The sequence below is a fragment of the Panicum virgatum genome, chromosome 3N, assembly GCF_016808335.1.
Source record: "Panicum virgatum strain AP13 chromosome 3N, P.virgatum_v5, whole genome shotgun sequence".
NCBI lineage: Eukaryota > Viridiplantae > Streptophyta > Magnoliopsida > Poales > Poaceae > Panicum > Panicum virgatum.
The window spans coordinates 64,463,528-64,602,494 of record NC_053147.1 but is presented as its reverse complement, the minus strand read 5'-3'; the positions used below and the strand labels follow the sequence as shown (position 1 = coordinate 64,602,494).

The 138,967-nt window shown below is 45.3% G+C and overlaps 13 protein-coding genes, 1 long non-coding RNA gene and 1 pseudogene across 27 annotated transcripts in view; 8 read left to right on the top strand and 7 right to left on the bottom strand.

Annotated features, from left to right (window-relative positions):
* The window catches only part of LOC120666735, a 9,598-nt gene extending 8,452 nt beyond the window's left edge, over positions 1-1,146 (top strand). Inside the window, exon 4 of the mRNA XM_039946657.1 lies at positions 1-1,146. This exon is cut by the window's left edge and continues 206 nt beyond it. Coding sequence (XP_039802591.1) covers positions 1-804 — 804 coding nt within the window. The 3' untranslated portion in view covers positions 805-1,146.
* A 609-nt stretch (positions 1,147-1,755) lies between these two features.
* LOC120668010 lies at positions 1,756-2,649 on the bottom strand (annotated as a pseudogene).
* A 2,970-nt stretch (positions 2,650-5,619) lies between these two features.
* On the top strand, positions 5,620-18,294 carry LOC120666731 (kinesin-like protein KIN-12F). Of its 6 annotated transcripts, none has more exons than XM_039946649.1 (34): positions 5,621-5,914; positions 6,029-6,665; positions 7,034-7,189; positions 7,269-7,352; positions 7,428-7,547; positions 7,752-7,865; positions 7,950-8,042; positions 8,138-8,298; positions 8,380-8,454; positions 8,558-8,645; positions 8,728-8,786; positions 8,880-8,943; positions 9,035-9,100; positions 9,180-9,341; positions 9,583-9,687; positions 9,776-10,011; positions 10,127-10,196; positions 10,276-10,341; positions 10,418-10,480; positions 10,597-10,676; positions 10,763-10,835; positions 10,964-12,547; positions 12,688-13,002; positions 13,889-16,246; positions 16,348-16,455; positions 16,562-16,734; positions 16,822-16,909; positions 17,023-17,097; positions 17,184-17,417; positions 17,498-17,596; positions 17,672-17,743; positions 17,814-17,875; positions 17,973-18,084; positions 18,183-18,294. In XM_039946649.1, the coding sequence occupies exons 2-33, from the start codon at positions 6,030-6,032 to the stop codon at positions 17,974-17,976; spliced, it is 7,743 nt and encodes a 2,580-aa protein (XP_039802583.1). In that variant the 5' UTR covers positions 5,621-5,914; position 6,029; the 3' UTR covers positions 17,977-18,084; positions 18,183-18,294. The 6 variants fall into 6 exon arrangements, with proteins under 6 accessions (XP_039802587.1, XP_039802586.1, XP_039802583.1 ...); XM_039946650.1 differs by having other exon boundaries at positions 17,669-17,743; positions 17,817-17,875; XM_039946648.1 differs by having other exon boundaries at positions 17,669-17,743.
* A 2,430-nt stretch (positions 18,295-20,724) lies between these two features.
* On the top strand, positions 20,725-23,253 carry LOC120666734 (adenine phosphoribosyltransferase 1). Its single transcript, XM_039946656.1, has 6 exons — positions 20,725-20,999; positions 21,635-21,745; positions 21,874-21,966; positions 22,077-22,226; positions 22,453-22,511; positions 22,929-23,253. Exons 1-6 carry the CDS (start codon positions 20,774-20,776, stop codon positions 22,986-22,988), a joined length of 699 nt encoding a protein of 232 aa, XP_039802590.1. The 5' UTR covers positions 20,725-20,773; the 3' UTR covers positions 22,989-23,253.
* Positions 23,254-23,357: 104 nt separating this feature from the next.
* Positions 23,358-28,275, top strand: LOC120666733 (transcription factor RSL3-like). Its single transcript, XM_039946655.1, has 5 exons — positions 23,358-25,327; positions 25,422-27,246; positions 27,341-27,568; positions 27,668-27,799; positions 27,890-28,275. Exons 2-5 carry the CDS (start codon positions 26,785-26,787, stop codon positions 27,974-27,976), a joined length of 909 nt encoding a protein of 302 aa, XP_039802589.1. The 5' UTR covers positions 23,358-25,327; positions 25,422-26,784; the 3' UTR covers positions 27,977-28,275.
* A 2,001-nt stretch (positions 28,276-30,276) lies between these two features.
* On the top strand, positions 30,277-33,255 carry LOC120666730 (cytoplasmic tRNA 2-thiolation protein 2-like). Of its 9 annotated transcripts, none has more exons than XR_005671846.1 (9): positions 30,277-30,629; positions 30,883-31,231; positions 31,317-31,403; positions 31,493-31,614; positions 31,688-31,766; positions 31,934-32,328; positions 32,555-32,627; positions 32,758-32,830; positions 32,927-33,255. XR_005671846.1 is itself a non-coding variant. In XM_039946645.1 (8 exons), the coding sequence occupies exons 1-7, from the start codon at positions 30,319-30,321 to the stop codon at positions 32,598-32,600; spliced, it is 1,389 nt and encodes a 462-aa protein (XP_039802579.1). In that variant the 5' UTR covers positions 30,277-30,318; the 3' UTR covers positions 32,601-32,627; positions 32,758-33,255. The 9 variants fall into 9 exon arrangements, 4 of the variants coding, with proteins under 4 accessions (XP_039802579.1, XP_039802580.1, XP_039802581.1 ...); XR_005671847.1 differs by having other exon boundaries at positions 32,754-32,830; XR_005671848.1 differs by having other exon boundaries at positions 32,562-32,627; positions 32,758-33,255.
* A 21,380-nt stretch (positions 33,256-54,635) lies between these two features.
* LOC120666728 (cyclin-D5-2-like) lies at positions 54,636-56,941 on the top strand. Its single transcript, XM_039946642.1, has 5 exons — positions 54,636-55,153; positions 55,240-55,326; positions 55,461-55,764; positions 55,862-55,998; positions 56,123-56,941. Exons 1-5 carry the CDS (start codon positions 54,827-54,829, stop codon positions 56,330-56,332), a joined length of 1,065 nt encoding a protein of 354 aa, XP_039802576.1. The 5' UTR covers positions 54,636-54,826; the 3' UTR covers positions 56,333-56,941.
* Positions 56,942-64,213: 7,272 nt separating this feature from the next.
* On the bottom strand, positions 64,214-88,916 carry LOC120668009 (mitogen-activated protein kinase kinase kinase 3-like). Its single transcript, XM_039947974.1, has 11 exons — positions 88,845-88,916; positions 88,524-88,650; positions 88,243-88,408; positions 87,090-87,171; positions 86,914-86,976; positions 86,160-86,317; positions 85,993-86,068; positions 84,477-84,536; positions 84,247-84,387; positions 83,789-84,163; positions 64,214-64,470 (listed from the first exon to the last, which is right to left on the bottom strand). The coding sequence occupies exons 1-10, from the start codon at positions 88,914-88,916 to the stop codon at positions 83,915-83,917; spliced, it is 1,194 nt and encodes a 397-aa protein (XP_039803908.1). The 3' UTR covers positions 64,214-64,470; positions 83,789-83,914.
* Positions 88,917-95,161: 6,245 nt separating this feature from the next.
* LOC120663794 lies at positions 95,162-96,634 on the bottom strand. Its single transcript, XR_005670624.1, has 3 exons — positions 96,531-96,634; positions 96,051-96,232; positions 95,162-95,440 (listed from the first exon to the last, which is right to left on the bottom strand). It is a non-coding gene; the product is annotated as an uncharacterized LOC120663794 (long non-coding RNA).
* Positions 96,635-100,123: 3,489 nt separating this feature from the next.
* LOC120666726 (calcium-transporting ATPase 10, plasma membrane-type-like) lies at positions 100,124-105,727 on the bottom strand. The gene is made up of 7 exons (XM_039946640.1): positions 105,231-105,727; positions 104,156-104,210; positions 102,088-104,039; positions 101,839-101,997; positions 101,461-101,632; positions 101,073-101,371; positions 100,124-100,699 (listed from the first exon to the last, which is right to left on the bottom strand). The coding sequence occupies exons 1-7, from the start codon at positions 105,405-105,407 to the stop codon at positions 100,451-100,453; spliced, it is 3,063 nt and encodes a 1,020-aa protein (XP_039802574.1). The 5' UTR covers positions 105,408-105,727; the 3' UTR covers positions 100,124-100,450.
* A 4,727-nt stretch (positions 105,728-110,454) lies between these two features.
* On the top strand, positions 110,455-111,321 carry LOC120666724. The gene has a single exon (XM_039946639.1). It carries the CDS (start codon positions 110,478-110,480, stop codon positions 111,309-111,311), a length of 834 nt encoding a protein of 277 aa, XP_039802573.1. The 5' UTR covers positions 110,455-110,477; the 3' UTR covers positions 111,312-111,321.
* Positions 111,322-119,556: 8,235 nt separating this feature from the next.
* On the bottom strand, positions 119,557-123,648 carry LOC120666723 (protein misato homolog 1-like). The gene is made up of 9 exons (XM_039946638.1): positions 123,375-123,648; positions 123,194-123,295; positions 123,059-123,104; positions 122,811-122,889; positions 121,778-122,129; positions 121,368-121,611; positions 120,776-121,018; positions 120,577-120,696; positions 119,557-120,434 (listed from the first exon to the last, which is right to left on the bottom strand). Exons 1-9 carry the CDS (start codon positions 123,444-123,446, stop codon positions 119,983-119,985), a joined length of 1,710 nt encoding a protein of 569 aa, XP_039802572.1. The 5' UTR covers positions 123,447-123,648; the 3' UTR covers positions 119,557-119,982.
* A 1,536-nt stretch (positions 123,649-125,184) lies between these two features.
* Positions 125,185-127,730, bottom strand: LOC120668008 (serine/arginine repetitive matrix protein 1-like). Its single transcript, XM_039947972.1, has 4 exons — positions 127,625-127,730; positions 126,894-127,525; positions 125,983-126,286; positions 125,185-125,901 (listed from the first exon to the last, which is right to left on the bottom strand). The coding sequence occupies exons 1-4, from the start codon at positions 127,728-127,730 to the stop codon at positions 125,567-125,569; spliced, it is 1,377 nt and encodes a 458-aa protein (XP_039803906.1). The 3' UTR covers positions 125,185-125,566.
* LOC120668007 (DIMBOA UDP-glucosyltransferase BX9-like) lies at positions 127,729-128,614 on the top strand. Its single transcript, XM_039947971.1, has 2 exons — positions 127,729-127,928; positions 128,047-128,614. The coding sequence occupies exons 1-2, from the start codon at positions 127,729-127,731 to the stop codon at positions 128,612-128,614; spliced, it is 768 nt and encodes a 255-aa protein (XP_039803905.1).
* A 5,824-nt stretch (positions 128,615-134,438) lies between these two features.
* Positions 134,439-136,963, bottom strand: LOC120666722 (transcription factor NIGTH1-like). The gene is made up of 4 exons (XM_039946637.1): positions 136,387-136,963; positions 136,042-136,304; positions 135,219-135,501; positions 134,439-135,122 (listed from the first exon to the last, which is right to left on the bottom strand). Exons 1-4 carry the CDS (start codon positions 136,586-136,588, stop codon positions 134,776-134,778), a joined length of 1,095 nt encoding a protein of 364 aa, XP_039802571.1. The 5' UTR covers positions 136,589-136,963; the 3' UTR covers positions 134,439-134,775.
* Between the last annotated feature and the right edge of the window lie 2,004 nt (positions 136,964-138,967).

The following is a 138,967-nucleotide window of genomic DNA, read 5'->3' as shown; positions in this document are numbered from 1 at the left end:
TTTTTACTTGATGATGATGACAAGAGGATCCTGTACACAGCTACAGAATGCACACTTGGCCAAATCAGTGGCCTCTCTCCTTTGGCTAGCATAGCCAATAAGATTATTAGAACGACCATCTATTCCAAGTCTGGAAATACACTTCACGCACATAATTGGAACGTCCTATATCACATTGTGGAGCAGCATCCATTTGACATAATTGCTTTGATCTTTGGTGAGATAGAATTGTTTATTTCGGATCGCAATCGCACTAAAGACCTGCTGTTGTATGCACCATACATCATGGGGATGATTATGAGCGCATTTGAATACGACGGACCTAGAGAATCCAAGCACAATTCCTACAAAAAACCCAGACCCAGGCATTCCTACAAGCTGAAACGGACAAAAAAAGTTAGTCGTCCACCAGCACATGCAGTATCTGCAACTTTTGAGCAACCTCCTTCAACATTTCAGTCAGAGGTTGAGGCAGCTGGACATCAGCCTCAGGGAGATGCAGTCCCGGGGCAAGCCGTGCTACCTCAGGCTATCACACGCAAAGATCTCCTTCAGGTTTTTGAGGACAGACTAAGGCCAATAAGAGACTCATTAGCCAGCATGGAGGGCAGGTTTGGCAGAGTTGAGGGTGGACCCACTCTCCCGATGCAGCATACCAATGACTCTTCATCTCAGATCCCAGCTCCACATTCCTCTCCGGCACCATCCCTTCAGGCTACTACTCCAACACTGCCTCTGGCTCCAGCAGTTTCTTCTGAGCAGGCCAGCAGGATGCGTGTTGCCAACTTCGGTGTCTCAGCTTAACCAGCTCTTGTGAATTCAACTCCTTTTAGTCAGCCAGTTCTTGTGAGGCGAGGTCCTTTTAGTCGCTTTCCTTGGTATCAAATGGAGAAGTGATAGGTATAGGTGTGACCGTCTTAGTAGGGCACGGTGGCTATCCTGCACTCAGTATCTCAGTTATTTTGTGTGCGTATATATATCTTGGATTTCCCTGTACATTTCTTGTATAAGGAAAGACCTTGAGAAGCTTATCCTATGTCATGCTGATTGAGACTTGAGAAATTAGCACTATGATGACAAGCACCCAGTGTTAATGATGTTTTAGTATTGACCCTTGAATCTTGCAAATACTACAGCTTTGATCTTCGTTCAGTTTGTTTAGAGTTTTTGTTAACTTGTTCAATGGTAAATAATGTCGTTCTGCAGTATTGTTCTTGCATTGGTTCAATCTGTCAGGTTTTCAGTTGTGCGGACATAAAGAATGTCCATGTACACTGTCTTGATGCTATCTGATCATTTCTCATGGAAATGTGACCCTCTGAAGTCTGACTCGTGGTTCTGAATACTCGATGTGATCCTAGAAGATCCTTAACAAAGGTAATTCAAGTGTGATCCTTCGAATTTTGATATTGCTTAGGCCCTTGTTCTGAACATTCGGAGCTTCAGTAATTTTCAAATCAAACTTATGATTGAATTGCATGGGGTTATGTTATACTTGTGATTTCGTGCTTGCAATATCAATGTAAATTCCTTTCCAATTTTACGAGTTTAATAATGCTGACTAGATAGAGCAACTATTTGCAAGTTATTATTTGCAAGGAGATCCTTCCTTCTTGGGTACCAAATTAAAATTACAACCCCATAACTGTTTATTTTGTAAGACAACATGTCCTCTCGGTTGTATAGGACATAAATTACATTGCCCCCGTTGCTAAAATTTCTCTTAAGTAGATACAAGCTAGTTTGAGGGTGCAACTAGATGTAATAGCGAACCGGTGATGTTGGTGACCCTCCTGTGATAGCATCGAGTAGTCTTGGCACCGGAGGCATGTCGAGCTCAGAAAGGCCCTCAAGAAACTTGACCACCTCAGGCATGGTCGGCCGATCGAACTCCCTATCTTGAATGCACCAGCACGCAACCTTGCAAACTCTCTCAACCTCCTCAAGATCCGCATCGCCGCGCAAATTCGCATCCACCAGGCTCCCAACCTCTCCACTCAGAAGCTCGCGGGCAGCTCGCAAAGGGAAAAAGCTCGAGTACTCATCACCATCCTTTGTGTATTCCTGACTCGAGTTCCTCCTCCCGGATATGATCTCAAACAGGACCATCCCTTAGCTGTAAACATCCACTTTAGGCGTGACCGCGGCTCCGCTAATCCACTCGGGTGCAAGGTATCCGATAGTTCCTTGCATCGTGGTGACCGCGTGGCTAAATTCTCTCCCCAAAACCTTTGTCATCCCGAAATCCGCAATCTTGGGTACGAAAGATGCGTCGAGAAGTATGTTCTCTGGCTTGATGTCGCAGTGTATAATGCAATCCCGGCAACCGGTGTGCAAGTAGGCTAGGCCTCTGGCAACTCCAGTGGCAATTTGGTACCTGAGGCTCCAATCCAAAGCCCTACCGTTAGCGCTGAACAAGTGCACGTCAAGGGAGTGGTTTGGCATGTACTCGTACACCAGTAGCCTCTTGTCGCCCTCGCAGCAGAACCCGATCAGCTTGACTAAGTTGATGTGCTGGATGATCCCAACCGAGCTCACCTCTGCTCTGAACTGCTTCTCTCCACGACGGGCGCCGTCGAGCCTCTTCACTGCCAAGGTTCGAGAAAACATGATGATAGCTAACTTGTTAGCTGAATAATCTAGCTTCATGGGCCAAGCAGGTAACTGGGGATGCCAGCTGTCCAAAGAAAGGTATGCAATTTTTGTTACAACATGCCGATTCAGCATGAGAGAGTATTTATATTATTAAGAGAACTTCTTTAAAACTTTGCAAATGATGGTGTGCTATCTTTATGTTACTATTACTAATTAGAGCCCCTCCACATTAATCCTCACCCGACACGCTAGAAAAATAGATAAATTCTAGAACAGGCTAGCATATATACTCTAATAATCATGGTTTTTGCATTGATTATATTTACTAAAAAATTACCTATATTTGGCATTTTTAAATGAGCTCTGAATCTATATTTAAATTACCCACCTCTGCTATTATAGAAAACAATTTAAAACACTGCCTCCAAATCTTCACCAAAGTTATGCATGCATGGTATTATAAAAAAATAAATCAAAAGCAACACCTGTCCTTTTTGCGAGGAAATAAGTAACACAAAATTTGCATCTAAATTACCATGTCTACCGTTATTGAAAAGAACCTGAAGTGAAAAAAAAACTATGAATGTCGATGAATAAGTTTATAGAGTAATTGCTCAGTAAAGACCTAAATTTATATATGTTTGTGAGGAAAGTAATACCTAAATTTATATATGTTTGCGAGGAAAGTAACATTTAAATTTGCTTCTAAACTTGATTTATATGATGTTTGTTGATCTCATGCTGCCGTTGCCTCTGCATTTATGCTGTTTCATCAGGAGTTTGAAAAGCTGGAGTACGTGGCGGGAGAGGAATGGAGGAACAGGAATGACGATGCAAAACTATATCTGGCCCAGTTGTTTGGGAGTCCCCTTGCGGCTCTCAGTCCACAGTTCTCAGGTCAGCGTGGTGCTCTGGTATGTGGATGCACATCTCAATCACAGCCTGTGCTATCAAACGAAATGATACACTATCTTCTTATCATATCATTGAGCAACCTAATCTCAGGAAATATAAACGCTAACTTGGCTGAATTTTCTTCATTACGGTCAAAACCTCAACGTTTGGGGATGCTGACTTACATTAAGAAAGGTTGTTTTTGTTTTGTAATATCTATTCTGATCCAAATCTACGTGCCAACAAAATGTGATGTCTTTATCCTTGAACAGACTAGCTTCATCGGTCAATCCTCAATGTTTGGTTTGGAGTTGAGTTAGTTGTCAATTGTGCAGTAAAAAAACATTTGTAATTAATTTTACATAATGGCGATTCCACCCGAGAACTCCTGTAAAACCTTTAATTGTAGACTAAAACACAATCTGGTATAGGGGCCACAGACTCATATATATGACTTAGGACACTGACACACGAGCATCAGCCACCAAAAGAACTTAGTCCATATTAGAGTCCTTTGGTACTACTAGCTCCTACGAGTCATGTGACGTGTCTATAATTTTTCCATTTTGTTGACCAAAACTACATGACGTCATCCTTTCTAAGGCGTTGGAAACCAAGATTTAAAGATCTACTCCTGTGAAGCTTTGGTTTATGAAAGGAGCCCCCCTTCTTGTCCTAGTGGTGCTATCCATTATAGAACTACTATTGTTGGTGTTTTGTAGTATTCGACTTTAACCAGGCTACATATCTCATTTCAATTAACTGGCTGTACGAATTTGTGATGCTCCAACTACTGTTAAAAGGATGATAAGGTACCTCAAGCTTACAATCGAGCTTGGACCTAAGATCAGTAGGGCTTCCTCATAAATTGTTTGTACCGTTTCAGATGCAGATTGGGCATGATGTATTACTATTACTAGTCTTATTACTACTACTAATTAATTAGATGTTTCTTTTGGAGCTTCCATGTAGGCGGCAGAATGAAAAAGATAAATTCTAGGAATTCTCACTAAGATAAAAAAACATGTGGCCAACAATTCAATACGCTCTGATTCATAGCTATTGGATCTATTATTTTTTTAAGAAATTACACACCTTTTGCGTGCCACACAGTAAAAATATATGGATCATGCGATCAGAATACCGACTATCGCGTTAAAAAAGCTCAAATTAAGGATTTAAACAAATACCAAAAGCATATGGATGTGGGGTGCAAAATAAAAAAAAAGACTATGAACATGGAAGGAAAAGTGTGCCGAATAGTTACTAACTAAATGCATCACAACATGATAAAAGGCAAGTGCACATCTATATAATTTTTATGAAATGAGGATAATTGACAAATAAGATAGAGAGGGAGAGGTAAACAATTTCTATTATTCGCTATGGGCCATAATTTTCTATTAAATTTTAATACTTACAGATTAACCTTTTACTGAGCAAGGTATGCATCGCTGCGATCAGGTGCAAGTGGGTCAAAATTGGATCAACCAATGTTTCACTGAGCAAGGCATGCATCGCTGGTGGAGTGGTGGCCAATACATGTACGTACGGTTGGATTCCGTCTCAGAGATGGGAAATGGTTATCCAGATTTAGTACAAAAACTTGACAAGAGGTTTCTTCAAAAGAAAAAGAAAAAATTGAGAAGAGGAGCAGTCCAGGCCCAAGGAAAAAACACATAAATATGCAAAAATAAAAATAGTGCCCAACATGGATCAAAAGCCCTAGTTTTGAATATCGATTAGACTGGCGCATAATAATTTAACAAACATGGTAAACGCTGTCAATTTTTTAGGTATGACGGGCCGGGCTTCTTGTGCTGTGACGAACCCTCCAAACTCGAACCCGCCTCGCGGGGCACCCTCGTGATCCCATCCCAGCCGTCCACCCGCTTCCCCTTCTGAGATCGCAGCCGTCCGTTTCGAATGCCTCCACCTCGATTCAAATCCCGCAGGACCGGCCCCACGCGGGGCCCACCTCTCTCCAACGGGCATCCCATCGCATAACATTTCGCCGCTCGACCCCCGGTTCATCTCCCTCCCAGTCACAATCTCTTCTTCTTCACACAGGCACAGGCGCACAGCGAGAGGGGGGAGGGAGGGAGGGGGCGAGGGTTCTAGAACCTTCTAGAAGGGGGTTCCACTACTAGCTAGGGGTAGCTCGCGGCGCGCTGCGTGTGGTTCCGACCTTCGTCCTGCGGCTCCACTCCACCAGGGGCGTCGCGCGCGGCGTGATCTGGAATTTCCACTCGCTCCGTCGGAATTTGAAATTCCGCCGCTCGTCTGACGCGGATCTCAACTCCCTGTTCCTCCTCCAGCTTCCGGGGGGCGCACGCGGCGGCGGCGGGGGCACCATTCGCCGCCTCGCCGTCCTCCTGCTCACCGCCGCCACCACCTCCGGGTCCACTAGCTCCGCCCCTCTCAGGTGTGCCATCCGCCGCCTCATCCTCCAGACTTTTTCTTCTTTTTTTTTTCGTTTCGGGAGGGGGATTGTTTCCTCTGGTGCCGAGCTTTGAAGCTTCCGTGCTGTGCCGCGCAGAATGGTGCGGGATCTCGCCGCGCCCCGCCGAACTCCGGCGAGGGCCGCTTCCGCCTCGGAGGCCGGGAACGACGAGAACGCGCCGGGCGACGCCTCGGATGTGGCGGCCGTCGCCGCGGACCCCGGCGCGGCCTCCCGGCCCCCGCTGCTCGCCATCCAGCCGCCCGCGTCCGGCCTGAAGCGGAAGCCCGAGTCGCCGGCGCCGACGCCCTCCAAGCTCCCGTTCCGGACCCCCGAGAAGGCCGCCGCGCGGAGCCGGTTCGGGTGGGTCCCGCCCCGCGGCGAGGAGCTGCCGCCGCGGGCGGGCGCGGGGGCGACCGCATTCAGCGGCAGCGCGATGACCACACCCCGCGCGCATCGCGGCAAGGCGCCAGTGCCGGCGGCCTCGGAGGGCGGGTCCACGCAGAGCACGCCGACCAAGAGCGTGACAAAGCCGGCGTACGGCATTGGGACAAGCGGCTCGAGGCCGCCCATGAGCGGCGGCGGGCCCAGGGTGGCAGGGTTGGGGACGGGTTTCTCGACGTCAGGGAGGGGGGCGCCGCTTTCACTTGGGCCAGCGACGGTGGTGAATTCCGCAGAGGTGCCTCATTTCGAGCTCCGGGAAGACCCCTCGTTCTGGATGGACAACAATGTGCAGGTGAACTATATCGTTTGCAAATCTTTTGCTGATATCTTGGGACATTCACGAATTATCATGAAATTCAATGGTTATGTATGGGTAGATGTTATGTACCTTGCTCCCAGATTACACAATTGATGGAAGATAGAGACTGAAATTTTTAGTATATTACTTAATGTACAAATAGGTGATGCATCCAATGGGCAAAAACTAGCACCTGTGCTGATCTAGTTATGATTGTGTAGAGTAGCATAAATAATGTTCCTCAGTTACTGATTGTGCGGTATCCAACACATAAATTGGTTGAGTTTTTCTTTTTCTTTTCCTTTTGCTTTCTCTGTGAGCTTTCAGTTTTAAACACTCTTCATTTGTGGTTCATTTTCCAGGTTGTTATCCGTGTGCGCCCTCTAAATAATAACGAGAAGAACTTGCATAGTTACATTCGATGCTTGAAACAAGAAAGTGCCCAGAGCATCACATGGATTGGGCATCCGGAAACTCGTTTTACTTTTGACCATGTTGCTTGTGAAACAGTGGACCAGGTTAGCTTGAAGCCAATTTGACTTGTGATTCAGATATGGTTGTTGGGCTTTGGTTGATTGCCAAGTTTTGCATTTGCAGGAAGTGCTCTTTCGAGTTGCTGGTTTACCAATGGTTGAGAACTGTATGGCTGGATACAACAGCTGTGTTTTTGCCTATGGGCAGGTCTTTATCAAATTCCTGATTTACTTGCTGCAAAAGGAATGTTTTCTAGCCTTTGAAATTTTCAATTGTTTGCAGACTGGAAGTGGAAAAACATATACAATGCTTGGTGAAATAAGTGATCTGGAAGTGAGGCCTAGTCCAGATCGAGGAATGACACCACACATTTTTGAGTTCTTGTTTGCTAGAATTAGAGCGGTAATGTTCCTCTCTTTTGCAATTCTGAATATAAATAATGCATTATTTATAACTGATTAGATGACCATGTATCTCATTGTTTTCAAGATATCATTGCTTTTGTAAATGGAAAAGTGCTTGGGAACTGCCCTGCAGTTTTTCACAAAAAGGAAAGTATGGCACGTACCATAATTCCCATGTTGTTGTGGAAATCCAACATTGCAGGAAGAAGAGAGCAGGAGGGACGAGAAGCTCAAGTACAGTTGCAAGTGTTCTTTCCTGGAGATATATAATGAGCAAATTACAGATCTTCTAGATCCTTCTTCCTCTAATCTCCAAGTAAGCTTTCATGCTGTGGCTTCAAGTTGATATGACCTTTCAATGTGACACCATTATATGTACTAAGAAAAAGATGATGTGCAGCTCCGAGAAGATATAAGGAAGGAAGTGTATGTTGAAAATTTGACTGAATTCGAAGTTGGCTGTGTCAGTGACATAATAAAACTGCTAATGCAGGTAAGTACATTTGTGTTATGATCTTCAGTCTTCTGAATATTCTCAGTTAGCTTATTGTATTTAAAATATCATGCTTGCCCCGAAATCTGCTTTAGGGTTCTGCAAATAGGAAAGTGGCTTCTACAAATATGAATCGTGAGAGTAGCCGCTCCCACAGTGTTTTCACTTGTATCATTGAGAGTAGGTGGGAGAAAGATTCAGCATCTAACTTACGGTTTGCAAGATTAAATCTTGTTGACCTTGCTGGATCTGAAAGGTAGGAAGACAATTGGGTCAGTTTTCTCACAGTATACTGTGCCCAGCTCAGTCCTAATTCTTGTGAATCCACTTGAATCAGGCAGAGGACATCTGGTGCAGAAGGTGAGCGGCTGAAGGAAGCTGCTAATATCAACAAATCGTTATCAACACTTGGGTTCGTGCTTATGACTAAAAACTTTCTGATGTATTTTCCATGAAAAGAAATTTCTCTGTTCTATTGCTCAACCATGAATATTGTTGCAAATTGTCTGTTGCAGTCTTGTGATAATGAATTTAGTTGATCTTGCGCATGGGAAACAAAGGCATGTTCCTTATAGGGACTCAAGATTGACATTTCTTCTCCAGGTAATAATATTGACACGTCATATTACTCTTCACTATATCTGAGTTCCCTTGATGCATGAATTATTTTGCTTTTGACATGTAGGATTCACTTGGAGGAAACTCAAAAACTATGATAATTGCAAATGTCAGCCCTTCAGTATGGTAATGAATTCCTTAACTATGTCCTGGCTAACTTGGCAAATGTATTTGAACTTGTTAAGTATTGTAATATCTCCTTTTTGGATGTTCATACAGTTCTGCTAACGAAACACTTAGTACCCTAAAGTTTGCTCAGCGTGCAAGGCTCATTCAGAACAATGTTAGTATATGCCTGTTCAGTCTGTTTATCTTCTTTCCAAAAAGTTTTAATTTACTAATAACTTTCAATTCTTTCTGATTCGAACTTTAAGGCGGTTGTGAATGAAGATGCTTCCGGAGATGTGCTAGCTTTGCAACATCAGATACGTCTCCTAAAGGTGATGCATGGAAAATTTCAGATCTACTTTTTGTTCCATATAACATTCATCCTAAACTAAATAAATGGCCATCTATCAGGAAGAGCTTGCTATCTTCAAGCGTCAACATGTCACCAGATCGTTATCATTCACTGCTGATATTTTTGGAGGTGATGTTAATGATGGTAGTGTGTATGACAAGAATGATAATGATGCCAATAACAGAAGCTCTTTGAAAGATTTACAAATTCCAAATAAGCAGGTAAGCTGTCATATTTTTTTCTGTTGTATCTCATGACTTCTAGTTTTACATGCCGTATGCCCCTCAGAGTTGTACATTTCTTTTGAGATTTTAATATTACTCAGCATGAACATGCAGACACATCCCTAGTTACATGGCTTTGTTCTGTGTTGTTTCTTTGTGTGTTGCAGTAAAGACTTTTTCCACATTTCAAGTCATCAATTAAACTAAATTTGTTTGCTGATACATAAATTTGTTGCAGTTGAAATCACTGGAAGGAGCATTAGCAGGAGCATTACGGAGAGAATCAGCTGCAGAAAACACTATAAGGGAACTTGAACTTGAAATTGAGCAGTTGAATGAATTGGTAAGTTTCTTGTGACAACAAAAACACTTCGCTAACAATCACCCATAAATTTTGCGAGTTGACATAATTTTTTTGGATTCATGCATAGGTTCGCCAGAGAGAGCATGATGCACGGTCTGCTAAGATGATGCTTAAGTTTCGAGATGAGAAGATTCATAGGATGGATGCTCTTGTGAACAAAAAATTGCCAGCAGAATCATATCTCCTGGAAGAAAACAAAACCTTGTCACAAGAAATTGACCTTCTCAAGGAAAGACAAGATAAAAATCCCGAAGTAACTCGCTTTGCGCTAGAAAATATTCGTCTCTCAAGCCAACTGAAGAGGTATGTCTTGTCTTGATCAGCATGCACATATGTTGGAATTTAAGCGGGTGATCCTACTGTTCACTCAAAGACGAAAATGTTGCACTGGAGTAAAATAACTTTGGTTTATTTATAGGTCCCAAGAGTTCTTCGATGAAGGGGAGAGGGAGCTCTTATTGAATGAAATTGCTGAACTTCGAAATCAGGCATATATTGAACTTTATTTTGTAATATAATTGGTACAGCCTACTGTTTCTTTTAAGTAACTGTTCCTTGCACTGACAGGTTTCACAGATACTTGAAGCAAGGATAAAAACTGAGCAACAAAATATCTTTCCTGCCAAATCCAAGGTTGAGTTCCTCTTTAAATTCTCTGTGCACACCTATTTCCCTATCAGTTTACTCCAAGTTTCTTTTCCAATTTCAGGACAGCCAGCAGCATTGCATTGGTCTTAAAAGTGATACTGAAATTGTAAATATGGATATGGAGGTATGTTTTTGGCCTCTAGATTTATCTGTTTCTTGTTAGTCATATTGACTAAAATAAACAGTTAACAATTCCATATGTACTAATATATTTTGTTCTATCCCTCTTTTCATGTCCAGTTAAAAAGGACCAGCCAAGAATTAGAAGCATGTAGAGGTGACCTGCAAGCTTGCTTAGAATCAAACAGAAAACTAACAAGGTAATTGCATATTTGCATAATAAGCATTACCATGAGTTCCTCTTGATTGAAATTTCTGTTATTTAAGCAAATAAACCACTTCACAGGGAAATGGCTGATCTTGAGAAAGAATTAAATTCTCTAAAAATCTTAAAGGAGGAACAGCCTAGGGTATTTGAGGTATGCACAATACTGCTTGAACTTATCTATATTCTTATCTTCTTCTAAGTCTGGACTTATCTATACTTCCTGTGGTGATGGTGACAAGAGAATAATCTAAACTTTGTGCCTTTTGATTTTGTGGACAGAATTCATCTCCGTGGCACCAATTTGATTCTGATACGTCTGCAAAGATGGAAGACTGTTTTGATGAGACTCTCAAAAGGATGGATGAGCAATTAAATCTGCAGCTGGAGTTGGATGTTATAAAAACAATTCTTGTAGAAGAGAGAACATCCCGTGCAGAAGTTGAGGAAAAAATAGCTTGTTTAGGTGATGAGCTGCAATCAGCAAATGTACATTTTCTCCAAGCATGTAAGCGGAATGAGGCCTTGGCAAGGGAACTGAATGGCTCAGGATTTGTTATTGAAGCTCTTGAATCACAGGAGATTATGTTGATAAATGAATTGGATGAGCTGAAGAATAATTATCAGCAAAGCATAGAGCTTTTGGAGAAGAGGGATATGGAGATCTCAAGGTTAAACAATGAGCTTGACATCCTCCGTAGACAGGAATACCTGACCAAAGAGGAACCCAAAACACAACTTCTGAAGTGTTATGATAATGAAGATTCACCTTTGCAGACAAAGCTGAAAAGAATGCAAGCTTCACTGGAGAAGGTACGAAACTTAAATACAATGTACCAAAGGGATCAGGCATCTCACTGTTCTGCTGAGCAAGAAATGGATGAAGTCCGCAGACAGGTGGAGGTTGAAACAGCTGCGGTGATTGTGCGCTTAGAGGAAGAGCTGAAATCAGTCCAACAGCAGCTAGATGCAAGCAACAAAAAAGATCTGTTAGCGAAACAAAGCATAGATGAACTTCAGCTAGAGATAATGCAGTTGAACGATAAGTTACTTGAGGTGTTGAAAAAGAATGAAAGCCTTTCTTCTGTGATTGAGCACAAAGAAAAGGAAATTGAACTGTTGACCGATGACTGGAACAGGTTAGCTGCTGACATTGAAATCAACCTTGCGGATGGAAATGCAGCTCTAAGCGAAGCTTCTGATCAGGTTGCCTCTATCTCCAAGTCTTTTTCTCAAAGAAAATGGGTGGAGGAACAAGTCCAGAAGATGTGTCGTGGTATATCTGAAAGAGATGAGCTACTTGAAGAGCTTCAGAACAGATTGAAAGAGGCAGATAATATAAAATGTGATTTAGACTTGAAGTTAATGTCCTTAAGAGGAGCAATGCAGGCTATAAATGAAGTACACCAGCAGGAAAAATGTGATCAAGAAAAAGAAATGTATATTTTAAGATCAAAAGTATCTGAACAAGGACATGTGAACAGTCAGCAACTAGAAAGAATTCACAGAATGGAGCTTTTATTGGATGAATCCATTGAAACATTTGTGCAGAAGATGGTTCTTGAACAAAACTATGTTTCTTTACATAGGGAGATGGAAGAAGAGATTCATCGGCTTGAGTCACAATTAGACCAGTCAAAGAGCTATTTAGCTCATTTGTCGAGTCAGAATCAGGTCAAGGACCAGGCTATTGAGAAGCTGAAAAATGAAGAGTTCACTATTTTGTTAAGACTGATGTCAGAAATTGTGAAGGCAAATGGTATTATACGTGAGCTTGGAGCCGGACTCAATACATTGCACTCAAACCTTTCTATCAGCCCAGAAGAGACCACTTGTCAAAATTCAGACATGAAATTGGAGGATTGGGTAAGCTAATGCTCTTGTTATTTGGTACAAGGTGAACCACACAATCCACTGTTATATGTCAGTAAGTTCAGTGCAGTGATCAATTTATGTCAATTAAGAGTGGCAGTCAGGATATGACCATATTTAACTTCATGGTGTAGGTTGACCTTAGGAAACCTGAAGCCTTCCAACCTGTGGAGCAGCAAAATATTGAGGTTCTTTGCCAACTCAGTAAGGAAATGGAGTTTACAGTTCTAGGAATGAAGATGATGCAGTCTCAAATGACTAAATATCTGCAAGAAAAAGAAAATTTGAAAGAGAGTCAAAAAACAATGAAAGACCTAAGGAGTGAGGTCTTTAAATTGAACGCAGAGATGATTGAAACAGAAAGATATTATGAAGCTAGACTGAAAGAGCTGGAGGTAAAGATACAAGGAAATGATGCATCACTTATTTCTTGGAATGAGGAAAAAGAGGTAACATTTGAAAGGCCATTATGCTCTCTTTTAAAGTTTTCCCCCTTTTTGAAAAGATTTTGTGCGTTGTTAGCAACATATTATCTTCCTTTTCAGTTAGATAGTATTTTAGCTTATTCACAGTATCCTTTCTTCTTTCTTGCAAAAAAGTTGACCTCCAGTAAAATAATTCTATTGTTCTGTATACTTATGTTAGACAGTTAAAAGTAGAATATATGTTCCCTGCACAAAGGAGAGCAATCGTTGATGCTTTGTGGTTTGTTGTAAAATAACTCCTTTGGGTCACCTGGTTTTGCCCGATTGGTTCCAAATGGTCACACACCCTTCATTAACAGAATTAGCAAAAGAATTCAAGGGTGTGTATGCCATAGTGTTTGATGCTCTTTGGTGATCTGAATTGCAAGCTTTCAGTTGTTATCAAATGTTGAATATGGGATACACGACATGACTATGTTTGGCTCTGAAAGACATGAATGATAAATAATATGTTAATTTGTTGTGGATAATAACTACAAGAGTCTATGATCGATAACTATGTTATCTTTTCTTTGTTTTTCTTGAACACACAGGAGAAGAGCGTGTCATGCATTATGAAGGATACATAGAGTTACAACAGTTTTTCTGAGTTACATTCACACTTTTTGAAAAGATGATCCTTGCATCTAGCTGCTGCTAAAACCGTTTTGTCCTTAGCTCCTGGGCCTCAGCAAGGCACCATGGATGCACTTCCTCCAGCAAGTCCTTATCTTTTCTTAAGTAGTTAAGTTATTAGTTGATCTGGATTCCTCACCGTGGTTGATCATGTCTAGTTATCTATGTATTCTTTATGCAAGAATGCAAGTCTAGATATTGAAAGCTTAACATCATAAACATGATATTCTTTCAGGCACTTGAGCATGAGGTTTCGGACGCAAAACTTCTTGTGGCCCAGAAATCTTTTGAGTCTGCTACACTTACTGCCAAGTTTGAAGAAGCGCAAGCAACTATAAGCGATGCAGATTCTACAGTGAAGGCGCTGGTTGAAGTGAATGAAAAGGCAAAACATCAAGCAGAAAGGTATCAGGAAAAGGAAGCTTTGTTTATTGCTGAAAAGGATGTCATGCTAAGTGAAATTAGTAGATTAAAGATGCTGTTTGATATGAAGGAACAAAGTTACAAGCTTATGGAAAGGAAATTCCAATCAGGCTTGCTTGAAGCAAATGAGGTAGCTCTTGAGCTGGAAGATAGCATTAGACTTTTACGGAATTTATTAATAGAGAAGCTTGAGTTTGTTTCTTCTGATGTTGAATGGATGAAGGAAAAGCTTCAGCAATTTGCAGAGTTGGCCAGAACATGGTTGGAGGAGAATTGGTTGGAGATAATTGGAAAAGATTGTGCTATTTCCGTGTTGCATCTCTGTCACATGGGGATTCTTTTGGAGAGAATCACTGAGCTGAATGCAGAAAATGGTTTCCTTCAACGTGGGCTCTGTGAATCTAATTCTTTGATATCTAAACTGCGGGAGCATAATGACAAAGCCAAGAATGAACTGGAAATGTGTAGTGTTCTCAAAGGAAAACTATTACTTGATATCAACAACAGTTTCAGTCGTATTGCAAAAAAGGAACAAGAAGCAACCAAATTGAACACAAGGTTAGATTCATTTGAGAAGAAGATTCTGCATTTGCAAGCACAAGAAGAAGCAATGGTGGCACGGTCAAATTCCATGTATAGTGAGCTCTCCATTTTGATTGAAGAGATTGATGCTACAAACAGGAGTGCCTTGGCAGCTGAATCCAAAGAAAAGGAAGAACTGCGCCACCAACTGGATGAAGCTTTGGTTCTCAATGGAATGTTGAAGAACAAAATGCTTATAGAATTGAATCTGATCCAAATGAATAGTTCCATACCTTTTGTTGACATTAAAGGTTGCAGTGAATTTGAGTTGTGCCATTGGCTTGCAGATTATCGAAGTGATTTGGTGATGACAAATATGATCGCAAAAGACATCGAGTCTACTGTTTTGGCTTCAGAACTGAAGCAACACAAACTACATCTGCAAGAACAAAGAGTTATATTTACAAACATCCTTGACGGACTGATGGAAGAATCAACTTTGTGGAAAGTGGACCAGGATTTGGAGAATGTTGCAATATGCATTTTACATGAGGGGAACAATTCCATTAGGGCTGATTTGGAGAACCTGAAGCAAATTAGTAAAGAAGCTATGGAAAATCTGCATGCCATGAATGAGGAAAGCATAAAACTTAATTTTTTAATTCCCTCCTTAGAATCTAGCATCATATCCTTTCAAACAAATTTAGATACAAAAAACAAAGCTTTGGAGGAGTTGGAACGCTCCCATGCAACCATATGTAGAGAGCTGGAACAGACAACCGAAGCCATTAATCTGAGCACTACAAGAGAAAATTATTTTAGCTCTGAGAATGAAATGTTGAAGCAGGAAATTTTGAATATTTTGTGCAAGGAACAGTGCATATCTAAATTGATGGCTAACATTGAGGTGGATAAGTCATTTCTCACCATTGAAAGCCGCTTGCAACTGATTACTGATCACATATACAATTACATTAATGAGCAAATAAACATGGTGAGCAAGTTATCCAATGAATTAGACATCATTCAGGTATCAGCTGAGGAGTTAAGTACCCAGAATTCTCTTCTCCAGTCTGAATTAGTAAGGAAAGATGAATTAACAAAGGGTTTATCATTTGATCTTAGCCTATTACAAGAGTCTTCATCTGTAGCAAAAGATCAAGCTGCTGAACTTATGGGGTTGAGAAAAGCAATAGAATCTTTACAGCAAGATCTTGCATCTAAATCGCTTGAACTTGATGATGTAATCTCTGATAGGGAACAATTAGAAGCTAGAATCTCGAAGAGTAATAACAAGGTTGCTGCCCTAGAGGAGGAACTGGTAAAAAAGCTTGATGAGCTAAACGTTGTTTCTATGGAGAATGCTGAACTGAAATCACAGCTCCAGCATATTGGAGAGATTAGTTATGCTATGGAGGAGTTAACTGATAAAAGAGAAACCAATGGAAGACTTGAAGAAGAGTTAGTTGAGTTGAGAGGGTTCATTGACGAGAGGAATATCTGTCTTCAGAGTTTGCAAAATGACTTCTCCAAACTCTCAGATGAAAAGCAATGCTGTGACACTCAGTTGCTTATCTTGAAAGAGAAGCTGGAGATGGCTCAGGCACTTGCTGAAGAAAGTGAAGCAATTGCTACAGAATCTCGGCAGGTGCTCATAACATATTTTATCATTAAAAATATTGTATCTTCCTTAAAACATATTGTATTCTTGTTTCGGTAAAATCATTTCGATTTCATTGAAAGTTGCAGATAGCAGAGGAACAGAAGGCATATGCTGAAGGGAAGGATGAAGAAGTCAAGCTATTGGAGAGGTCGATTGAAGAACTTGAGAATACTGTGTGTGCTTTGGAAAGCAAAGTAAGTTGTGCTAATTTTTATTTAAATATTTAGTAATTACTGTACTCTCATCATTTTTTTTGAAAGTGTGTTTTTCTCAACAATGGTTTTGCTTATTTCTCATAAGGTCGACATAGTAAAGGAAGAAGCAGAGAGGCAAAGAATGCAGCGAGAAGAACTAGAAGTGGAGCTGCAGAAAGTTAGGCAACAAATGCTTAATGTGCAGACACCCAACAAATGCTCTGGAAAATCTAAGAGCTCTATGGAAGATGGAATGGTCGATTTAGCCGACTTGTCCAGGTCTTTATACCTTGCAGTTCTGCTACATGCTACATATACTTACAGCTGTAACAGAAACTGTCACCACTAACCTTGATGCTCTTGCAGACACCCAACAGATATTCATAATGATCTCCTCTGTGCTCAGGAGAGTATTAGAATACTTGAGAAGGAGGTTTCTGAAAAGGAGTCAGAGGTAGGCTTGCTAATCGTTTATCAGCTCACTTGCACAGTTTAATTAGTCCTCTTAACTTTCAGTCATTCAGTCCCGGTTGTAGGTTTCATCAAGATTTTATTTTCTCTTTGTAGATTGCTCAGTGCAAAGCACATATCTCAGAGTTAAATATTCATGCTGAGGCAGCAGCACGAGAATACAAGCAGAAGGTAAGTGTTGTGTCTGTGTTTGTTTTGAACTAAACTTATTAACAACTCTGCCTCTAACGAAAGCTAATGAAATGTGATCTGGTTAGTTGATGGAGCTGGAGGCCATGGCACAACAGGTGAAGACCGACAATTCCTTGGCACATACCTGCTCCACAAGACAAGAAAAGATTAGCTCAAAACCTCGGGGTTCAGGTTCTCCATTTAAATGTATCGGCATTGGCTTTGTACAGCAAGTGAATTCTGAGAAAGATGAAGAGCTAAGTGCTGCAAAGAAACGTATTGTGGAACTTGAGGGTATAGCAGCTAGCCGACAAAGGGAGGTGAGTTTACTCTTTGCATTCCACTTTTTGTTTCTGTGTTCAATTATTTTACCAACTTATATGTGCTCCTTTGTTTGAAGATATTCATGCTGAACGCGAGATTAGCTACAACCGAGAGCATGACACACGATGTGATTCGTGACATGCTTGGGGTTAAAATGAACATGACAACTTTTGCGGTGAGAATACAATTTTTTTCTTTGTACATTTGTAAAAATATTTCCAGTTATGCATCTAAACGAACTATGTAGCAGGCTCTAGCTGACAACCAGAAAGAGATGGAGCCGACTGAGTCGGTCATTCCTCAAGCACAGGAAATTAAAGAGGTAAGTTCACCACAACAGTTTTTCTTCAACTTATCCTCCTCTTGTCATTTACTTGAACATAAATGTTCAGCAGTCCAATGAGCTGATGAAGTTGAAGAAGCAGCTTGATGAATTCATTGAAGAGAGACAGAGGTGGGGACTTCACCATCTGTGACCTATTACTCTATTAGAATCCCAATAATAGGTTACAGTGAGCTAGTGACTTACATGTCTTAATTTTGTGGTACAGTTGACTTGACGAAATAAATCAGAAACAATCAGATCTTGGAGCTGCCCGCATTAATATAGAGAAATTACGACAACGAGAACACTTTATGGTTGCAGAAAAAGAGTTGCTAAAGGTACAGAAAATTACCTTTCGATTGCAAAAGAAAGACCATGTTTATTTCCCCTTTCTTATGATATATTTAGCAATTATTGTTGGTTGATACATGTATAGGCTGAGAATACAAACTACAAAACCATTATTCTCAATCTTGAAGATGAAGTGAAGAAGCTTACCAGACAACAGAATCTTCAGCTTCAAATCAATCATCATGTCAAAACAAAGGTATTGGTTACTTTTGGTACTCGCCCTTTTGTGAATATTGGTGTTTCCCTCTTGATCATCCCTTTTGTGAACATTGATGTTTCCCTCTGTGATCATCTTATGCATTCTCCAACCACTCAACAGGAAGAGAATATCCTGCTGAAAAGGCAGAATGAAGAGCTAAGTGCAAAGCTGCAACAGCTAGGTTCCATCCTTACCCGTACAAAGGAAGAGCTTGCGCGCTACAGGGTTTCAAATGGGAAAGATCCGTATGAGCAGATCGAAGAGGAAGAGCTCTTGAGGAAGAAATTAGATGTGCGTCTACTTTCTACTACTTTGTCAAAGAGTTATGCCAGTTGTGACGACTGGCGACACTGATACTGTCTGATTGTGAACAGGAAAGCGAACAAGATAGAAGCAAACTGGCAGAAAATCTGTCAAGTTTATGCACAAGCATTATAAAGGTATGTATGATTATTCTTTTCTTGGAAGTAATATTATATTGTGCTTGATACAGGTTTGCCAAATTACATGACCAAACAATTCTACAGGTAGCTGGAGTTGCAAACCCTGAATCTGACGCAAGTCTTCTGAAAGCTCTGGAATGTTTAAACCAGCTCCAGTGCCGTATTCCATCTTTGGAAAGTGAAGTTGAGGACCTAAAGTTGAAGGTATGATGTCTGAATTTAGCTGACTTAACTTCCATTATGCTGGGAAAGATATTACTGTAAGTTTGGTACCCTAAAAGAAACAGAGCAAATGTTTGTCTTATTAGAATTGGCTGCTTTGTGTTATCACTTCGAAGCAGCCTCTGTGGTTAAGTTTTTTTTTCCCCGTGAAACAGTGAAGATAGAACAGCAAATATACTATGCCTGAAACTTGCAACTTGTGCAGTGCAAACTGTTGAGAGAAAAAGCCCGGCTATCTGAGCTCCAGAGCGACTCATCGTCTTTGAGATCTGGGGCAAAGGACGGATCAACATCACCGGGTTTCAGCAGATCTCCAAGCATTTCGTCCTTCCGGTGACACGGCAGGGCCGATGCGGGCAAAACCAAGTGTACATAACACATTCTCTGTAACTATAGCTAGTCGTCAGCTAACAGCAAACCTGCAGGTCTCACGCATCCCCTACCCCTAGTACAGTCGAATTGGTCGTAGCGAGGATTTGGGTCCATTTTGGTTCAACAAATCTCCTCTGCTGATGTTGTATCTGCTGACTTATCTGTTATGTTCGTATGTATTCAATGGAATTCTAATTGCAATCATATTTTTATTTGCCTTATCTGTCTTTTTATAATGGAAAGGAAATTATGGAATGCACTTTGTACACACACGTACACGGTGCCAGGTTTATGCATATTTGCAGCTGTCCAATCCAGACACAGATTCTTGATTTTGGCAGCTGCTGTCACAGATGCCGGCGGCTTGCCCGTACGGCTTTTGACTCAGCCTTGTTTAGTTGCAAAATTCAAATTTCAAAATTATTGTATCGAATGTTGTAGGCTTGCAGCATAATATATGGAATATTAAATTTAGATGAAATAAAAAACTAATTGTACAGTTTGCTTGTAAATTGCGAGATGAATTTAATAAACTTAATTAAATCGTAATTAGACACTAAATAGCTATGGTAAGACATGCTCTAATGAAAGATTAATTAGCTATTAGATTCATCTCCTAGTTTACAGACAGATTATGTAATTTATTTTGTAATTAATCAATGTTTAATAATTCAAATATGTCCCAGCATATACAATGTGACATTTACAGGTTCATTTTTTTTCATCTGAACAATACAAAATCCCATTTCATGCGCTTTCTCGCCTTTCGGAGATCGATTTTTGCTGCTGAATTTGAGCGAGGTTTTTCCTGCCAAAACCCCAAAAAAACAAGCGGGCAGCTGCTGGTTCCTTGCTCATGCAGCGTGCCGGCATGAGCCGCGTCACGAGCCCCACATGTCACCCGACCAATACCCCGTCCCGTGGGCCCGGCCCCGCGCACGCGCCTGGGCCGGCGTGTCGTCGGCCGCCGGCCGCCGGCTTGTGGTTGGTTGGTGGCGGCACGAACCACGCGCGCTCGACGGCGCGCCGGGGCCCACCAGGACATGGTGGTGGCGTCGCGTCGGCAAAGCGACTTGCTTCGCTTTACCCCACGTGTCAGTGTCACGGTCGGAGACGGCGCGGGGTACCTCCGTACCAAAATATAAAATATAAGTATTTGTTAATTTCTATTAATCATGTTTGATCATTCATTTTATTCAAAAAAATTAAAAATAATAAAAATAATTAAGATATATTTTAAACATATAAGATGATAAAATATGTCATAACAAAATAAATAATATTTTTATAAATTTTTTAGATAAAACGAATAATCAAATATATTATGATCAGTAGAAGTCAACAAATATTTATATTTATATTTTGGGATAGAGAGGTAGTATAACGGACCGGGGCCGACGGCGGCCCGATGCGAGGCGTGGCCCAGATAAAAAGGAGCACATGCCACTCCGGCTCCAGCCCCGCCTCCGCCTCCTCCCGCCGTCAGCCGCAGCAGCGTCGGCGCCGCCTTTTCCTCCGCGCGGGCCAGCCTCCGCCACCGGATCGAGCGCGCGCCTCACCGGCGGGCGTAGGCGGCGCGGGCCGGCGGTGGCCATGGCGTCCGGCGACGCGCGCGTGGCGGGGATCGCGTCCTCCATCCGCGTCATCCCCGACTTCCCCAAGCCAGGTGCCCCCCCCCCCCCCACCCCGCTTCTCCACCCCCTCTCGGCTCTCCCCACAAACAACCCCGCAGGATCGTCGCGTGGGTGGCTCGCGCTGCTCGATTCGGCCGATCGGCTTCGTGCCTGCGGCTGGCGGCGGCGGCAGCGTGGCCCGCCGTTGACTCGCGACTGTTCGTGGCATAGATTTGCTATCCAGTACTGGTACGGAGTAGCATCGTGGGGGCTGTGACGTGCGCGGGATTCCGGAGCTAGCGGTAACTGAAATGCGTAACCTGGCGTCACAGCATATTACTAAAGCGGTGAATAATATAAAAGGTACTAGAAACAGAGTAGATGTGATGGGTAAGCAAAAGGAAAAAAGTTGTTTTTTTCTTTAAATTTTGTTTACCTTCACATGCAAACTGCGTGCTGCGTAGCAGCCCGCGGGGATCGGCTAGCTGCTACTCACGTCTGCGTGACTGCGTTCTTCCTTCAATAGTGGGGGGGACTGAGGACCCCCGTGTATAACATGTCTCTGTGTAGTGTGATATTCTGTGCTGCTCGCGGTTTTCAAAAATAGTTTGTAGCTTTCTCTGTGTTGTGGGAAACGCAGCACTTGTTCTTTGTAATCACGCATCATTTTTCTTTTGTTTCTTTGTAGGGATCATGTTTCAGGACATCACGACGTTGCTCCTAGATCCGAAGGCGTTCCGCGACACGATCGACCTCTTTGTCGAGCGGTACAAGGACCAAGGGATCACGGTAGTTGCTGGTAATGTATACTTATGCAATACTTTTTTTTTTCATCAGATGACCTTACGATGAAAAAAAAAGGTCAGAATTGTAAGCAACGCGATCAACAACCCTACATTTCTCATATATTGTTGCCATGAAAAACAGGTGTTGAAGCTAGGGGTTTTATCTTTGGCCCTCCTATTGCTTTAGCCATAGGTGCAAAATTTGTACCTTTGAGAAAGCCAAAAAAGTTGCCAGGTCTGTATATCTACCGTTAACCTCTTAGCGTTGTTACTGTTGAACGACAATACTCAGAGCTCAAGATGAATGAAGTACTAGCTGACACTCTCCATCTATCTATTTACTAGGTGAGGTGATCTCCGAAGAATATTCTTTGGAATATGGCACTGACAAAATAGAAATGCATGTCGGAGCTGTGGAGGCTAATGATCGAGCACTTGTTGTTGATGATCTCATTGCCACCGGTGGAACACTGTGTGCAGCTGTCAAACTTCTTGGTGAGCTGCTGTCTTCAGTTTTACTTTGATTGTTATGTTGTGTACTGTACACAATGTTGTATAACCAATTAGCTAAATACTTTCCATCATGAAAAATCATCCTAAACGAGCAAAGTTGATTTATTGCTTCATGGTTACTATTCCGTTCTCACTTCGAATCACTTTTTCTATTCTTTATTCTATGCTGATGGTTTATTTACTTCAATTGTGTCCCTTTCCTTTTCAGAGCGTGTTGGAGCAAAGGTGGTTGAGTGTGCTTGTGTCATTGAATTGCCGGAATTGAAGGTATAATTTGCTTCTGATACACCAATGTCTCTGGTCAGATGCAGAAAAACATTATTTCTATTTGTATACCATAGTGGAGTTGCTGTCATGCTTTTACTAGGAGTTTCTATTTGCGTATACTATGTTCCTGGCAACTCCCATCATACAAAAGGGTAACATCAGATATTATGATTTGCACTAATGCATGGAAGGGAACAATTGAAGTCATGTCTGTAAGTTGATTATTCATAGGATTATCTAAGTTTTCAAGTATATATTGATGGCACTACCATCTCAGGTGTCAGAGTTCCACAGCTAAATAATTATAGTAGTCATCTAGGAGCAAAATGGAAACTAGTTAATGACGGAAAAATGTTTAGAGTGCCTGTTATGAGAAATTATCTTTGTTTACCATTCTAACTGTATGTTGTATTTTAGGGCCGGGACAAGCTAGGGGACAGGCCTGTTTTTGTCCTTGTGAAAGCGGACGGAGCATGATGAAACACAAGCACACAACTTAGGACATCTCAGAGTTGGCCCAGTTGATGTTCTCTCTCTAGAATCATTCTGGAAATGACACAGTATCCCATGCTACATTGGCTAGTTCCTAGCTGATGTTTAATAAAGTTTTATCTTTAAATTTGAGGCCATGAATTATTTGTCAATGTGGACGTGATTGCTGGTCCTTGTAAGGCTTATGTATGTGAAAACAGTGCCAGTTATTCACATCAATTGAGGATAATCCTTGTTGGAGTTTGTTGTCGTTGCTAGCAGCATTACTTTGTTTCTTGGTGCAATTATTCACATCACAATAGTTGTTTCTGAAGTGATTTGAGGAGATTATGCTACATGCAAGCTAAGGGGCCTGGTGGTCATGAGTTTATATTTCCCTGATGATCATGGATGCTATTTTCCCTGACCATTGATCATATTTGATTTAGATAGTTTCATGCGTGTCTACTTCGTATGCCTTTTGCCATCTCCTTTTATGCCAGGTGGCATTTGGTCTTGATTATTCCTGTTTGCAACTTGATTTTTTAATCCTTGGCCTTCAAAGGGTTGAACATGTGGAGACAATTTTGTTGCTCAGGTGATAAGGATTGTGAACATTTGACCAAGTATATTAATTTTGAACATGCATATTGCTTGGCAGTGAAACATTTAGGGGTGCATTGTGCAGTCCTTCCCGTGAGTCTTGCTATGATTAGACTGCTCTACCTATCTGTGAAAGGTGCTTTTGGAGGTGTCTGTTAATTGTATTGTAACATATCTTTGTCAGTTTGTATGTTTTATTAAAAGGAGAATTATTTCCTTAACTGAACCTTAAAGAATACTGCCATAACTGAATACTTAGAGTACAGTGCTATCTGCCTATCAACTTCTAGTTTCTAAATGAATTGAGCTTTCTGTTGAACATCCTGATTGATGATGTATAAGTCATATTTGACTTGAAGATTGTTATGTATTCAACAGTTGGTTTTCCAATCATCTGTTATTTTTATATTTGACAATGAACTTTTTGTATATGATCTCTGACTTGTAGTTTGTTATATTTTCTTTTGAAAGTCAATCTGTTTACTTTGACTTCTTTTGAAAGTCAATCGCACTTTTTACGGTAATTGTTTTTTGTTGTACTTGTGATAAGAGTGGGTGTGAATTGATAGTTTTATGAGATTGATCAATATTGATCTTTCTTTGTTTCATGGTTCTGGATACCAATGAATCCCTGTGAAATCTATCTCCATGGAAGTTCCCTTCACTTGAGTTTCTAACTTTCTATTGATTACAAAAATGGGTTAATTCAATAAAATCAAGCACAAGTTCTCATTATATCTTTCTGAGCATGATGACTTACCCATCAGTTAAAATGGAGGATCTTTTTGGAATATATTCTCTTATGTCATCTTAATGAGGAGATTAGTTGACTATATTTGGCTATGTTCCTTCTTATACACATGGTTTTTATGGACTACTGTGACTTTATTCTTTGTTCCTGCAATTTGCATCAAAGGTACATAGTTCTTGCCCCTGCAATTTGTATATGTGGTACATTGTCCTTGCCCAAGTTATCAGGGCAGAGGCTGCATAATTCGGTAATAGGAAAGTCTGCTTGACTAGTTTACTCTTTGGTTCAGCTTTTACTGATTACCTTCTCATGGTTTATTTCCAATGCGATTATTTTGTTTTCTGATCTGCAATCCTTAATGGAACTTGGCTTATGAGAATAATAGCATGTTAGCATTTGTGTAAGTCAATCAATACAATCAACTTTATAAACAATGGCACATACATGTTGTCAATGAAAGTGACAGAAATTTGTGTTGTGTAGTACTAATATATTAAGTTTATTAGACTCCGGTGGGTGGTGATCATTTAATATTGTTATGGTATACAACTGCCTTTGGCCTTTGTTAGAATTCACTCAGCGATGGAGACTAACTATTCACAAGTAATTTAAATATTCGATTTCATGCGTTTGTTTTTTCCAAATGTATTTGCTTCATTGTTTCTCAGAACTATTGGCCTGTCATATTTCATATTTTTGGGATAAGTAATGTTGAGATCATGATACTCCTATTTCTTTGAGAATAAAAAAAATGCATGAAAGATCTTAACTCAAGATATAGTTATTTTGTGCAAGCAAACATACTAATCTTAAGTTGTAGCTGTTCTTCAGGAAAACACAACAAGGCAACGCTATCAGCTGGCATAATTTATTGGTGCCATTTTCTGCACTTAGTTTACAAGCTAAAAAATAGAGAATATCTTTTTGGATCTCCAAAGAAGGTGATCCCTCAAGAAATTTGGCTTTCCCATGCTTTGAAGTTGAGTGTTGTGTAAGTCAGAAAATAAACATAGGTGTTTACTTGGCAATCATCATATATTATGTTCTTTGTTATGATGCTATTGATATATTGTTGGTTTGTTTAGGTATTCTATTCTATAATGTGTACTCGTGCAGTTTGGCCGCATAACATCAGAGGTACCATCGCTTCTTTCGTACAGCTAAAGGGTAAGAATCATGGACAATAAACAAATCTCATCTTGTTCCCTAAAATCATTTTCCTTGCCAGCATCTTAGCTGTTTCTGTTTGACAAGGAGAGGCAAGAAGTCCCTTTTGAGGACATGCCAGAAGTACAACTGATTTGTGCATTGTGGTGGATCTGAGTCATGTGCAGCTCTTAATTGCTAGATGGGTGCAGATCACTTCCTGCTGATTAGGATATCAGCAGCAGATCTCCAGCAGATTCAGATTTGTCGGGCATTTCGGAAACCTGACACCCTATGTGGAGACCTACATTGCTGCTTCCATTTTGGTGATGCACATGCTCATCGAATCGCAAAATGTGCTATAATCTGGATTTAAAATCCAACTGAGTTGCAGCTTGTGCCTTGGTTGACCTTCACAAAAGCGGCATTTTATACACCATCTGATGAACCTTTTGCACTTGTTCAGCCTTTTTCCTGTAAACTGCTGTTGTCTAAATTTCGTTTAGAACTGCATTGTATGAGGTTGTAGGAATGGACTAATTGCTATCTAAGTTCAGTTTCGAAAATTTCACTGGATTAACATAGTTCTTGTGTTTCAACTTTCAAATTTTGCCTTGGTTTGGAGTCTGTTTTTCTGCCTCTGGCAAGTACGGACAATCATTGAGGCTTTGGGAGTTCTGCAGGACACCAGTACATTCAACATTGAAGAATTGCATCAATCCTCGATATCAGCGGTGGCGTTGGCATATCTCCTTCAGTTTCTAAAGAATGTTCAGATTCCCTCCGCCATGTTCGTGCAGGCCTCTCTTCGCATCTCCAGTTTTCTTTATTCTATCTCTCTAACCAGCATTACACTCTTTTATTCTATTCTATTTTCTGAATCACTCCATGTCTCTGTTTAGAGATCATAGACTTCCTCTCCCTCCCCTTGATGAACCAAGTGTCCCCAATCATTGAACCTTCTTCTCAGACACTGTAATCTTGGATAAGCCTCTGTTTTGTCTACCAGCTAGCAGTTGAAGTTTTCTGATCTTGTAACCTTCACATCTCCATGATGTACCTTGGTTGATTTTAATTGTTAAGCCATAAACTTCACCCCAGCCGTGGACTGCCATTTCTTTAATCATAGTCACATTTTTTAAATTTGAAGATGACGCTCAGCAACCTTTCTGAATTCTGGTTCCTGAACAGTATAAAAACACCTCCACAGTTGTGCATTAGTCTTCATCCAGCAAACATCTGAGACACACAACACACACTAGACAATCAATCCTGACCTCTAGGTGCCCATTGTACATCACAATGGAGGCTGGAGGGTTGATCGCTGAGGTCGGTTGGACCGAGTTCGACTTTCTGTCGCATGGAGAGGAATCGGAGGTAATGGCGCAGCTGCTTGGTGCCTTCCCCTCCCATGGTGAGGAAGGCCACCATGAGCTGCCTTGGTCCGACCAAGCTTCCAATGCATACAGTGACAACATTGGAAGCAGCCTTGCTGTCCCACCTGCATATGAGGGCTACTGTTTCAGTGACTCAAATGAAGCTCTGAGGATCAGCTCCTGCATTGCACCTGATGACCTGAGCTCGGTCCAGGAGTATAGTGCAACCGAGTTTGTCAACATGTTCTCAAACCATTCCCCTAATTTTTATGGGAATGGTGATGGCAGCTGTGAGGATCTGGATGACCCAAGCATGATCATGCTCGACTCAGTAAGTGCTACCAACAAGAGAAAGCACTTGGCTGAAGAACTTGATGGCAAAACAAGAGTAAGTATTCATGATTATCCTTCTGACCATCAGTATTGCAGCTATAAAACCTCTCGTTACTAATGTAAATGCTTAATAAAATGAATGAATGCAGGGCCGGAAATGCGCAAGGAAAGGTGAAACAAAGCGAACGAAGAGGGCCAAACGGAGTGGAGATGAGGATGCGAGTATGGCCATCGCGAGTGGAAGCCCAACAAGTTGCTGCACCTCTGACAGTGACTCCAATGGCTCTCTGGAGTCTGCAGATGCTGATGCTCGTCCGAAAGGCAAGGCTCGGGCAGGCCGCGGCGCAACAACTGAACCCCAGAGCATCTATGCAAGGGTACTACTATATATGATCATCCTATTTTGTTTGTTCATGAAAGTAGCTCCTCTTTCTAACTGGATCTGACAATACTGTTGCTGTTCTTTGGTTATGCAGAAAAGGAGGGAAAGGATCAATGAGAGGCTGAAGATTCTGCAGAACCTGGTGCCCAACGGGACCAAAGTAGATATCAGCACCATGCTTGAGGAGGCAGTCCACTATGTGAAGTTCCTGCAGCTTCAGATCAGGGTGAGGATTTGCAGAGTCTGATTCAGTTGGCACCATCCATAGTGTTGCACAGCAACATTCCGCTGACATTTTCCTTTTCTGAATCTGCAGCTGCTGAGCTCGGATGACATGTGGATGTATGCACCAATCGCATACAACGGGATGAACATCGGGATCGATCTGAACATGGATAGATGATCAAAACGCGAACCGATGAAATGTGCTTGGAATAACAAGTCTGTAACCTTTTTTTTACAGTTCAAGGACCATAGGTGCGGAAGCAGCCTGCTAGGCGGAGGCTCTGAAACTTCTGAAGGCAAGGAGTTACAGTTGCCTACTTCACCAATCATCACTTACATGAAGAGACGATTTTACTCCCAAATTGCAGGGGACATTTTTTTTCTTCTTCTTTTGTCTTGAGAAGAGGGGTCTTTTAACAATGCCAGTAAACCGAGATCTTTTTTCCTTTATGTAAACTGTACAAGTTTTTGCCTATTAAGACCTTACCAGCAAATAACACAACCACACTTCGTTGACCTTTGACAGTTTGATCAAATCTCGCCTCTTGGGGCTTGCATTTTAAACGTTTCAAAATGTAGGCCCTGTTTGGATACTTGGTTAGAAGTTAGAGTTAGAGTTAGTTTCTAGCTCTAGACTAACTCTCAACTAATTCTAACCCAAGTGGTGTTTGGATGCAAGAATTAGAGTTAGATTAAAGACACTTTTCCAATCATTTGGCTGGATCTAGTGTGGCCAGCTCTTGTGTGTCCTCCTGCCACTCACAAGTGTCACAGAAGAACTCCCTTTGATACTCTGATTCAAACATCTTGGACATAGCAAACACAGACTCAGACACATGGCCGGAGCCGAATGCTTGCCCACGGCCAGCACTCCCCGGTGCAGGGGGACGCCGTCCACGCAGGCCGCTGCCGCTTGACCCTGACGCCGGTGCGCGGGTGCCTCGACGACGGCAGTTGGGTGCCGCGGTAGCCGAGTTCGCGCGCTGCCTCAGGCCACCACCGTTTCCTCCTCCGCGACCGGCTCCCGCCGAGGAGCTGCCGCCAAAGAGGTTCTGCCGTGCGGAGGGTGCCGTCGGAGTCGTCCATCCATCTCCCGCTCCGGCACGGGGTGCACGATAAGGAGGGAGTCCGGAGCTCCTGCCACGGCCAGGGGGGAGCTCGATGTCGTCGCCCTGGAGGAAGGCTCCGTACTGTCGAAGACTCGGGAACTCGTCCGCTGCGGTCGCTTGCGAGTTGAGGTCGAAGCCGCCGCGGGCAGGGGGACCGTGACCAGGGCCGCTCGCCGACGGCTGCTGGCTCCAGGCGTTGGCGCCGGCGAAGGAGTCCTGCGAGGCCCAGTCGTTGCCGTTGCCGTCGAAGCCATCCCCGTCCATTGTGGAGCTTGGAGAGCGGGGGGGGGGGGCGTTCCTGGACAGGCGTTGGCGCCAGTCGGGGGGCGCCTGGCCGAGGAAGACGCGCCGGGGAGCCGGTCGGAGAGGGGCCGCGCCGAGGAGCCGCTCGGAGGGAGGCCACGCCGGGGAGCAGCTTGGAGGGGGCCCGCCCTGGGGAGCAAGGAGCAGCTCGGAGGGGGGCAGCGCCGGGGAGGGCGAGCGGCGGCGCCGGATCCGCGCGCCAGGCGCCCTGGTCGCCAGGGGGGTCGGGAACGGAGGGGGTGCGCTGGGTCGGGAGGGGAAGGGGGTCGCCACAGCCAGATCCAGATTGGAAAAAAAACATGGGCCCCACCACTCTAACCCAAATAAGCACCCCTTAGGGGGGATAGTTTTTTGGGGTGGGTTAGATGCATCTAACCCACTCTAACCCACCCTGTTTTGCTACTTTTGGGTTAGATGGCTCCAATCTAACACAATCTAACTCTAACCCATAGATCCAAACAGTTCCGTAGTATGCTCTTGCACAAGAGCAATGCCCACAATAAACGCAAAAGACAGAGAAGACGAACTGCACAAATTATATTGCTACACGCTGATCCAAAATTCAGAATACATGTCATTCTAAAGTTACAATTCCTTCCGGTCAAATGTTTTTAGACTTTTGACTACCAATATGAAAAACTTCATAGGCCAAGATAATTCATCACAGAAAAAAAAATCGAGGAAATTGCCGGTCAAACGTGTCAATGAAAGGCAAGCAAAACGAATATGTTTTGATGCAATTTGAAATGGGAACTCCTAAAAAACTTCCACCTATTGCTGGCGTGGCATCTTATATGTTTGCATCTTCCACCCAAAAAAAATGTTTGCATCAAATCATCAATAATTCTTCAGTAGCGGGCTGGTGAAATGATGGACCATGGCCTGGCCCAAAGGAAACATGTACCCAATCATAACGTTATGTTGGGCTTAGTGATCTCTAATTTCGTTTCGTTTTTGGGCTCGCCAACTCCATATGGGCCGAAAACGAGGCCCAATAGACGCTTCGCACGCGCACGTCACGTGAGCGGGGAGGGCAAGAAGGGAATCCCAAACCCTTAGACCCACGCGCCGCCCCCCGTCCGAACCCTCCTTCTCCCTCGCGCCTGCCATGGCCGCCGCCTCCGCCTGCGGCGGCGCAGGCTGCGGGCCGCACTGCTCCTCCCCCTCCGCCGCAGGCGCCGAGGAGGGCGATCCGGTGGAGAGGATGGCCCGCCTTTCGGTCGCCGCCGGCGCCACCACCACGTGCGGCAAGTGCGACGGCGGCGGCCCCGCCGTCGCGGTGTCCGGGGGCGCTGGCATGTGTCGGGAATGCTTCCGGGCCTACCTGTTCGGGAAGTTCAAGCTCGCCGTCACCAGCAACGCCATGGTGCGCCCCACCGACGCCATCCTCCTCGCCTTCTCCGGCGGCCCCGCCTCCAGGTCCCCGATTCTCCTGAGTTTCCCCTTGTCATTACTGTATCTTCTCCCTACCGGGTAGTTTGGGAAAAAATTCTGCACTGAGGCGGAAATCAATATACACAAGGTTAATTAACCAGGCATTTGGTTTGAGCTGTGTTACAAACAATTGAGTGGTAGGATGAACAGTTATAGGCCTTTAGGTTCATATATTTTGCTTTGCTTGCATGGTTTTGTTATAAATCCCATTGAATTTAAGTGTTGCTGTGCAACCTAGGGTGGCTCTGCAATTCATACATGAGATGCAGTCCAAGGCGATCCAGAGCTGGGAGACGAGCAACTCGCAGGCCCTGCCGGCCTTCGGCGTTGGCGTTGCATTTGTTGACGAGAGTGCCGTTTCGGCGAGGCCGGAACACGAAACTGAGACGGCGACTGAAGATATCAAGTCGATCGTGTCGAGTTTGTCCCCAGGCAATAAGCAAGTGCATTTTGCCCCTCTTGAGGACGTGTTCTCATCCGGATCAGAGGACAAGGCAGCCAGGCTGAAGGAGGTGCTCGGCATGATCGATGATGAGACAGGGAGGGACGACTTTGTTTGGTGCTTGCGCATGCTTTCACTGCAGCAGGTGCTTCCCTTCAGTGCTTGCCCATCCATGCTTTCAAGTGCTTTTAGGTATGGAACTTACAATTTGTTGTTGATATTTTGCTCAGATTGCACTGGAAAATGGCTACACCAAGATCATGCTAGGGACATGCGCCTCTGGAATAGCATGTCATGTGCTATCTGCCACCGTGAAGGTATATTGCTAATTTGGTGATGCTTGATAGTTGTTGAAAAGATCATGAGAGAGTGTTGAGTGCATGACTGAATTACCAATTCTTCCCAGGGGCAAGGCTACTCTTTACCAGCTGATGTCCAATATGTCGATACACGGTGGGAAGTACCTGTGGTTCTTCCACTCCATGATTGCCTGGCCCAAGAGCTTAGCTTGCTCTGTGAACTTGATAGGTAAGATTGTCTGTTTCAACAAATTGGCTGTTGTCCTCAAAATGTCTTTTATTCTAATGGGTTCTATCCTCAGTTTAAAGACGCAGCAACTTCTTGATAGGCCTTGCAGTGGCATCAACAGCTTAGTTGCTTCCTTTGTTTCACGGCTAAGGGTAGGCCATCTTGTTCATTGCATGTCAGTTGCTTACCGACTTAAAATTTTTGCTATCTGAATTGAACTAAAGCTGAAGCTATAATCTTGTTTGGTGACTACTTTTATGAATGTCTTGTGGAGCACCACAAGCCATAATTTTTAACATTTTCTAATTTCTATTTACAGGAAGAGAATCCTTCTCGAGAGCATACCATTTTAAGAACTGCACAAAAGCTTAAGCCATTCTCTTTTAACAAGTTCTCAGCAAACGGCTATCATGATTTCCTGCCATCACGGCTTCGTCCCAAGTTTCAGAATGTTGATACCAACGACTCTACTTTCTCAGAGATTCTCTGCCTGATATGTGGAAGCCCGTTCAGTGAATCAGAACTCCAGAATTTGGAAAACACGAAGCACAAGGCCCAGAAGAAAATTGATGTTTATACTGCTCATTGTTGTCAAAGCTGCCATTTCCAGATTCTACCAGCTGCTACAGATACATATGAACATTTCTTTTCACTACTACCGAAGTTTTGGACTGAGAAAGTGGACGCTGCATCTGTCAGCAATAGCTCACTAAGGTGAGGCTGACGTTCTTTCTTTAGAGGCTGCCTCATGTCTGGGTCTTTACAGTGCAGGTTCCCACTGTTATACTAAAGGAAAACATGAAACCTTCTGTACATCTTCTTAGCATAATATTTAGTCTATGTCACCACTTGTCTCTGTATGTTCAGCACTCCATTCATTTGCTAATATTATATCTTTTTTGTTATTCAGTGCACTCATACTGTGAACTGTTTCTTTCAGAGATCAGATAAAGGACTACCTGCTGGAAGAAGATGATGTAAACTGAAACTATAACTTTGGTGAACCCAAACTTGTGAGAAATTTCGCTTGATTTCATGATTAAAGTTGACCCAGTCACGTTTTTTTCTTCATATGGTAACGTCAGAGTGCTGGCTTATACTGACACACATGTTTTACTTCCGTTGGTCTGTTGTGCAAGAAAGCCAGAAGAGATCTGGTTCTGATTATACCTCACACATCATGCATAATACCTATGGATAACAATGTTTCTCTCCAGTAAGGCACTGCTTTTATTCAGATTTGTGAAACATCCTTACATTAATTATACATTACTATTCTTGACTCGGTCCCTGGCATTCTGTAATTCTTCAGTCTTCAGACTTATCTGGAATGTATAGTGATCAGGCAAACCATCTCGTGCCAGCAAGTTTCCACTGATTTCAGAAGACAACACAGGTTGGATAGCTGAAGGTTTCCCACTTCCATGTGATTTCATATTGATTGGTCTGTACTGTGCCAACTATTCTGCAGCAAAGATTGTACCAAGATGAATTTTGGACCTTTTCATTTTCTGTATAAATCTTGTATTTACTTCCGTTGTAATCTTACTCCTTTGTATTGGATTCGAAGGATACTCTTTAGACAGACAGATATATGCTGCATCCTGGTCCTTGGTTGGGCTGAAGGGATGCACATCCTAATCCTATCCCAAATGCAATATATACACATCACACTTCCTTCAAAAAAAAAAAACTATACACATCGCACATCGCATACAGAATACAATACTAAGTTGCAGGAAACAAAAATGGTAATGACACTGCAGATAAGTGGTCCCTTGCGTTTTGCTTTGGACAACTATCTAATCAACTTGCTTTTCACTACATTATCATGTTACTCTAATATTTCATTCCTGTAATTGGCAGTAAGTCATTTTCTACTAAACCGCTGGCTGTCTTTTCCCCTGCAATTTAGTGCATTGTCTCTTCAACTGACCACCACGTTACAAGTGTATTGGAGACCTTTCTTGTGAAATGCATCGCATGCGTGCTTGCATCCATGTGCACTTCTCATTGTTGCTGAACCCACACACTGATCAAACATTGGGAACCTATATCATACAAGTAATTAGGTTAAAGCTTGTAAAGGTTAGACCTTTTGGTTAGCCACTTTAATCTGATTGGGTTGGCATAAAGCCTGGCCAGTAATCTTAGCCAACGTGCAAGGGCTTATCCAGCTTTTCATCATTGCATACAAAGTCCCGCAAGGGCCTACAGAGCCTTCATTTTAGATGGTTGGAGCAGGATTTATAAAACCGACTGCCTGCTGATAGATGATGTTGATGGATTCTGGCAGAGCTTGACAAAATATTTCGAACTTTCAAATGTTCTCCATTGCAAACTTCAAAGCATGAGAATAGAATAAGGCAAATGTTGGTCAATAGTCCACGAAAATGGTCCATAACTCTCTGCAGGTTGGGCAGACAGCCTTCAGGGTGTGGTGCCTGCTCTGGTCTGGTCTGGTCTGTACTTCTCATCATCATCAGCAGGAAGTGTTATATTTTGTTCTTGTTAGAAGGATTCATTAGTTGCTAATGGTTGCAATTGGCACCCAAAATTGCTTTTGAACTCGTGCTTTAAAATCTCTGTAGATCTATGCAGCATGGGTGGCAGGCACTCTGTCCTGAGCTATCCAATCAACCCATCCTTGTGGTATTGTTGTCCATGACGTTGCATGGCAGTGGTACTGCGTGTACTACCATCAACAGGAGAGGCGGTGCTTCATCATCAATTGTTTTCTCTTTGGGCAGCAAGACAGACCCCCAAATAGGCCTGGAAACAAAAGGTAACAAATAGGGCTACCAGATATTGCTCTTCTACTACCCAGCTTCATATCATAGTCTCAAGTTCATACTGTAGCATAATTGGTGTTTTGGTGACTCAAAAGGCTAACCTAGGCTAATGCTACAACTAGCATGTTCAAGTTTGGCACTTGTAGAGTTTAGCCACTGTGTGACTTTAAGTGTGTTTAGAGGACAAGACCTCCATCCACACAGTGCCCACCTTTGCTTACTTCATTCTAGCAAGCAAAGGCCCATTGTGTCTCCTAGTGATTGGCACAGCCTTCTGCTGTCATTGAAATATGGAGATGGGGGAGGAAGCTAAGGGGGCCCGGTGACATTGACATGACCAAACCTGGGTTTCATTTGTTTATTTTATTATCATGCTTTGATCCAAAAGCTAGAAGCATTGGTCAAAGAAAACATTGGGGCGTTCAGTTCCCAAAAATTTTCACCTTAAAATTTATGCCTTCTCCTTTGGACACATGCATGGAGCACTAAATGTAGTTAAACAATAAAACTAATTGCACAGTTTGGATGTACACGACGAAACGAATCTTTTAAGCATAATTAGTGCATGATTAGCTATAAGTGCTACAGTAACCCACATGTGCTAATGATGTGATCAAAGGCGTCAAAAGATTCGTCTCGCGGTTTTCAGGTGAGTTCTGAAATTAATTTTTTAATTAGTGTCCGAAAAGCCCTCCCGACATTTGATCAAACCGTTGATGTGACACCCAAAAAAATCTGCTCTCTGGTTCTAGTTTACTTGCTAGTTGATAGCAGCATCAGTGCAGTTTCTGAAACTTGCTTCAGCAAAGTGGGTGTGGGTGCACAACTGCACCCATGGAATAACACTCTGCTCTCTGGTTCTAGTTTACTTGCTAGTTGCTGCTGTTATCATCTCGTCTGCATTAGGTTTGCCTAATACTAGTAATAATTCGAAAGACTGATGAGGTTCTAGTCAACACTTGTGGCTTGATTCTTGAATTATTGAATACTAGGATGTACACATGGCGTCTCTCTCTCTCTACTGTGGGGGCTGGGGGAACCTGAATTCAGGGCTGGGCTATGCAGGGCCCTGTAGCAGAACTTTTTTTTAGCAGGCCCTGTAGCAGACTTGACAAGATGTGTCCTGGGTTGCTTGATTCGTGACACATACCTGCAGGCTTGCAACTCATAAGACATAACTGCATGTCCATGAGATCGAATTCAAATGTCTTGGCTGGTTTGTACCATTCATGTACAATTGTCCGCCGCAGACGACATTGCTGTGCAGCATGGCTTGTACAATCTTTGATGCAGCGTGCTGGTTCCACATGCAGGACCGTCGGTCACAGTGGATCAACACGGCAGCAGTAGTGAACTCTGGCATTTTGATTTCCTGGTGGTTTCTACAATTCTTCTAATGCATGCATGTTGAACGACAACAATACAATCTCATCATTCAGCTAAACTCGTTCATAATCTGAAGCTCTTGGGCCATCCAGCTTACTCAGCTGGATTTGAATGTTTCAGAGTTTCAGACAGTCCATCAAAAGAACCGCCAATACGATTCAGATCAGATCTCAACTTCCCAACACTGCAATTTGCGATTTGTTTTCTCCCCTCTTGATCTTAAAACTGTTGGAAAAATAGACAACTGTAAGTTTAAATTCCGAACTAGATTTATCATGACGAGAATTAAACCTAACATGCATGACTCTAACATACTAGACAGTATGTATATCATAAATATGATCTCAGAAAATATGATTATGAAACAGATCTGATCACAAAATACGTACTGTGCGGGAGCCGCCAGGAAGACGAAAGGCGCAGACGAGACGAAGACGGTCCTTCGAACGGAGCGCAGCAACCGACGTTGCAGACGACGGTACGCCGCAGCTCCTGACTTGGACGGAGGACGAGCCGTGGCGAAGAAGATGAGCAATCGCGCTTAGCGCTTCCCAAAAACCTTATTCGCCATCTCCCGGTGCAGGATCACAAGAGCGAGCGGTTCTGGAGACCTGCTCTCCCATTCGCTGGTGCACGCCGGCGCTCGGGATGGAGAAGACTACGGTTGGCGGCGCAGCAACGAGAGGAGGCAAAACCCTAACTCAGATTAGATCTTCTTATGAATTTCCAAATCTTGGGGACTCCACGTATAGCGATCTATGGTGCACTTTTTCCATGAGGGAGGTGGTCCGTATTTAAAGGGAGAAAAACCCCCTACACCCTCGTCCATTAGCAATACGAGACTAATAGATGGTGTACATCCTCTTAGCGCTAATGGGCCTTTGAGATTTATTAGGATTATTTATATGGGCCAAGCCCATAAATCTAACAATCCCCCACCAGATCTCAAATACCCATTTATAGATTTTGCCTGTTTCTCACTACTGTTTGATATACCAGTGTTTTAGTGAGGACTGTTAAGTTGAACTCTCACCTAGAGCTCCAAGCTACACTTATCCACAACTTGAACAATAGACTACGCCTTGAATTGCAAGTTTGGTGCGAACAAGTTTCACTCAAAGTCATAACCAGTACATGGCTGCCAGTAGCCTTCTCCGCGGGTGGAGCATATACGTCGGACTCCCTGGTCTCTTCATGAGTTTACTAGAGATCACCCAAATCTCACAGACTGCGACGTTACACAGTCAGACTCATATAGGTGTGTTCTTTCAAAAATGCTCTGTAGGACAGCACCTTTGCTCATTAGAGCCAACAGAAACACATTAAGGCAAATAGCCAACCTGCCTTACAGCAACTGAGAGTATTGCATCTTTTCTTAGAGAGGGTGTAAGCATCTAGGCCCTCAAGGTATGTTTCGGTGATTAATGACAACCACTATTGTGACTAATGAGTTTGTGTAGCTTAATAAATCATTATCGCTCATTTGGTCATATGTCAAAAGAGGCCCCTCAATTTCATTATTCAAAAAGTCGATCTCGTATTCAACTCAAGATTATAACAAGACTAAGGATCTTTCTAGTACTAAGTGTCACAAGGTTGAGAAGGACACTTAGATTAGTATAGGTTTTATAGTTTTGTAGAGGTCGCACTATTAAGAGGGGTTAAGGCCAAGTAACTTGAGCATGGACATGATCTTTCAAAAATGGATGCACACTATGGTCACTCAGGTTCTTAGAAGTTCAAATAAGTGGTTTTCAACTCATATCTCAAGAATATTTGGTTTTCATTCAAGACTCAAATCAGAAAAGGCAAAAACAGAAAAAGTTCAATACACCGGTTTAACCGACGCTGACCATTTTCTATACGTCGGTTAAACGCTGTGATCAGTGTCTGGACAGTATTAACACCGGATTAACCGACGATGTTCAAAATTAACGTCGGTGCAGTTATCCAGAGAGTTGATTTTTCCAGGGTATTTCAAGATTATACTGACCGGTTAAACCGACGATTTGGTTTGAGTTAACGTCGGTGCAGTTGTCCAGAGACTTGGTTTTTCAGTTGATCAGTGGACACCTACACTCACCGGTTAAACCGATGATACGTCGGTTAATCTGCCCAAGTTGTAACGGCTAGTTTTCAGAAGGGGCAGTTTACATTCATCGGTTAAACCGACGCTGGCCATTGGAGGATCGTCGGATTAACCGGCGCTACACAGTTTTCTGGCAGCTTTTCTCCAACGGCTCTATTCGTGTGAGCTGCCTATATATACCCCTCCAATGGGCCATTTTGCACACTCTTGACACCAGGCAACATCCATACACTCATAATATAGTCAAGAGCCACCTTGAGCTTCATCTTCAATTAAATTGATCATTCAATCATTCAAGAAGCAAGGCTAAGGACTTGAGTAGAGAGAAGCTTGTGTGCATCCGTTCTTGGTGATCGGTTCTTGCTCAAGTGAAGGCCCTAGCTTGTTACTCTTGGTGATTGGCATCACCTAGGCGATCTTGGTGATCAAGGTGTTTCTCGCGGAGCTTGCCAAGGATTGTGGAGCCCGGAGAAGAAGATTGTACGTGGCTTGATCTCCACCACGCCGGGATGGTGAACGGAGACTCTTAGTGAGCACCCACGTCTCGGTGACATGGGAGGTGACAAAACTCTTTGTGAGTGTCACAACGTGGATTAGGGGTGTGTGCCAACACATCGATACCACGGGAAAAAATCCGGTCGTCTCTTGTCCACTCTCTTTATTCAAGCATTTTCTTTCATGCAATTTATTCATGTGCTTGACTTAGAGATCATAACTTAGCTCTACCTTGCTAGGCTTTACTTCTCGTTATATCTCTCATAGCTTGTGTAGGTAGCTTAGTTATCCGGTTGGTGAATTGGTGCCTTACTAGCTTTGCATAGGTTAAGGTTGTTTTATTGTGTTTTAGAAATTGAAAAAGGCCCAATTCACCCCCCACTTGGTCCATCGATCCTTTCAGAGGGTTTAACCATTACTCTCCTCAGTTTACCATCAGCTTGTTCTCCCCAAGTTCTAATTCACGGGATCTCCGATCACATAGGTTGGGTTACCACTGTGGCAACTTATACGGGTCTCATACCCATCTCCCTTGATGTACTATCTATCACATTCCGTGATAATCCTTTTGTAAAGGGATCTGCCAGGTTTTTGTCTGTTTGAATATAAGTCACACTTACCACTCCGAAGTTTCTCAACTTCCTGACAGACTTCAATTGTCTTTTAACATGTCTTGATGACTTTGCATTATCCTTAGCACTGTTCACTTTGACTATCACCGTTTGATTGTCACAGTTCATAAGGATGGCCGGCACTGGTTTCTCAACCACAGGCAAGTCCATCAAGAGCTCATGCAGCCACTCTGCCTCAACAGTGGCTGTGTCCAAAGCAGTAAGTTCTGCTTCCATGGTTGACCGCGTCAAAATGGTCTGTTTGCAAGACCTCCATGATATCGCACCACCTCCAAGGGTAAATACATACCCACACGTGGCATATAGCTCATCAGTGTCAGATATCCACTTTGAATCACTATATCCCTCAAGCACAGCAGGGTACCCAGAATAGTGAATCCCATAACTCATAGTACCTGCTAGATAGCGCATAACCCTTTCAAGTGCATGCCAATGATCAGTACCCGGGTTTGACATGAACCTGCTCAATTTGCTCACAGCAAGAGATATGTCGGGTCTCGTTGTGCTAGCTAAGTACATGAGTGAACCAATAATCTGCGAATATCTCAGTTGATCTTTTGCAATTTTCCTGTTCTTTCTCAACATCACACTAGGGTCATAAGGTGTTGGAGAAGGCTTGCTGTCGATATAGTCAAAACGGCTCAAGACCTTTTCCACATAATGGGATTGTGAAAGAGTAATCCCATTCTCAACCTCAATAAGCTTGATGTTAAGGATAACATCAGCTTCTCCTAGATCCTTCATATCAAAGCTCTTTGAAAGAAAGGACTTGACCTCATTGATCACATCAATGTTTGTGCCAAAGATCAGTATGTCGTCCACATACAAGCATAATATCACTCCTCCACCCCCACCATAGCGATAGTACACACATCTATTAGCCTCATTAATGACAAAGCCCGCAGAAGTTAAAGTTCTGTCGAACTTCTCATGCCATTGCTTAGGTGCTTGTTTCAACCCATACACAGACTTCAAAAGCTGACACACCTTGTTTTCTTGACCTTTCATTACAAATCCATCAAGCTGATCCATGTAGATCTTCTCATCCAACTCTCCATTTAGGAAATCTGTCTTAACATCCATCTGATGAATGATAAGACCATATGAGGCAGCCAAGGAAATTAATGCTCGAATAGTGGTCAATCTAGCGACAGGTGAATAAGTATCAAAGAAGTCTTCGCCTTCCTTTTGTGTGTACTCTTTAGCAACAAGCCGAGCCTTGTACTTGTCAATAGTACCATCAGGCTTAAGCTTCTTCTTGAATATCCACTTACATCCTACTGGCTTGCAACCATAGGGTCGTTCAGTGAGCTCCCATGTCCCATTAGAAAGAATTGAGTCCGTCTCACTTTGGACTGCTTCTTTCCAATCATCTGCATCTGAAGATGCATATGCCTCTGCAATGGATGTGAGAGTATTGTCCACAAGGTACACAGTGAAATCGTCACCAATCCTTTGTGTCTTGCTCCTTCTAGGAGTTTCACTGTCATCCTTCTCTAGGACATGCTCATGTTCATCGGATTGTTCAGAAGACTCGATAGGTGCTACAAGTTGAGGAGTTATCTCTATCGAAAATCTAGAATTGCTATGCATATCTTCTCAAAAATGTTGCATCACGAGATTCTATAATAGTATCAACATGCACATCTAGTATCTCAGATTTAACCACTAAGAATCTATAAGCAATGCTCCTCTGAGCATATCCTAAAAAGACACAATCCACTGTCTTAGGTCCCAACTTACGCTTCTTTGGAATAGGCACATTAACTTTCGCTAAGCACCCCCACGTGCGCAGATAAGAAAGTGATGGTTTTCTCCCACTCCACATCTCATATGGAGTTTGATCTTGATTCTTGTTTGGAACTTTATTCAAGACATGACACAAAGTTAATATAGCCTCCCCCACCATGCCTTAGAAAGACCAGCTGTGTCTAACATGGAGTTAACCAAGTCAGTCACCGTGCGGTTTTTTCCTCTCGGCAATCTCGTTTGATTCGGGAGAATAGGGAGGCGTCCTCTCATGAATAATTCCATGCTCCTCACAGAATTCATCAAATATTTTGGGAAAATACTCGCCACCACGATCTGACCTTAGACGCTTGATCTTTCTCTCTAGTTGATTCTCAACTTCCGCTTTATAGATTTTAAAGTAGTCTAACGCTTCGTCCTTAGTTCGCAACAAATAAACATAGAAAAATCTAGTCGCATCGTCAATTAACGTAATGAAGTATCTTTTCCCACCTTTTGTCAACACACCATTCATCTCACATAGATCAGAATGTATGAGTTCTAGAGGTGCCAAGTGTCTCTTCTCAGCAGCCTTGTGAGGCTTCCGAGGTTGCTTTGATTGCACACAATTATGGCACTTAGAACCTTTGGCAATGGTGAATTTCGGAATTAAACACATGCTGGAAAGCCGAGACATCAAACCAAAATTAACATGACACAAACGTGAATGCCAAACACTCGCATCATCGCTAACGTTGCCACAAATATCGTTCACCAACTTATTACAAAATTTAGCAAGAGAAAAGCGGAACAAGCCTCCGCAATCATAGCCTTTACCAACGAATTGTCCATGTTTCGACACGACAAATTTATTGGACTCTAACACTACCTTAAACTCGTCCTTGCATAGGACTGACCCGCTGACCAGATTCTTGTTGATAGTGGGCACATGCTACACGTTCCTCAGCTGCACGATCTTCCCCGAAGTAAACTTCAGATCTATCGTGCCAACACCATGAATAGAAGCATGTGAGCCGTTCCCCATCAGCACAGAGAAGTCCCGGACGGTCTGGTAAGAAGAAAACATAGAGATGTCAGCACACACATGAACATTAGCACCCGTATCAAGCCACCAACTCGTGGATTGAAAAATTGAAAGAACTGTAGATAAATTACCGTACCCATCTCCAGTGTTGCTTATCGTCACCATGTTGACATCCTTGGACTCATTTGCTTTCTTGGCCCTGCGGTCTGCCCGATCTGGGCACTCCTTGAAGAAGTGTCCAAGCTTACCACATACATAGCACTTTTCCAAAACCTTGCTCTTCTTCTTCTTGAAGGTAGTGGTCTTGTTAGGCTTGTTGTTCCCTTTGTTCTTGCCATGTGGGAACTTTTGGACCAGGTTGGCGCTGGAATGGCCTTGATCTCCTTTCTTAGGCACGTCCTTCTTCCGAGCCTTCTCCTCAACATCAAGAGTCACTATCAAATTTTCAACTGATATCTCCTGTCTCTTGTGTTTCAGAGTTGTGGCGAAGTTCCTCCACTGGGAAAGCAACTTTGCAATAATGCATCCAGCCACAAACTTGTCGGGAATAGGACACTTAAGGAGATCAAGATCCTTGACAATGCACTGATGTAACATCCCAAAATCCATCGAAATAATTCACGCGATAAAATGGTTTAAAAAGTTTTTCGTCGTTGAGCTCAAACCTTTTTCCGCCCGATCTCCCGATCCTCGAAAGACCCAACCCCGACACCCGTATCCACCACCCTGTTCACCCTTGACCCGCGCACGCACCCGACCGCGCATGCGTGATCGGCGCCGCGCGTAGCCGACCGCGCGCCGCGATCCCGGCGCAAATCTCTCTCCCTCTCTCCTTCCCCTCCTTTTTCTTTTTCCTTTTTATTTTTCCCATTTTCTTTCTCCTCCCTTCCTCTCTCCTTCCCTCCTCCTCTGCCGCGCGGCCCGACCGCGCCACCCATCCCCGCTCCCGGCCCGCTCTGCTCCGCTTGGCCTGGCCCCCTCTCTCGCCTCCTGCCCGGCCCGCTCTAGCGCCGCCCCTCTCTCCCCCCCGCGCACGCTGCTGGGCAGCACGCCACCGCGCACGCCGGCCATGCCTCGGCCTACCCCTGCTCCGCACGCCCCTGGCCCACGCTCTCCGCCACGCCACTGCTCTGCTCGTGCACCGCCGCGCGAACGGCTGCGACGTCGCGCGCGCACGCACGCACACACGCTCGGGCTCGCCACGACACCGGCCCGTGCGCCACCACCGCCGCGCGCGCTCCCCGCTCCGCCCACGGGCCCACGCCGAGCCGGGACGCACGTGCCACGCCGCGGCACCAGCACGCTGCACGCCTCGCTGTGCCACACACACGCGTGCTCCACACGGCCAAGCCACCCGCCCACTGCCGCCGTTGACGCCGCACAGCGCCGCCTGACCGAGGCGTCGTGTCGCCAGCGCTCGCCCCGCCCACTGCCGCCGTTGACGCCGCACAGCGCCGCCTGCCTGAGGCGTCGCATCACCAGCGCTCGCCCCGCCCACTGCCGCCGTTGGTGCCACACAGTGCCCGTGCCGTCGCATCACCTGGGCGAGCCTCGCCGCCCCCACACCATTAACGCCGCCCCAGAGCTTGCCCCGCCGGCCACCGCCCCGCTCACATCTCCACCGCCTTGGCCGCCTATAAAAAGGGGCCGAAGGGCACCCCCCGAGCTCAACAACCACCACCACGAGCCACACCGCCCCTGTGCCCCTTCTCTCCGAGCTCCCAGCACCGCCACCACCACCATTGTCGTCGAGCTCCGCCCGCCGCCGTGGAGGGCCACTCACAAGCCGCCATCACCCAATGTGAGCGGGGGAATCAACTCCCCGAGGCTCCCTAGTGCTTTTCCCCCTAAACCCAGCCGACGCCAGGCTCTGCAGTGCCGCCATCGCACGCGCCAGCCGCCGCCCGCCACCATGGCCACACCTCCACAGGCCACCCCCGCTCGAATTGAGTGGGGGAATCGACCCACCGCGAATCCCCCTCCCTTTTCCCTCACCCCCGAGCCACTCCCGGGCCCAGACCGCGACCCAGGGCCGCCGCCGGCGACACGCCGCCCCCTCCCCTGTTCTGTGGTCGGGGGAAAGGAGAAGGGGGGGCACATTTGTTCAAAACCCCCTCCTATTTATTCAATTTAATTAAGAGTCCTCCCACCTCTCTAATCCATTTGCAAAAGGACACTTTCCTACTTTCCTATTCGCAAATAAACCCTACCACCATAAACTTAATTCCACAGATGCCCCTACATATTTCCAGTGAACCCCAGATATTTCTGGAAATTACAATCTAGTCCTTCCCTTTTCAAAACTAATTACAAATAGGTCCCTGACCCCTTATTTAATCCCTAAACCCTTAATTAACCTATTATTTCATGCATCAAACGAACTCTGATCGACCTAAAACTTTACCACGCCTCTCATAACATAGTTTTAGCCATGCCATTAGGAAACTGCCCAAAAATTTTTACCCCGAACTCCATATCTTAATTATTTCCGATACGAGCTCAACGATAAAAACTCTTATTCCTTTTTCTTGATTGTGTGTTTGTTTGTATGCGTTGTAGATCACAGTGTGAACGAAGGAGAGCCCGTTGACGAGCAGTACTGCGAGCCGGTGAACGAGGACCAGTTTCGCGACCCCGAGCCCGAAGGACAGGACCTCCCCGAAGGCTACGAAGACAGCAAGTTCAATCTCGCCCTTTGATGCATGTTTCAGTCCTAGTTTTATAAACATAACCTATTGGCCTGCTTTATAAAATTGCATATGTTTTGCCTGCATGAAAACACGGTTGGATAGCCACCCCTTGATTTGTTGTAACCATTCCTTGACCACCTAGATTAATGTCTGATTTTGCTTGGACGTTAATTGCTATTAGAACGCTTAGGACTCTACACATAATGCTATTTGTTTTATAAAATAAAATGCGTGAGTATGTGGGAAGGGATAAAAGTGGTGTTTTTGAAAAGTGAGTTTAGACAGGATGGATGGCATTTCTGCGGGATTTGCCATTTGGTGTGCTCGTGCCTGTGTGCCAGGGCAAGGAAGGGAGATATCCATCTTGTCACAACTAAGGACCGAGTTGGTGTGTCATCTCACCTAACTCCACTATCATGCAAAGCACTCGACCGTTGAATGGGCAACGGCTTAGCATAAACCCCACTAGTTGATGTGATAGCCATCAGGAGGGCTGAGAGCAACGGGTGACCAAGGAGAAGGGATAGGCTCAGTGTGACTTATACCCCGGTTATACCTCAGAGATAGGTCGATGACCCCTTGGTAAATCCCTTGATGGCGAATCAGGTCTAGCTAAGGTGGGTAATGGCTATGTTGGGATCTACACCGACACTACGGTGCTCGTGTTGTGGTACCCTGAAGCGTCCCCTCATAAGAGAAGACTTAAATGTGATACAAAGCACCAGTCCCAGGAGGCTGATGCCACATTTATTACATCAGATGGTTCAAAACCGTACAAACCTTGGAGGACACTCGATACAGATAATGATAATAATTAACCAAGCTACGACATAACACCAGACCGCAAACCACATGGGGTCTAGCACGGGCTCAGAGTACTGCGACAGCGGAGGCATCTCGACAGGGCCGGTTCCACAGTCAAGGTTGGGTGTAGAACGATAACCCTACTCGGCGTCGTCTGGTACGAAGTCTGGGTCTTCTTCTGTAAAAAGTAAGAGTGGGGTGAGTACAAACGTACTCAGCAAGTCCAACCACACCCACGGAGGGGGTTATAACAGAGTAATATGCATAGGTAAATCAAGGATAAGGTTACGGTTTAATTTGCAAAAAAAACGACATTTTATGCAGGGGTTTATTTTACGGAAAACCTTTTAGAAATCAGTTTTTGCAGTAACACAGAGTTCAGGTTTTAAAACTGCTACCGGACTCCCCGTCCGTCGTAGCACACGGCACAACTGCCGGAACCAATTCCAAAACAACTCACACCAGCCCATCCCAAAGAAACACTAGTTATGTGACCACACCGTAACTCGCCCAATACCGTGGTGTAGCGAAAATGGCCTCTCATGCCATATTTCAATATAATGTTTTGGCGATTGATGACACACACAACACTTGGACTAATGTGATTGTTAAGATGACTATTCTCAGGCTTTTAGGTTCAAGTGATGACAAAGAGAAGAGAAGAGAGACTGTGAAGAAATTCAATACACCGGTTGAACCGACGTTAAGGAAAAGACACACGTTGGTGTAATTGTCCAGAAGCTGGAAACTGAAGATACACTCACCGGATTAACCGACGTTGAAGAAAATGCATACGTCGGTGCATTGCCAAACGAAGACCGATGAAAATACATACACCGGTTGAACCGACGATGCATCGGTCAATTGCATCGGTTCAGTTGTCCAGAGAGGTGGTTTTTGGAGGAACGTGAAGAAGTTACAATCACCGGTTAAACCGACGCTAATTTTACATACACCGGTTGATTGCATCGGTTAAACCGGCGATACACCGGTTAATTGCTAACGGCTAATTTTTCACGTAGTAGTTTATATACACCGGTTAAACCGATGATGGCTTTTGGGGTACGTCGGATTAACCGGCGTTACGCAGTTTTCTGGCAGCTTTTCTCCAACGGCTATATTTGCTTGTGCTGCCTATATATACCCCCAAGGCCGGGTCTTTTGAGAGGGCTGGAGTTCAAGGAAGTATACAAGAGCTAAAGATCATCTCCAACCACCATAGAGCTTCATTGTACATCATATAGGCTTAAGCACACTTGTGAGAGTGCTTAGTGCTTGTTTAGGCTTAGTTCTTGAGAGAACTAGCTTGAGAGAAAGTCTTGCTGCGGCAAGCAACTTGTGTACTCGTCGTGTGACCCTCCGACTTGGTGTGGAGTGGCAACGACACTTTGTGCGGGGAAGGAGGCCCCTACTTGGTGTTAAAGCTCCAAGATAGTGAAGACGGTGCCGTGGTGACGCTTCGAGATAGACGGTGGCGGTGACCTCGTCTTTGTGACTTGGCGTCACTTAGCCTTTGCTAGTCGGGAGCCTTGGAGGCGTGGCAAGACGGTGATCAAGCGAAGAGACTCGGCATCCCACTTGTTCTTTGTGAGCAAGTGGCCGTGGATGTAGGGAGGGACTTTGGTGTCCTAACCGAACCACGTTAAATCGTGTGTCTTGGTGCGTTCACGGGAGTTTGCATATCCTCTCCCTTACCGCTTTACTTACCGCATTACGTTTCCGCATTTACTCTTTCTTGCTTACCTTTACTTTCCTAGTTAGTTTGATTAGGATTGGCTATAGGTTGCAAGTCTTTTGGGGTAAGTAGAGGGTAGCATAGATAAACCTTAGTCATAACTAGCATGTGTAGGACGTGTTAGGTTTATCTTATGCAATTAGATTGAGCCCTAGAATAGAAAAGCGATTAGCGACCCTATTCACCCCCTCCCCCTCTAGGGTCGGACACCCCGGTGATCCTTACACGTGGGCACGGACTATTCGAATAGATTCTTAACTCTGCAGAGGTGTGCAACTTTACCCACAAGTAGGATACCACAACTCGAACACCGTCGTGTCGGTGTAGATCCCAACATAGCCATTACCCACCATAGCTAAGCCTGACTAGCCATCACGGGATGCACCAAGGGGTCATTGACCATTCACTTAGGTATAACCGGGCATAAGCCACTCGGGGCTTATCCCTTTTCCTTAGTTACCCGTTGCTCTCAGCTCTCCTGATGGCTACCACACCAACTAGTGGGATTTATGCTACGCCGTTGCCCATTCAACGGTCGAGTGGTTTGCACGATAAAGGAGTTAGGTGAGATGACACACCAACTCGGTCCTTAGACACGACAAGATGGATAACTCCCTTCTTTGCCCTGCCACACAGGCATAAGCACACCAATCGGCAATTCACACAGAAATGCCATCCATCCCGTCCATACTCATCTTTCGAAAATCCACGTTTTATCCCTTCCCACACGCACACATTTTCTTTATCAAATAAATTATGTTATGAGTAAAGTCCTAAGCGTTCTAATATCGATTAACGTCCAAGCAAAATCAGACATTAATCTAGGTGGTCAAGGAATGGTCATCACAAATCAAGGGGTGGCTATCCAACCGTGTTTTCATGCAAGTAAAACATATGCAACTTTTTAAAACAGGCCATTGGGTTGCGTTTATAGAAAACTAGGACAGAAACATGCATCAAAGGATGGGATTGAACTTGCCGTCTTCGTAGCCTTCGGGGAGGTCCTTTCCTTCGGGCTCGGGGTCGCGGAACGGGTCCTCGTTCACCTGCTCACAGTACTGCTCGTTGACGGGCTCTCTTTCGTTCACTCCGTGGTCTACAGCGCACACAAACCATCACACAATCAAAACACAGAAAAATAAAGATCTATCGTTGAGCTCGAATCGGAGACACATAAAATATGGAGCACAGAGTAATATTTTCGAGTGGTTTCTGAATGGCATGGCCGGAACCAAGTTAAGAGAGGCGTGGTAAAGTTTTAGGTTGATCCGAGGTCGTTTGGCGCATGAAATGATAGGTTAAAGAGGCGGTTAGGGGCTAAACCGGGATTCAGGGATGTGTTTGTAATTATTTGTGGGAGGGAAAGGACTTGATTATGATTTATGGAAATATCTGAACTGTATATAAAAAAAATAGGTACAATGGTTAGTATATGATTTTATAGGAATATAGGAAAAAGAATCAATGGAATTGGAGTTTGGATGGTGGAAATACTGTGCTTGCATTGTTGGCTGTGAAATAATTCCGAAAAAAAATAATATAAAATAGGAGAGGTGGTTCAAATGCTGCGTGACTTGGTGCTTTTAGTAGCTTTGGGCCAGCAACCTTGCGTGTGGGCCATGGGCTACCTCAGCTTAGGAGAGGGAGGCAGGAATAAAGCAGCAAGGCACCACGACAACAGGTCGTGTTTCCTCTGCTCCGCCATGGGAGGCGGCCGAAGCTCACTGGAGCTTCGTCGAGGGTGATTCCGGCCACCATTTTCAAAACTGAGGGCATGGCTAGAGAGAGGATGGAGAGGGGGTTCGATCTTGGGGCTTCCGAACGGGGGTTGCTGCTGAACAAGGTGGGTGCCACGGGCGGCCATGGATGGCGGCCTGCGAGCTCGTGGGGAGCTCTGCTCCGGCAGGGAGGGGGCAGGCCGTGGGCTGGGGCTGGTAGAGGAGGGTCATGAGGTGCTCACCGCAGGAGGAATTGAACCGAGATGGCCCGGGCGAGGAGATCGACGGGGAGGTCTGTTCTTGGGGAAAAAAACAGAGGAGCGGTGAATTGGAGCGAGGAGGAAGACGGGCGGCGGCTGCGCAGCTTGTGAGCTCGGTGGCGGCGTGGAGCTGCACGAGGGCCTATTTATAGGCGTGGAATGGCGGTGGCGAGGGGAGGGCGCCGGTGGCCGGGCTTGGCGGCCAATAATGGCGCTCCAGCGTCGTGACGCGCGGGCGGTGGCGCTGAAAAGACGGCGGAGTTGACGACGCGCTCTGCGGCAGCTGGGCTGGCGTGCTTGGGTGAGCAGGGGTGGGCACGGCGTCGTACTGGGGCGGCTGCGTGTGGCGGACGGCGGCGGTGTGCCAAGGTCGCCGTGCACAGGGCGGGAGGCGACTGCGGCGCACGTCGTCAACGGCGGCAGTGGGCGAGCGAGGCAGGGCGGCGTGGCTTTGCGTGAGCGTGTGCGCCGAGGCGGGCCTCGGTGGTGCAGGGCGGGTGGGTCCGGCGGCGCACAGCTCGGTTGCTGCGGCGTGGCGTGCGTGGTCGCGTGGGCGGTACGAGGAGCGCGCGCGGCGGGGTGGCGCACAGGCCGGTGGCGAGTCCGCGCGCGTGTGCGTGTGCGCGCACGTGACGTCGCGGCGGCGCTGGAGCGGCTCGGGCGCGGCGGTGTGTACGTGCACGGGGCAGGCGCGTGGGGCGGCGAGCAGGGTGCCGGGCCGAGCGGCGCGCGAGCAGGCCGAGCGGGGCGCGGCGCGCGTTGCTAGGCGAGCAAGCGGAGCAGAGCGGCTGGAAGCAGGGAGAGGTGGCGCGAGCGGCTTGCACGGGAGAGGGGGGCAGGCGCGGCGGCGAGCTGGGGCAAGCCGGGCCGAGCGGCGCGCGGGAGGAGAGAGGGGTCGGCCCTGGGTGCGCGCGGCAGGGGAGGGAGAAAGAGGGAAGGAAAAAGGAAGAAAAAAAAAGAAAATAGAAAAAGAGAAAGAGAGAGAAAAGAGAGAGGGAGAGAGCGGATTCGCGCCGTGATCGCGGCGCCCGGTCGGCCACGCGTGGCGCCCGGGCGCGCGTGAGCGCGACGCGCGGGTCGAGGGGAAAACAGGGTGCGGGATACGGGTGTCGGCTCCTTGGGGAATCGGAAGATCTGGCGGAACAGGGAAGTTCTCGAAAAGCTGGGGTTAGGGTTTTAAGGAGGGATCGAGCTCAACGACGAGAAATAAATTTAGCGCACGATTTAATTTGGTGAGTTTTCGGGACGTTACATACCCGCTTGTGGGTAAAGTTGCACACCTCTGCAGAGTCAAAAGCTATTCGAATAGCCGTGCCCACGGTATTGGGCGAGTTACGGTGTGGTCACATAACTAGTGTTTCTTCGGGTTTGGCTAGCGTGAGTTGTTTTGGATTTGTGTCAGGCAGTTGTGCCGTGTGCTACGACGGACGGGGAGTCCGGTAGCAGTTTAAAACCTAAACTCTGTGATTTTCAATACAAAACTGGTTTGAGAAATGTTTTCTGCTAAATGAACCACTGCATAAAATTGAGCTTTCTGCAAATTAAACCGTAACCTTATCCTTGTTTTACCCGTGCATGTTATTCTAATATAACCCCCTCCGTGGGTGTGGTTGGACTTGCTGAGTACGTTTGTACTCACCACATTCTTACTTTTTACAGAAGAAGACCCAGACTTCGTACCAGACGACGCCGAGTAGGGTTATCGTCCTGCACCCAACCTTGCCTGTGGAACCGGCCCTGCTCGAGATGATTTCGCTGATGCAGTACTCTGAGCCCGAGCTAGATCCCATGTGGGTCGCGCTCTGGTGTTATGTCGTAGCTTGGTTACTTATTATTATTATCTGTATCGAGTGTCCTCCTCGGAGGTTTGTACGGTAATGAATCATCTGATGTAATAAATGTGGCATCAGCCTCCTGGGACTGATGTTTGTATCACATTTAAGTTCTCTATTATGAGGGGACGCTTCAACTGCACCTCATGCGACTGTTCCACCATAGAACGGTTATTCACCATCCTATAGTTATGGAAACTCTCCATGAGGTACAGTTCATTACCCGCATCTGTTGCATCATACTTTCTAACCAGAGCATCCCACAGCGTCTTCGCCTCTATCTCATCAATGTACACACGGACTAATCCGTCTGACAGATTGCTAATGATACATCCGACAAAGAGATTATTGGCCTCATCGTACTTCTTCTGCTCTTCAGCAGTAAGTACGCCCTCAGGCTTGCCAAGTCTCATGTCCCAGATGTGCATAGCAGTAAACCAGAGACGAACCTTGGACTTCCAGATCTTAAAGTTCACGCCAGTAAACTTTTCTGGCCTCAGTGACTCAGCGAAACCAGCCATTGTTAAATCAACAGATTGCCTATTATAAGGTTTTTGGATTGTTGGAAAAATACACAACTGTAAGTTTAAATTCCGAACTAGATTTATCATGACGAGAATTAAACCTAGCATGCATGACTCTAACATATTAGACATTACGTATATCATAAACATGATCTCAGAAAATATGATTATGAAACAGATCTTATCACAAAATACGTACTGTGCGGGAGCCGCCGGGAAGACGAAAGGCGCAGACGAGACGAAGACGGTCCTTCGAACGGAGCGCAGCAACCGGCGTTGTAGACGACGGTACGCCGCAGCTCCTGACTTGGATGGAGGACGAGCTGTGGTGAAGAAGATGAGCAGTCACGCTTAGCGCTTCCCAAAAACCTTATTCGCCCTCTCCCGGTGCAGGATCACAAGAGCGAGCGGTTCCAGAGATCTGCTCTCCCGTTCGCCGGTGCACGCCGGCGCTCGGGATGGAGAAGACTACGGTGGCGGCGCAGCAACGAGAGGAGGCAAAACCCTAACTCAGATTAGATATTCTTATGAATTCCCAAACCTTGGGGACTCCACGTATAGCGATCTATGATGCACTTTTTCCATGAGGGAGGTGGTCCGTATTTAAAGGGAGAAAAACTCTTACACCCTCGTCCATTAGCAATACGGGACTAATAGATGGTGTATCTCTTCTTAGCGCTAATGGGCCTTTGAGATTTATTAGAATTATTTATATGGGCCAAGCCCATAAATCTAACAAAAACCCTGACACTTGTGATGATCCAATCCTGCTACGCCTCACCCTTCGTTTTCAGGCGCGGATTCCCGCTCGTCCTGTTGCCCGAGCCTCGTCGATGCATCACCAGACGCACACGCCGGTGGTCCATCCGCCATGGCTGCTGGCTGCCCTTGACCTCAGTGAGCTCTGCCCAAATCTTGGCACCTTCCTTCTCCTTAAAATTTTTGTATTCCAACGGCAGCCATTGGGGTGGTACTGAATCCGCATCTTGGACGATGCGTGTGGAACGGGGGTAGTCCGAGACACTGGCCCTGGATTCAAGCGTTTTGCTCCCTGCCCGCCATTTTTGCTCCCCTGTCATGTGACCTCATATTTGTATATATGTATCTATCATTCTATCTATATATGATTATATCCCATGCCCCCACTATTCATGGGCTTCAGGATGTAGCATGACTGTGAGTCTGTGACCTTGAAGAGTTGAAGACAGCTTGCCCTAGTTCACGAGCATGAAAAGTACAGACGTGCACGTGCATGATGCATATATGGACATTGGAGACGACACCGCAAGGTTTGAATTTCCATGGAGTTTCACTGTTTTTTGGCTAAAGTGAAAATCAGAGATTTTGACAAGGTTTGAGCTCTTTTTTTTTTACTGTGATGAAGTGTTGAGATAAGCTTCTGTGTGATTGTGATGAGGCTTGTGTGGTGTTTGCAAGATGCTATAGATTAGCCGCGTGAGTCCTGAGCAGATGCCACGCTGTGTCCGTATTATGTCGCTACTCGCTTTCAAAAATGCTCTCCTCCTTTTCTGAGTGGATTTGTGTCCCCGGGCCCACAAACCGGGTGATTTTGTCCTGCAGCTTGTACATTTCTTCAGGAGGAGCGTTGCGGTTTGATTTGTTTGTTTTTGGATGCACTAACGCTTTGTTCGTTTGGCTGTGGCTGGTGGCTGGTGCTGATTTGTTATGAGAGAACAATACTGCTGACTGGTTGGTAGCTAGTGGCTGGTTGGCTGACAAGCCAAACGAACATAGCGTAAGGATTTTTGGGTGAGATGATGCTGGGAGGTGGTTGAGATTGGGCTCTCAATCAAATCCCCCTTTTTATATTTATATTATGTAATAGAGAGAGAGAGCCTGCAGCCTGCCTTTTCCACACCACTACTAGATTAGATTCTAGGGTTTCCTTGGGACCAAAAATTTCTATCTGAAAAAGAAACATTAGGAGTAAGCATGCCTAGAGTCGGTTGGAGCTTGTGGATATTATTTTTGCTTTTTTTTTTGAGATGTGCGTATGGAAAGTTGGATGCACACTATTGCATACTAACCGTATACTGATCTTGTATGCACGATCCTTCTTAATGGAAAGCTTAAGCCCGTGCTGTTGCAGCCTACTATGTTACCAATTTCTTAATGATTTTCCTCACCGCAGCTAGTGTTCATAGACCATGTACAATACGAGATCGTTAATAAAGTTGCTTGCAAGAATTGAAAGTCATGCCATGTATGCCATGTGCTTCCTCTAGGCCTAGCTTCATCCATCCCAAAATAAATCAATGGCTAGATAAAGTGTTTATCCCCAAATAAATCAATTTGTAAGTTTGTCTATCACTACCCCTTAACCACCACTCAGGAGCGGATCGCCCCCCCCCCCCACACACACACGCACGCACAAATTTTCAACCATAAATGAAGAAGAAAAGGAGTAAGAAGAAGAAAAAGAGAGGAGGGAGGAAGAAAGAAGAGGAAAATGAGTTCCCCCTAGATTCAAATCCTAGATCCGCCACTGCCACCACTCCATCGGTTTTATGCACCGCTAATCGATGCATCCAATCCTGTGATTATATATCCTTGAATGATATGCATTGATCTATGTTAAACCGGTTCTAGCCACGCATGATTAACTAATGCAATGCCATCTAAATCCTCCTACAAATTGATTTATTTTTTTTGTGAAATATAGTATTAACGCAAACAATGACATAGACATACGCACACTCTATAGACGTATGTATGCACATCCTACTCCCTTGAGCATCTAAAAAAAACCTAGAGTCTGGAAGCGAGGGAAGGAGTATTATTCGTTTTAGAAGTGCATTCGTGGCAAAAATCAAATACCTCAAGCATCAATACCATTTAAGCACTTACAGATGGTTACAAATCTTTTAAGAAAAAATAGCGAGCATGGAAAATATGATTGTAAATACTTTTTAAAACAAAGATTGTACATATTCTTGTATTTTGTAGAGTAGCTAATAGATGAAGAATTGTAGAGCGCTGAAAGCACAATAGTAAAGTATGATTAGGCTCACTCTTTAGAGTAAATGACCATTAAGGTAAGGTGACACATGTACGAATACATGAATGCACTTCACATACGCCAGGCCGTACTGTATAGTACTCTTAGCACCAGATGAAAATCTTTACCAAAACTTTCAAATTTTACCCTCACAACAAAAAATTTACCAAAACTGTCAATATCCAAAATGCAGAGGGCAACATTTGAACACGAAAAAAAAGAGCGGTTAATAAAATTAGTGAATCGAGAGCCAGTTAAGTTAAATAGGGGGGAGGAGGCTTCGGTTGCCATCTCACTCTATCCTCTTCCACTCCGGCCTCTTCCACGCCGCCTCCGCCGCCGCCACCTCGCCGGCGACCACCGTAGCATCAGAGATTCCAGAGCTCGCGCCTCTCGCGCATGGTTCTTGGCTTCTCGCTTGCTCGACCAGCACTGTAACTGACTGAATAAGCGTGGTGACGAGATGATGCCGGTGGAGGCGGCGGCGGCGGCGGAGGACTGGTCGGCGTGCGCGTTCTCGCTCACCTGCGAGGAAGACGGCGCCGACCTCGGCGACGGCTCCGTCGACGACGGCGAGCTCTTCTCGCCCTACAATGCCCGCGACGAGGAGGAAGAGTACTTGGAGCAGCTGGTGTTCAAGGAGGCTAGCTTCTGCTGCTCCTCCGACTCCGCCGCCGACTGCGACGGCGACGGCGACGGCGATGTGGACGGGGACGGGGACCACCAGCTCGTCTTCTCCGAGGAGTGGTTCCGGCAAGCTCGCCTCGCCGCCGTCAAGTGGATTCTTGAAGTGAGCATCCGCCTCTCTTCCGATTAGCTTTGCTCTAGCTCCTTGGCGCCATTAGATTGGCTCATTGGCATGGCATCTGATTGCAGACGCGCGGGTACTTCGGGTTCGGCCACCGGACGGCGTACCTCGCCATCGCCTACTTCGATAGCTTCCTCCTCCGGCGATGCGTCGATGTAATCTAACCGCGCCGCCGCCGCCAAAAAAAAATGTTCTTTTTTTTTCCAAAAAAAGAAGAAAGGCCTCTGCTTTGGGGGACGCGCGAATGGATGCCTGACGCCGGGCATTGCCCTTGCATTGGTGGCTGCAGAGGGAGGCCATGCCGTGGGCGGCGCGGCTGCTGTCCGTGGCGTGCGTGTCCGTGGCCGCCAAAATGGAGGAGTGCCAGGTGCCGGCGCTGTCGGAGTTCGACGCCGGCGACTACGACTTCTGCTCGGCGTCCATCCGCCGGATGGAGCTGCTCGTGCTGTCCACGCTCGGGTGGCGCATGGGCGCCGTCACGCCCTTCGACTTCCTCCCCTGCTTCTCCTCGCGGCTCCACCCGCACGGCGGCGCCGGCGCCGGCGGCCGCGTCGCCCTCAAGGCCATCGGCTTCATCTTTGCCACGGCCGAAGGTTCGCACACATCAAAATCGAATCTTTTTTTTCCTCGCTTTTCTGACATCCAGTGATCTGTCTTGAGCTGCTCTGACCGACTGGTTTGTTTGTGCAGCTGGTAGCGTGCTTGATCACAGGCCGTCCACTGTGGCTGCAGCTGCAATCTTGGCAGCAACCCATGGACCTCTACTGACCAAAGAGGCACTGGATTCCAAGATGAGCTATCTTCCTCCATCTTGTCTTATTGAGAAGGTTGGTCACTAGCTTGCATCTTTTAACAGTCATGTAGCATTTTGACCATATAAATGTTCTCTTTGGATGAACTTCACTTCACCATCTTTTGTTTTGAAAAAAATGTGTTTGTTTCTATGATCAGGAGCATGTACATGCTTGCTACAGTACGATGGTTGGAGACATGAACAGGAGGGGTAACAAGAGATCATTGCCATGTTCAGGCTCCAACGAGGTTGCCACTAGTACATATGATTCTGTTCTTCTTGATGATGTTACCGACAACGCCGCCTTTGCGACGGGCGTGGCGGCGAGGAATAAGCGGATCGGGCTGGAGCTGCCGGGCATCCGTTGAGAAGCTAGCACCACCGGGGACACAATTTTTAGCCAGATGTCTAGGGGGGCTTGGTTTGATCTTCCCTTTTTTTCATTCTTTTAACTTATATGTTTGCAAAAAAAAAGAAGTTTTTTAGGTTCTTTGAGCCATTGCCATGGGTTGGCATTGGCTGCTGTCAGATTGGATTGGTTTGGTTTGTGTGAGAGGTGGAAGAGATGAACAAAGCATAGGGCTGAGCTTTCCTATGGAGAGGAGAGCTTAGGTTAATAAGCCCAATGCCAGTGCCCAAATGGGGCACATTCCATTCAACTTTACTTCAAAGTTGCACTGTTTGATAAGTCATTGTGGAATGTGGATGCCATGTTGCAATGCAATTTGCATTGCATATGGTGAGATGCTGCTGCTGCTGTTGCAGAGAAGTTGCAAAACAAGTGGTAATAACACTGAGGTTGAGGGTTTTACCATTGTTTATAGGAGAGAGCTGTTTCCTTTTTTCACTTGCGCAAGTGGATGTGTGAGTGTTTCACTCTGCACTTGCTTGGGTTACATCGGTTTGTAACAACCCTGTGTACTTGTGTAACCCCTCTTGTTCCTGTGGAATGGAATCGGATTGCATCATGTTGTGCATGCCTCTGCGGCTCTGCCAGCCTGAGTGTGTGACCTCCCTGTAGGTTTCTTGATCAGTTCTGCCGACTGCTGCAATTTTCAGTGCCACTCATTCAGTTCTGGCTGGGCCATGCCGGTGCTTCTTCTTGCTCTGCCTTTTCTTCAGGAGGATCCAATGCAACCTTTTCCTTGTTACATTGCAACCAGCTTAGCACATGCTTGATGAATCTTGGCCAAACCCCACTGTTGCATAGCGCTTGCACAATCCACAGTAATATAAAGGAAGCGATGGCCGGTGCGTAAAGAAAAGCCATTTTCAACCAATGATTAGTAGCAAGTACATTGTGGCCTTTTGGGCATTATTGTGCATGCTGAGCAAAGCATGCACAACACACTACAATGTGATGTGTTGGAAGGAAGAGAAGTGCTGCATACGAATGGGAGTATTAATGTACGAGACAGATACAGGAGATTAGAACTTTATGCCAATAATTGCCCAAAGATTAGCAATGGTGATGTGACCTCTAACTTATTATTTGGTTGGTGTGGAGCTACACAAGCTTGATATTTGTGACACCTAGAGGATGTGGAGAACACTGATGTAACTTGTAATTTGTTAGCAAGTAAATTTACCCAAAAAAAAGTTGTGAAATGTGACATTTTTCAGCAAATGGCATAGTTGATCTTTCATGTATGATACCAATTCATGGCAAATGCATAAACTCGACCATGAGGTGTATGTGAATATCATAGGTCACCAAGTTGGTGCAAAATATAATTGATGAATAACCATGGGTTTCTTGTAAAGAAACTGGTTCAAACACAAATTCCCATACGTTAGTCAATGTAAGAATTAGGTCACACCAATGTGCCACCATGAACGTGCAAGCAAGATGAACATACACATGCCCAAAATATTACTACTTTCATGGATACAATAATGATGATATCTTTACATCCACAACCTTTTTTTTTTTGGCCCCTCGCTCCACCATGATAAACCCTAAACCCTAAAGTTGGTCTTCTGGCCTCATCCACTATCTAATGCAGGTCTTACATTGCACCCTGCCTTACAGCTGGTAAAAAGAGCTTTTGCACCTGCACACTGGCAATGAAAATGCCTGGCCTGCCCCCATGGGCAATGGAGTGGCTTTCTGAGCTGAGAGCCAGCCACCAGTCCACCACCACCACCTCCTCTGCAGCCTGCAGGCCTGCTGGCTGCTGCAGCCATGGCCTTGCCAACCCTCTCTCTTTCTCTCTCATTCATGTGCCTTCAAGGCTTTGTTTTGTTTCTCCAATGTTGCTATATAAAGAAAAGTGGTTCCTTGCATTGAAACATGGGTCAGTTGGTCACAAATACTTCTGTGCTGTTCTCTAACAGTGCTTCTATGAAGGTAGGCCAGCTGGCACTTGGAACATGGAGCTCATTTTGAAAAAGTTCATTTGGTATGTTTGTTTAGCTCCTATAGATAAACGAATACATGTGTTTTATTAGAATATAATTCAGTGGATCAAATGTGTTTGAAGAGAAAATCCAGCTCTTTTATAAGGGGAAAATCATGTTTGATCATCTAGTACGTGTGCATGTCGTAGGTCTGCTCAAATGTAAGCTGTGGCATCTAAGGAAAAATGGTGAAGAAAATATAAACAAGAATTTATCATTTCCCAAGTTTGAACATCTTTTCTTCCCAAAAGGGAGAAAAACGAGAATATCGAAATAAACTAGGTGTTTTTGTATTAAGAACAAATGGGACACCCAAATTTGGGCAAACACTTCCCTTACCATACTTCTATTTTAATTCAAACCGATATATTTATCACCTATGATACCTCGGGGGTCGTGCTGGTCAAGAAGAATGGACCACTATAAATTACAAGTCCGTGAAAGCAGATCAAATCAAACATGTTTAGCGTATTTTCTTGAACTAATCAACTGTACAATGTTAATATGGGCATTGAGAAACTAAAGATAATATACAACAATGCATGTGTCAACCAATAGCAGCAAACCTGATAGCTTGTAAGTAAAGTGTACAGAGGATATACTATTGCCGCCTGCATTCTGAATCTGGGTTGTCCAAACCTAGAGGTGCATATGCATATGGTTGTTGGGTGAATAAGCATGAGGATCCAGAAAGGGTTCACAAGCCTGCACAGCTTCTCAGTCACCAATGCAGTCAAAAACAGGCTTGGAGACAAAGCTTGGTTAAATTTTGTTGGTTCAAAGGAGTGCAAATAGCTGCCACCTAGAAGTGAGGGGCCACCTCACTGGATGGCCAGCTTCCCCTGGTCCTAGCAAACCACAATCTTTTTTGGCGATATTCAGATCATACAATTTTTTTTTGCGAGGAGATATTCAGATCATACAAGATTTTGTATGGTCAAAAATCGATCTAATTACTTGTGTTAAATTTTTGGCGATATAGATGCCTAGATCTTGTTGGAAGTTAGGAATTTGTGACCGGACAGGCTCCTGTGTTTTTTTTTTGGGTGGAGAAATGGCTCCTGTGAAGTTCCCACGCTAAAAAAAGAATCTTAGTGTGTTCTGAAGCATTTGTAGCTTCCAATTAACTTGCAGTGTGTGCCTCTCTGTGTGTGTGTGTGTGTGAGTGTGATGTATGTATTAAATGCACTACATGAAGATGAAATTGGAGGGTAAAAAACTATAACAAAGGAATAGGATGAGGTATGGCAGTTGAAGTTTGTACAGCTGTGAGTCTCATCTCTCAACTGAAAGCCTGGGGCAAAGATGGCCTGCTTGCATCATTGGCAGGGTGTGGCCCTGGCTGTTCACTGTGCTGCAGGGGCAGGGCGAGCACTTGGGGTGTGGTCTAAAGACTAGAAACAAGCCTTGCACAAAGACAAAGAGGCCAGCACAAAGACATCTTCCCATGCACCGCACAACAGAGAGCATGTAGCACAGTGACACACACAAATCCTGATCTGGTCAAGGAAACATGGGGTTTGTTTTTTATTGCTTGTTTTGGTTTTCGCGTGATGGCACTGCTTGTGAGTGTGATGAACTGTCTCCTTGGGGTGGTGTGGCGGGCGGTCCCGATTCTTACCCTGTCGTACTCTAACAATCTATTCGAGTTTTCTTATACTTTTTTTCTTTTTATATTCACCGTGTTCGGCTGGTGGGTAGGGCTCCAGCCCTACAGTAATTCCCTCTCACACCACTCCAGCTCCAGCATCCAGCCACCAGCCAGGTAACAGTGTTTTTCTCTCACACCACTCTAGCTCCAGCCTCCAGCTCCAGCCTGCCGAACGCGGTGAATATTTAACAAAACTGACCGCAAATTCTCCAACCACAAGTCCTGATCTGTTCGAAGCACAAGAACCTTCTCGATTCAGGTTTTCCTTTCGAGAAAAAAAATTGCATTTGAACCAACCATAGATGATCATGCTGATGAGTGTTATTGAATCAGTCGAAATCGCCAGTTTTTTACTAATCAAACAGAGAGAAATTAGCATGAAAAATGGTGAATTACATGAAGCCAGCAAGACGAGATCATGGAACAGCACATGTAGGGAGTTGGACTTTTTTTTTTTGATGCCGTAGGGAGTTGGACTTGTTCACCTCTGGTTGCTGGCTGTGTTCTGGGATAGAGGAGGAGAGGGCGGGCATTATGAGGAGGCCGTGCAGCTGCCGGCCGGCTACAGGGCTGGTCTGGTCAACCTCGAGATCGGGGACAGGCTGCCCAGCAGGCCTACTTGATCAGAGCGAGCCATGCCTTGCCATCCCCATGGCTGCCACCGCCTTCGGCCTCGGTTCCTGAGCTAGCCGGATGACCTGACCGGCCGGCCGGTGTTCCAACCACCAAAACTCCTGCTCGAAAATCAAATCCAACTCAAAGACAATCGTGTTGGGGCCGAAGGGATAAGGTCGTGCTACAGTACAAAGGCGTCTCCTTCCAGGCGACTTCGAGGCGACTCAGTCGCCGGCGTCGATCTCGCTGGCTAGCCTCTCCTCTGCTTGCCTTTTAGGCACAGGAGGAGTTGGAGAGACAGTAGATCGACGCCTAGCGGTTGTAGTTCAGTAGGTTTGAGGTAGGTATGTAGAATAGTTTAGTTGTCTAGAGATTAAATAATCTGTGTTCTCCGGGTGATGCTGTCCATGGCGGCTTCTCGCCGGATTTGGAGCTTGCTGAGGGTGCAGTCAGCGACGACGCCGTGGGATGTTGCTGCAGCATCTGTTGTTGGCGACTCCACCCTCTCTAGCTGGGACTTGGATAGGGTTCGTCGGGAGGGGCTTCCTCTGTGGCTTGTTTTCCTGGGTGGCGTCGACGAGGCGAAGGCGGCGGCGTCGCTGGGGAATGTTGTCGCCAGGCTTCTTCCTCGCTCCGGTGGCGCTTCTCTCTGGCGTCGGCGGTGGAGTCATGGAGTTTTGAGCTGGAGGTCGGGACTGGAGCTTCTTCGCCTTGGTCAGATGATGTTGCTGCTGGTCTCCTACTTCTTCAAGGGTACGGAGCATGCTTTAGGGTTGGTGGGCGGTGGCCGGCTGGATCTGAGCCAACCTTTCCTCGGCGGTGACGGTGGTCGTCACTAGCGAGCTCAGATCCAGGAGCTGGAGGAGGCGGGGCGCGGCCCCGGTCGATGGGCGACCGCCGACGGCTTCTTCAACTTCGATTCCTCTCAAAGCCAGTGTGCGATGAGTCTTCTTCAGCTCAAGGGGGTGCTCGTCTTCCTCTCCGGTGGTGGTGGCCGGCGGCGAGGAGGGCGGCCAGAGGAGGTTTGCGGAAGATCCAGGAGCATATCTGTAATTTTTGTTTTGGTTGGGTCTCTCGCGAAGTTTGGTTGTTGTAGCTGTTCTTGTATCCTGTCCGTGCGTGTCTGTATCCGTATTTCCAACTGTATGTTTTCCTAAACTAGAAATACTGATGCGTATTATAAAAAAAACTCATGCTCGATCTCGATCGTATTCATTTCTTTCTTCTGTTCTGTGAAAACTAGAGAATTGTTACTTGGTTGGTACATACCAGGTACATGTACTCTACTGTATGTCTACGATACAGGCGCGACATCTATACAGACCCGCTCATCAAGTTTTGATGCCTGATTTAGAGCATCTTTAAAAGACTAGTCAAATCCCACTCTCCATATTGTCCCTGTTCTGCTCCAGCAGTCTCCAGCCAGCCAGCAGTGTTTTCCTCTCACACCACTCCAGCAGTAGTCTCCAGCCACCAGCCAGCTAACAGTGTTTTTCTCTCACACCACTCCAGCAGCAGCCTCCAGCACCAGCACAGCGAACAGGGCCATTGCTATTTATCTATTCTTTTAGTCAGCCTTCACTCTCCATATGTCTATACTATCCAACAGACTAGCCATTTGAGTTTGAGAGTCAAAGTTATTGTTTACAACAACGCCCCTGAGTTCTTTCACTAATAACTCTAGAAAGAATTGGGGACTCGCAATTGGGTCCTTGGCCGGAGTTGCTGTAGTTGGGGGCAATCCGACAAGGGGGCTCACCAGCGGTGGGGGAGAAGAGGGGGAGGAGCACCAAGGAGATGAGGGCAACTTGTTGGCGTGCTCGGTTGGGGTGGAGTGTAGCCGAAGGGTGGTCGCCGACAGTGATAGGGGCGGGCGGCGGTGGCGCTCATCAAGCTTCGGTGGTTCTGGACAAGTAGGGCCAGGCTGGGGAGGTTTAGAGGAAGGTGGGCGAATGGTTTTTGGGTCAGCTAAGGCGGATGGAGGCCGGGGTGGTGGCTCAGCGTGGAGCTCTTGGTGGCGGCGGCCATGACCGGCGAGGTCGTGCGTGAGCTGGACGGGCCGTGTGCCTTTTATAGGCGAGCGAGGGGAGGGGAGGGGAGGGGAGGGGAGGAGGTGCTGGGGTGGTCAGGCAAGCTCAACGCCGCTGTGCTTGTGCTCCCGCTCGCCGCGCTCCGCTCCTCTGGCTACACGCTCGCCAACGCACATGCCGCTCCGTCGGTCCTGCTCCGGTCTTGGCGAGGTGCAGCTCCGTCGGCCGCTGGCACCGCCCGCGCGCGAGCCCCCATCCCGGTGGCGGGTATGAGGGTGGGATTGTCAAGTTGGCGAGCGGCGGCGGCGGCTCGGCAAATATGCCGAGGGAGGGGGGCAGTATGGTGGCGAGAGGGACGGCAAGAGCGAATGGATGAAGAGTCCGTTGGATTGTTGATTTTGCTCTCTTTCTAGAATTTGACCTATTCAAATTGTTTTAGAGAGTCTTTTAGAGATGCCCTTGTAGGATCTTGAAGTATGTGAATAGAAAATTGTAGAAATTGCATTTAGAATAAAGAATCAGATGAAAACATTGGAAATAGCCATTTAGAAGATGAACATAAAAAAACAAGGATTGAGTGAGAGAGTGACACAAAGAAAACTGCCCATAAGGTCTAACCTTTTGGTGTAATTTCTCTAAAATCCCTATAGAACAAGCCATTTCATATGAATTTCATCGAATTGCTGGGAATTCAATCCTTGGTTCCAAAAGACTTCATAGAAGATATCCCTATAGGATGGATCCTCTAAAATTTCGCCACCTTTACTTTGTTCTTTTTATGTAGGAGGTAGGGTAGAAGGGTAAATGGCAATTCTCTGTTAACGAAACTTTTTCCTTCACTAATAAATAAGTGAAATCTGAAGTAACGGCGTCGACTTCAAAACACTACTTTGATCACTAAGTTTTGTTATTACAATATATATGTAACGCATAGCTAAAATATAGATTATGAAACTGATTTTCAGTATAAATCTACCCACTCATTCTCAATTATTTAAAGCTCAACTCATGGAAAAAAAGGTAATTTGCAATCAGAATCTGATTCAAATTGTTGACTTTAGAGTTTAGACGGCATTTAGGGTGTCACTTATTTATGGAGGATAGAACATATCCATCCCATAATACAGTGAAGATGAGCCGTTGCAGGTCAAGTCACAGGCGTGCTACCTGTAGTTTGGAGATTCACAGCAGCTCTTCTCATCCATGTTGTGTGTTTGTTTAGGAACTGGAAAAATCTTAAAAATTTTTACAACTCTAAAAAAAATCCCGCATTTTTTTCAGTCCCAAAAAGATATGGTCTGAGTGTATTTCCTACCAATGGCCCATGGGCTCCAGGCCGTCGGTGTCTTCCAAGGGTTGTTACCATTCTCGGCCCAGGAATGTATTGGAGCGGACGTCATGATATTTTTTTTTCTTCCATCTCCACGTGTATGGTTGTACCACCAGCGAGCGCTAGCAGCAACTCTGCTCTATATCAAGCAGGGTTCTGACGGAGTTCGAAATGAGGGTTTTGGCATAATCCTCAGGACAAATTCGTTCCAAATTTATAGAGATGCGTCGACACTACTCATTCATACTCAGCTGCGCAGATACAGGCATGTGTTTATGTCCAAATGCCGCATTTGCACCTCCCGACTGAAATGTTCAGGTAACAAAGGCTAGTAGTGGTAACATACCGTTTTGTTTTGGCCATGTCATGCCCAAATGCATTCCACTTGCTGCTCACAAGAGGTCTTTTACGGTACACGATACCACCACTTAGAGATATATAGTACAGTTCATCGACTGACTTGACTTTATGAGTACACTATGAGGAATGTTGAGTACTCTATCCTGCTTGTGATGAGTGAATTGTCAACCGTGCGGTGTGATCGTGCGCTTGGTCTTTGGATTGCAGGTACACGGGCGTCGAGTGTCGACGGGGAGCTGCCGTGGAGGTGCTGTGGCCGATGGACCGTGCGGTGGACGGCAGTGAAGGGCAGCCGGGACCGGAGCTCGGACCGGGTGGCAACTGTGGCGTCCACTCCTGGATCGAGGGCGCAAGCGGCGACGGAAGGCGGGTTTCTTGGTTTGCGCCACAAAACCAAAGAGGCGGACGGCGGTTGAAGATGCCAAGTCGTGGAGGTGACGGGCGTCGGTCTCGGGACTGACGGAGGCGACGGGCGTCGACGGCGTCTAGGGCCTCGCTGCGGGCGAGGAGATGACGGGCGTCGGGCGGCGTCTAGGGCCGTCAGAAGGCCGAGGCGGGAACGGCGTCTAGGGCCACGGCATGGAGGCGGGAATCTTCCCGCGCGTGAGGTTTTGGCAGTTTTCTCAAAACCGGCCACCTACCCGGGTTTCGCGGACCCTCCAAAACCGCGGACCAGATCTTCGTCGACGTGGCGGCATTGCAGCAAATACTTCGAGACGAAGAAAGAAGCTCCGCCGTCGATCGAGGCTGTACAGCAGGGTGCTGCTGACCCGACCGGTCAGACCGGTCCCCTGGACCGGTCTGACCGGTCTGGCCATGGCAGCCAGGTATAAATACCCCCCACCAGCCCGTGGCTGGTTGAGTCTCTTGAGCCTTTTGTTTTCTCTTCGTTTTTCCTTCTCCCTGCCCCTGCTCTAGGTTAGGGCCAAGGTCTCCAACGCAAAGGGAGGTTAGATTATAGCGAATCTCTTCGATTTAGAGGGTGGATGATGGTGTGGTCGGCTCTAGGCTTTGTATAGGTGAATTCCTCCGTGAATTATGAATGAAATTGTGTTGAGATTTACCCGTGTGTGCTGAGCTTTTCGTCCTCCCCTTCCCTTTGTGTTTTTGGACTTGATTTTTCCTCCTTTGAGGTGTTTTGTGTTTGGAGGAGTCAAGTTCTTCGATTCGTGGTTTGACGGACTCGTTGTGATGATTCTAATCTATCTAGCCTAGTGCCAAACCTGCAGGAATCGCGAGTTCTCACGGATTGAGATTTTTGGGTTCTTGAGAAAACCCCAATTCTCTTTGATCTTCCCTTAATTTCTCACGATCTGTTAATCTTTTGGAAATATGTTCATGTGGTAGATGCGAAGCTTTCCTCCAAGTTTTGTTGGATTTGGACTTCGTTTGCTCAAGATTTGACATTTGGAGCTTTGTTGGCGGGCTGTCTGGGAGCGACCGGTCTGCAGTTTGAATTCCCAGCCCGACCGGTCTGACCGGTCTGTGCAACCGGTCTGACCGGTCTCTGCAGTCCAGTTTTGCGTTTCGACTTGCTTTGCTTCCGCGCTGGGACTTGGGTTTGCTGCTTCGAGATAGCTTGTCCATAGCTATTCTCGTTGACCTAGGTTCGAGGGCTTGCGGTGATTTTGGGACATAGGCCGACGTTTCAAATTTCGAAGAAATTTTGTTCGGCTCCCATTCACCCCCCTCTGGTCGCCAGTTTTGGTCCCTCAATTGGTATCAGAGCTCGGTTGAGGTTTTCAATACTTTAACCGGTTCGAAAACCACTTGGCGACCATGGCGAGTCTTGGTAAGATCCCGGTGTTTTCCGGCGAGGACTATGCCTACTGGAAGGTTCGCATGAGAGCCTTCTTACAGAGCATGGGAGCAGAGGTCTGGGAAATTACCACGAACCAGGTTTATGAGGTGCTGGCTGTTCGGACCACGCCTCTTCAGGTGACCCAGCACGAGGCTAACGCCAAGGCCGTCAATGCCTTGTTCACTGGCGTTTCTCGTGCGGAGTTCTCACGCGTCCAGGGTTTTCAGGAAGCCCACAAAATTTGGACGTGTCTTGAGAACTACCACGAGGGTACACCTCAGGTGAAGGCCAGACTGTTCGAGACTCACCGGTGTGAGTACGAGAACTTCACACAGGAGCCGGGTGAGAGCATTGACCTGATGTTCAGTCATTTTCAGTCGATTGTGAACAAGGTCAATGCGAATAGATCTGCTGGTGCCCTTGAGTACACAGAGCATGAGAAGGCTCTCAAGTTGCTCTACGCACTTGACCGCTCTATGTGGGATCTCAAGGTGAACACGATCATTGAGTCTGCAGGCTATGAGACTCTGACCGTGAACGAGCTTTTCAGCAAGCTCAAGGCCACGGAGGTGGATAACCAGACACGAGCCAAGCTCAATGGTGCCCCTCCTTCCAAGAGCGTCGCTCTTGTGACTGACCCAGGTGGATCGAGCTCTAATGCTAACTCTGCTCTTGGCTTTTCTCTTGCCTCTTTGCCTTCTGTTTCAGATGAGCAGCTGGAGACGCTGGCGACGACGACATGTGCCTCCTCATCAGCAAGTTCCAGTGCGTCTACCACAACAGGCAGAGGAAGAAGAATCCCGGGTGCTACAACTGCGGCGATCTGAACCACTTCATCGCCGATTGCCCCAAGAAGTCCGGCGGTGGCCAGAACAACTCCTTCGACTACTACCGCCACCGCGACCGCGACGAGGGAGGCTCCAACAAGGAGCGTCGGCGCCACAAGCACCGCAGTCGTGACCAGGGAGGACGCTTCGACAAGGAGTCGCTCAAGAAGCGCTTCTAGTACAAGGCCAAGAAGCGGGAGAAGGCCTTCCTGGCGCAGCTCAGCGACCTCGACAAGAGCTCCGACACTGACCGCTCTTCTTCACCGACCTCCGACGACGACGACAAGAAGAAGAAGAAGCGGGACAAGGAAGCCACCGGCTTCATCGGCCTTTTCTTGGCGGCCGGTCGGCACAAGAGCTTCTACACCATGGCGGGCGAAGCCGATGGTGCTCGTGCGTCTTCAGGTGGACATGCTACACCGACGCACTTCAGCTCTTCTCCTGGATCCGAGAGCGATTCAGAGGTAAAGTCCACGATCGACCTGCTTGATACAGAGGTTAGGGAGTTGTACGCCGCTCTCGACAACTAGAAGAGGCTGCTTAAGGAAGCAGCTAGAGGGCGTAGAAAGCTTAGGGCTGAGCTGACTTGTGCTAGGGAGAAATCTTGTGAGGATGAGTGCGCTGGCTGCATATCTCACATGAATGATCTTGTTGCTCTCCGTGCCAAGCATGATGAGAACATTGCGAACTTAGATGTTGCTAAGACTTCGCTTTCTGACATGTCTCACAAGCTAGCCATGGCCAAGCATAAGCTTGAACTTGTCAAGGACGCTCCCATTGTTAGTGATGTGCTTGAATGCGATGAGTTTCCTATCTTCAAGTCTGATCTAGCTTCTTTGCAGTCCGAGTTTGCTACTGTTGTTTGTGAACTAGAGGAGCTTAGATCTAGGCCTGCTTTGCTTGGCGCTTGTAAGCTTTGTCCCACGCTTAGGTCGGAGCTAGAGGAGAAGAACACTTTGATCAAGTCTTTTGGAAAGACTAAGGTCGTAGAGTCTAGCCCACCTATTGACTGCTCTGTTTGCCCTGGTTTGATTGCTGATTTAGATAGTCTTGCGGTAGAGAAAGCCAACTTAGAGAATGAGAATACCTATCTTAGGGCGATTCTGAGTTGGGTTTCTAGCAGTGAGCCGCAGTTGGGCATGATGATTAAGCAGTTGAAGCGTGGTGATGGGTTTGGGGTCAGTTACACATACACGAAGTCAGACTTTGACAGGTTGTATGGTAAGATTGGCAAGGCTGCTGGAAACACTGCTAGCACAAGTACGCATCCTTCGCGTGTTGACCCCGCGGATGGTGTGCTTAAAGAACCACCGAAAGTACCTCCGCAGAAGCAGGTTTGGGTTCCAAAGCCCAATGCACTGAGGAACCCCCTCGACACGCTCCCTGCTGCCACAGCCCAGGTTGCCCAGAAGAAGAGGGCTGCTCCTCCCCGTCCGTAGGCTAGGCCTCCACCTCCCAAGTGTGAGGTGAGGTACCACTGCGAGTTCTGTGACAGGGAAGGTCACCTAGAGGAGTTTTGCTTCAGGAGGAAGTGGGCTATGCGGAGAGAGCAGGAGAGACGTGACGCGGACATGTACTCTGCTCAGGTGCATGGTCCTTCTCGGCGTGGTGATAGGCGAGATGCTAGGGCGCGCCGTGTAGGAGGAGGTCAGGGAGACGGTGGTGGTTACCGTGCTCCAGCGGGTGGTCGCTTTGCCGGTCGTGCTCCTAGTCGTTTTCAGTACGGCTATGGACCACGGGACCGAGGCTTTGGAGGAGGTTTTGAGGCTCCACGCTTTCCTCGCGGTGGTGTTCGTCAGTCATGTGGTAGACGGGATGGGGGATTCGCTTTGTCTGGTTTTGCTAACCCTTCTGTAGAGCAAATGGCTCGACACTGGTTTGCTTCTCACTTTGCTAACCCCAGTGTTGAGACATTTGCTCACCCTTTGTCTCACTACTGATGTGCAGGTCGGAGGCTTGGAGAACAGGTGGATCATGGACTCTGGTTGTTTGCACCACATGACCGGAAATGACAAATGGTTCTCCAGCCTCACCCCAATGTGCTCAAAGGAGTACATTGTGTTCGGGGATAATGGAAGAGGAAAGGTACGTGGACTTGGCGCTGTTCGAGTTTCTGATCGCTTTACCCTGAGAGAAGTTGCTCTGGTTTCGAATCTTGGCTTTAATTTGCTCTCTGTTTCGCAACTTCTTGATGAGGGATTTGAGGTTCGCTTCAAGGAGGGTTGCTCGCGTGTTTTGGATTCCAGGGGAGATTTGGTTTGCCGGATTACACCTCACGATCGGGTTTTCTTGGTTGACTTCTCTAGAACTCCTTTCAGCCCTTCTCATTGCTTGATGGCTGGTCCTTCTTCTGATTTGTGGAAGTGGCATAGGAGACTTGGACATTTGAGCTTTGACTTGTTGTCGAGACTGAGCTCACTTGGCCTAATCCGAGGATTGCCCAAATTGAAGTTTGAAAAGGACCTTGTTTGCCATCCGTGTCGCCACGGGAAGATGATTGCCACTTCACATCCACCTGTTAATCAGGTGATGACCTCTCACCCTGGAGAGTTGCTACACATGGACACTGTCGGTCCTTCTCGGGTGATGTCTGTTGGTGGGAAGTGGTACGTTCTTGTGATTGTGGACGACTTTTCTCGCTATTCTTAGGTCTTTTTCATGAGAACCAAGGATGAGGCTTTCGAGTTTGTTCGAGACTTGATCTTGAGGTTGAAAAACGAGTTACCCCAGGCCATGAGAGCGATCCGAAGTGACAATGGCACAGAATTCAAAAACGCTCGTTTTGACGCCTTTTGTAGTGATCAAGGGCTCGAACACCAATATTCTTCTCCCTACACTCCACAGCAGAATGGAGTTGTAGAGCGGAAGAATCGGACGCTGGTTGAGATGGCGAGGACGATGCTCGATGAGCATAGGACTCCTCGCAAATACTGGGCTGAGGCGATTAACACCGCTTGTTACGTGTCCAACCGTATTTTCTTGCGTGCTTTCATGCACAGGACTTCTTATGAGTTGCGGTTTGGACGCCAGCCCCGTGTTGACCATCTCAGAGTTTTCGGTTGCCGGTGCTTTGTGCTGAAAGATGGAAATCTTGATAAGTTTGAGTCTCTCTCGTCTGACGGTATTTTTCTCGGTTATGCTTCTCACTCTAGAGCATACCGTGTGCTGATTATTGATACTAACATCGTCAGAGAGACTTGTGAAGTCACTTTCGACGAGACTGCACCGTGCAATTCTTCTGTCTTTGAAGTTGCAGGAGATAATGAGATCGGCACCTCCATCTTTGAAGATGAGGAGGAAGAAGCTGCAGATGGCGACGCTGAGGCTACCACGCGTGCTGTGGACCCAGCTATCTCTGCCACGAGCTCGGACGATGACGATGGCCCCGACCCGACTACGTCTACTTCCCGGGGGCTGTTCGAGGAGGTGACTCAGGCTTCACCAGCTGCACCTGAGGAGGCACCAGCTTTGGTTGAGGTGGGGGCGACTTCGACACGGGAAGCACCGCGACACATTCAGCGCCGCCATCCACCTCAACAGATGCTAGGTGATCTCAATGAGCGAGTCACCAGGTCCAAGGTAACAAGTATCGCTGGCTTTGCTCATTCAGCGTTTGTTGCCTCTTTTGAGCCCAAAGATATTGGACACGCTCTTTCTGATTCTAATTGGGTCAATGCCATGCATGAGAAACTTGAAAATTTTGAAAGAAACCAAGTTTGGGTCTTAGTCGAGCCTCCACCTGCTTGTAATCCCATCAGAATGAAGTGGGTTTTCAAAAACAAGCAGGGTGAGGATGGTTTGGTTGTTCGAAACAAGGCTCATCTTGTTGCCCAGGGGTTTTGCCAAAAAGAGGGTATTGATTTTGAGGAAACTTTTGCCCCTGTTGCTCGTTTGGAAGCTATTCGAATCTTTCTTGCATTTGCTGCTTCCAAGGGTTTTAAGGTTTTCCATATGGATGTGAAATCTGCCTTCTTGAATGGTTTTATCGAAGAAGAGGTTTATGTGAAGCAACCCCCTGGTTTCGAAAATCTCAAGTTTCCAAACCGTGTTTATAAACTTCAGAAAGCTCTTTACGGTTTGAAACAGGCACCTAGAGCTTGGTATGATAGATTGAAAACCTTTTTGCTGCCTCAGGGCTTTAAAATGGGATGTGTTGATAAAACTTTGTTCCTCATGCGGTCTGGCAATGACTTTCTTTTAGTTCAGATATACGTGGATGATATTATCTTTGGTGGCTCTTCTCACGCTCTTGTCTCCAAGTTTTCTGAGCAGATGTCCAGGGAGTTCGAGATGAGCATGATGGGTGAGTTGCAGTTCTTCCTCGGGCTGCAGATCAAGCAAACTCCCCAGGGCACTTTTGTCCATCAAGCCAAGTACACTAGAGACTTGCTGCGTAAGTTCGACATGAGTGACTTGTCTCCTCAGCTGACTCCGATCAGCACATCTACGGCACTTGATGAGGACTTGGACGGCGAGGCGGTGGATCAGAAGGAGTACAGGAGCATGATCGGCTCTCTCCTGTACCTGACAGCGGCGCAACCGGACATCCAGTTCGGCGTCGGCCTTTGTGCGCGGTACCAGGCTTCTCCGCGCACCTCCCACAGGCAGGTGGTGAAACACATCTTCAGATATCTGAAATTCACCCCTGAATTTGATCTTTGGTATTATGCGGATTCTTCTCTGGTTTTGGTGGGCTTTTCTGATGCCGATTTCGGTGGGTGTCGGTTGGATCGCAAGTCGACATCCGACACTTGTCAATTTCTCGGTACATCTTTGGTGTCTTGGTCCTCTCGCAAGCAGGCTAGCGTAGCGCTTTCTTCCACAGAAGCTGAGTATGTTGCCGCTGCTAGCTGCTGCTCCCAGATACTTTGGATGAAACAAACCTTGCAGGATTATGGCTTGAGTTTCGGTAGGGTTCCCATCTTTGTAGACAACATGTCAGCCATTAGCATTGCAAAGAACCCTGTCCTACACTCCAGAACCAAGCACATAGACATCCGATTCCATTTCCTGCGAGACAACCATGAGAGAGGACACATAGATGTTGACGCTCCTTAGAGCCCTCAATTACGCACCGCAAGCGCACGGATCGTGTGTAGCTTTTTCTTTAGAGTATTCCATCCAAGGTTTATCAATCCACGGATCGGCAATGAACGACCTAGGGTTTTCCATCTAATCTAATGGATCTATCCAAACATGAAGCATGAATTGCATATAAAGAGTAAACCTATATAAGATGTGAGTGATGTGTATAGGTTGATCTCATCCATGAACAAAGACACAACCAGAGCATAACCAAAGGGGTGACTAAGCCTATTATCTTCTAGTTGCAACTCCGGCCAAAGCGATAACCTAATCTAACTCGTACCATGATAAAGAGTTATCCTACTCAACATTACACGTTCATCCGGCCTTTTCCCTCCCGCATGCTGTCACCACACGAGGATAATACGACTGGCTTCTCATGCACCACAATGATGAATCCGCAAGACAAAGACTAATCACCACGATTAGATCTATTCCTACTAAGAACATATGCTAGCTATCATATGAACGAGAAAGCATGCATCAAAGTGGATCAGAGTAGAGTCAAGATTAGATTAACATCACCATTCAATGTACATATGCCTTGATGGCATGGCTCCGGAACTCCGCCTTGGCACAACCACGCAGGGAGGCCATGGCGGCTAGGGGCGGCCTAAGCCATCTCCTAGGCAACGTCGAGGACTTGCGGCGGCCGTCGTCTCCCTCCGGTCTTTGCCCTAGGTTTTCGTCGAGTTCTGGGTGGATGGATGCCTCGAGTTGAATAAGGTGGGAGCTATTTATAAGCCGAGTAAGCCACCGGTCGAAGGGGAGGCCGAACCGACCTAAAAAAGGTCTGGGCCGGCCGGCCCCATGGGCCTAGGCCGGCCGGCCTACCCCTTTTCGGGCTCGCCTCGGTCTCATCTTTGGCGTGTAGACTCCTTGCATCTTCTAGAGTTTCTGTCCTTCACGATTGCACCCCTTTGGACGTTGTTATCTTGGAGATATCTTCGAGGAAAGGATAGGATAGGGAATCCTTCCTTAAATCTTCATTTGCTTTGCTTAATCCCGAAGTATCTTGATCTCATCTTCATGGGCTCGGTCCTTTGGGCTCTCTTGGAGGATGGATGTGCGTGAATGGGCTTAGAATCAACATGGGCTTTGGTCCTCCCTTTGGGCTTTGGCCTTCGTCTTTCTCCGTGTTAGCGCTCGATCACGGGCCTCGTCATTTCATGCTCCAAAATAGGCAAAAAACCTGCAAAAATGAAGTTCCTCCAAAATATATGTGCAAGTGTGAAAATGACCAATAATTAGGCCGGGGTTAGGACGGTTAGTGATTTTGATATTAAATTCATGCCATTATCAAGGATAAACAAGGGATAAAAGGGGTACTTAAGGAGCGCCAACATTCCCCCCATGCTTAAACCTTGCTCGTCCTCGAGTAAGTCCAGGAGCTTTGCTTATAAAGAAATCAGCGTTGCCTCTCAATGTCCTCTCTACACTTAGTCATACATAACAAGACATATTGTTCTCTCAAGTATTTAGCATTTAAGTTCATGTTGTGACCGGCTACTTTTTTATTATGGAAGATAGACTAGCAATTAAAGAACAAGCCACAATAATAAATAAATGCAATGCTCTCAAACTTAAGCGAACTTCAAACCTTTACCTTGTTTCATCATGAAGAGTTTTCAAAAGAATGCATATCAAACATAAGTGAGGTTCTCTTGCAAAAATTCATGGAAATACTCATCTCATCAAGTCGCTCAAGCCTACATTAGATTGTTTTCAACATATTCTACTCATATATAAAAGCGGAAGGCTTATGTGGAGCTTGGTAGGTAAAAACAATCCTAGAAAAACATTATATTTGAAATATTATTAAACTAAGAGAGAGATCTAATGGAATTACTGAGACTAGTCAAAAAGGCCATTGGAAAATAATGTTGGAGAGGTGGAAAGATGAAACACACACATTTAGATAGGTGGACATGTGCAAGTGGCAAATGGATGATCCCGAGACACAAATGAAGTTCTCGTTATCGGATTGCACATGGTTGGAAGATTTGAGTATGAAATAGTTCTTCAAAGTAACTTGGAAAATTAATGAAGCCAAAAAGAGCTAAGGAGCATTTTATTCTTCTCTTTTTTTTTCTTTCATTTTTCTTTTCTTTTCTCCTCTTTTTTTATTTTTCTATTTCTTTCTTTTTTTTCTTTCTTTTTGCTCCTTAGAACTTTTGATAATATAGAATACTTACCCAGCCATCCCCCCATGCTTGAACGAATGCTCGTCCTCGAGTATGAATAGTGGGAGAACCAACTAGTTAGGGTAAGTATCTCAAATTCACCTTCTTCTTCGTAGAACCACTTGAATCTCGGGGAGCCTTGTCTCCCAAAACTTTTCTTTATATGATGCCCTTGATTCTTTTGATTCCGTCGAAATGATAATCTGTACTCAAATTAGGTTGTGGTCAAGGAGGTAATCATAAAAACATATTTTTGGTTTAGGGTGGATATCCAGCGAGGTTTGTAAGATTCCCGAAGTAGAAACTCACAATGCATGGATAAATAGGGTAGCAAAAAGGAGGTTACACAAAAAAACGGAATGACCAGCTTCTTAGTCTCGTACCAAAGAAATCAATCTTAATCTAACTCATCAAAATATAAGTTTGCAATCTAAAAGTTTCATCATGAAAGAATATGTTTCTATAGGCTTTGGTAGGTAGAACTTTGCAAGAGATTCACAATGTAGATAGCATAGGAATTAAATTTTCAAATTAAACAACACAAAGTGTAAGGTCATCGGTAGACTTAAATCAAAGAGCAACATAGAATATGTGGGTTTAGAATTTAGTCATTTAACCTCCACAAATAAAAGAGCCGGTATTTAATCATTTAATTCCATTTAATTGAGAGCAAATGGTCAAGTCATATACAACATAGCGTAGGTAAAACAAAGCAGCAACTTTCATCATTTTTCCATAAGCATAAGGCATTGCCAAAATGTATCAATGTGGTGAGCACAAAGTGATGGTGATCCTACACTTATTGAAAATAAAAACAAAACTAGGTTGTCCTCCTAGAAGCCATGCGATAGGTTGAGAGATATATACAAAGGTTGCATCTATGGTTGAAGCCATATATGTACAAGCATTTAGAAAAAGAGAGAGTTGAGGAAGAATTACCGTCCTTCTCGATGCTCGTAATGAAGTGTAGCGCGGCCTCCCCCATACTTAAGCATTGTGCTAAGCATGGAAAAAGAATCATGAGCATCTTGTGGCAACCGTGATTATCTTACTGCATGAGATCTTTCTTCCTTGTCCATGAAATCCTCCCCCATGCTTAGCATAATGCTAGGCGTAGAAGGAGAAGGTGGACCATCTTGCAATTCTTGAAGTCCTTCCCTCATGTGTATGAATATCATCTTTAATGTGTCTTCACCTTTGTTGCCTCAATTTCCTTCAACTTCTTCTTGTACTAAGTCATGGTCCCAATCTTTGCTTCTCATCGTCGTCGCCTCCTTCAATTCCTCATTGTCCCATTGCTGCCTCATCTTCACGAATTTTTCTTTCAATTTCCAGAACAGAACCTGTACTAAAATATTGCTCCATTGCGAAGTGTACGAATTTTCCTTTCCAACGAGTCCTTATTCGCCCAAAATTGATTCCGAACAAGAGAGTTATGTCCATTTTATCCCAGCGCTGCAATCTGCCCTGACGAATTTTAGAACGCGCAACGTTCAATTTTCTTGTCATATCTCCTTGTACGGGTCTTCAAATTCATTGATCTTGGATGTGTTGGAACGGGAATTTGATGGAGCTTCTGAATATCAACTTTTTGCTTCTTGTACAGCTCTGAACATGTTCTCAAATTGATGAAAACAGCTGCTTGCTTTAGAACTTTGGATATGTTGACGAATTTGATTTTTTTTCTTTGATCACGAATTCATGGGAACGTTTTGTCATGACTGCAAAACAATTCAAGTGCACAATCTACCCCCAAGGTGACGGTCGGGAGTAGAGAAAATTGCCAACAAACCTACCATTCCTAAAATCTCAAATTGTGGCATAGCTAGCTTAGCGAAACTAGTGAGTGTACGTGTGTGCTAGTGTAAATGCAAATGAGAGGAAGGTATATAAACAAAGACAATGTTTACACTAGTTCTAAACACCATGTTTATAACTAGGTTGCCGAACTTCTCCATAGCCAAAAAGAATTATTTAACCAAGGTCAAAACACCATGTCTATCCCAAGATCAATAGGCCTTCATAGCACAAGAAAAAAATAAAGTGCATTGCAAAGCTTATAAACCAACCAAATGCAACATGAGAACAAAATGGATTGTTATCTTGGTCAAAAGAGCTTAAAGATGGAAGTCCGCAAACAAGTTTAAACACCACATTTACACAAGATTGCAAAAGGTAAATGCTGTCATGACAAGCATTACATGGATAGGAAAGCATACATCAATAAGATTGAGACCAAGCTAGCAAAATGAGGGCATGAACAATGGAATGGATGCAAAGTGCAAATGCAAAGTTAGCAAAAACAAGTGTTAGCACGGTTGAAAGGACCTTTCGATGATGTTCCGCAACTAGTTTATTCAAAAACAATTGCTAAGAGTGACAAAAAGCCTTCGCGACACTTTATAAGAAGTGAGGCTTTTGTCAATGAAAAGGTTATTTATCGAGAAAGGATCATGCAACCGAGTTAACAAGGTTTTAGAAGTAGGTTTATGGGTTTCCTATATTTTTGGCTTAAAACAAAAATTTGAAGAGAGAGTATTGGGTATAGAAATTCTATCTAAGGTGGTTTCAAAAAAAACTAGAGAGAAACAAAAGTTAGATTTTTTTTGAATGAAAAACATACCCTATGGTTTTGGGATTGCTCTATGAGTGGTTTTCCTAAGGGTTTTAGGATCTCAAAAGCGACATGTAATGCAACATGTAATGCAATGCAAGGGTGAGACGAACAACATGGTATGCAATGCAACACGGGGTGGATGAACAAAATGATATGACATGATGAGGTGGTCTAAAACAAAAAAAAAGTTAGCCTATGTTAACTAGCCACAAGTTTAGAATCAAAGGGTAGTGCAATGCTTCATAAATCTCTCTAAAAAGACACAAAGAAAAAGACTCAAAACACTAATAGGCACACAAAAAAGGTCTACAAGTTTCCCAAGATCAAATAACAAAGTGCTCCCTCAATAACATTTAGAATGAACAACATGGTATTGTGGTTTTTGTTAGAGCAATGGTACAATGTTATTTGATGTTCCAGTAAAAAAAAGCAATGTAGACGGTCATATTTAAAATAAAATACCGGGTTGCCTCCCGCAAAGCGCTTCATTTAAAGTCATAAAGATCGACTTTCTCACATACCTTTTCATTGTTGTGAAGCCATGGTTTTTCATGCAAGAATCCGAAGTAGCCATGCAGCTTGATGTCGCCCTTGAAATCCATCGTGGTTGCTTGCAACATCTTTTGTTTGTCGAAGGTCGACCGCTTGTGTCTTTATTCACCAATGTTCTTGGGGCTCTTTCTCTGCTATAAGCCTCTGAATTCGATCATGCATGCTCAATGTATGCATCGCCCAAGCTCCTCCTTCTTGTTGTTGTCATCGTTATTTCCAATATCTTGTTCTCATCGCGTTGCTCCTGCCTCTTCTTTGTGGACTCTCTCCTGTGTACTCAACAGAACATATACCCAAATATAGATCTATTGAAAAATTTATGAAATTACCTTTCCAACGAGTGGTCATTCATCTTAAACCGAGTTCAGACGTGGGAGTTATGCCCGTTTCATTTTGGCGCTGCGTGCTGTCCAGAAAATTTCAGAGTGCACGACCTTTGATGTTTCAGCCATAATCGCTTGTTGGAATCTCCGATTGACTTGATTCTTGATTCATTGGAACCGGAAATTCGTGGAGCTTTTGAATATCCAAAAATATGCTGCTAGTTTCCTCTGAGGTGGAGCTGAATGTTGATGAGAACAGTACCTTCTCGCGAATTGATCCGAAGATGTCGATGATCATGATCTTGTGGTCTTTAGAGCGCCTTGTTGTGCGTCCCTAGGCTCCAAGGTCATCACCATTGATTTACCAGCACATAGCATGGATTCAATGATGTGTCTTCTCCATGATTCTTGCTTTACCCAAGGTATCGGGATTAGTGGAGGCTCCCGTGCTTTGTGTTGATGATCTGAGCGGTTTTCTTCCTTGATAGCATCACTCGACTAGAAGTTTATCGAGCATCCCACTAGAGAAGATAGGTGGTGTCATGATTCTTCTAATCTTGTTGCCTCCAGCTTTGGTCAACATCAAATCATCATCTTTTGTGCACTCGGCCTTACAATCATCCTTTGACATCGTCATCACTTTCTCCTTTGTTTGCTGCTGCACCTTTCTTCATTGAATTGCTCCTTCGTCCAGTGCAGAACATGTACCAAACTCCAAGCTCATTGTGAGGTGTATCAAATCATGTTTCCAACAAGTGGTCATTTACCCAAATTGGACCTCGGATGAAAAAGTTATGCTTGTTTTACTCCGGCGCTACGCTTCGTCCCGAGAGATTTCAGAACGCGCAGCGTTGAAAGATCTTTCCATAACTCTTCACACCGATCTCCAAAATTAACAATTTTTTATGCGTTGGAAAGAAGACTTGACGGAGCTTCATAATAATCTATTATTTCCTCATGGCACATATCTGATCTTGGACGAAAAACTCATCACAACAGCGACAATTCATAGATGATGATGATCCAATCGCACGATTTTCTTTTCGGACATGCTTCATACCTATTGCTTGAGCAAACAAATCTTCCCAAAAACATTAGTCTTTAAAACTAATTGACACGGTGGCGTACCTTGTTTATCAATTTTTTTTCTTGGGAGTGGGGACTCGATAGCGGATGCTAGGCCACTAACAAAAATTAGCACCTACCACTAAAGAGCGAAACTTGATGTTATTCACATCTTGTCGAAGTGGATCTAGGGTTTTCGATGTTGATGTCGAGAACTCCTCGATCATCTTGTCGTCGATTGTCGAAGTTTGTTGGAGCGGGTTGTGGACTTCTCGAAGCCCAAGTTTGGTGTCTAGCTTTTTCCACCTGCTTTCAAGGACACAAACAAGAAAACAAGGGTATATGCAATAATAAAAATTTAGGGTTAGCCCAAAAAATTAGATTGATCGCCCTAGGGTTCGAGTTGCCGATCCCCGGCAATGGCGCCAGAAAAGCTTATTGATGCTCCTTAGAGCCCTCAATTACGTACCGCAAGCGCACGGATCGTGTGTAGCTTTTCCCTTAGAGTATTCCATCCAAGGTTTATCAATCCACGGATCGACAATGAATGACCTAGGGTTTTCCATCTAATCTAACGGATCTATCCTAACATGAAGCATGAATTGCATATAAAGAGTAAACCTATATAAGATGTGAGTGATGTGTATAGGTTGATCTCATCCATGAACAAAGACACAACCAGAGCATAACCAAAGGGGTGACTAAGCCTATTATCTTCTAGTTGCAACTCCGGCCAAAGCGATAACCTAATCTAACTCGTACCATGATAAAGAGTCATCCTACTCAACATTACACGTTCATCCGGCCTTTTCCCTCCCGCATGTTGTCACCACATGAGGATAATACGACCGGCTTCTCATGCACCACAATGATGAATCCACAAGACAAAGACTAATCACCACGATTAGATCTATTCCTACTAAGAACATATGCTAGCTATCATATGAACGAGAAAGCATGCATCAAAGTGGATCAGAGTAGAGTCAAGATTAGATTAACATCACCATTCAATGTACATATGCCTTGATGGCATGGCTCCGGAACTCCGCCTTGGCACAACCACGCAGGGAGGCCATGGCGGCTAGGGGCGGCCTAAGCCATCTCCTAGGCAACGTCGAGGACTTGCGGCGGCCGTCGTCTCCCTCCGGTCTTTGCCCTAGGTTTTCGTCGAGTTCTGGGTGGATGGATGCCTCGAGTTGAATAAGGTGGGAGCTATTTATAAGCCGAGGAAGCCACCGGTCGAAGGGGAGGCCGAACCGACCTAAAAAAGGTCTGGGCCGGCCGGCCCCATGGGCCTAGGCCGGCCGGCCTACCCCTTTTCGGGCTCGCCTCGGTCTCATCTTTGGCGTGTAGACTCCTCGCGTCTTCTAGAGTTTCTGTCCTTCACGATTGCACCCCTTTGGACGTTGTTATCTTAGAGATATCTTCGAGGAAAGGATAGAATAGGGAATCCTTCCTTAAATCTTCATTTGCTTTGCTTAATCCTGAAGTATCTTGATCTCATCTTCGTGGGCTCGGTCCTTTGGGCTCTCTTGGAGGATGGATGTGCGTGAATGGGCTTAGAATCAACATGGGCTTTGGTCCTCCCTTTGGGCTTTGGCCTTCGTCTTTCTCCGTGTTAGCGCTCGATCACGGGCCTCGTCATTTCATGCTCCAAAATAGGCCAAAAACCTGCAAAAACGAAGTTCCTCCAAAATATATGTGCAAGTGTGAAAATGACCAATAATTAGGCCGGGGTTAGGACGGTTAGTGATTTTGATATTAAATTCATGCCATTATCAAGGATAAACAAGGGATAAAAGGGGTACTTAAGGAGCGCCAACAATAGACCTGATCCATGTCCCTTCAGAGAGGCAAACCGCAGATATCCTCACCAAACCGCTAGAGCAGGACACCTTTGCTCGCTTGTGAGGGGAGCTTGGGGTTTGTTACCCCTTTTGATCGCTGTCTTTGGTTTTGGTTAGCTTGGTAGGTCTTTGTTTTGCTTCTCTTGGTTTTCTAGGTTTGGTAGTTGCATTGTGCATATATATTGTACATGTTTGCATTTTGCATTGTCTCACTTGCACTAGCATTCTTGTATACATTGCTATGATCTTCTAGTGCCTGCTAGTGTGAGTTGATAAATTTGATCATGTATAGCTTGCTCCACTGTGTATATGACATTATCTGAGTTAAGCTATTTTGATTTGAAAATCTGAAAACATGATCACCCTGTTTTGGCTACTAGCATGTTAGGGCGTGTTGATGTGCTTTGCTATCTTATTCATGCTAGTGTAGCCTTTCGTTCAGCAATTCATATTTGAAATGATCTAAATCTGATAAAATTGCTTGAACTGTTCTGGAAATGGATTGAAAATACCCAGGTGGGATTGCTTGTCGCACTGATCGAGCTTTTGGGACGGCTCACTTTGCACTTGTGAGAACTCGGGCAAGGCTGTGCATGACTGAAACGAGTGCCTTAAGCTTCTGATTGTCTTTGGCATAGGCTTGGCCTCGTTGCTAAGTAAAGCATGACAAGCTTTCAACCCCTAGCATTAAGAATTGCTTGCTATAAATTTGATTGAAAAATGAATGTTGGCAACTTATTTTGGCTGGTTTGGCTCACCTGTATGAGTTTGAGTAGCACTGCTTTCCATTCCCTACTTGTTAGTGCTAGATCATGGGTGATGCTTTTACTTCTCCTAAACTGAACTTGCCTAGCTCTAGATTGATTTGATATACCCTGTTGAGCTAGATGCAGGTCGTGTTTATGGATGCACACGTGCTTGTGACTAGATGTTGCTCATATCATTGTATCCCTGAATGCTTTCACTTACACCTCCTGCATTGCATTCATTGCATAGCATCTATTCAGGGGGAGTCTCAGCTTCAGGGGGAGCTTTATGTCTTTTTAGCCTTGATGTGTGCATGTGTCAACAAGGGGGAGAATCTTGGGAGAAGTGATCGAACAAGGGGGAGACATGTTTCATTTTTGAAAAACTTGTTGTGCACAGGGCTTTGAGAGTGCATCATTTTGGGAGAGTTGCACTTGTGAGAGGGAAAAACTTTGCTTGGGGAGTTTCTGCTTTAGTCTTGGCACTTGGTTTCTTCGTTTTCCCTCTGCTTCTGGCATGACTGCGTCGAGCGTTACCTCTGTCTTTGAGGAGTCATGTTTTGGCTTTTGATCGATTGCGTCGAGCCGTTGCCCTTGTCTTAGGGGATCGATCTCTGCTTGAGTAAGTGACTGTTTCTGCTTTTCTGAGCTTTGTGTCACTTGCTTGAGTTCTTCACTTTCTGCTTCTTTTTATCACTTCTCTGCTTTCAGGTGGTGTGTTGACAATGCACTCATCAAGGGGGAGATTGAGGAATGTTGAGTACTCTATCCTGCTTGTGATGAGTGAATTGTCAACTGTGCGGTGTGATCGTGCGCTTGCTCTTTGGATTGCAGGTACACGGGCGTCGAGTGTCGACGGGGAGCTGCCGTGGAGGTGCTGTGGCCGATGGACCGTGCGGTGGACGGCGGTGAAGGGCAGCCGGGACCGGAGCTCGGACCGGGCGGCAGCTGTGGCGTCCACTCCTGGATCGAGGGCGCAAGCGGCGACGAAAGGCGGGTTTCTTGGTTTGCGCCACAAAACCAAAGAGGCGGACGGCGGTTGAAGACGCCAAGTCGTGGAGGTGACGGGTGTCGGTCTCGGGACTGACGGAGGCGACGAGCGTCGACGGCGTCTAGGGCCTCGCTGCGGGCGAGGAGGTGATGGGCGTCGGGCGGCATCTAGGGCCGTCAGAAGGCCGAGGCGGGAACGGCATCTAGGGCCACGGCGTGGAGGCGGGAATCTTCCCGCGCATGAGGTTTTGACGGTTTTCTCAAAACCGGCCACCTACCCAGATTTTGCGGACCCTCCAAAACCGCGGACCGGATCTTCGTCGACGTGGCGGAATCGCAGCAAAGACTTCGAGTCGAAGAAAGAAGCTCCGCCGTCGATCGAGGCTGTACAGCAGGGTGCTGCTGACCCGACCGGTCTAATCGGTCCCCTGGACCGGTCTGACCGGTCTGGCCGCAGCAGCCGGGTATAAATACCCCCCACCAGCCCGTGGCTGGTTGAGTCTCTTGAGCCTTTTGTTTTCTCTTCGTTTTTCCTTCTCCCTGCCCCTGCTCTAGGTTAGGGCCAAGGTCTCCAACGCAAAGGGAGGTTAGATTATAGCTAATCTCTTCGATTTATAGGGTGGATGATGATGTGGTCGGCTCTAGCCTTTGTATAGGTGAATTCCTCCGTGAATTATGAATGAAATTGTGTTGAGATTCACCCGTGTGTGCTGAGCTTTTCGTCCTCCCCTTCCCTTTGTGTTTTTGGACTTGATTTTTCCTCCTTTGAGGTGTTTTGTGTTTGGAGGAGTCAAGTTCTTCGATTCGTGGTTTGATGGACTCGTTGTGACGATTCTAATCTATCTAGCCTAGTGCCAAACCTGCAGGAATCGCGAGTTCTCACGGATTGAGATTTTTGGGTTCTTGAGAAAACCCCAATTCTCTTTGATCTTCCCTTAATTTCTCACGATCTGTTAATTTTTTGTGAAAGATCTTTTGGGAATATGTTCATGTGGTAGATGCGAAGTTTTCCTCCAAGTTTCGTTGGATTTGGACTTTGTTTGCTCGAGATTTGACATTTGGAGCTTTGTTGGCGGGCTGTCTGGGAGCGACCGGTCTGACCGGTCTGTGCAACCAGTCTGACCGGTCTGCTATTTGAATTCCCAGCCCGACCGGTCTGACCGGTCTGTGCAACCGGTCTGACCGGTCTCTGCAGTCCAGTTATGCGTTTCGACTCGCTTTGCTTCCGCGCTGCGACCTGGGTTTTCTGCTTCGAGATAGCTTGTCCATAGTTATTCTCGCTGACCTAGGTTCGAGGGCTTGCGGTGATTTTGGGACATAGGCCGACGTTTAAAATTTCGGAGAAATTTTGTTCGGCTCCCATTCACCCCCCTCTGGTCGCAAGTTTCGGTCCCTCACACTAAGTAATAACCTTGTCTTCCAATGCGCTAGATTTCGGATGCTCACACAGAAGCATAGGCGAAGCTGCATGTACTCATCGAGGTCGTCAGAGCCCGATGAAATCTGCAAATTCCTGTGTATAACATCGTTATATACGTATTTGACCCCGTCGTCGTCTCAGTGGAGCCGACCTCGGTGGCGAGCTTGGCTGGCTTCGCCCCTGCACAGAAGCAAAATAATCCCGCACAAAAGCGTGATCCATCAACTGAGCTGCAGTGGGGCGAGACTCTGGGTCACGTCGCAAGCACTTCCTCAAGAAATCTTTCCCTTCCTCCGAAAGACTCTCAGGGATTTCAGGTGTATCATCTGAGGTTGCAGCCCTAAACATTCCTGCAAACTGAAAGACAGGGTTGTAGAAGATCGACTCAGCATCATCGATTACGGTTATCTTTTAAATACGCCTGCTAAGTGAAAGCATACCGGATGATGACATGGTTCCCCGGGTCTACAATGTTCATGCCAAGGATGTTCTCCCGTTGCCATTTCAATAACAGTACATCCCAAGCTCCAAATGTCAGCCAATAGATTGTAACCGCTTCCACTGGATTTACTCGTTATAACCTGCCCGATGATGAGAGAATTTTATTCAGGAACATCTGGTAGGTTATGACAAATAAGGGAATGAAGTTTAGAGTTGCTAAACAGCTCACTTCAGGAGCCATCCAGAATGGAGTCCCTTTATCAGAGTGTATTGCAGCCTCATACGATATCTGCTTCAACATAAGTAACGAAATGTAGGTGTTTGAAGAAGAAATCAAAACATTCCAATAAATGAAGAAATCAAAACAAGAACCATTGTCTGCGACTGTGCATGTCCTTTTTGATGGTGACCACCAAAAGAACCGCAAATTTTTTATGAGTATATGTTCCTCAATGTTTCTGTTTTTAAGCTAGATCCTTCATCTGGGCATGCACAACAAAGCGCATGCAGCGGATGAGTAGGTGAAACGACAGGGAAAAGTCCATTTTTCAACCTTGAACTATCACGATCGTCCGATTTCGGTCCTTGAACTATGAAACCAGACATCCTACACCTTCAGCTGCCGAAACCGTTCAAAAAACAACCATGGACTCAACCTATGACGGTTTTGCTACAATATAATTTCTAAATTTCTAGGATTTTACACCTCTCTCAATTAAATAATGGAGAAAGTATAGTTTATATTATCTAAAAATCATGATTTTTGCTGTGAGGTACCAAAAGAGATAAGGAATCTATTTTGGCTAGATGTGCAACATTATATGTAAAGGAATTTGAATTATAAAATATGAAAAATTGGTAGAATTCAAAATTCCTTGAATTTTGAGGTTAGTTAAACCTTTGCTAAAAATGCATTAAAAATAAGATAATTCAAACTTTTTTATTTATTTTATAAAGAATTTTTTATTGACCCAAATTCTATAGAAAATTATCAAATTAGAATTTTAAATAATCAAATTTAATTCAAATTTGAGCATTGTGAAGGAATTCAAATAATTTCTACAAAAATTGGACCAATAAAAAATATATTATTAAACTAAATAAAAAAGTATGAATTATCATGTTTTTAATGCATTTTTAGCAAAGGTTTAAATGGCCTAAAAATTCAAGGAATTTTGAATTCTACCAATTTTTAAAATTTTATAATTCAAATTCCTTTATGTCTAAAGTATCACATCTAGCTGAAATCGATTCTTTCTCTCTTGTGCTACCTCCCAGAAAAATATCACGATTTTTAGACAATATTAACTATGATTGAGAGAGGTATAAAATCCTAGAAATTCGGAAATTATATTGTAGCAAAATGGCCTTAGGTTGAGTCGAGGGTTGTTTTTCGAACGGTTTCGGCATTTGAATGTGTAGGATGTCCGGTTTCGTAGTTCAAGGACCAAAATCAGATGATCGTGATAATTCAGGATTGAAAAATGGACTTTCCCACAATTTTATGGAAAAACGCTGCAGTCCTGTCCTCCTGTGTTAAGTCTTCCATAAAAGAAAACTACAATGATCCTGCACAACCGAGTCATAGTAACTTCAGCTGCATTATGTAGTACTCTTTTCCGAAGGAACAAAGCACTACTCATTGTAATCTCTTCAAGGATTCGCCGGCTAAATTGCATATATTAGGATAATGGAATGCTACAAACCAGAAGGAGAGAAAGCGATGGAAAGGAAAAACTGCATACATGCTTGGCCAAGCCAAAGTCAGCAAGTTTGACTTCATCATTAGGGCCCACAAGTATGTTTCCACCTTTTATATCTCTGCCAAGAAAAGTACTAGTATGAAGTGATTGTTGCATTTTGTACTGAATATGGAATAAGCAAAACAGTTTTAGGCAATGCATATTACTACCTGTGGGCAATTTTCCTCTCATGCAAGTAGGCAAGGCCAGAGAGAATCTGTGCAGTGCAATGGCGAATCCTATCTTCGTTAAAAGGTCCATCTTTAAGTAACCTATGGATTGAACCCTCAGACATATATTCCATATAAATTGAAAGAATGCCACCAATCTGTACAGAAACATGCACAATTAAAAAGCCTAAGCAGGTCAACAAATGTGTAATGTAACTCCAAAACAATTGATAATTGAACAGTAAACTAAAATCAGCAAACTAACTCTTCATGAAGGATAATGCAGAATAAGCACAAACAAAATGCGTGTCAAGAACAACAGAATTTTTTTAATCAAACATTGAGGCACCACTTACCCTCTTTGTTACATGCATGCCCTCTGGACTTCAGTTGTAAGTATAATGAATTATACTGTACTAACAAAAGATGTTGCACTATCACAATATTCTACTTATATCTGTAACTCCCTAGTGGAAATAATATCATTTCTAAATGCTAAATACCCTCCAAATTGTTGAATCAAGTCCACACAATGTGCAGTTACGCGCTTTGGAGGGCAAGATTTTGCCACTATATATTTTTTATGGATTAACAATGTGCCCAACACATAAATTGCCTTAACAGATCACAAAATGGATCCTATTAAACTGTATACATTGAACAAATTTCATGACAGGGTAGGGAAGAACAGGTACGGAACTGCATGGCTGCATGGAGACAAGTGCAATGCATTTGCTTATGAAATTGAACTGACCAGATTACTTCCATAGTATTGGACAATATTTGGGTGTGAGAATTGACAAAGAAAATTTATTTCCTGTCAATTCAAAAAAATAAATTATGTTGATCAGTCCATGAAACAAGAGATACAAATAATGTGATATTCATTAAACACTGGCTACTAAGCCAACTAAAATGGACAACAAGTACCGAAGATAATTTCTTGATCTGTTCCTTTGAGTCTGGATCAGGTATTTGTATCTCCTTAATCGCACAAAAGAGCCCACATAGCCTGCATTGTTGAACTGAAAAAGTTATGTTGTTTCTAAACTTGCTTCAAAAGTTAGGTAATACATACTAACAATAGGTGTTCAGTGGACATTCCTTTAACCATGAGGACTTTTTACATGAAGAAAAGCAGCAAGACAATGATACACATGTAGGCATTACAAAGAAAGAAAAGATTAACACTCAGTATGCACAAAGCAAAACTGAATGGCAACACAAGACTAACAGCCCTGATAGTGAAATTTGGCTGCAATGTCAACACAAGAAAGCCAAGGAGCTCATGGCACAGTGGCAAACAGTGGCGGAGCTGGCAAAAAAATTTAGCTGGGGCAGTCACCGGCAAGGATGGCATGGCCTCGCGGGATTGAGCCGAGCGAGCGAGTCAGCGAGGCAGGCAGGGGCCAAAGGCAGTCGGCAAGAGGCTACTGGGGCAAAATTAATGGGCCTCTACACTTAACCACTAGCGTCCGGCCCAAAACAGCTCTTTTTCCTCCTTTCTTCCTCCTCCGGCCACCAGACACCTAGAATGCCACCGCCGCCTGCTCGCCTTCGGTCGCCTGAAAACTCCATAGGGGTGGGATTTTACGCTGGCAGTAGCTGGGGTAGCTGCCCCACCCTATTGTATGAGGGGCTCCGCCTCTGGTGGCAAAGGCCACTGACTGGGAGGTTCCCACCCAGGATTCAAACCTGGATGTGGCACCTTAAACTTCAGGGGTCTTCCTTGGAGTATCTCTTTCAAAAAAAATATCAACACAAGAAACAGTCCGAAATTTGGCAGCACTTCCCACTACTCATTCATCATGAATAGAGAGGCTCTCGAAGACACTCTAGAAACAGGCCGATGTACATCCACAAATAGGCGAAGAATATAAAGAACTAAAGCTTCTCAAAAGTCAAAAGCACCCATAAGATTAAGAATTACATGCATACTTAAACTGAAGCCCATGCAGAAATATGAATATTGGTGTATATATCAGCTGGTGTATAAGCTTCGAATGTGGCTCTAATACATCAATTTCCACACAATGGCACTATTTTTCTTTATGCTCGAAAAGCAGAAGGGATCATGCTGTACCTGTTAGAAGCAAGATAAACCTGTCCAAATGCACCCCTCCCTATACATGCCCCTTTTTTCCACTGTGACCAATGAACGACAGATGGCTCCGCAGACAGCGCAGTCACATAACAGTATGAGGACCAAAGGGACGTGATCAGGATCACGATCGGATATAATATAGCGCCTGAAGACATGTGTATTTCAGCAGCATGATTAATTAGATGCTTGCAACATCCCAACGATACTGCGAGTTCTGAGAGCATGGATTAAGTATTAGACTGTTAGTAGTACATAATTACCAGCTCCTTGGAGACGATCAAGATGAAGTGTGAAATAGTGAATGCTCGCGACGGAAAGGCCCAAGACAAGAATGGAGATGATGTGTGTGGCACGGACACCCCCTGGACGCTTGCTATGCTTCCGAAGCTGATAACCAGCAACAGAAAAATAAGCACAAAACAGAAGAATTAGTGCAGGGCTAGGATCAATATAACAAAGATTCACGAGACGACTAGACTAGCGCTAAAGCGACCACTACGCGAGTTGGATCCGGCGCGCAAGCTTACCCCACTACTGCCAGAATGATAGGAGGAAGAAGGAAGAAGGTGGAGCTGACCCACCTGGGAGAGCATGAAGGCCGACACGGCCACAAGCCCCGCCACAAGCCCCGCCACCGGCACCGCCGCTTCCATCCCCGAGGATCAACTTATCCCCTTTCTTCTTCTTGCTCCCTCTGTCCTCGCTTCACTGCTTCAAGACCTCGTCGCTCCCTCCATTCTTTTAAAGAAAGCATGGCGACAGCAACTTTGACACGGTCCTCAATCGTGATTTTTTACATTTTCACCATCTCTATATACCATTCTTCAACCAAAATAGAGCCACTAACGTGGCCATGTCGCGGCTAATTCTCGGCTGTGGGATCGGTGGGATGGACGGTCCAGATTGTGCTTTTTCAGTCACTTTGCAAAAAAAACCCTTAAACTTAAGACAAATCAACATGCGGTCTGGTCTCATCTCTCATGAAATTTTGCGAAAAAAGCCTCAACTTTTTCTCTAAACTAGTGGGGATTGCCATGTGTTTAAAGAAAAATTATTGAAAAATAATTTAATTACATCAAGACTACTCAAATTTTAATTTATTTATTAATATATTATAATAATCTAGTCTAATCTTATACAATCTAATCAAGCGACTCGCACGAAGCAATAAAATCTAATTGAAGGACTTGCCCAAAGCTGCATAATCCGGTATTTCGGGTAGCCTCGAGTTGCTTATCATATACTCATACACGTACTTCACTACAGACTTGTGTCCTTTGGAATTCAAATGTAGCTCTTGAGCTCGAGTGGCAACTGCAAATTACAGATTCCCTACGTATACCAATTCTAACCTCTGCAATAAAAAAACTATAAAAACATTGGAGTAGTAGATATACTATATATATACTTTATAAATGAACATCAATACTAATACTAATACTAATACTAAAATAATTAATGACACCACTAAAATCACCTTTTAGTGCTGATGATGCCCACGGGTCTCCTACAACATTGCGAGGTGTGGTCAGATGCTGCATCCTATATGCGTAATGCATATGAGTTAAAAAATAAAATATTACACATACATGTATTATATATTATATAAGAAGACAGAAATAAAGGATTAATATATACTTACGCATATCCTAATCAACAAGAAATTTGGCGGCCACGATAATATGGCTGTAGACATTTGCTTTGACGAATAGCCTACGGATCTTGTCGTCGTAGTGTGATACAAAATGAATAAAAGCTAGGGCACTACGTAGTGTGATAATTCACATAGCATCAGACAACCTTCCTCAGCATATCATTACGGAGAGACCAACGATAGCCGCCGGCGTTTAATTTGGAACTTCCACGATACCGAACTTTTGCATTCGGTAGGCTGGCGGCGATTGTAACAAAGCAAGACCTACGTAGCAAACAAACAATGCAACGACTGACATTTCATGTATATACTAATAAGGAAGTGGCGTGCCGACCGTCCGGCGCCTCACGAAACCGATGTGCCAAACAAAAAGTGCAACGACTGAAATTTCATGCATGTATATACGAAGGAGATGGCGTGCCAACAGTCCGCACTACCAGAAACGGCCGGAATGCACACGGGGAATAGAGACCATGTTTGCCATGCGTCATGGTTAACACACGGCAAACTCCTATGTTTGCCGTGCGCCTAACGTCTGGCACACGGTGATCCAAGCACGCTTAAGTTTGCCGTGCATTTCAAATAGCACATGGTAAATCAAAATTTATGCTCTTTGACGTGTGCCTACGTTTTGGCACAGGGCAAACTGTTTCAAAAAAAATGATTCAGCACTACTAACTTTTTCTGCTATCCACATACTATACGTGGTTTTATATTTTAAATTTTGACATTTTTCTCGATCTTTCTGATATATTTAATTATTTTATTTTAGTAAACAGAATTCTTGCGGATAAATCAAATTTGAGCTGCAAGTATTTTGAATAATTGAATTTTTTTTGGATTAGGAAAGAGTTCCGGCCTTGATCATTCGCTCACAAGCGAACAACTACAGCCAAAAGAGTTACAAGAATTCTTAGACTCTAGACCTCAAATGAGGGATTTCACAAATACAAAAATAGAAAACAATAAAATAAAGAAAGAAATCTAGAAGACTAAGCTTCAATCTTCTTCTTCGTTTTCGCTTCAATCTTGCAATATTTTCACGCGGTATCAATCCATCACATCACTTGCCTGCTTAGAAGCTTGATGTCCGGATTATCCGTTGCTTGCCCTTTTCAATCCATATACTTTGCACATGAGTGCCGAAACATTCCGCTTGAGCCAAAAGTTGAATAATTGAATATAATGAGCCGAAAGTATCAATCCATCACATCACTTTTGAATAATTGAATATAATGAGTCGAAAGTTGATATTTACGTATTGAGTCCAATGTGAGGCTGTATCCCTGAAATGGAAGGAAATTTCAAACATCTTGCTCACGAACATTGACCATGAACGTCTGCCCGGATCATTTTAAAATTCTGTAAAAAGAAAAGGGTTGGGAGGAAGGGGTTTGGACATACGACCGAGCTAAAAAAACAAACTTCAGAATGTATGTTTGGTACCATTATTCCCTGCATAATTTGCCGGCGTATGGGATATTCTGTGGCTGGTGTGTCCACGGGAAGTTCCCTTATCCAGTATCCAAGGCAGCTCTGATGTTCATTTTGTTACGGAAGGGTGGCAAGTATTATTCATTCGACAAACATCGACAATTCCTCCCTCTTGACCATTCATTCAGAAGAGATAAGAAGAACTTTACGAAAGGGGTTGAAGTTAGAGACCCTCCACCGCAGATGATGACAGGTGCCGAGGTTCGTTCTCAGTTAGGTGGTCTCGTGATCAATGCAGAAGGTGGTGGTTTTATCAGATATGATGAGCTACATGCATGGGCGCGGAAGTCGGGATTGTGGAGTTCTCCTATATGGATGACCTTCTTCTTCCACATTACATTGATATGATGCACTCCGAAAAGAATATCGCCGAGGCACTATTCGGAACAATCATAGACATTTCAGATAAGACAAAGGACAATGTTAAGGTAAGAGTGGATCAAGCAACATTATGCGATAGACCAAAGATAGATATGAGGCCTCCAGGAGCAGGCAAGTCATGGAGAAAGCCTAGAGCCGATTTTGTTCTGACAAGGCCTCAGAGGAGGGAACTACTAGAATGGTTCAAAACCTTAATGTTCCCTGATGAATATGCAGTGAATCTGAGGAAGGGAGTGAACTTGTCTACTATGCGAATCAACGGGCTCAAGAGTCATCACTACCACATATGGATCGAACGGCTTCTTTCGGTGATGGTTCGAGGGTACCTCCCTAATCAAGTCTGGCAAGTACTGGCAGAGTTGAGCTTTTTCTTCTGCCAGCTTTGTGCGCTAAGGAGTTATCTCTGACCGTGATTGAAGAAATCGAAAGGATGTCTCCTGTGTTGCTCCGTAAGTTGGAGAAGATCTTTCCACCCAGCTTCTTCAATCCGATGCAGCACATGATTCTGCACCTCCCGTACGAGGCACGAATGGGGGCCGTGCAGGGTCGTTGATGCTATTCAATTGAGAGATATCAAAAAGTTCTTTGAACTAAATGTAAAAATAAATGCAAAATTGAAGTTTTCATTGCAGAGGCATACATTCTTGAGGAGGTTCAAACTTCACATTAAAATACTATGCTGACAACCTTCCTAGCGTGCATAACACACCCCCTCGTTACAATGCTGTGGAAGATGACTCGAACCTGAGCCTTTTTCGAGGGCAACTCGGAAGTGCAAGTGTTGCGACCATCAAGACCTTGAATCTTCAAGAGTGGCGCACTATCATGCTATATGTGTTGACCAACCTTTCTGAAGTTCAATCGTACATGCAGTAAGTTCTCAGCATTCATTTAGTTCTTGGGTACTCCCTTTTCTGCATCCAACCCTATCGTTCCTCTTTCGTACATGGAGTTTCATATGCAATCCTGGCGTCTATCAAGGGCACCTACAAAAGTTGCTCAACATAGAATTTGACAATGAATCCAAAAAATACAAATTTATTATATAGAAATTTAAAATTCAAAATGCTTTCGCAATTCATTTTCACAAACGCTTACATGCAACCTGTTGTACCTACAATTTGAACACCACTTAAAATCAAAAAATAATCAACATAAAGTTGCCTAGAATTTCAAAATCTACAACTTTACTATATAGCAAGCTTTTGTAAATTCAAATCATTTTCATAATTCGTTTGACATAACATCTTATTTTGATAAAATATAATATCGTACCACCGTTCTTCTATGGCTTCTCATACTACCTTCACAATAACACATCATATTCTAATATAACCACTACTTACTTAAAATATAACACGTCGATTAATTGCAACATAATTTCGTAGATACATTAAGTTTCAGACTAATTATGCTCTGACCGCCCTAATAAATTATTTTACCTTTCTTTCACTATAATAAATACATCAACAAGTGTCATAGATCCATTTCGATATCCAAAATAATATACTACTTAAACAATAGCGCCACAATAATAGAATATTCAAAATATATACCATCACACCCATGTAAAAATAACGAAGCGGCGGGTTTATCTTAACTATGTTGCTAAATTACTACATGCATCAACTAAAGTTTGCATCAGCTAGCGGGGTACGGGCCTCACACGGCAAAGCTGTAGGCCTTTCTAGTTATTATGAATAGCGCTCATCAGATTGTCATTGACACCTACAACTTTACCAAATGACCAGCTGAGAGAAGTTAAGTTCCATTTTTACCATATTTGACGATGTGGCAAGCCATGGCAGCATGACACGCTAGAATTATTTTTTTATTTTTTAACTTATTTTTTAATTTTATTTTAAATAACCCACGGAACAAATATTTATAGATCTAACCCTTTTGATCGCGCCGAGCAACGTGGCGTGACAAAAATACTCTATCGCGCCACATGCATTGGCGTGACAAGGTGTTCCACATTGGTACACTTTGGAGCGCTCGGAAAGGATCTACCACGGTATAGTCTACGTGCCAAACTTATCACACCACTCCCACCGGCATGAAAATACAATCTTGTCACACCTCCCCTGTCGGTGTGACAAGTTCTGATCTTTGAAAATCATAATTTTTTCATACGAACTCGGATGGAGATAATTTTTATATGAAAATTATAGCTCTCAATGAGATCTACAACTTTGTAGTTTTGAGTGTTTTCATTTGAAGTGATTAAGATGCTTAAATAATTGATTTAAGCTATTGATAGCATATTAAACACTTGTACCTCTATCGCATCATCATCAACTTGACATGTTTATCATGGTTCTACAAATTAAATTTTACATAATATTTCATATATGAAATATAAATAATAATAATTTGATAAGAAGTACAATGAGACATCAAACTATATCACTGTTGAGTATGCAATATAATGTAACACCCTAGATATTAATTATAGTTATAACCTAGATTAAAGTAACTTTTTGAAAAAATTAATATTTTAAAATATGATAACAGTTTGAAAATATACAAATGTGTAGGTTTTATACTACTACTTCAGTAGTTTAGACTAAAGTTATGCCCGTGTGTTGCTACGGGTTGAAAAATTTTGAAGCATCAACTTCACATTACAGTCAAAGAAAGCTTAAAGAATACCTATCCAAACAAAGAATATGCATGCAAATCATAAATTCCATGATTATATGGGCAAGAAGCATATGCATATTCAGTATTATTTACTCCAGACAATGCTAAATCTTGAGTTGTTGCTAAAGGGTGACAACCACCAACCATAATACTTTTGCGAGATAATATGAGATACTATAATTTTTTGATATCCTAGGTAAAATAGTTTGAAAAAATATTTCCAAGAATTTTACATCAATAGTATATCACGAAATGCAAGTCAAGAACAACAGAATTTTTTAATCAAACATAGAGGCACCACTTACCCCCTTTGTACATGCATGCCCTCTGGACTTCAATTGTAAGTATAATGAATTATACTGTACTACCAAAAGATGTTGCACTATCACAATATTCTACTTATATCTGTAACTCCCAAGTGGAAATAATATCAGTTCTAAATGCTAGTACCCTCCAAATCGTTGAATCAAAGTCCCCACAATGTGCAGTTACGTGGATGGCACATGGCAGGATTTTGCCGCTCCACATTTTTATAATACCAGCTATATATTTTTTATGGATTTATAGTTAACTGTTAACAATGTGCCCAACACGTAAATGGCCACTTACCAGATCACAAAATGGATCCTATTAAACAGTATACATTAAACAAATTGCATGACAGGGGAAAAAAACAGGTACGGGAACTGCATGGGTGCACAGAGACAAGTGCAATGCGTTTGCTTATGAAATTGAACTTACCAGATTACTTCCATAGTATTGCACAATGTTTGGGTGTGAGAGTTGACTAAGAAAATCTATTTCCAGTCAATACAAAAAAAATAAATCATGTTGATCAGTCCATCAAACAAGAGATACAAATACTGTGATGTATTCATTAAATGCCGGCTACTAAGGCAACTAAAATGGATAACAAGTACCCAATATAATTTCTTGATCTGTTCCTTTGAGTCTGGTTCAGGTATTTGTATTTCCTTAATCGCACAGAAGAGCCCACATAGCCTGCATTGTTGAACTAAAAAAGTTATGCATGTCTCTAAACTTCCTTCCAAAGACAGGTAACACATACCAACAATATGGTAACTTGAAGGATGATTAATCGAACGGGTGTTCAGTGGACATTACTTTAACCATGAGGACTTTTTAGATGAAGAAAAGCAGCAAGACAATGATACACATGTAGCCAACAGAGAAAGAAACGATTAACTCAGTATGCACAAAGCAAAACTGAATGTCAACACAAGACTAACAGTCCTGACAGTGAAATTTGGCTGCAATGTCAACACAAGAAACAGTTCTGACAGTGAAATTTGGCTGTACTTTCCACTACTCATTCATCTGAATAGAGAGGCTCTCGAAGACACTCTAGAAACAGGCCGATGTACATCCACAAATAGGTGAAGAATATAAAGAACTAAAGCTTCTCAAAAGCCAAAAGCACCCATAAGCTTAAGAATTACATGCATACTTAAACAAGTCCATGCAGAAATATGAATATTGATGTATATATCAGCTGGTGTATAAGCTTGGAATGTGACTCTATTACATCAATTTTCACACAGTGGCACTATTTTTTCTTCATGGTCAAAAAACAGAAGGTATCATGCTGTACCTGTTAGAAGCGAGGAAAACCTGTGCAAATGCACCCCCTCCCTATCCATTTTTCTTTTTTCCACTGTGACCAATGAACGAAAGATGGATGCGCATACAGCGCAGTCATATAAGACTGTGCGGCCAAAAGGGACACGATCGTGATCAGGATCAGGATATCAGGTAGAAACATCGATATAGCACCTGAAGACATGTATTTCAGCAGCATGATTAGAAGCTTGTAGGGGTGCAAATGGGTCTCTTAGATGCACCTCCAACCCTTCTTAGTTCAAATATTTGTACTACTTCTCCAAAATGGAATCCTAATTTGTAGTAGTACAACTATTTGAACTAAACAGTGTTGGAGGTGCAGGTAATGGTCACTCATTTGCACCCTAGATGCTTGCAACATCCCGACGATACTGCGAATTCTGAGAGCATGGCATACTCGGGAAATCATGACACAAGATGATTAAGTATTAGACCGTTAGTACATAATTACCAGCTCCTTGGAGACGATCAAGATGAGGTGTGAAATGGTGAAGGCTCATGATGGAAAGGGACACGAGAAGAATGGAGATGGTGAGTGCAGCACTGTCACAGCCCAGAAGAAAAAAAAGGAAAAGAAAATAAAAATCCAAAGCCAGGCCCACCTGTCAGCCTCTCCCTCTCCTCCTCTCTCTGTTTTCCTCCGCGCGCCGCGCGCACGCGTCGCCGCCGCCGGTCAACTCCGGCTTCCATGCCACGTGCCGGCCATTGTCGTGTTCCGTGCCACCCCTTCCCTCGCCCTCTCCTTATCCGTGCGCGACCGACCCCCGTTCCCCTCAAACCCTAACCCTAGCCCTTCCCCTTCTCCATTGACGCCGCCGGCCCGAGCTCCCGTCGCCGCCCGCCGCCGCAATTCAGCCGCTCCGGTGAGCCGTGGCTCAATTCCTTGCGCGGGGAGCACCACCTCCCTTCCCTCGCTCGGTTTCGCCCCTAACCCGGCCCCCTCTCCCTCCCTGCAGGGACGCCGGCGAGAGCCTCGTTCCGCCGCCGCCTCTGCTTGCCGCGCCGCCGCCTCGCCGTCGTTCCCCGCCGTCCAAGCCCCCGGTGAGGCTCGCCGCCTCCTCCTCTTCCCTGTGCGCACCTCCCCTTCCCCGCTCTAGCCCCGCCTCGCTGCGCACGCGCGTGCGCGCGCACCGCGCGTCGCCCACGACGCCGTGGCCGCGCCCATGCCACGGTCAGGGCGCATGCCCTGCCTTGACCCGGCTGGGTGGGCCGCTGGCCAGCGGGCCCCACCTGTCAGTGCCTGCGGGTGTGGGATCGGGTGGATCTAGCATTTAGTTAGGGTTTTGTGATGTTTAGTTTTTCTGCAATCTTGCAAAATCCATAGAAATTCTTGTTTAGCTCCAAAAATTGTGAAACTTGTTTTGTTGGATTCCTCTAGCTGAGATATACTTATGAAAAATATTATTTTGCATGTTACCTTGCTATATATTTATCTATAGTTTTATCTTGCAAAAGTGAATTTAATGCTTAGTTATTTGTATACTTCTTGAAAAATGCCAAACCAAATTTTGTTAGACTCCTTGTGAGGTGTAGTTTTCAGTGGTACAACTTGTTCACATGGTTCTTTGCTGTTTATTAAAGTTTTAGTTTGTTTTCTTATACTTTTTCTGAAAATGGTTTATTCTAGAACTTCTTACTGGAAAGTGATAAAGTGGCAAAACCAGTTTTGTTAGCTTTTTTTTAATGCCTAGTTTCTATAATATTTTTCTTGGATTTTTTTAGTTAATTTTGCATGCCTTTTCTGATTTACCTTGTTTAGAGTGGCTGAAAAGTATTATATTTATGATTAATTATAGGAAAATGATTTTGCTGCAAAACCAATTTTCATGAGTTCCTTGTTTGGTTCTCTGCATGGTCAAATTATTTCATTATTTATGCTTATTGTTTATTTTATTTCTTAATTCATGCATTTTAGTGACCGAGCCGTCGGAGAACGAACCCGTGGAGCTCGCCGAGTCCGTGGAGCCTGAACCCGGAATCCCGTTCGTGGTCGAGTCTGAAGTTAACCCAGGCAAGCAGCTAAGCATATTCCTTGCACCTGTCTAATCTGATTTAGTTAGCTATTCCACTTGGGTATTATGGGCTATATATGTATAGTTTGTATGTATTGCATTTTTATACCTATCTTTATGCATGATCCTTCCTTGATTTGTTATCCCTATTCTTGGCACTAGTTAGATAGTTAATTACTTAACTTGACTAGATGCTTAGCCCTGCTTAGAATACTTCTTTTGCTCGCTAGACAGGAATGGTTGGAGGATCACATTTACCGATAATCCTTGTTCGCACTGGTTCGGTTGGGTTGTTAAGAGTTTGGTAGTATCGAGATTCGAGCGGAATGGTAGGGCCTAGAGAATGAAGTCACTTGGGCATAGTCCGCTTGAATCGATTAAGGACCGAGTGGATGCCATCGGCCTTGAGCACCTTTTCGTGCTACCACATATCCAATATAATGGTATGGATGAGCCAATTACCTTCTTTGACTTGATCATTGATGTGCAGTCCTAGATACGTGGCTACGGGCTATGCAGAGATGCTTAGTGTGTCCCCAGGTGGACTTATGTGTAGGAAATTTTAGAAATGTCCCTGGTGGAACTAAGTCTCTACTCGTAATCTAGGTGTGAGGTTCAATGATCAAGCCTTATTGGGAACGGTTGACGTGAGTACCCCCTTGCCCGGCGTGATCGGTTGGGTGAGTCGTATGGTCCTCGCGTCGTGTGGGTAGTACACCCTTGCAAGATTATTGCAAAGTTATAATCAATTCGAATTGTCGCGCTCTCGATACGAGCAAGCTCTTGGTTCGCCGAATTCCTGTTAGAACGAGGAAATTCTTCTCGGAGGGCGAACCCCGTCGCTACCAACGTCAGCCATGGTGCCAGAATGATAGGAGGAAGAAGAATTCTTCTCGGAGGGCGAACCCCGTCGCTACCAACGTCAGCCATGGTGCCAGAATGATAGGAGGAAGAAGGAAGAATGTGGAGCTGACCTGATGGGTGAGTACGACGGTCGCCACTGTCGACGCCACCGCCGCCCGCGCCGCCGTCGCATCCATCCCCGAGGATCAACTTATCCCCTTTCTTCAATTCTTCTCCAGTTCTCCTCGGCTCCTCGCTCCCTCTGTCCTCGCTTCACTGCTTCAGGACCTCGTCGCTCCCTCCATTTTTTTTAAAGAAAGCATGACGACGGCAACTTTGAGTCTTTGACACAGTCCTATCGGTGGCACAAACCTAATCAATCGCCACGGGATTAGATGTTTGAACTTTTATCAATTCTCAAGGATTAATGTACGGTCAGTGCGGCTGCATCCTGCTATCGCAATAGGTTTACTTCAAGTCAAACTTTACCAACTTTAGCCAAATTTATTAAAAAATTAATAATAACATTCACAATAGAAAATTTATTTCATTAAATCCACCATGAAATATACCAACTTTAGCCAAATTTATTAAAAAAATTAATAATAACATTGACAATAGCAAATTTATTTCATTAAATCCACCATAAAATATATGTTGATGGTACATATGTTGGATTGTATAGTTATTGCTATATTTTTCTATAGATTTAGTCAAAATTAGTCAAATTTAATTTATGACAAATCTAATATGATATATAAATAAAAAACAGAGGAAGTATTACGTAACCCTTGCAATACGCTCTAGATAAACAAATAAAAAAGAGATAAATCTAAGAAATTCTAAAAAAAATAGAAACGTCCGTTCATCTGGTGAACCGCTGCTAAAAAAAAGAGAGATAAATAAGAGGTTGGATAAATCATGTTTCTAGAAAAGAACCGCTGCTATTATTTAAAAAAAAGAGATGGTGTAACGTAACGCCCTAGATTTATAGCTAAATTAACTACACATGCCACTTAAAAAACTTAAACTAACCCCCTAATGTTCATCTAAATCCTCCTCCTATGGTATTGTAAAAATAATAAACCCCTAAGTTTTAAGATAAAAATTACACATTTCTGTCAATATTAAAAATGACTTAAATAACCCCTAAATCTACATCTGAATTGCCATATAAATAACCCTAATCTGAATTAACCATGTTTCCATTCATTGATCCACATAAATATCCTGCAGTCTAAATTCCATTTCAAAGGCTAAGCACCAATCTTACAATTCTGCTACACTAACAGAGCTGAGCCTGAACCCCAGTGTCAAACACAATGCTTCATACAACACGATGCAATCTAGACACAATTGCAGGCTACAAAACTTTTCAAAGTGCAGCAGCTGTTCCCAAGCCAGCTCTCTCCGTGCATTCCAAAAGTTCATGCACAGGGAGTTCAGCTACACAGAATATCATGCAATTTGGTCAATCTGAATATATCTGTGCTTTGCAGGTAAGGATCTTCAATGATCATGATGAGCCGACGGGAATCAGCTTGACGGCGGCAGCAATTGGCATCCCAACCAGGCCCAGGAGCACGCTGGCGAGCCACTGGTGCAAGTTGAGGGGTGTCGTGTTGGCGAACTCGCCCAGGAACTGCACCATGATGAATTGGAAGATGACCGTGCTGGTGAGGACAGCCATGAAGACATAGTTCCTCGTCATGCCCTTGAGCACGTTGATCTTTTCCATCTCCCTCGAGCTTATCTCATTAAACACCTGGAGAAGCATATATCAAATCAGAATAGAATAGAAGGTACCTCAAAGAATGTTTATTTTATTTTCCACAAAATTAATTGTGCTGCTATTAATCTCCTGCTTTCTTTTTTAAGCTAAGTGTGTTAGGTCAATGAATTCTACTCAGAGTTCTCACAGCCTTTTTTCCCCCCAGTAATGACAATATTGCAGGACAAAAGAATGAAATTGACTTGGTGTGATGCATAGAAAAGGCCGCAATGAATTTACTAATACTACATTATGAGAAATGTACAAGTGCTTCTAGCGCAAGCTAAGGTGATGGTGCCAGCAGTGACATTGCTCTGAGAAGACAGATCACTAGAGGAAAATAAGTGATTTGCAGCAGTAGTCATACCTGGCAGAAGACGAATGAGTTGAAAATTATTGTGTTTAGCGCAACATCAGTATCAGAGCCTTCAAGCCCAAAAAAGTTTTTCCCTTGTGTCTGGAGATACCACATAACAAAAAATTGGTAGAAAGACATTCCCAAAATGTTCCTCCACATCACATTTGTAATGAATTTCCCTGTCCTTCCTACAGGCTCTCTCTTCATCAGGTCATTGTTAGGTGGTTCCGTGGCCAGTGCAAGAGCGCCAAGGGTGTCCATGATCATGTTGACCCAAAGAAGCTGAACAGCTGTCAGTGGTGCATTTCCTGGCATTACAAGTACATCTCATTATACAAAGAGACATCCAAACTCTGAAGTTAACAAAATAGCGGGGCCAGGAGCCCGGGAGGCATACCTGTAAAGCAAGCTGAGGAGAAGTTAACTAGTAGCGCCACAACATTGACAGTCAGTTGAAACTGCACAAACTTTTGAATATTGATGTAAACAGACCGTCCCCACTTGGCAACGGTTACTATTGTAGAGAAGTTGTCATCCAGAATTATAACATCAGCACTCTCTTTTGCCACCTGAAAAGGCTTTATATTAGATCCACTGGATGAAACAAGAAAGACCAGCAGGGTATGATATCAAACTAGCAACACCAAGGTCCAGCGAGAATGAACAAAATCCTACATGCATGTACATAAAGCAAAAAAATGACACCATGGCATATCTGCTAGTTAATGAATATGATTTATTTCATATGGTCTCCTTAACGATCACACATTCGCACCTCAGTCCCTGCGATGCCCATTGCGAGTCCAATATCTGCTTCATGCAATGCAGGAGCGTCATTTGTGCCATCACCAGTAACAGCAACAACATCGTTGAATGTTGTGCGCAAATGCTTTACAAGTGTATGCTTGTCCAGTGGTGATGATCGGGCCATTACCTTCAACGCACAGAAACAGCAGTAGGTGAGACTTGTTGATAGATTATCTAAGTGTTTGGAAGTTAATAAGATATCATGTAGCCAACAAACCTGGATTTTTGGAACCAGCTTAAGGAGTTCATCTAGGCTTTTCTCTCTGAATTCTGGTCCTTCAATAGCTATGCCATCTTCAGTAAGTATACCGCATTCACGAGCAATCGCCTTTGCTGTATTTATGTTATCTCCTGTGACCATTCTCACCATAATTCCGGCAGCCCGGCAAGTAGCAACAGATTCCTTCACACCTGGACGAACAGGATCTTTGATACCTACGATTCCAATGCATGTGTACCCTTGTACTGGTATATGATCTACAATGGAAAAACCTTCTTCCATTTCCCTATAAGCAAGGCACAATGTCCTAAGAGCTTCACCAGCAAAACTATCAATAATACCATTGAGCTTGTCAGCGATTGTTTTATCCAGAGGATGAACACTACCTGTATCATCTATGAACTTATCACAGGCAGCCAAGACTATTTCTGAAGCACCTTTACAGTGTGCACGGCGTCCTCCTCCAGGAAGCTCAAGAATGACACTCATCCTCTTTTTTGTTGAATTGAAAGGTTCCACTTTCACAATCTTAGTTTCATCGCGTTTTACCTTAAAATCTCCACCTAGTGCCAATGCAAACTCCAATAAAGCTGCCTCTGTAGGGGTACCCAGGATCTGATATTTCCCATCCTGGTTAAATACAACCTCGCCACCTGTGTTGTTAAATATAGACTCCAGAAGAATTCTGACAACAATCTCTGGGAATTCAGAACATAACTTGGATGCATTCTGAGGACCGTTAACTTCCTTGATATTTCCACAGATGCAGGCCTTAACAACAGTCATATGATTGGTTGTCAGTGTTCCAGTCTTGTCACTGCAGATGGTAGTAGCTGAGCCCATAGTTTCACATGCAGCCAAGTGACGAACCAGTGCCTTGTCATTCATCATTTTCTTCATGGCAAATGCAAGGCTCAACGTGACTGCTAATGGCAATCCCTCAGGAACAGCAACAACAACAATGGTAACTGCAATAGCGAAATGCTCCAGCAACTCCAGTGCTTCATCTCCTGACCAGCTTAAAAGCAGCCCCTCATGGTATTTCTTGCTGAACAGCCCTTGGGATAGGACGATGAAAGTTATAACAGCAAAAAATAGTCCAATCTGGCCAATAATAGTGGCAACTCCATTAAGTTTGACCTGCAGTGGGGTTTCATCATCCCCACCTTCACTCAGAGTGGCCATCAGTTTTCCCCATTGAGTACGCATGCCCACTGTTGTGACCAGCATCTTGCAAGACCCATCTTGTACTTTGGTCCCTGACAGAAGAAAAGGATTATCTTCATTTACAGCAACAGGTTCACTCTCACCAGTTAGGCTGGATTCATTGATCAATAGAGAGAATCCAGAAATGAAGAGCCCATCTGCAGGGACCTGATCTCCAATTGCTAAATGGACAACATCTCCAGGAAGAAGATCATATATTGACAATCTCTGCCTAAAGCCACTCCTTGTAACTTGGACTTGGATTTTCTTTTTCTCCTTGTCCAGGTCCTTGAACTGCAGCGACTGCCGATAGTCACTTGTCGCTGTTACGAACACAACCAAGAGGATACTTGCAACAATTCCAAGACCGTCATGAGCACCTTTTGGCCACCCTTCCATCGCAATGCCAACAACCAGAGATACAAACGCACAGACAGCGAGAATTATAAGAGTAGTATCTTGAAGCGCTTCCCACACAAACACCCAGAAACTGCGGACCTCATTTTCCGTGAACTTGTTTACCCCGTATATGTCTTGCCTGCGCTTAATGCTGTCCTCATCTGTACTTAGCCCATCTGTTTTCGATGTTGAGAGCTTTTCAGCAATTCCATCAACTCTACCATGGATGATCAACTTTTTACTATCATGGCCCTCGACAATGGACCCCAGCTCATCGGCACAGATCTGAAACCCAGCAGCCTTGACTTCCTCAGGGATGACATACTCGCTCCGAAGAGAGAGACCTGAACATTCAGAAATATGGTTTTAGGTGTGCTGTGTTAGAAAAATAAAAGACCTGGAGTAAAAATTCCAAAAGCGTGACGAATCCAGGTCGCGTTGCCTGTTGGTACACAATTACCCTGTATAAACTGCAGCGCAGCCTTGGAGACGAGCACAGCAACACGCAGCTTCTCCTGTGATACACCAGCAGTTTGAGCTTGAGTACGCCCTTAAAGCATTTCAGAAGAGAAGCTAGTGCTATTATAGTACGGGGAAAAAGGCAGCAAGGCCAGAACTAACTTGGATCGCAACCTTCACCGCTGAAATCCGGAAACAGGTGGGGATAGCTATGCATGTTGTCGCACTGTTATGCAATTAGCTAGCAAAGTTATGGGATGAGGTTTAATGTTATGGTTCTAGACTTCTAATAAGCTTAGAGTGGAGCTGATAGCAGCCGGTTGCCAGTGGCGGACCCAGGGAATAAATGGAGCCCGGGCAAAAGTCATGGTAGTCATGGTAGCTCTTCATTCTCTCTTCACTATAACAGGTTATTACAGTCATGAGTTGCTGATCTGAATGAGCTTCAAGCCAAGATTCTCTTGCACCATTCCATGGGAGCCCGGGCCGGTGCCCAGGGTCGCCGGGCCCTGGGTCCGCCCCTGCCGGTTGCAACAGCCCACTGAAAATGGGCTGCTAATTTAGCAAATTGGTGAAGCAAGGCTGGGATTACCCGAACTAGCAGCACTAAAACAGAGCAAATCCAAAGAAGCTGAAGGTATGTTGCCGCAGCAGTGAAAATAGAGCAAGAATCAACTACAGTCCCCCGTAGTTGAACAACAATCATCCTCAATTTTCAGCCGCGTTAAGCTCCCACGGCTGATCCCGCACAAAAGTCAAAAGCCACCAAAAAAATGCTCATCAACAGGCGGCCAAAAACAGTGCTAGTAGTTTTCAGTTAGAAAACCCATCCCCATCCGTGCACGCTGGAGAATCATGGCCACGGCCACACTCCGGCGGTGTTGAGCTCGCTGGCGAAGCAACGCGATAACAATCCACCACTAGGCGCCGGCGCCGCCAAGCACGCCGCGAAGCCCGAGGCCCAGATCCCGCGAGCTCAGCGCCGCGGCGGCGGATCCTAGCGGAACTAAGCGGCGGCGGGAGGGAGGGAGGGAAGTGGAGAAGCGGCGAGAATCGGGGAGGAAAAAAAGACGCACGTGGTTGGCGTGCTTGATGGCCTCCGCCTCGCCGCGCTTCTCGAGGTTGGCGGTGAAGCGGAAGCGGCGCTTGGGGTTCTTGACGACGCTGCAGAGGCGGCGCCACCGGCGGAGCGCCTCCTCGGAGGAGTTCTTGGGCTGCACGCCCCCGAACCGCTCCTCCAGGTAGCTCTCCATCCCGCCGCGTTCCGCCCCCTGCTGCCCTGCCCGCCCGCCCCTCGCCTCCGCCACCCACAGCAGCCTGCTCCGGGTCCTCCCTCGCTCGGCCTCGGGGTCAGCCGGCCAAGCGCCAATCAGGCGCGCGCGCGCATGGGGCCGGGGCTGACTCTCGCGGCTGCCGGTCCGGCCGGTGACGAGGTCTGTGGCGGCGGTTCCCGCGAGTCGCGACCGCGGGGGGAGCAGGAAGGAGCGCGGAAACTGCAGGAAGACGACGACGACAGAGGAGGCTGGCTGGGGCGCCCAATAGCGCGTCCGCTGGAGCCTCGGTGACGTCACCTCGTCGTTTCGGTGGAGTCAAAAGCGAAAGCAGCCGAGACCTCACCTCAGCTTCCGCTTTCTTCCTTCCCGGCAGGCAGGTGAATAAAAATATGGAAGTGTCAATTTTGCCCTTATTAAATTATGCTATTGTTGTGCCTGCAAGTGCATGTTGAGGGGTAGTTTGGACTATTTGCAGTTCGCTAGTTGGATTAGTCCAAATTAAGTGGATTCTTTTGTGGGTAAAATTTAGTAGATTTTGAGAACTAATGAACTAAACTTAGTGTTATAGTGTGATAGTGCTCTTCCACAACAGCGGTGTTTGGATATTTTGTAGATAAAAAATAAACCAGCCTCTAAACCTTGAACGAGGATCTCAAAATACAAGAAAGAAAACTCCAAGAGTTACATGAGTTCTTTGTAACACCCGTATTTTCAAATTAGGAACCTAAATAAATTTGATTAGGTATATTGTAGGCTCGATAAGGTTTCATCTAATTTATCTTGAATTTAGAGCATATGTCGGGAATCAAATAAAATATTTAGCCATAAAATAAATATAAGGAAAATAGGTGTGTGCATTTCATGCTGGTTTGCATCTTTATTTGCTTGTTGTTCAATTTAAATTCAAATCCTTGGGTTTGAATTTAAATTGAAAGAGTTTGAACCGTTTCAGAAAATGAGAAGGCTTTTCTTTTTCCCCTTCCCTTTTCCAGCCCAAACCGGCCCACTTTCCTTTTCCTTCCCGCGTCCCGGTTTCCTCGCGCCGGCCCGTTCCCCGCCTCCTGGCCCAGTCCAGCCCAGCGCCCTCTCTCCCTCTGTCGCGTGGGGCCCGTCCGTCATCCCCGACCTCGGGGAGGACTCGGACTCTCCCCGAGTCCGGGAGGAGCACGCTGCGCGCGCCGCCCCGACTCGGCGTGGCCCGCACGCCAAGGCCCAGCCCCGTACTATAAAAGCAACGCCCCGCGACCCCTGGAACCCAAAACCCAAAGCCGCAGCCGCTGCTTTCGCCAAACCCTAGCTTCCGCGCCGTCTCCATTGTTGGAGCTTGGAGCTCCAAGTTGCATCGCCGATTAAACCGCTCCCCGTCGACTTCAAGCCCTCCAGGAGATTCGCACCGAGGTAGTGAGGCTCACCGGCCAGTTTTCCCCTCTCTTTCGCCCCGCTTCGCCCGGGAACGCTCGCCGTTGCCGCACCTCCGCCATGCGCCGCCGTGAGCTCCGCTCGGCCCGTGATAGCCCGCGCCGCTGCCTTAGATGAGTTTCCCGTGCCGCGCGCATGCTCCCAGTGCCAGCCGCGTTCGAAATCCAAGTCGGACGGCCGTTTTCGGCCCATGCCGGCGATGCGCCGCCGCCCCAGTCTCGTCGCCGGCGCTATGCGCCGCCGCCAGCGCCGCCGCTCAGCCCCGACCCGATTGCGGCCGTCAGATCTAAATCGGACGGTCCAAATTAGATCGGATCCAAGTCAACTAATCAGATACCGGTCAACCATGGTCTTTTTGCACTTAAGCCCCTCTGTTTTTCCATATTAGAATCCGCCGTCCACTGTAGTGAAAAATATTTACAAATCAGCCCCTGTTTTCATGAGTTAGCCCCTGCGTATAAGGTTTAATTACGTTTCAGCCCTTAAATCTTGTTTTAGCCATAACTTTCTCGTTTTAGATCCGTTTTCGATGATCTTTGCGCTCACGCGATCGTTGCATCGAGTAGAATAGTTTAGTAACCTCTTTTTGTACTGTTTATATTGTTTGGTGTACTGTTTCTTATTGTTTGTACTTGTTTGCTTGCATGTGCGTGTTTGGTGCGATAGACGATCAGCAGTTCGAGGAGCAGCATCAAGATCAAGACTTCGGAGGACCGGATCAGCAGCAGTTTGAGGAAGGCAAGTGGACCCTTGATCATGTTTTGACCCATGAAATCACCAAATCTATCACATTTACTTTTATGTTCATGCATGTGTTTATAATATGATGGGAACCGAGTTAAGGACATGCCTAGTATTGTTTACCTTATTCCTTGATCAACTTGGGTTTATTTACATGTTGGGTAGCTATGCTAGTCGCTTTACCTTGGTTATGGGTGGATAATATTACAAATGCTATGTTTATTACTTCATGTTCATGATGGTTTAATATTGTTAATCAAGATCATATGTGTTAATTGGAACATGGAGAACCACCCAAGAAAACAGTACAACCACAATTACTATATGGCTCTGGTCTTGGCTGATTAATTAGAAACTCTAGCTTGTGACAATCTTACCGAAAGGGCAAGAGGGGATGCATTGATGGGGTATAGCTCAGTCCTCTTGAGGCAATTGGTATTGTTTTATGATCCTTTGGCAAGATATCACCTCATTAGGGCAGTGTTATGACCACTTTGGCTTGAAACCTTAGCGGGTTGTCATAGGTTAGGGAATCTTTGTAAAGGCATCGTAGCGTCCCTATGCAGTCATACCTAAGGAAGTGTGATATGGTGCTTGGCCCGCACTTGCATGGTTGGGTTTAAAGTTCTTCGGAGCTTTTACGCGAATTGTGGTGAAAGTGTACAACCTCTGCAGAGTTAAAACTAACCGGTTAGCCGTGCTCACGGTCAAGAGCGGCTTGGACCCTCACATGATAATTGAACTTGAAGTTGATCTAAATCGATGCTATTACTTATGGTTTTGTTGTATATCTTCGTATATCCTTATCTTATGGGTTTAATGGTATATACTTATATCTAGTTAATGCTTGCTAATAAAATATGACCAACTAAAATTGCTTAGTGCAGTTAAACCATGTCAGCTATTCCTTGAAATAGCCTTGCATATATTATAGTTGTTTCTCTATCACTTGTTGAGTACCAACCATAAGTGTACTCACCCTTGCATACTTGCTGCTCAGACCGTAATAACAACTGCCCGGAGTTTCCAGAAGACTTCGAGGATTTCTATGCGTATGTCTCCCAGTCATCTGCCTGTGCTGAAGAAGATTCCGCTGCTACTCTATAGACGTTTAATTATTCGTTTAAGACATTCGGTTTTGTAATAAAGTCTTTAATACTCTCTTTACGTTTGCACTAGTTGTGATATTCACTTTATGTTTAATCATATGTGTGTAAACTGATCCTGGCGCACATATGAGATGCATTCGGTTTGCCTTCATAAACCGGGTGTGACAGAAGTGGTATCAGAGCAGTGTTGACTGTAGGACGTTAGCCTAGATAGAAATGGTCGAAAATTAAGGTCTATCTTGCTTAGTAGCCATGCTCTTTCATGCATATCTGCTTAATCCTTATTGATAGCTTTTATCTCATCCTTGAACGCATACTTGTCTTTTCTTTCAAGTATGTTCTAAAACCTTTCTATCATGTTCTTCAGATGGCCAGAACTAGGCAGACTGCACGCAAGCGCACTGGAGGTCGTGCCTTCGCCCGTCGTACTGTTCCTGCACCCGCTGAGCCAGTACCCGCCCCAGCACCTGCTCCAGTTCCAGCTCAGCCGGAGGAAGAGGTTGAGGAAGTGCCCGGGATGGATTACTTCTTCGATGAAGACCAAGAAGGCAACATCCGGGAAGTCGATGCGGACGGGAACATACAGTCATCTCTACCGTCGCCGACGCCAGCACACGATCTAGGCCCGCCACTGGCCTATTTCGAAGCTCAGGTTCCAGCGACCGCCGTCGCTGAAGGAGGAGAAGAGGAGGAGCCCCTGGAGATGTCCGAGGATGAAGCCCCAGCATCGCCACCTGCACCTCCTGCTCCAGCAGCTCCAACGCCTGTACCAGCTGGAGGAGACCCAGAAGGCCCAGAGGACCCGGACAATGAGGATGATGATGAAGATGATCAGAATGATGACCCGCCAGAAGAAAGGGGACTGTACTGCGTCTACACCTCAACCCACGAGGAGGGTCACTTCCCCCTACTGCTTCGGGATACACTGGAAGAGCTTCACAACCCCGTGGCTCCCCTGTACAAGACAAGGCACTATGAAGACCCTGCGCTCGGCGACTACTTCGTCACTCGGGTCCACATAAGGGTGGATACTGGACCCCGAGGCATGATGACCGTCTCCGCACACGATTCCTCAACACCCATGGCGACCTACCGTGCCTCAGTAAGCCATGCTGCCATGAGGGCTCTCTGGTCTCTCAACCACACTAACCGCCGAGACTTGGAGCACACAGACTATCAGCACCTTCCTCGCCGTGCTCGTGGGACAGAGCATACGGAGTTGACACTTGGAGAGGACGAGGAGAACCGCGTCAATGTCACAGTGCGAGCTCTCGCCGGAGTTGACATGGACTTAAGGAACGTCGTCAACCAGCTGGACGACACCCAAGACCGACTGAGAGAAGCTCACCACAGGATTCGCCAGCTAGAGGCCCAGCTTGCAGGAGAGGCGCCTCCACCTGTTCCAGAGGGGGAGCCCCCACATCCCGCCTTGTCACCCCCGCGCAAGAGGCTTCGTTTCGGTGATCGTGGCTACCAGAACCGTTTCTATTAGATGATAGGCTTAAGAGTTTAGGTTGAGTCTTGTAAAGAGTCTTTTTGTAATCGCTAGCTCGTGAACGTTTGTTTAAGTGTGTTAGTTAATCAGTGTGTTTGAATGCTTGGTTTTGTGAACACTCGTGAGTTGGTTTTTTGTAATGATTGCGGTGTAATTATGGAGTGATGACCATAATTGCATCAAGTTTTTAATAAAGTTAGCTAGTTAGTAAAGCTTGGGGTTATCTATTTTATTTTATATTGTCTCTATCTCCTCCTTGCACCTATATTTTACCATGATTATTTCATGAGTCTTACTTGTCTAACCGGTCAGATGGTGAACACCAGGTCCGGATCAGGAGTTGATCAGCCAGCAGTGCAGCGTCAGAGAAGAGGCAACAACCAGCAACCCAACAACATGAGTGGAGGCAACAACCAGAACAACGGGCCACCGCCACCACCACCAGCAGGGATGGAGCAGTTCCTTGCTGCGCAGACACAGCTATTGACTCAAATGGCCAATGTCATGGCCAATCTACAAGCTCAAGCAAATCAAGCTCCAGTTCCACAGCCACCACCGAGAGATCGCCACCGTGACTTCATGAGTCACAGACCTCCTACTTTCTCCCACTCTCCAGATCCTCTTCACGCCGATGACTGGCTCAAGACCATTGAGAAGATGCTAAATATAGTTCAGTGTACAGACAGGGAGAAGGTACTGTATGCTTCAGGCAGATTGGAAGGAACTGCAGCAGACTGGTGGGATGCTTATACCGCCGCCCATGTTGATCAAAACACCATCACCTGGGATGAGTTCAGGACCCAATTCAGGGAGCACCACATACCTGAGGGTTTGATGAAGCTGAAGAGGCAGGAATTTCTAGCTCTGAAGCAAGGTGGAATGTCCGTAAGTGAGTATCGGGACAAGTTCATCCAGCTGTCCCGCTATGCCTCCGCAGACGTGGCCACAGATGGGCAGAAGCAGGATTACTTCAGGCTAGGGCTGCTTGCACCTATCAGATATCAGTTGTTGGTGCACAGGTTTGATAGCTTCCAGAAACTGGTGGACAATGCCATCGCTGTGGAGAATGCTCGCAAGGAGATGGGCGAGCAGAAGCGGAAGTACGAGTCACAAGGCTAGTCTAGCAATTCGCGCCCGCGCTTTGGACCCCCGCAAGGTAACCAGTACCGCACAGGAGGACAAAATGTCAATTTTGGGCAGAATCAGTATCAGTACCAGCGCCCAGCTCAGCAGTACCAGCAGAATCAGCAGTTAGCTCAACGCTCCACTCCCCAGCAGAATCGTCAGAACACTCCAGCCGGTACCCCTGTGAGAAACAACAACCCCGCATCTTCTGGAGGCAATGCTTGTTTCAAGTGCGGTCAGCTTGGGCATTTTGCTCACGCTTGTCCCAACAGAAATAACCAAGGTACGCCAGGTCAATCCAGTAACAGTGGGCAGAGACAGACCCCTCAACAACAACAGCCACAGCAGCAGCAGCAGCCGAGAAACAACAACCAGACTCCCCAGGGCAACCGTGGACAGCAGAACTACATCCATGGAAGGGTGAACCATGTTGCCGCGGAGTCCACTCAGGAGGCACAAGATGTTGTGTTCGGTATGTTTCTCGTCAACTCAGCTCCTGCATCAGTTTTATTCGATTCTGGAGCAACGCATTCTTTCATATCTGCTCAGTTCGTAGCCAAGCATTCTATTCCTCTTTGCACTATGCCTAGAACCATGCTAGTAAATTCACCTAGGGGAAATATGAAGGCTATGTATCGGTGTTATGGGGTTAGAATACAGATTATGGGCAGAGAATTTGTGGCAAATCCGATAGTCCTGGAGTCCAGTGGTATTGATATCATTCTTGGAATGGGATGGATGACCAAGTATGATGCTGTCATTCAATGTGCCAAGAGATCAGTGCTCCTCACTAGCCCAGCAGGTGAGAGGTTTGAGTTTGTTGCAACCCCTCCAACATCAGCAGATTGTACGGTGAATCAGATGAAGGCTGCTCTGATAGAGGACATCAGGATAGCATGCGAGTACTCAGATGTGTTCCCCGATGACTTGCCAGGTATGCCACCTGAACGTGACATTGAGTTCATCATAGATCTTTTACCTGGCACTGCACCTATTGCTAAGAGACCATATAGGATGTCCGCTGGTGAACTAGAAGAACTTAAGAAACAATTAAAGGAATTGTTAGATAAGAAATTTATTCGTGCTAGTTCGTCACCTTGGGGAGCCCCAGTGATCTTTGTGGACAAGAAGGATGGTACACAGAGGATGTGTGTGGACTACAGGTCACTAAATGAAGTTACTATCAAGAACAAGTATCCGTTGCCCCGTATAGAAGATTTGTTTGATCAGCTGAGAGGAGCCAAGGTATTCTCCAAAATCGATCTGAGGTCAGGGTTTCACCAGTTGAGGATACGACCGTCGGATTTTCCCAAGACCGCATTCACTACCAGATATGGGTTGTATGAGTATACGGTCATGTCATTCGGGTTGACCAATGCACCAGCTTACTTTATGTACTTGATGAATAATGTGTTTATGGAGTATCTCGACAAGTTTGTAGTGGTGTTCATCGATGATATTTTGGTGTACTCCAAGAATGAGGAAGAACATGAGGAGCACTTGAGGCTTGTTTTGCAGAAGCTCAGGGAGCATCAGTTGTACGCCAAGCTCAGCAAATGTGAATTCTGGTTGAAAGAGGTTTCGTTTCTTGGTCATGTTATCACAGATGGAGGAATTGCAGTTGATCCCAGCAAGGTCAGAGATGTGTTGAAGTGGGAACCACCTCAGACAGTGTCAGAAATCCGGAGTTTCTTAGGACTCGCAGGCTACTACAGAAGATTTATAGAAGGCTTCTCCAAGATAGTGAAACCCCTTACCTCACTATTGGAGAAAGGAAAAGAGTTTGTATGGTCAGATGAGTGCCAAGCCAGTTTTGAAGAATTAAAGAAGCGGCTGACTACAGCTCCAGTGTTGGCTATGCCTGACATTCACAAGAGTTTCGATATATATTGTGATGCATCTCGTCAGGGACTTGGTTGTGTGCTAATGCAAGAGGGACATGTGATTGCTTATGCGTCTCGTCAGTTAAGAAAGCATGAGCAGAACTACCCCACTCATGATTTGGAGTTAGCAGCCGTGGTGCATGCCTTGAAGATATGGAGACACTATTTGTTGGGACATAGATGTCAGATATATACTGATCACAAGAGTCTGAAGTACATATTCACCCAGAATGATCTCAACCTGAGACAGAGAAGATGGTTAGAGCTTATAAAGGATTATGACCTGGAGATACACTACCATCCAGGAAAAGCTAATGTGGTTGCAGATGCTTTGAGCCGCAAGAGCCATGTAAATGCAATGAGAGTCAGCCAGATGCCTCAAGAATTGTGCTGGGAGTTTGAGAAACTCAACCTTGGTTTTGTTGGTCATACTGAGGGAATCACTATAGAAGTCGAGCCGACTCTTGAGCAAGAGATACGGAAGGGTCAGCTTGAGGATGATAAAATCAAGGAGATCAAGGAGCTGATAGAAAAAGGCAAGGCACCTGATTTTACTGAGGATGAACATGGAACCGTGTGGTTCAGAAAGAGGATATGTGTGCCAGAGGTGGATCATCTACGAGAAAAGATTCTAAAGGAAGCCCATGATTCCGCCTACTCGATTCATCCAGGCAGTACCAAAATGTACCAGGACTTGAAAGAAAGATATTGGTGGTATGGCATGAAGCGTGATGTTGCGGCTCACGTGGCCATATGTGATGTGTGTCAGAGAGTCAAGGCAGAACATCAGAGACCAGCCGGTTTGTTGCAACCATTGAAAATACCAGAATGGAAATGGGAAGAAATTGGTATGGATTTTATTGTGGGGTTACCACGTACAAAAGATGGCTATGATTCCATATGGGTTATTGTGGATAGGTTGACAAAGGTAGCTCACTTCATTCCAGTGAAGACTACCTACTCGGGAGCCAAACTGGCAGAGCTATACATATCCAGGATTGTCTGCCTACATGGGGTACCCAAGAAGATTGTGTCAGATAGAGGTACTCAGTTCACATCTCGGTTTTGGCAGAAATTGCATGAGTCTATGGATACAAAGTTGAATTTCAGTTCAGCATATCACCCACAAACGGATGGACAGACAGAAAGAACCAATCAGGTATTAGAGGATATGCTTAGAGCTTGTGCTCTAAAGCACGGAGGTAGTTGGGATAAGAGCTTGCCGTACGCAGAGTTTTCATACAACAACAGTTACCAGGCTAGCTTGAAGATGGCACCATTTGAGGCATTATATGGAAGAAAGTGCAGGACTCCATTATATTGGAGTGAGACAGGGGAAAGCCAGTTGTTCGGCCCAGAGATCATCAAAGAGGTCGAACGACAAGTACAGATTGTTCGAGAAAATCTGAAAGTGGCACAGTCAAGACAGAAGAGCTATGCAGACAAGGGACGTAGAGAGTTGATCTTTGAAGAAGGAGATTTTGTGTATCTCAAAGTGTCACCTATCAGAGGTTTGCGCAGATTCAAAGTCTTGGCCCGGAGGGGTGAAGTAGCTTATGAGCTAGAACTACCGGCCCGATTGTCCGATGTGCACAATGTGTTCCATATATCTCAGTTGAGAAAGTGTTTGAGGGTGCCAGAGGAGAAATTGCCACTGGAGGAATTGAATGTGCAGGATGATCTAACCTATACTGAGTATCCGGTCAAAATCCTAGACACATTAGAGAGGATTACTCGGAGTAAGAGGATACGAATGTGTAAAGTTCAGTGGAGTCATCATGCAGAGGATGAGGCTACTTGGGAAAGAGAAGATGAGTTACAGGCAGAATTCCCCCAGCTCTTTGCTAGCCCAGCCGAATCTCGAGGACGAGATTCCTTTTAAGGGGGTAGGTTTGTAACACCCGTATTTTCAAATTAGGAACCTAAATAAATTTGATTAGGTATATTGTAGGCTCGATAAGGTTTCATCTAATTTATCTTGAATTTAGAGCATATGTCGGGAATCAAATAAAATATTTAGCCATAAAATAAATATAAGGAAAATAGGTGTGTGCATTTCATGCTGGTTTGCATCTTTATTTGCTTGTTGTTCAATTTAAATTCAAATCCTTGGGTTTGAATTTAAATTGAAAGAGTTTGAACCGTTTCAGAAAATGAGAAGGCTTTTCTTTTTCCCCTTCCCTTTTCCAGCCCAAACCGGCCCACTTTCCTTTTCCTTCCCGCGGCCCGGTTTCCTCGCGCCGGCCCGTTCCCCGCCTCCTGGCCCAGTCCAGCCCAGCGCCCTCTCTCCCTCTGTCGCGTGGGGCCCGTCCGTCATCCCCGACCTCGGGGAGGACTCGGACTCTCCCCGAGTCCGGGAGGAGCACGCTGCGCGCGCCGCCCCGACTCGGCGTGGCCCGCACGCCAAGGCCCAGCCCCGTACTATAAAAGCAACGCCCCGCGACCCCTGGAACCCAAAACCCAAAGCCGCAGCCGCTGCTTTCGCCAAACCCTAGCTTCCGCGCCGTCTCCATTGTTGGAGCTTGGAGCTCCAAGTTGCATCGCCGATTCCACCGCTCCCCGTCGACTTCAAGCCCTCCAGGAGATTCGCACCGAGGTAGTGAGGCTCACCGGCCTGTTTTACCCTCTCTTTCGCCCCGCTTCGCCCGGGAACGCTCGCCGTTGCCGCACCTCCGCCATGCGCCGCCGTGAGCTCCGCTCGGCCCGTGATAGCCCGCGCCGCTGCCTTAGATGAGTTTCCCGTGCCGCGCGCATGCTCCCAGTGCCAGCCGCGTTCGAAATCCAAGTCGGACGGCCGTTTTCGGCCCATGCCGGCGATGCGCCGCCGCCCCAGTCTCGTCGCCGGCGCTATGCGCCGCCGCCAGCGCCGCCGCTCAGCCCCGACCCGATTGCGGCCGTCAGATCTAAATCGGACGGTCCAAATTAGATCGGATCCAAGTCAACTAATCAGATACCGGTCAACCATGGTCTTTTTGCACTTAAGCCCCTCTGTTTTTCCATATTAGAATCCGCCGTCCACTGTAGTGAAAAATATTTACAAATCAGCTCCTGTTTTCATGAGTTAGCCCCTGCGTATAAGGTTTAATTATGTTTCAGCCCTTAAATCTTGTTTTAGCCATAACTTTCTCGTTTTAGATCCGTTTTCGATGATCTTTGCGCTCACGCGATCGTTGCATCGAGTAGAATAGTTTAGTAACCTCTTTTTGTACTGTTTATATTGTTTGGTGTACTGTTTCTTATTGTTTGTACTTGTTTGCTTGCATGTGCGTGTTTGGTGCGATAGACGATCAGCAGTTCGAGGAGCAGCATCAAGATCAAGACTTCGGAGGACCGGATCAGCAGCAGTTTGAGGAAGGCAAGTGGACCCTTGATCATGTTTTGACCCATGAAATCACCAAATCTATCACATTTACTTTTATGTTCATGCATGTGTTTATAATATGATGGGAACCGAGTTAAGGACATGCCTAGTATTGTTTACCTTATTCCTTGATCAACTTGGGTTTATTTACATGTTGGGTAGCTATGCTAGTCGCTTTACCTTGGTTATGGGTGGATAATATTACAAATGCTATGTTTATTACTTCATGTTCATGATGGTTTAATATTGTTAATCAAGATCATATGTGTTAATTGGAACATGGAGAACCACCCAAGAAAACAGTACAACCACAATTACTATATGGCTCTGGTCTTGGCTGATTAATTAGAAACTCTAGCTTGTGACAATCTTACCGAAAGGGCAAGAGGGGATGCATTGATGGGGTATAGCTCAGTCCTCTTGAGGCAATTGGTATTGTTTTATGATCCTTTGGCAAGGTATCACCTCATTAGGGCAGTGTTATGACCACTTTGGCTTGAAACCTTAGCGGGTTGTCATAGGTTAGGGAATCTTTGTAAAGGCCTCGTAGCGTCCCTATGCAGTCATACCTAAGGAAGTGTGATATGGTGCTTGGCCCGCACTTGCATGGTTGGGTTTAAAGTTCTTCGGAGCTTTTACGCGAATTGTGGTGAAAGTGTACAACCTCTGCAGAGTTAAAACTAACCGGTTAGCCGTGCTCACGGTCAAGAGCGGCTTGGACCCTCACATGATAATTGAACTTGAAGTTGATCTAAATCGATGCTATTACTTATGGTTTTGTTGTATATCTTCGTATATCCTTATCTTATGGGTTTAATGGTATATACTTATATCTAGTTAATGCTTGCTAATAAAATATGACCAACTAAAATTGCTGAGTGCAGTTAAACCATGTCAGCTATTCCTTGAAATAGCCTTGCATATATTATAGTTGTTTCTCTACCACTTGTTGAGTACCAACCATAAGTGTACTCACCCTTGCATACTTGCTGCTCAGACCGTAATAACAACTGCCCGGAGTTTCCAGAAGACTTCGAGGATTTCTAGGCGTATGTCTCCCAGTCATCTGCCTGTGCTGAAGAAGATTCCGCTGCTACTCTATAGACGTTTAATTATTCGTTTAAGACATTCGGTTTTGTAATAAAGTCTTTAATACTCTCTTTACGTTTGCACTAGTTGTGATATTCACTTTATGTTTAATCATATGTGTGTAAACTGATCCTGGCGCACATATGAGATGCATTCGGTTTGCCTTCATAAACCGGGTGTGACATTCTTAGACTCTAAACCTTGAATGAGGGTCTCAAAATACAAGAAAGAAAACTCTAAAACAAAGAAAAAAAACTAGAAGCCTGAGCTCCAACTTTCTTCTTCGCTCTCATTTCGTCCTTATAAAGTCTTTACGTAGCAGCAAACCATCACATCTCTTATCTTTTTAGAAACTTGATGTTCGGATCGCCTAATACAGCTAAGTAACATAATCATACCAAAATGACCTCCAACACGATGATTCAAGAAGAAAATGACTTCGAAGCCACCGTCGCCGTCTCATCAGACAAGCTAGAAAATTGTTTTCACCGGAAGATCCACTGATAGTTTGGACATGTGAAGGTTCCTGTGATTTGATACGTAATTTCTGTTAATAAAAATGTAATGTTGGCATGAGAATAATACATGAAAAAAATATAGTATTTCTAACAGAATCGATAAAAGATAAGCAAGTTTGCGCACCAGGTGAAAAAGAGGCTACACATTTTCGCTTCTGGGACCGATGAGAATCTGAATCTTCTATTTTGCTTGAAAAGGATATATACTCCCTCCATTAAAAATCACAAACGACGCATGTGTAGATTCAAAATTTTTTGGATGCAACGCAGAGATTCAAATTTTGTCGAGCGTTTTTTTTTAAAAAAATTCGTATCAGCGGACAAGGGTCAGATACTCAGATTAGATCAGACCGCGGGGCTTTCAATTTGATCGGTGACACAGTAGCAAAAAAAAAAGGACCGTCCCCAAGATCTGGATCGCCTGTCGTGTCGTCTTCGCCGTCGCCACTCACTCGCCCCGATCAAAAGCTAATGAGTTATGATAAACATACTATAAATCCATGTCAACCTCTCCTTTAACCAACTACTCTCTCTATGCTGATGGTGTTTGTTTTTGCTGGCCTGTCGCAGTTGGTCGCATCGCACGCGTTTTGGGGCTCATGCCGGCCATGTGAGCCTCGACGCCACCAATCATGCGTGCCAAGTGCCAATCTTTTATAGGGCTCATCATTCACCCAATCGTAGTTTATGGTACGACCAACCCACCATCACTTGGTTGGTGTTCTTGTTGCCTTTCCATGCATGGTTTATGCTGTCCACCTTTATTTGTTCTTCAAAAACTCTTACCATAGAAAAGAAGGGGGAAAAAGGCTGTCTTGGAAATTTCTTATTTGATCACAACTAGGCACTAGGTTTTGTTCCTCGCTAATGGCGGATTGAGGTGATTTTTAGGCTAAGTCGTGTTTATACCGCCAAGATTTTACATGGAAGTCGTTGGGTATATCTTAGATATTTACTGAATCTCTAACAAACTTAGTAAATTCCACATCGCCGCCGCCCTTTTGAGTGGCAAGAGCTTTACACGCCATGCTCATGTTAATGACCAAGGCAAAAATGTTTCCATCGGAAAGGTGAGAGAAACGTTCCACAGAAAGTACAAAAAGGATGGAAAGGGCCAAGAAAAGTGTTCCTCCTTGATCATCGAGACGATGGATGGAACAACAGGGATAGGAAAAGAAAGCGCCGGCTGGGTGGTATCTGGACATGCAAGGTCGTTGTAGCTGCCCTCTTGTTTAGATCAATCTAAACTCAACTGCAAGAACTTGTTTCTGTTTGGATACAGATGATATGAGGATCTGATGCGTGTCTTCTTGCATGGAAAAAGTTTTTTAGATTAGACCACTAGATGCACAGTTCAGACTGACGCTCGTGAAGTTAAAACAAGCAGATAACAAATCAGACTTCAGACTTCTGAATAATTTTGTTCTTCAGTTTCCACAGCTGCGGTTTGCAGGTACAGAACAGATCCAGACCTCTGCATCAAAATTGCAGAATGTTACTACAACAACAGCTGCACGTGGCAGCGCACGTGAGCGTCGCTAAGATTCACGTGCACCACATGCGGAGCGCTGACATGGTGACACGCCCAGACACTCAGATCCCATCTCCGGTTTCCTCAACAGATACACGGTCATATTTCAGAACTACTTGTACCGCTCTGCATCCATTGAACACAGATAAGAGGAATTCATCACAGCAAGACATCTCACCACGGCGACATCACATTAATCAACCCCCCCCCCCCCCCCCAGACCAAAACTGACCCAATCTTTGCACGATGCACTGGCAAAGATGGTTCATCTATGACGGTCCATCTAGTCGGAGTCTGACGATAGGTCCATCTCGGGGTAAAATGGGCGCAGCATCTTTGCCAGGTGCTCGCCCATGTCCTCAACCTCCTCCTTCCCGAAGCCCCAGTCCCGGAGGACCTGGGAGCCCAGCGTGCCCCTGGACATCCCAATCTTCTGAAGACTTACTGATCGCCTCTCGATGAAGGGCACTATGGTGTTGCTCGATCTCAGACATGCAGCCATTGGTATTGAGACGACATCAAGTGAGCCCTTTGGCCTGGTTCCTTCTGGGAGGTCGTTGCTGAGGATTTCGCCATGTTGGCCTATGCTGCTGCTGAAAATCGATGGGAATGGGACTGGGACTGGGAGGGGGCAGGGTGATACTGAGAGATGAGAGAACTTTGGTTTTGTCTCCCTGCGTTCCAAAGCTGAACAGACAAAGTCCTTCACTTGTGATATGGAAGCCCTTTGCCCACCTGTGTTAAAAAATGTAGGTTAACAAGTTTACTGCTACATACAAAAGTTTGCCAAAAGTCTGCTAGCCAAGTAGTATTTTCCAAAACAAAATGTAGCAGAATAACAGAGAATACAAATAAAACTGATTATAAGGAACAAGACCTGAACCCAGAGCTCCATGGAACACCATCGACTCAACAGCATAAGGATCTTCGTCCTCATCACTGATTTCAGGGGTCAGAGAGCGCAAGCTCCTCTGTATGGTCCTTGGACCTTTTCTATCTGGAAAGCAGGAGCATGCAGTCAGCAAACAAAATCAGTTTACACTCAAACTTGAGCAAACAAGAAATTTATTATTTACCTGTCAAAGAAGGGGCAGGCATTGCCACGTCCAGTGCAGTGACCATATTCTGCCTACCTTGATCAGATAATATGTGCACAAGCTCACCAATATCAAGGTTACCAGATGAATGTGCTGAATCTGAGGCTGGGCCGACATGTTGTAGCCTAAATGGAACAGACAGTGAATGTATTGCTGCAGCACAAATGGCACTAGAGTGGAAGTATTTCTCATCCTTTATAGAAAGCAAAGGTGACAAGTAACCTGCAGATGCAAGGTTAAAAGGAAACTGTTAGCTGCACAAATATGACAAGTCTTGAAAATAATACTGTATAAAAAAAGTGATAAAAATAGTAATAGAAATGCTAATAAAGCTGCTTTACAATGGAATGTGAATTGCATTCACCAATAGTAGGTGCACGTGAGTTAATTAACTTAAAGGCTACAACCATTGACTGCTTACTTGGCTCATGAGCAATGAACAAGAAATTAATTATTTAGTAGAATTATAAAAATCTGCAAAGTTAGACATGCTACATGGAAAAGGGATAACAGAAGCACATAATTGAACATGGAAATCTATGTAAAAGATTATAAGCAAATGGAAGCATACTTAGCGAAGGCAGTCCCATCGGTACGATCAGATTGCAAGAGGATGAAAGTTTTGAAAATGACACAGCATCATGCAAAGATCTTATGACGGTTTCACGTTGATTTCTGGGAGACCCATGGGAGACTGGATCCCTCACACAATATAGCAATACAGGAGTATTTGTGTAATCATCAGCAATGCTCTCCAAATATTGTGCAGCTACACTGGAAAAACCTCCTGAATCATCCACAATAAACTGGATACCCTGCAGTAAATCAAGATAAACAATTTAAAAGATCAAGACCTCAAAACAAAGGCAAGATGGGAAGTTCCACGAAATTCACTAACTGCATAAGTGAACATAGCCCACAGTACAAGACTAACTGCAGATAGTGTTTATTGATAGTTTCCTGTTAAAAAAAAGACAGGACCTGAATATGGTCACATTCTTCAACAAAGAACCTGAGCCTCTCATTCAACTCTTCCATTTGAGACCATTCTGAAACCACCTCCCTTGCAGTCCCATAGTTATCGAACTTGTCAAAGTCTGTCCATGATCCATACAACTCACACAAATTCTGAGGGTGATACTGAACTTTCGAATAATCTGTCCAAAATTTGACTCCGTTCTCTAGACTTTCAACCAGATCCTTATCCTCGACACTTTTCTTGGCATTGTTTTGGTCATTGCTAGAGCCTGTGTTCTGTTCTTCTTCAGATAAACTTTGCAGAAACAAGTTCCGCTCATGAGGTTTTGCTACTGATTTCGTTACATTTCCAGACCTGCAACAATTGAGATCAGCTCATCAAAAGATTCAATTATCCTGTCATATCATGCTACAGACTTGTGCTCCCTCATCACACAATAATCAGCATACATCTTATCGCACGAATAGTACAAAGCAACATTTCCAATGATAGGCAATTATAAGCCAAAAGCTGGGTAATGTTCCAGGAAAAAACTAAGCAGATAACAATTTTCAGAGGGCTGAATGAGTGTATGCAGCATTACAAACCCCAGAATGCTTGTACAAAGAGGCTAAGGCTGGTTAATTGTTCCTTCCAGAAGTAATAATTTCCTACAATTATATGAAAAGCTGAATTTGTTTATTTAACAGGAATATAACGAGCTACAGTCTGGCGAGTCATGGCAGCCGCCATACCTGCCGGCCGACAAACACCCCCGCCACCATCATTGGTTTACCAAGTATGATTGGTTAGAATACAGTAGGTGGTAGTTGGTTCGCCATAGGTAAATTTTAATCCTGGCTCCACCACATACACATACAAAGCTTCAATCTACAACTAGTGCAATTTTAGCCCCCATTACACAAGCAACCCCAAGCATACAAAACAAATTGCATATTTATCATTAGCTCATATAAATCCAAACACCATAGACCGATGATGCATGATGGATTTAGTAGTTAGAACATATAGGTTTGAGGATAGAACATCACTTGCCATGTGAAGACGTTAGGCTGATCAGCAGCAGCACTGCTCGAACCCAGAGTACCGGAGGAACTCAAAGAGCCAAGAGACCCTGCAAATGCCATCATCAAGTGATTTACATGACAGGAAACAAAACAGTGTGCATGACGAGAAACAGAGCAATGAGCCGGCTTAAACCCATCAAACTAGTAATATACTAATGTTCGGCATGAGCAGAGTAGCAGACGCAAAGTGAAGGAAGAACACGGTCGGTCAATCACCTCGAGAACCGACCGATACCAGACGGGGGCAGTAGGTGGCCACACCCTGAAGAAATCGAGCGGCGTCAGTAGAGGAAACACGAGAAGCGTAGTGAATACTGACCACCACCGACACAAGCGGGCGGGCGCCTCCACCTGGTGCGTCTCGCCGGCGCGGTACAGGACGTCCATGTCCAGCGCGGCGGTCCTGAACACCGGGTCGGCGCCGGGGTCGTCGGCGAGCCCGAGCAGCTCATCCTGCGGAGCAGAAGGCGGTGAGAGGAAGAGGCTAGGGAATCGCTAGGGGGAGGCACCGCAGGCGAGTCGAATCGATCACCTGGAAGTTCCAGAAGTGGGAGCCGACGAAGTTCGCGAAGCCGCCGACCTGCACCGTCACCACCTCCCTCATCCCTCCCCTCGTGCTCTGGAGGCGGCAGCGGAGAGTTCCGGATGCCCCGGCGTGGGTCGGGATTTAAGGGGTTTACCGTGCCCCCGGCGTCGGCGGCGGCGGCGGCGTGCGGAGTGGGCGGTCGGCGGCGGCGGCGGTTTCGACTGGTGGGAAGGGAACAACCGACAAGGAGGGGGGGTGTGAGGATTGGCCGATCCAACGGCTGCTGTGCTGACCTCAGATCGGACGGCTAGAAAATCACCTAGTAGATGCCTAGGTGGTTTCAAGCAAAGAGGGTCAAAATTAGTCAGACACCTGCGTTCCTTGACTTTGACTTGCAAATAGGCAAACCAGTGCCATAAAAAATAGCATTCTCAACGTGCGAACTTTCAAAGAGTCGTGTTCTTCGCAGCATAATCCAATTAACATATATATAAATATGTGACTGTCTATACTATCAAAATCATAAATATAAGTAGGACATGGTGATCTTTTTAGATAAATAATACACATGATATATATACCTTTATTTATACTTATCACTAAAGCGAGTAAGATTTCCACCTAAATTTTTGGTTTGGTCCGTCTTGTGTCATTGACATGTGGGTCTTAGTCAACCCCATATGCGAGTCAGACTAGCCTTTCGTCATTCGGAATCCTAATTGGAACCTGAACAAATTAATTAGAATCATAATCGGAACCCGAACAAATCAATCGGAATCCCAATTGGATCCCAGACAATCAATGTCTGGCATGATTACATCATGGCCTGCACACGGAGTACAAGCACAAAATTGATGATATTATTTTGTTAATAATATTATGTAGATTTATTATATTACCCTAGCAATGCATGGGCACTATGCTAGTTTAAGATAAAAAGGCAATGCCTACGTGTTATGATTTTTTTAGTAATGCACTTGATAATGTAAATTCATCCGATTAGTTCATATAATTTGAAGCGTTTGACTTGATACGAATCATAAAATTATATAAAAAGTTTGATTCACTAGGAATGAAAAACAACCTATGTCTGTGATATGAGAGAATACAATTAGTTGAGAAACTGTGATGCGAATTAAATTTTGGGTCTGTTTGGTAATGCTTGGTCTGATTCTGATTCTCTACAAGAGCTGATCTCTGAGAGATGTGATTTTGTGTCGAAAAGTGGTTCTCTTTGATTCTCTAGCATAAACTCTTATAACCATGATGGAGAATCACTTCACTGAATTAGGAGAAGCCATAAACTCTTATAATCATGATGGAGAATCACTTCACTGAATTAGGAGAAGCTACTTTTCAGCTCCCATTCTCTCATTTCACAGAATCAGAATCACTTCTATTTGAAAAACTGTTTGGCAGAGCTCCTGTTGGATTAAATAGAGAATCAGCTCTGAGAACTCTACCAAACGCACTCTTATACTACCCCTGATACTACCGCCACTCCAAAATATAGCAACTTTTAGATTTGATCAAATTCAAATATTTTCATTTTTAATACTCAATGCATGCAAGATTCCCTTTCCCTAGAACACCAAAACCAAACAGGGCCGGAAACGAAGAGAATCAACAACGCTGAACTGACGAACCCTAACCAGCAGGCAGCAGCGACCGGGTCACCGGCCGGTTGCCCTACCTGATATATCGGCACAAACAAGAGCATCTCCAAGCATGCCTGATCAGTTCTCCATTTTACAGGGAGACTCAAACCACCATCAGGAGGACAGGAAGAACATCAGTAACCAACCAATGAACAGTCTGACCGGGTGAATGAATCTGCATCCGATTGCAAAAGAACAGGCGAGATCAGCAGATGGGTAGCTCCATTAACAAGCAACAAGCCCAGCAATCTTCCTAAAATGTAAAACCGATCGGCCTCTCGACCATGCTGATTCGACTCAACCTGAAGATTTCTGCAATCTAATGTAGCAACATCTCATCTCATATCTCACACCTACAAACAAACACTCGACAAATCACTCGCATCAGTTCATCTGCAAAAAAAAAAAAAAAAAAAAGAATCCTCTCAACATGCCTCTCATCTGCGGAGTATGTGGTTTCCATCATCTCATCATAATGCTGCTGCATCCATCTTCTTCTTCTATACTGCTGCTGTGCCAAGGACCAATAGAGCAGGATTTTCAGGACAACGAGGCCTTGGTCCCGTGCTGCGCCCCGAAACCGTAGCTCTCGGACCTGCCGCCCTCCGCCTCGTCGCCGTCGCAGCTGTCCCCGGCGGTCGCCGACATGGCCCGACTCGACACCGTCAGCTGCAGGGGCCCCTGGGGCGACCCCGACTGCGACATGCTGTGCTGCGACGTCGCGTCCTGCTGCTCCGGCGCAGCCTGGAGGTCACCGCCATCTGACGATGACGCCCGCCGCGTGTGCAGCCGGTACTTCTGCAGGTGGCTCTTCACCTCGTCGTGCGTCAGCCCGTCCACCTTCATCAGCTGCCTGATCTTCTTTGGCGTGGCAACTGCAGCGACACCAATTGGAGCAGGCCAATTCAGCGAATCAAGAGCGCGATTTCTTAGCAATCACACAACGAGATCCTCACCTTGCGCTCCGCCGAGCTGCTGGATCGCGACGACGAACTGGCGGCGGAGCTCGGGTGACCAGCACCGCCGGGCCTTCCTCTGCTGCGCCGGCTGCTGCTGCTGGTGGTGCTGGCGCAGGCGCAGGCGCTGCGCCACGGTGCCCCCGTCCGTGACGGCGCTGCTGGTGGCACTCGGGGCGGCAGGGCAGGCGGCGTCGATCGCTGGGGATGAGAGGGTCAGGTCTGGGACTGGGAACGCCGCGGGCTTCTCCGCCGAGTCGTCCGGTGATCTCGCCAACATCGGTGGCATGAATGCACCCGACACCTGGTTGTTTGGAATTCGCCAAAGCAGATGAGATGACATGTGGTGCATAAAGCTCTTAAAAGAACATATGATGTGGATGTATACAGCTCTTGGCTCTTGCCCAAACAGAGTCAACCTGATTAATATACTCGGATGGACAAAAGAGACTAGATTAGGCATCGTGTAAGAACAAATGAGCTAAAAATATCCCAGGACAAACCCTCTTGGCTTGGGGTTTCTGCAACTGTAATTTCTATCTCTCTCTGTGTGTCTTTGAAACAAGCAAAGATTCTTACCTTTTTCTACTACCTGTACTACCATAAAATCCGCCTCTTTTTACTGAGCAGAAAGATTCCTCCTTTTTTTTGTTTACAGTATCACATGCCCTCCACATAAACTTGAAAGGGTACCCAACTTGAAATCTTGGTTGAAACAAATTCGCTCAAGTGGCAGTGTTCTTTGTTCCAAAAGAAAAAAAAAACTTTCTTCAAGTTTACCCATGAATGAACGATTACGAATCGAATCTCAAACTATGCAACCAGATAATTTCTTGGCCAAAATCACGTTCCACAGAAAATAAATAAACGAGCTGTCATCGTCTCCTCTGTAATCTGTTCCATTCCCCTACCTTGCGCGCGGGCTTGGCGTTGGCGTCGGCCTCCGCCTTGACGGCTGCCCCCTCCGGCGCCGCCTTCCTCTTAGCCGCCGCCGGAGCCGCCGCCACGGGCGCGAAGAGCTCCGGCGCCGGGGCCGGGGCTGGGCGGCGATGCTGCGCGAGCTCCACCCCCTCCTTCACCTTGGCGAGCGTGAGCCGCACGGCGCTGCCGGGGTTCACGGGGGACGGGAGCTCCGCGGCGTTGACCCAGTCGATGGCGGTGGTGTCGAGCGCGTTGGGGAGCACGTGCCCCTGCACGGCGGCCGCGCCCGCGCTCTGTCGCCCTCCCTGGGCGCGCGCGGCGGCGCAGCGCTCTGGGTCGGAGGGGAGGGGATGACGGAGGGGCGAGGGAGGCGGCGGGCCGGCGGCGGCGACCGGTGCTGGACGGGGCGTGGTGGTGCTGCGAAGGGGCGGCAGCGGCCTTGTGCTGGGAAGGGGCGACGGCGGCCTGTGTCTACCTGGATATGGAAGTGGTGCTCGTGAGAATGGGGGACTGAGTATGGGGTTTTTACAATTTTTACCATTATAATGAATAATGAATGACACTCGTTTGAATATCACTTTTAGAATGACGCCTACAATTTTAACATTTTTGTTCTGTATTTCTTATATTTTTATCATATTTACCTATATGGCATGCCACGGCGGTTCGACACGCTGGCACGAGTCAGTATCAGTAAAGGCAGGCGAAATATCCTCCCTACTCCTGACCACCTTCTCTCTTCTTCCTCCATGACAGCCGGGTCCTACAGATTCTCTCGCTGGCAGTGGGGCCCACTCGTCAGTTTCATCTCCTACATCCAGCGCCATGACGAGTTCAGCCCCAGCAGCTCCCAACGCTCCCACACGGGCGCCACGTCAGGCGGCCCTGCTCGCGCGCGCGAACCACGCCGCGGCGGCGAGGAACCTGGTGGCGCCCGCGCCGTCGCAGAGCGCAGGGGAGGAATCCCCCATTGACGCGCCAAACCCCAAACGCAGTTCATCAGATCCGCACGGATCATCCGCTACGCACGCACGCTAGGTGCCCAGCACCGATCGGCCGACCAAGCAAGCAAGAGGCCTCGCCGAGCAGCCTGCTTCCTCGCGTACCCGATGCTCTTCGAGAAAGGCTACCTCCCTGTAAAAGGCATGTCCTGGTGGTTCTCGGCGGTGACGACCGCGACGGTGTGCGCGAGCTTCTGGCCCGCGTCGTGACGGTCGTGAAGCTCGACTCGGGGCTCATACTCAACACGTTCGACGCGCTCGAGCGGCGCGATCTGGACGGCCTCCGTCGGGACCTGGCCGTGCCGGTGTTCGACATCGGCCCGCTCCACAAGTTCTCCCCGGCCGGCGACAGCAGCCTGCTGCGGCAGGACCGGAGCTGCCTGGAGTGGCTGGACGCGCGGCCGCCGGCGTCGGCGCTGTACGTGAGCTTCGGCAGCCTGGCGTGCATGAGCCCGCGGGACCTGGTGGAGACGGCGTGGGGCATCGCCGGCAGCGGCGTGCCGTTCCTCTGGGTTATCTGGCCGGGCATGGTCCGCGGGTCGGCGCGCCAAGAGTTTCCCGAGTGGTTCGAGGCCGCGACGCGCGAGTGCTGGATGGTGGTGGCGTGGGCCGAACTCGTCATGGCGCTGGAGGTAGAAGATGAAGTTGACGAGTGGGGCCTAACTGGCTGCGGGACAGGGAGGAAGAAGAGAGAAGGTAGTCAGGAGTAGGGAGGACATTTCGCCTGCCCCTGTTGACTCGGCCCATCGTGCCAGGCCGCCGTGGCATGCCACGTAGACAAATGTGGTAAAAATATAAGAGCCACGAAACAAGAATGCTAAAGTTGTAGGCGTCATTCTAAAAATGATATTCGAGCGAGTGCCATTCGTTATAATGGTAAAAATGTAAAAACCCCACTGAGGATAGGGTTTTATGATAGGAATCTGATTCACTAGGAATGAAAAAACAACCTACGTCTGTGATAGAAGAGAATACAATTAGTTGAGAAGCTGTAGTGCGAATTAATTTTTGGGTCTTTTTTGTAATACTCCTTCTTGTCCTGATTCTCTATAGGTGCTGATGTCTGATAGAAGTGATTTGTAGCAAAAAGTGATTCTCTTTGATTCTATAGCATAAACTCTTATAATCAGAATTGAGAATCATTTCACAAAATTAGGAAAAGGTAGTTTTTTAGCTCCCAGTCTCTCATTTCACGTGATCTGTAACACCCAAATTTAAACTTTTGTTTGAATTCAAATAATTTTAGTTCAAATGTTTGTTTGAGCTAAAAGAAAAAAAAATAACAAACAAACCTTTCTCTCTCTCTCTTTCTGGCCCAGCTAAGGGTGGTAAAGGGATTGATTTTTTCCCTACATAATCTAAGGGCCGGGCCCTAAAAGGGTCGGGCTCTAATGTTATACAATTTTGAGCTAAAAAAAATTAAAAACCAAATAGAATTGTGAAGAGAGTATTAGAGTCATGGCCTATTACCACCCCTAGGCCCATTCCACTTTCTTTCCCCTCTCCCTCTCTTTTCCCCCGCTCGGCCCATCTCCAGCCGGCCCAACAACCCACCTCGCCAGCCCACTTCCCTCTCCACCTCTCTCTCTCTCTCACACACACACTTCCAGGTGGGCCCCGCATGTTGGCACCGTCTCCTACCTTTAGCCGCTCGCCCTATCTCCCGCCGCTGACTTCGCGCAGCGTCGTCCGCTCGAACGCCACCCCCCTCCCGCCTCACTGCGCCATCAAGGCACGTAATGATCCGCCGTCATCCCACCCCGCGCTCCCTTCCTTCCTTGGCCGTCAACCTCGCCGTGTCATGGCCTTCATTGCCGGCCATCAAGCTCCACCACGCCCCCTTTCCTTGCTGACGCCCCTCTCCTCTCTGCGACCTATAAATCACTCACCCGAGCGACGCCGCACTCCCTTTCCCTCTTCACGTCTCGCTCTCCGCTCCCTTGCCCTGCTGCAATGCCACCGCACAGGCTCTTATCGCCGCCGCCGACATTTCGGCATCTCGCTGCGCCTTTGCCGCCGTCATCGAAGCCTTGCTTGGTGGTGAGCATTGTTGCCGATTTCCTTTCTCCACTCCTCCTGCTCCTCACCTCCCATTTCTCTGTCCTACAGCGCCGCCGAGCTCGGAGCCGTCGTCATCCCGCCACTTCGCCGTCGCTCCTCGCCGACTTCGCCGCCCCGGAGCTTCGTATCATGGTGAGGATCGTCCACCGGCCCCTTCTTTTCCCCTATCCTGTTCTCCCTCGCGCGGAATGGCTCGTCGTCGCTGCCGCTCCGCCACTCACCACCGTGCACAGGCGTTCGGCCTTTGTCTCGCCGAGCAAATGCCCTAGATGGATTCGCGACCTCGCCCTAGTCCTTCCCGGCCAGACCCGAGCCAAAACCACGGCCGAAATCGCGTACTCGCAAATCGCCGGTGAGTCACCGCCGCTAGCCCTCACCGTCGGCACTCAGCGCCGCCACCCGTTCCGCCCAAACCACCCTAGCCGCCCGATCTAAACCCAGCAACCCAGATCCAATCTAACCCTAGCCGCCAGATCCCCATCCAACGTCCCAGATCCGATTGATCAGGGTCAACGGGTTCGGTACCGGTCAACCCTATGTCCTTTTACTAAAGAGCTCCTCAGTTTTCCTGTCATTAACCCACCGTCCAGCATAGTTCAAAAATAATTAGACTTAGGTCCTTTTTCTTCTGTTTTAGCCCCTGATCTTTCTAAATTTTGAACCCACCGTCCATAGCCTTTACTTTTGCAAGCTAGCCCTTGTATCGAAGGTTTAATTAGATTTTAGCCCCTGGTTTCTTCAGAGTTAGCCCTTGGAAGTTCAAATCTATCACAAATAAACCTCTGGAACCTTGTTTTGGCCATACCTTACTCATTTAACTCTGATTTCAGTGATTCTCGTGCTCACGCGGTCCTTGCATCATGCTCTACAACTTTTTCAACTTAATTACTTCTTTTTATACTGTTTTATTGACTGTTTCTTATATGTGCATGTTTTACTTGTCTGGTCGTGTAGACGACGTGTTGTTCTAGGGTAATCAAGAGCGAGTGTTCGAGGAAGAGCCACACCAATTTGACGAGGAAGGCAAGTGGCCTTCTCCCTCTGTATATTCTTTTTTGTCCTATTAATATCGTGATAATTCAATTTACTTTATCATTGTATTGCATAAACTTGATGGGAATCCTATTAAGGACTTTACCTAGTCTTTTTACCCAACCCTTGAAATACCGGTTTTAATATTTGTTGGGTAGAATTGCTTAGATGCTTTATCTTGGGATGGTTATGGTTATAATCTTTGAAATTTTAAACAAGACTTTATTTATGTTGTTATACTTGTTCTAATTAGAAGATCATGTTGTTTAATTGGAACATAGAGAACCACCCAAGAAAACTGTACAACTACTGGCTCTGACCTTAGTTGATTAATTAGGCACGTAGTTGACTGATAGCCTTATCGAAAGGGCAAGGAGGGGGTCGGAGAAGGGGTATAGCTCCATCCTCTCGGGGTAATAGCCTTTGCTAAGGTGCTGAACATTAGGGAGGGTTATGGTCCACTCCCCTACTGAAACTCTAGTGGGCTGTTAGTTTTCCGTGTGTCTTTGTAAAGGCTTCATAGTGTACCCCTTGCCACTCACCAAAGAAAGTGTTTAAGGACCTTACAAACCCGAGTGACATAGGGGAACATGAATTGTGGGAAAAGTGTATAACCTCTGCAGAGTGTAAAACTGATATAACATCCATGCTCACGGTTATGAGCGGCTTGGACCCTCACACGATAATTGAACTTGAAGAATAATTAACTTGTGGTTCCTTGATTTATATGTTGGTTCTTTTATGCTTATGCTTAAGTGGGTTGGTATAAACTTATACCTAGTAATTAGGTGCTTGCTAATAAAACTAGACCAACTAAAATGGTGACTGCTTGAACCTTAGCGTTTCCTTTCATGGCTTGCATCTCCACCCATTTGCTGAGTATCAACCATAAGTGTACTCACCTTTGTATAATTATTTCAGAAGAGAATGACGAAGTGGGGTACTTCAGTGATTTTGAGGAGTTCTAGGCGCGTTCACCAGTCAATTGCGGGATTACAGAAACTTTGTTGATGATCTCGCATAGGTTATCGGTAAACGTTAAGACCTTCGTGTATATTATTCGGAGTGTATAATAAAGTACTTATTCTCTTTTATTTGCGTTGTTGAACATTATTTTTGATATATTCACTTATGGCGTCTTTCATATGTGTGTAAACTTGATCCTGGTGCACATATGAGATACATCTGGTCTTCTTTTTGAAACCGGGTGTGATAGAATCAGCGGCGAATCACTTCTCTCTGAAAAATTATTTGGCAGAGCTCATGCTGAATTAAACAGAGAATCAGCTCTGGGAGCTCTACCAAATGCACTCTTACACTACCTCGACTCCAAAATATAGCAACTTTTAGATTTGATCAAATTCAGATATTTTCATCTTTAGCTAAAGTTCAAAAGGTTTTATTAAAAAAAATCTAAAAATAGCTGTATTCTATAATAAAGGAGTAGTAAATTCCAAAATATCTTTATCAATTTGGTAACCAAGCATGACGCATTCCGGATTTACTACTAGCATACTGAAAACACAATTATTCTCACAAAGAGATATGGCCCTGTTTGGTTTAGTAGCGCTAGGTATTGTAGTTTTTTTTTGAAATTCATTAGGTATTGTAGTTAACTTTGACCATTAGTTACATGTTTTAAATAAAGTCAGCTTACAAAACTAACTTCACAACCCCAACGCTACTTCGCGAGACGAATCTAATGAGATCTTTGACTGCATGATTGGAGGATGGTTACTGTAGTATTAATATAGTCAATCTTTAATTAATTACCGTCATTAGATTCATCGCGAAAAGTTACATCTATCCATAAAAAATATAAAAAATAAATTTTATTTAGTACTGCATGCATACAAAATTTCCTAGCGCTAGGAGGAACCAAACAAGGCCTATGATGCGATTTAGAATTCCTAAGGGTGTGTTTAGTTCGCGAAATTTTTTGGATTTTGATACTGTAGTATTTTTGTTGTTATTTGACAATTAATATCCAATCATGGACTAATTAGGCTTAAAAGATTCATCTCGTCATTTACAGTTAAACTGTATAATTAGTTATTAGTTTCAACTACATTTTATTCTCCATGCATGTGTTCGAAGATTTGATGTGACGGGTACTGTAGGAATTTTTTTGAAAACTAAACAGGGCCTAAAAGAATTTTAAATTTCATTGCAGTGTTGTGGGGCTGTTTGGTTTTGTAGTACAGGATATTGTAGCAAACTTTGACCATTAATTAAATGTTTCAAATAAAGTTAGTTTACAAAACTAATTCCACAATCCCTGTACTACTTCGTGAGACAAATCTAATGAGTCATTTGACTGCATAATCAGAGAATGGTTACTGTAGCATTACTATAACCAATTATCGATTAATTACCATCATTAGATTCATCGCGCCCTGCACTACTTCGTGAGGCCGTGACCCGTGAGGCCACTGCACCGTGTATCTGGCATCCTGAGGTAAGCGAACTGATGAACCCTAACTAGCAGGCAGCAGCGACCGGTTCCTGCCTGAAATTAAGGCCCCGTTTGGTTGCGCGTTGTAAAAATTTTGAAAAGGCATTTTTTAACATTTGAAGTACTAAACATAGATTAATCACAAAAATAATTACAAAACTCGTCTGTAAATCGCGAGACGAATCTAATGAGCCTAACTAATCTGTCATTAGAGGTTATTTACTGTAGCATTACTATAACAATTTAGCATCTAATTACATCCTAATTAGGTTCATTAGATTCGTCTCGCCATTTACAGACAGCAGTCACAATGCGTTTTTTATTTTGTCTAAATTTAAGTCTCCATGCAGGTGCCGGAAAAAAATTTGGAACTTTGGTTTTTGCAACCAAACACGGGCTAAGGGCCCGTTTAGTTTCCAAAAAATTTCGTGCCCTACAGTAACTTTGAATATTTAACCACTAATTAGGAGTATTAAATGTGGATAACTGACAAAACCCATTCCACAACCCCAAGCAAAATCGCGAGACGAATCTAATGAACCTAATTATGCAATGATTAGACAATGTCGTGCTACAGTAATCAATCTCTAAGGGCACATTAATTAGACTTAATAGATTCGTCTCGCAATTTTCCATCCATCCGTGTAATTAGATTTACAATTAGATCATATTTAGTCCTTCTAATCTTTAGTTGAAAATTACTACAGTAATTTTCCCAAAAGTTTTTGGAACTAAACGCGCCATAAAAACCGTACGGCCTGCACGGCGGATCACGAATCCGATCTCAATCATTCCCATCAGGCACCACACCGCCGATCCGTACGAGATACGCAAGAACCAAATCGTGATCGATCGGCACAAACAAGAGCATCTCCAAGCATGCTGCATGCCTGATCAGTTCTCCATTTTACAAGGAGACTCAAACTAACCACCATCAGGAGGACAGGAAGAACATCAGTCACCAACCAATGAACAGTCTGACCGGGTGAAAGAATCTGCATCAGATTGCAAGAAGGCCAGGCAATCCCCCCAAAATGTAAAATCCATCGGCCTCTCGACCCAGCTGATTCGACTCAACCTGAAGATTTCTGCGATGTAATGTAGCAACATCTCATCTCTTATCTCACACCGACAAACAACACTCGACAAATCACTCGCATCAGTTCATCTGCAAAAAGAAAAGAATCCTCTCAACGACTGTACACAAAATGCCTCTCATCTGCAGTGTTTGTGGTTTCCATCATCTGATCATATCTCTGCTGCATCCATCTTCTTCTTCTTCTATACTGCTGCTGTCCCAAGGAAGGATCCAGCAGAGGATTTTCAGTACGACGAGGCCTTGGTCCCGTGCTGCGCCCCGAAGCCGTAGCTCTCGGACCTGCCGCCCTCCGCCTCGTCGCCGTCGCAGCTGTCCCCGGCGGTCGCCGACATGGCCCGGCTCGACACCGTCAGCTGCAGGGACCCCTGGGGCGACCCCGACTGCGACGTGCTGTGCTGCGACGTCGCGTACTGCTGCTCCGGCTCGGCCCACAGCCCCGCCGCGAGGTCGCCGCCGTCCGACGACGACGCCCGCCGCGTGTGCAGCCGGTACTTCTGCAGGTGGCTCTTCACCTCGTCGTTCGTCAGCCCGTCCACCTTCATCAGCTCCCTGATCTGCTTCGGCGTGGCAACTGCAGCGACACCAATCAGAGCAAGCCAATTCAGCACGGCGAATTAAGAGCTCGATTTCTTAGCAATCGCGCGCACGACGAGATCCTCATCCTCACCTTGCGCGCCGCCGAGCCGCTGGAGCGCCGCGACGAACCGGCGGTGGAGCTCGGGCGACCAGCACCGCCGAGCCTTCCTCTGCTGCGCCTGCTGCTGCTGCTGGCGCTGCGCCGCGGCGCCCCCGTCCGTGACGGCGCTGCTGGTGGCGCTCGGGGCGGCCGGGCAGGCGGCGTCGACCGCCGGGGACGAGAGGGTCAGGTCCGGGACCGGCAACGCCGCGGGCTTCTCCGCCGCGTCGTCCGGTGATCTCGCCAACGTCGGTGGCATGAACGCGCCCGACACCTGGTGGTTTGGAATTCGCCAAAGCAGGTGAGATGACATGTGGTGTGTACAGCTCTTGTAAGAACATATGATGTGGATGCATATGTTCTCAATTGTACACAGCTAGATAATCTGATTAACTTGGATGAACAAAAGAGATTAAATTAGGCATCATGTAAGAACAAATGATCCCAGGACAAACCCTCTTGGCTTGGGGTTTCTGCAACTGTATGTAATTTTACTCGATCTCTTTGAAACAACCAAAGATTCTTTCCTTTTTCTACTGGCTGTACTACCATAAAATCCGCCTCTTTTTACTGAGCAGAAAGATTCCTCTTTTTCTTTTTTTTGTTTACAATATTACATGTCCTCCACACAAATTTGAAATCTCGGTTGAAACAAATTTGCTCAAGTGGCAGTGTTGTTTGTGTTCCAAAAGAAAAAAAAAGCTTTCTTCAAGTTTACCCATGAATGAACGATTACGAATCGAATCTATGCAACCAGATAATTTCTCGAGCAAAATCACGTTCCACAGAAAATAAACGAGCTGCCATCGTCTACCTTGCGCGCGGGCTTGGCGGCGGCGGCGGCGCCATTGGTGGCGTCGGTGCTGCCGTCGTGGCTGCCGCAGCTCCAGAGCTGCGCGGAGCTCATCCAGCTCCGCTTGTCGTTGGCGTCGGCCTCCGCCTTGACGGCTGCCCCCTCCGGCGCCGCCTTCCTCTTCGCCGCCGCCGGAGCCGTCGCCACCGGCGCGAAGAGCTCCGGCGCCGGGGCCGGGGCCGGGCGGCGGTGCTGCGCGAGCTCCTCCTTGAGCCACTCGATCACTGCGCGCAAGTACAGAGCAAGCTGAGCCAAAGCTGCGGCCTTTTATGGTCGAGCGCGGTTGACGAGGTCCCGGCTACGCACCGTCGGCGACGAGGTGGACGCTGATGGGGAGCTCCCGGCGGAAGACCTCCATCTTGGCCTTCTCGGCCTCGAGGCTCCGCACGCAGTCCTCGAAGCGCGCGGCGCGCTCGGCGGCGGTGGGCGCGGCCGCGCGGAGCGAGTCCGTGACCGCCCGCGCCGCCAGCGCGCGCAGGTGGTGGTGGTCCTCCTTCCGCGCCATCATCGCCGCCGCCTCCGGTGCCGCCGGTCCAGCCTCCGCGCCGTCGGTTCCTGCCACGTCCGGGAATAATAAGGCGAGAGGTGGGAACGGTGCTCACGCTGCTTGCGTGTTTCTGTTGGGGAAGCCTAGCCTAGCCTCGGTTTATACCGGGAGGAGGTGAGGAAGAAGGTTGAGAGCCGGGCCGGGGGGCAGAAGGGTCATTTCGGGGTGGAAATTGGCCGGGACTGGACGAGGATGCGCGTGGAGGGCAGGGGCAGGGAGGTCATTGCGCTGGTGGGAGGGGGAGAAAAGATGCCGCCTGCTGTGGCGAGAGAGTGGAATGCAGAGGCGGCGTTTCGTCGCGTAACAGCGAAGAGGCGTCCCGAGACCGCTTCCCCTTCCGGCTGCGGTGCCCCGACTCCGGCCCGGGAATCTCTACTCTCTCTCTCTCTACTTTCTCTCTCTCTACTCTCTCTCTCCCTTCTTTGCGGTTAGGCCCCTCTGCTCTCCAACAATTGTGTATCCGTAAAAGTGATCTGTGCCCGGTCTGAGGGAAGTTTTGTGAGACAGGACTGCCGTGCGATATTGTAAAAGTTGGAGGTGGCAGCAAGTGTTTTTTTTACATGGCTGGAAGATTCCCTCACGGCCTCCTCACCCTTCCTTGTCGGTAGCCATGAGGTCCTCTATGCAGTCTATTCCACCAAAGAATTGCCCTGCTGCTGCTGCTTCTACTTCGGCTGTGTGTGTGTAAAGATCCCATCCCCGGGGTTGGTGCAGGGTAGGTGTCACCCGCCTCAGATAAACCTAGAACTAGCCATGTAAATAGTACGGATATTTCCCGACCGACCGACTAAAAGAGATCGGACAGTGATTCGGATATTATTTTCGGATATCCGGATGTTTTTTCAGATATCGAATAGGAATTCGAATACTTTATTCGGATATCGGATTCTGATATAATATGGGTAATATCCGTCTGATATCGGATATCCGGTCGGATAATCCGGATAGGTGATTCGGATATCAAATTCGGATAGTTTTATAATATATATATTAGTAAAAAAACTAATTTAATATCTAAAAATTTATAACTAATTCATTTCAAATCAGAAAAATATAAAATTGGTACCAAAATTTTTCTAAAAATATAATCTACCTAGTTCCACTACTCTGGTTTTACAATGTAAAATATATACATTAATATAAATTGAATTTGTCTCTAAAAGTTTATAACTAATTCATTTGAAATCAGAAAAACATAAAATTAGCACCAAAAATTTTCTAAAAATATAATCTACCTATTGCCTCTCTATAGAAGTTGAATCTTATTTATTCTTAGTCTAGTTTAAGAAATAAAGTCAAACTTTAGCAATGATTCGACGTTCCATTTTAATAAAAACTCAATATCGTATAATAATTCAAACTCTAGTAATAAATTGATATCTCCTACATATATTATGCACGTAATAAATTAGAATGTCAATGTCGTGTAGTTGAGTGCCTAAAATGGTATGTCATCTATTGTTATAATCAAGCATGATTTTAATTCAAATCTAGCCTCCAAAATAGATGAATCGATTTGAGTGCAAGTTAGAATGTCATGTAATTGAATCTCTCTCATCTATGTAATCGTTGGAGAAGTTGTTTATTAATTTGCTTTGTTAAGTATAATTTAATTAGAATTTGGAATCTTATGATGTTTGAGCGTTACAACATGTGCGATATGAATAAATGTTGTCTTTACTCGATATCCGAATAAACATCCATGCCCGACATGATCCGCATCCGGTTCACTCCGTATTCGATACACATCTATTCATATTCGTAACCGAAGTAATTCGAATCCGTATTTGTATCCGAGACTATCCGTGTTCGAATCCGAATCCGATAGAAAATGTGAAAACAAATACAATATCGACAATATCCGTCCGTATCTGATCCGTTTACATCCCTACCTAGAACCGGTATCTCTGAATTTTGCATTGCTAGCTGCATTCTCTCAAACACAAACTGACAGCAGCTAAGACATTCACTTAAAATCCCCACAAATTTTCCACGTTCAGAATTTCAGTTTGCGAAAACATTCATGAATTATTTCATCTTCAATTATGATAGCACCGCATTTGTCAGATGAGAGATTTTTTTTGTTTTCAACGGAGGTGATGAGTTGTGGTTTTGAAAAGATGCGGATCCTGCATGTTATCCTAGTCAACCGGCCTATCTACTCCGACGAGAATTCAAGAACTTTCCACGAGCGATACAAGTGTATTAACACTTGTGACGTGGTTAACAATTCACACCTCACACTTGGAATGTTGAGTAGACACCGCAGCTTATCGAGAAAGGGGGTATGTTACATGTAAGCATCATAGTATTAAATGCATTCTAAATGACGATATATAT

Excerpts from the sequence above, each read along its gene's own strand:
- LOC120666723 (XM_039946638.1), bottom strand. The coding sequence starts at position 123,446 with ATGAGGGAGGTGGTGACGGTGCAGGTCGGCGGCTTCGCGAACTTCGTC. Across the intron at positions 123,105-123,193 it reads GCGCCGGCGAGACGCACCAG|GGTGTGGCCACCTACTGCCC; the intron begins GTGGAGGCGCCC and ends CGATTTCTTCAG. Across the intron at positions 120,435-120,576 it reads CCATGGAGCTCTGGGTTCAG|GTGGGCAAAGGGCTTCCATA; the intron begins GTCTTGTTCCTT and ends TTTTTAACACAG.
- LOC120666726 (XM_039946640.1), bottom strand. The coding sequence starts at position 105,407 with ATGGAGAGCTACCTGGAGGAGCGGTTCGGGGGCGTGCAGCCCAAGAAC. Across the intron at positions 101,998-102,087 it reads AGCTGGTTCCAAAAATCCAG|GTAATGGCCCGATCATCACC; the intron begins GTTTGTTGGCTA and ends TGTGCGTTGAAG. Across the intron at positions 101,372-101,460 it reads CTCCTCAGCTTGCTTTACAG|GAAATGCACCACTGACAGCT; the intron begins GTATGCCTCCCG and ends TTGTAATGCCAG.
- LOC120666728 (XM_039946642.1), top strand. The coding sequence starts at position 54,827 with ATGATGCCGGTGGAGGCGGCGGCGGCGGCGGAGGACTGGTCGGCGTGC. Across the intron at positions 55,154-55,239 it reads CCGTCAAGTGGATTCTTGAA|ACGCGCGGGTACTTCGGGTT; the intron begins GTGAGCATCCGC and ends ATCTGATTGCAG. Across the intron at positions 55,999-56,122 it reads CATCTTGTCTTATTGAGAAG|GAGCATGTACATGCTTGCTA; the intron begins GTTGGTCACTAG and ends TTCTATGATCAG.
- LOC120668007 (XM_039947971.1), top strand. The coding sequence starts at position 127,729 with ATGACGAGTTCAGCCCCAGCAGCTCCCAACGCTCCCACACGGGCGCCA. Across the intron at positions 127,929-128,046 it reads CCGCACGGATCATCCGCTAC|GCATGTCCTGGTGGTTCTCG; the intron begins GCACGCACGCTA and ends TCCCTGTAAAAG.
- LOC120666731 (XM_039946648.1), top strand. The coding sequence starts at position 6,030 with ATGGTGCGGGATCTCGCCGCGCCCCGCCGAACTCCGGCGAGGGCCGCT. Across the intron at positions 8,043-8,137 it reads TAATAAAACTGCTAATGCAG|GGTTCTGCAAATAGGAAAGT; the intron begins GTAAGTACATTT and ends AATCTGCTTTAG. Across the intron at positions 10,197-10,275 it reads TTGCTGAACTTCGAAATCAG|GTTTCACAGATACTTGAAGC; the intron begins GCATATATTGAA and ends TTGCACTGACAG.
- LOC120666734 (XM_039946656.1), top strand. The coding sequence starts at position 20,774 with ATGCCACTCCGGCTCCAGCCCCGCCTCCGCCTCCTCCCGCCGTCAGCC. Across the intron at positions 21,000-21,634 it reads CCCCGACTTCCCCAAGCCAG|GGATCATGTTTCAGGACATC; the intron begins GTGCCCCCCCCC and ends GTTTCTTTGTAG. Across the intron at positions 22,512-22,928 it reads TTGAATTGCCGGAATTGAAG|GGCCGGGACAAGCTAGGGGA; the intron begins GTATAATTTGCT and ends GTTGTATTTTAG.
- LOC120666722 (XM_039946637.1), bottom strand. The coding sequence starts at position 136,588 with ATGATGGCGCGGAAGGAGGACCACCACCACCTGCGCGCGCTGGCGGCG. Across the intron at positions 135,502-136,041 it reads CCGCCAAGCCCGCGCGCAAG|GTGTCGGGCGCGTTCATGCC; the intron begins GTAGACGATGGC and ends CCAAACCACCAG. Across the intron at positions 135,123-135,218 it reads GCGGCTCGGCGGCGCGCAAG|TTGCCACGCCGAAGCAGATC; the intron begins GTGAGGATGAGG and ends GTGTCGCTGCAG.
- LOC120668009 (XM_039947974.1), bottom strand. The coding sequence starts at position 88,916 with ATGGAAGCGGCGGTGCCGGTGGCGGGGCTTGTGGCGGGGCTTGTGGCC. Across the intron at positions 84,537-85,992 it reads ACTTTGGCTTGGCCAAGCAT|ATATCGTATGAGGCTGCAAT; the intron begins GTATGCAGTTTT and ends ATGTTGAAGCAG. Across the intron at positions 84,164-84,246 it reads GGGAACCATGTCATCATCCG|TTTGCAGGAATGTTTAGGGC; the intron begins GTATGCTTTCAC and ends CCTGTCTTTCAG.
- LOC120666724 (XM_039946639.1), top strand. The coding sequence starts at position 110,478 with ATGAGTCTTACTTGTCTAACCGGTCAGATGGTGAACACCAGGTCCGGA.
- LOC120666733 (XM_039946655.1), top strand. The coding sequence starts at position 26,785 with ATGGAGGCTGGAGGGTTGATCGCTGAGGTCGGTTGGACCGAGTTCGAC. Across the intron at positions 27,569-27,667 it reads CCCAGAGCATCTATGCAAGG|AAAAGGAGGGAAAGGATCAA; the intron begins GTACTACTATAT and ends TTGGTTATGCAG. Across the intron at positions 27,800-27,889 it reads TCCTGCAGCTTCAGATCAGG|CTGCTGAGCTCGGATGACAT; the intron begins GTGAGGATTTGC and ends CTGAATCTGCAG.
- LOC120668008 (XM_039947972.1), bottom strand. The coding sequence starts at position 127,730 with ATGGCGCTGGATGTAGGAGATGAAACTGACGAGTGGGCCCCACTGCCA. Across the intron at positions 126,287-126,893 it reads ACGCCAAGCCCGCGCGCAAG|GTGTCGGGTGCATTCATGCC; the intron begins GTAGGGGAATGG and ends CCAAACAACCAG. Across the intron at positions 125,902-125,982 it reads GCAGCTCGGCGGAGCGCAAG|TTGCCACGCCAAAGAAGATC; the intron begins GTGAGGATCTCG and ends GTGTCGCTGCAG.
- LOC120666730 (XM_039946645.1), top strand. The coding sequence starts at position 30,319 with ATGGCCGCCGCCTCCGCCTGCGGCGGCGCAGGCTGCGGGCCGCACTGC. Across the intron at positions 31,767-31,933 it reads CCTTTGTTTCACGGCTAAGG|GAAGAGAATCCTTCTCGAGA; the intron begins GTAGGCCATCTT and ends TTCTATTTACAG. Across the intron at positions 32,329-32,554 it reads GTCAGCAATAGCTCACTAAG|AGATCAGATAAAGGACTACC; the intron begins GTGAGGCTGACG and ends TGTTTCTTTCAG.